The following is a 138216-nucleotide window of genomic DNA, read 5'->3' as shown; positions in this document are numbered from 1 at the left end:
TGGCATGATCATAGCTCACTGCAACCTTAAACTCCTGGGCTGGGCTCAAGCCATCCTCCTGCCTCAGCCTCCCAAGTAGCTGGAACTACAGGCATGTGCCCCCACTCTCAGCTAATTTTTCTTTTATTTTGTAAAGATGGGGTCTTCCTCTTGCTCAGGCTGGTCGAGATACCTTGGCCTCACGTGGTCTTCTCACTTCAGCCTCCCAAAGTTCTAGGAATACAGGCGTATTGCACTGCACCCAGCCTGCTGATAAATTATTCTTATATCATGAGACTGCCCAGATCTCAGTGAATTTGATATGGAATGGAATGTTTGCACTGATTATCTGCTAAATATAAACCCAATCATAAAGTGATTAAATTAACCTGACAGATTAATTCTGAGCATTTCTTATTCCTTCATCAAATTGGCCAGACTGCAGTTTACACACCTTTTTATTATGACAGTGGACGAAAATATAGCACAATCATTAGTGTAAGCTATGTAGAAAGGAAGGTCAGCAGAAAATATCAAGCATAGAACATTTTAAAATAAATATCTTTTTATTGTTTTCAAAAACATGCATTAGTTTGGATTAAGCTACAGAAATTTATTGATTTTAGTGAATAAGTAAAATGAGCATAGAAATGTTTTAAAATAGTGATTCTAAGATTATTGGAGTTTTCTCCTATAAATCTTTTGATTGAAGCTTCTTTGAGACCCTTATGTTTATTTGCATTAATATTCTTATCAAATTATTTTTCAGAGATAACACAAGTAATTTCAAGGTAATTCATGTCACCTTGAATTATGAATTCTAAACAAGATTTAACCTTCCAAAGTACCCAAATATTGCTAAAAATAATTGGCTCCTAATAAACAGATAATAATGAAAACATTGCCACTAAAACATTTTTAAAGAACATGTTTATTACTTTCTTCTGAATGACTTGGAGAAGTATAATTAACTTATAGCCATTTCTTAGGCTACTTTGCTTAAAGAACAAGAAGTACTTTGAGTGTTTGTTTTAAATACTCGAGATTTTTCTTATTGTTTAGAATTTAGTAATGTGGTTATATGTCAGTTTTCCTTGAGTCTAAGCTGGAAAGGAATAAAGATGTTACAGGGGTTTTGCTTTGAGCAATCCAAAACTCTTTGGTATCAGCAGAATTGATGAGATCTGCCCCTGGGGAATGATACCATTTCATTGAAAGAACCACAGGATTTTATGTTTGGGAGAAATTACATACAGAGATTTTTGTATGAAGATAGAGACACAGTATGTTCAAATGCTACTTCAAACTGAGGTTTAAGGTTGAATATTTCAACATTAAGAGGATGTCATTTAAACCCAGCAAGAGTTGATAATTCAGCAATTATTAAGTCTTCAGAGAAGCATAGCTCTTCTGTAACATGGTTATGGAAGTAGCGTGGCTCCACTTCAATAAGCAAAAAAAGAGACAGCATTCCTTTTTAGAAAACTCAAAGGCATTATTCGTTTAATTAAAAGGTAGGGAAAGTCTTGAGCAGGAAAAAATGTAGTCCCCGAGATGTATTCAATTAGCCTTTTGTGCCTTTTCTTTTGCTAATTTTTACAAGGTATCTAATGATATATTTAACTGCACGTATGTGCTTTATTTTTCTTCCTTCATCTGAACAGAAATATACCTTTTTAGTAAACTTTTTATTATTTGAAATCCTTATATGTATCAAAATGAAGTTATCACCTCTTTTCTTATTGTAGGCAGTATAATTAGTCAAAGAAGAATAATGTAAAATGTCACGTGGGACTGAGTGAATTTTGGAAATGAGTTTGTCAAGATAGGTTCTGAAAGTCCCTGTGCTGGTCAAGGTCAGAGTGAGGAAAAACCATAATTAAAGATTTCTTAGACCTAGCAATTCAAAAAAGAATTTAGAGTAGCTAAAGTTCTAATTGCAACTGAATAGGCTGATTCCTCTTTTACAGTGATATTTAATTCATGCATCATTCTGCACATGGGATTAACTAAACTTCCATTCTTAATAGTAATTCTAACACCAAAGAGGAAATAAAGCAAAGCAAAATGCAATTTCTTAGGGATTTCTAATCTAATAATGTCATGAAAATAGCACATAGAGTATGAGTGCATCTTCCAAAGCAAGGGACACATACCACTGCTGGAAAGCACACTTGGGTGGTACAAGGTAAAGATATTTCCTTTTTGTTATTTAGTTATTTTTGTTTTCATATATGTTAGAAATAACCCAGCTGTCTCCTATACTATTGACTAACATGAAGCTAATGTAAAAATTTAATGAATCAAAAAACAGCACAAATATTTCATGGATGTAATAAAAATCATGAAGGTAGTACACAAATGACTGAAGTTGGGAAACAGTGGAGCAAGTTGTATTCATTCATTCATCCAACAAATATTTAATGACTACTCTCTTCCTTCCATCATATAGATTGGACCACATTAAAGTATAAGATGGCCCTATATTTTGGCCCATACCTGTCATGATTCCTCATAAGGCTGGAATAATCTAAGGCTGTACACACTGAGGTATTTCATCTATGTCTTCTGGACCCAAAAGTAAATTTCCTCTGAAGCTCAGTTGGCTCAAGTCAAGTTAACTGTGGAGCAGACAATGATTTGGTTGAATCCCAGGAAGGTATTCTCAATAGAGGTGCTTCATAAAGAACATGCACTATAATTGCTGGAGCCCTAAGGAAATGAGCTGATGTATATTCCATCACAAATAGGAAGATCAAGCTCTAGATAGCTCATTTACCCTGCCAAGTACCCTCCTTCCAGACACTTCCATTACACTGTAACCCCCATGTGCTTGCCAATCATTTCAGCTCTAACAGACAAAGCCAAACCCCAAATATAGAAACACTTTGACTCTGAGAAGCCAAAAGTGAACAATGGAGAGACAAGCAATCAAAAAGTCAACATGATTCATCTCCTTACTCCTGCAGTGCTGGCCTGCTAATCTGATTAATCTGATTTGCTAGATTTTTATTATAAGTCAGTTAGCACAGAATGAAATATGAATATTGGGGAACTAACACTTAAGACTGATTTTGAGCACAATTTGGGTAGAGACTCTTTATACTGAGCTGAGAAAAAACAAAAAGTGATCTCTCACTGAGTTTTCTTCCTATTAATAGAAGCTTGTTTATATAGAAAAAAAGCATATCTGTTCTTAAACCAAAACAATAAAATAAAAAATTCAAGCTTGAATGTGTCCAGTTGAGAGTGAAGAGAAATAAAGTAAAATGAAGTGAAACTGAATTGATAACAAGTGTTCTTAGGGCTTCCCTAACCTAAAATTGTAAGGCTTTCAAATGTTTTTTGAATGAAGCTTCATTCCACCTATTCAATTAGATCTTCGTCAGTGGAGTTTCTGAATCAAAATCACTTGATGTGTGTGTAAGGAGGTGGGAGAAGGGGTGCTCATCAAACATACATGTACCTGAATCCCAACTCAGAATCCAAATCTCTAAAGTGAAACTGAAAATCTACATTTTTACCAAGTTATTTTATTTTATTTTATTTTGGATCCTCAAATTTGAGGATTCCTGTGCTAAACTGTAAACTCCTTGAAATTTCCATTATATTTACATTTTTACATCAAGTCCAGCTCAGAATTTTAAGCATAGCATGGAGTGCCAAATTCTAAGGCTACTTCTGTTTTAAGCACGCTGGTTGTTCCCAAATAGAATTTAACTCCTTTCACCAGAATCATTCTATAATAAATTGAAAGATGAAAGGGAGAGTTCCTGAAACATGTCAGGAAGAGACTTTTTATTTAACAGAGTAAAGCGATAAAAATCTTTCAAAAATCTGAAGAAAAGTCTTCACTTTCAGAATCTTACCATGCTGGGGAGGGAAGTGAATTAGCATCTCAGCACCATGTTTGCTTGGGCATTTTGCTGCATTTGTCTGTTTTCTCCCATGAGAAATGAGGGACTTGGATAGATGACCTCACACATATCCTCAAAGAAAGGAAAATTTTAGAGGATTTTCATTTTTGGTTCATCCTTCCCTTCCTGATACTACTTAATGCATCAAACTTCATTAAATACTAAGTTCACTTTTCTTTTGGTTCACTAAGATATATTTTTTCTTTCCCAGGTCTTTAAACTAATTAATAATATTAATTATAAATTAATTATAATATAAAATTATTATTAAATATAATAGCTATAATAAATTCCACGTTACACATTCTTCTTTTCTATCTGCATTTCATTTCCTCAGAGATTCTGATTTAATTTACATAGGGTGGTCCTCTTGTTTCTCCAAGGATTAGCCTCATCCATTGAGTTATATTGTTCAATTATGGGTCAAATAATAGGGTGGTAGCATTCCAACAACCCTTATGTTTAAAGATAATTATTTTTAGCATTGAGAGTTTTTTATAGCTATTCTTAGAATTTAAGACTTTTACAGATTTATGCTCCAATGATCACCTAGGATCTGTTTTGCAGATGGCCATAAATATTCCCTGAGTGCCTCAAAAACCTGCCCCGTGTATGCATGGGGAAAGTAAAAATTGGTTTCATCCATTATGAGATTTGGATGTTTCTATTAAAAAAAATTTAAACTAATAGTTTTAATCATTTTAGTTATATAAATGTGTGTAAATATAGCTATAAATCCATTTACTCTTCAGTGTTTTTCAACAGAAGGAAGGAAGTAAAGGTGTAAAGAATAACTTGCAATAAGCACTTAAACACCTATAAATGATCTTAACTAAGTCTGCTTCACTTCAAGACACTAGCAAACTCTTCACTAAGAATTACTGCCCAGGCCCCAAGTTTTAAAGTTTCATCCTTGCAGCCCTGTGAAAGTTGAGTACAGGTCTTAAGTAATATATGAACATTACTGAAACAGCCATTTTCCTATATAACTTTTCCTATGCTCACACATAATGTTTTTTAAATTTCAAGAACAAATGAATATAGTTTAAGTTTCATGCTATTCAAAATCAGGAATGACAGTAAAAGGCAAGTTGATATACTTTAAACATACTTTCAAAAGTTAATGGAAATTTTAGAATTCTCTTCAAATGTTTTTAAACTTGGACTTTTCACAACTTGTTCGACATGTATGAATTTCCTTAAAAATGTAGTACAGAGAACACAGGCTTTATGTTAAAAGGAAAATACAGTTATAACAAAAAGACTAAGATTTCTTTCAGTTTCTATAGAAAAGTGAAGCCAATAGGCTTTATGAAGAGTACTAGATGGTGTGCTACACGGGAAGTTAAGCACTTAACCTTCTGAATTTATTTTGTATTTAGTCTTCTAGAATTTTAATAGTAATCATTATCTACCCCTTTGTGAATCTATCCCTTTTTGTTAGTAATAGACCATTCCCTTTGAATGTTTCAAAGAAAATGTTTCAGCTCAGAAATACAATAGAGGATTTTTAAGTAATTTGTCAGAAAAATGACACCATTGAAATTTTCTAACAATACCGTTCAAAAAATATCTTTACCATCCAAAAGTTTTCTCAGATAATAGTATCACTATGTAATTCTGCAGTAGAAAGATATTGTTAGTATTTCCTGTTTACATTTTTCCTCCTTCTTCTGTGAATTACAGTAATGTGTCAAAGCCTGGTTGAAAAAAAGACCTATAAAATCCAATATAAAAGCATCAGATGTGATAGGATTCAGCTGATATATAATAGCAATCATGGTAACTTTCCTTAGTTTTATTGCCGATTTTGCACTGAACAAATAAACATTTATGAAAAATATAAATCCAGGAAATCTGTAGTGGAATGGATTCCTTAACATATATCTAAAGGTCTAGTAGTGACATATTTTACTTGTGGATAAAATTGTGTTTTATGTATATGTGTAAAAAAAGTTTGGTGCCTAGAATTTTTTCAATGTGAAATGAGAGGCCATTCGAGTTTTAAGCAAGAGGCTGACATGATTTAAAAAAAATTAATCCAGCTGTTATGTAAATAATCAAAGGATATGAATATAAAAGAATACCAGTTAGAAAGTTATTGCAATAGTCCTGATTACAAAAAATATATATATAGTGACTCGGATTAGGGTGGGAACAATGGAGAAGAAAATAAAGTAATAAATAGACATATTTGGGCCAAGATGTTTAGAAACAGAGTAGGGTAAACTTGCTGATGGATTGAAGGAGGAAAGTTAAAGAGAAGAGTCAAGATCAATCTCTAGGTGTTTGATAGATGGTGATGCTATTGACTGAGAATGGAAAGATTTAGAGGAGAAAAGAAGTGGAGAAGGCAGAGGACCTCGAGAATCAAGAACTCAGTTGGGGACTTGAGAAGTTTGAGATTCCAGTTAGACATCCACGAAGATATACCAATTTGACAGTTGAGTATATAAGGCTAAACTTCTAGGCTTATGAAATTATGAATTCCAGAGTGAAATTATGAGCTTTAGAATCATCTATATAGATCATTTTAAAGCCATGGAAACAAGATTTCCTGAGGAGAGAGTTGATGAAGCAGCCAAAGGAACCCTGAAGATGTTAAAGATTAAAGACTGAGCAAGGGAAGATCCAGCGAAAACATCTAAGAGGGAATGCCTGGGGTAGCAAGACAAGAACAAGGAGAGTACAGGCTGCAGTATGGAATCGAAAGGAAGGAGTTGATGCAAGAGGAAAAGAATGACCATTGGTGTCAACATCTGCTGAGAGTGTGCATAAAATGACACCTGAGATGAAACTCTTGGCTTGGGCAATACAGATGTCACTGGTGACGTGGGTAAGAGTACCCTCAGTGGAGTAGTAAGAATACAGTGTTAGGGTAGTGCTCTAGAGTAGACTTGGGAAAGGCTCTGAGGAGAGAAAGTGGAGTCAGAAAATGTAGACAAATCTATCAAGATGTGTGGCTATAAAGGTGAAGCGACAGTAGGTGGAGTGATACAGTAGAAGACAGAAATTGACATTGCAGGAGAAGAAAGAATAATTGCAGGAAAATAGTCCAGGGACTATCCCCAAAATAAGAGGGATTTGATAGAGTATGGTACGAATTCAAAGCAGTTGCAAGCTTTAGTATTAGAAAGCCAAGAGAGCTTCAGCCAGCTTCTATTTCCTATGACATGTAAGTCATGCCCGTCATCAAGAATGTGGAAAGAGCAGGAGAGACAGGAGATTGGAGAAGAACGTGTTAATATCTGTTTTCAAGATAGGAAATATGTAAATATTATGAAATCATTGTAGGAAAGCTTTGAAACGATTATGGTGTCTCCGTGTGAAATTAAAAGCTCTAAAGCACGTGTGAGGAAATACAACCATATTCTGATTTTTTCCAATGATGACAACTTTGACATTTTTGAAAAATCAAATATAAAATTCTGTAATGCTATAAAGCTTTCTTCAATGCCTCTGCTTTGCTCGTGTTCTAAGCAATTTATGATAATTTTATGAGGCCCTTTCCAAAAGGAGGGAGAGAGGCTGAAGAGAACATCAAATGATTGGCCATCTTGGAGGAAGAGGGTAACTCAGAACAAAAGAAAGCACAGAAACAGAAGGCTGATATGCTAAAGAACAACTTCTCCCACTCGTATTGCTTAGGGTCAGTTTAGACAGCATGGCTGTGGCTGTGCCATATGTCACAGGCAACTAGGAAGAAATGTTCACTGTCATTCAATTAAAGCAGAATTGATAGCATCTCTACAAGCTGCATATGGGACCTAGGCCAGTGATTCCAGGAACTGCCATCAGCTGACTTCGGCGCCTGTTATGGAAGTACAGAGCAAGGGAGATGCCTAGTAGGAAAAAGTATGAGCAATTTATCTGTTAAAAAAAACAGAACCTTTACTATTAACAAATTAAATACACTGTAAAAGGAAAAGAATACATTTAGAAACACAAGAGAGCACTTTTTTAAAAACATAATTGGGTACAGATTGGTGCTGCCCATCTAATTCATTTATTCATGCGCATCTATTAGGTGTCTATTTTGTGTCAAGCACTGTGCTAGATACTAAGTACATACAGTACATTCAAATTTCTTCTTTTTTTAACACAATGGGTAACATTTATTTTATTTTTTTATTACTTCATATTATGGGGATACAAATATTGTTAGGGTTACATATCTTGCCCCTGGCCTCCCCTCCCCCACCCCACTATGCCAGAGCTTCTAGCGTGTCCAGCCTCCAGGTGGTGCGCACTGAACCCACCGTGTAAGTACACACCCTTCCCTTCCACCTGGCTTCCACCGGCCCACTTCCCAATTACAGATTATTTTTTAGACATTTTGGTTACAATGTATATATTTGCCTCTCCCTAAAAAGAGATAGAGGTAATCCCTTCCCCCCGACAATTCTCTCCACTTCCTTAATATGTAGGTCTCCCCCCAAAATCCCTGTTGAACACTACCGTTTTTTGAGCACCATAGTTTTAGTAAGTCAGGAGTACATTCAAATTTCTGGAACAAAGATGGTTAATGTGCAAAGTGACTATAAAATTTGCTCTGTAGGATCAGAAGCAATCTCAGGGCATCTATTCCATGTGTGTCTGCTCAGAGAGAGGGCTTGCCTAATTCTTAACAGCCTGGGTGCTGGTCCTGCTTTGCCACCATTAGTGAGATGTAACAAGCAAGGATGGTCTGGGTGCCAGCCTTTCACCTCTAAAATGAGAACTTTGGATGACACGATCTTGAAAACTTCTTCTAGACATTCTAGCTCAAAAGGAATTTACAGTTTGGTCAGCCTTATCTAAGCACTCACCTGCAACTCTAACACGGTGGCCAGTCTCTCAAAGCCAGCACTGCTCAGCTCTAATTATAAATGTATTCTGTTGAGTATGTATATACACTCTAACAGGAGGAGTTAAGAATAACAGGTGCCAGTTGAGTGGAAACTTCATAGCATATTGTCAGTTGTACTTCTTCAAGGCTACTCTGTGAGGTAGCAGTTGTTACCATTTCTATATTGTAGGTGAAGGAAACTTAGAATCAAAGAAGTGACACAACCTGCTGCATAAACAGCAAAGTCACACTGCAAACCTAGATCTTCCAAGATAAAGCCTGGAGTGCTCGCCACTAATCACAGTGTAGCAGGTTGAAACTATGTGGAACCACAGAGAAATAATCAATAATCTAGTTAAGTGCTTTCTTCCTTCCTTCCTTCCTTCCTTCCTTCCTTCCTTCCTTCCTTCCTTCCTTCCTTCCTTCCTTCCTTCCTTCCTTCCTCCCTTCCTCCCTTCCTTCCTTCCTTCCTTTCTTTTGACATGTTGTAATTGTACATATTTATAGGCTACTTTATTTTTTGAGACAGGGTCTTGCTCTGTTGCCTGGGCTAGAGTGCAGTGGCATCATCATAGCTCACAGCAACCTCAAACTCGCAGGCTCAAGAGATCCTCCCACCTCAGCCTTCTGAGTAGCTGTGACTACAGGGGCATACCACCATACCACCACCACACCTAGCTAAGTTTTCTATTTTTCATAGAGACGAGATCTTCTTATGTTGCTCAGGCTGGGCTCAAACTCCTGGCCTCAAGTGATCCTCCCACCTCAGTCTTCCAAAGTGCTAGGATTACAGGCGTGAGCCACTGAGCCTGGCCATAGGGTACAATTTGATGTTTTGATACCTATTCATGTTGTATAATGATCCAGTCAGGGTAGTTAGTGTATATATCATTCATACATTTATCATTTCCTTATGGAGAGAACATTTAAAAGCCTCTATTTCATAATATACAATATTTTGTTGTTAATCATAGTCACCCTACTGCTGTAATAGAACACAGAAATGTATTCTTCCTATCTAATTGTAACTTTGTACCTGTTACCCAATCTCTCCTTATCCTCCTCTCATTCTTCTGCTCCCCAGTCTCTGGTAACCAGTATTCTATTCTCAGCTTCTATTATATCAACTTTTCTTTTCTTTTTTTTTTTTTTTTTAGATTCCATGTATGAGTGAGATCATATGCTATTTGTCTTTCTGTGCCTGGCTTGTTTCGTGTAACATAACATCCTCTAGGTTCATCCATGTTGTCATAAATGGCAGGATTTCATTCTTTTTAATGGCTGAATAGTATTTTGTTGTATATATATGCCGTATTTTCTTTTTCCATTTATCCATTCTTGGACATTTAGGATGATTCCATATCTTGACTAGTAAATGGTGCTACAGTAAACATGGGAGTGCAGATATCTCTTCAACATACTGATTTCATTTCCTTTGGATATATGCTAAGTAGTGAGATTGCTGGATTATATGATAATTCTGTTTTTAGTGTTTTGAGGAGCCGCCATACTGTTTTTCATAATGGCTGTATATCTAATCAAGTGATTTTGAAGCATTTTCTTTTTTAATTAGGAAAATCCAATATATGTAAGATAGGGATAAAAAAGAAAGATATTAAAGTATGTGTTAATAATCTTCTACTCAACCCAATCCCCTCACTGGACTGCTAAGAAAAAAGAATTATTGGTCACCTAGTCAGCCACAGGGACTTAGCTATGCTAACTGGGAGAGAGAGTAGAAAGGATAACGGGAAGATGCCAAAAGAGTGTCAATTGTTCCATATAAGAAACGTGGCCTAAGGAAAAAGAACTTTCAGAAAAAATGTGAGACTTTGAGAGTCTATGGAATAAAATGGATTCGAAATCAATAGATACTATGATATGGGTGATTTTGAGGAGAGAGATGAGTTAAGAAGAATGTAGGTAAATTTTTGACAAAATTGGCCATACAGCAGCCATTTTATACGTAAAACAAATAAAAGTCAAGCTTCTCAGCTGAGGAGTCCAAAGGCATAGCCTGTCCAAACATACTCAAAACAAATCATCCTCATGGGAAGCTTTTTTTCCCTACATTTTTACAGACAGCTTAATTCTTTTAAAGTAAAGCAATTAGAATAAGGCTTACCTGTAAGCACAGGCAGCACCTACTTGAGGCATGACCTGGAAAGTTAGGAGGCTGCATTCCCCCAAGTACCTCCTCTAACACTATCTATTAGTTAAGATAGCATCAACAGGGACTATAACCGTTTATTTCACAATTAAGGTAAAGAATTAATTTAGTCTTCTACAAAAAATTTCAAGCTCTGCCAAAATGTGTGCACTCAGTCTTATATATTTAAATATACTGTGTATAATGACAACGTAATGAAGGCAAATCATTGTCCTACCCCACTTAATTTAGCAGGGCAACATATTTAATAATATTGAATTTAGGGCAACTTTATAAAACATTGGGTGCTTCTATTAAGATAAGAAAAAAATGGAACATAAAAATAATCAATTAAAGAACATGTTTTTACAACTTACATCTTAAATGTCTGCAAATACAAATATGTCTTTCTGTGTGTATATATACGTTTCAATGTTCACATGGTATATAACAATGCACTAAATAGTTGAGATGGAACTAAATGAAAAAGGAAAATATAATTACAACCATAAAATGCATTCAAAGGAAAATAATATGATTCAGAGAGAGATACTATGCTATCAAGTTGGCAAATAAATTGAGTTAGTAATTTGTTTAAACCTAAATTCTGAGGGTAAAATAATTTCAAATTTAATACTTTCAAAGGGCAGTGAAAACTGAAGACCCACAACTCCCCAAAATGAAAAGGAAAAGAAGAAAAGCCTATAGAAAATGGAGAATCCTGAATACTACCATATGTAAGTCCAAATCAATGATTTTCTAAGTACATATAAAATGAATCACCCAGCTTATATACTTTGTTCTTTACCAAGGAGTGTTTAAAAGAAAAGAGAGATAAATATATATATAAATATTATAAAATGATTTTGAAATTTGGCCTATTATTTATACACTTCTGCAATACTAATGATATGTCTTTTTAAAATGAAAATTTAAATTAAAAGATTTACTTGATTAGACTTAGGCTATTAAGACCTCCTATTCTGAGAATCTGTTATTGATACATTATTATATAACTTTCTCAGTTCTATCTTCCTTCTTGCAGAAATTAAAGTGCATTCAACTGAAAGGGGGTAAAAAACATAAAATTATAAAATTGAAAGGGGGTATAAACTGAACTGCTCTTGGTAGGAAGCTGTTATTTTAAGTATAAATTGTAATGTCCAGTTGGAAGGCAGTCCTTCAGTCTATAAACTGTTATCGTGTCCATCATCAAGAAATATGTGCCCATGTCTTCTCTCCCAGGACTTCCACATTACAGTTCTCAGATTGTAACCAGGTCCACTGGAAACTGTCTCAGTACCTGCCAAGAGAGAAGTCCTTCCTTCCTTTAGGCTGCAAGAAGGGGAAATGAGAATGGTTAGCCTCTCCAAGTAACTGAAGTATTCTTGATGTTTTTCTTATTCCTATGGAAGAGAATTTATTTATTTAAGTATTTATATAAGTATTGTATGTAAAAATATATAAGTAAATATAAAAACCATGGTTAGATTAAGAACATCTAAAATAAATTTACAACCAATCTTTGCCAGCTTTTAGCTTTAATCAATCTATTAAACATATCTTTTTGACACTGGGTTCATCAATTTTCATGACATCATTATTTACTTGTTCCCATTCTTCTTTCTTTTCCGTAACAAATAATCTCTTTCAGATGTAGTTTAAAACAGAATTTAAGATCTTTGTATTTTGTCCACTGTTTTTACACAAGCTCTGGTGGTGCCTCATGCTCAGGTTCACAAGTTTCTCACAGTGAAATATTTTAACATTATAAAGCAGAGCAGCACAGGTTGCAAGCTGGCAATTCCAGGGCCAAAGCTGGTCCCTAAAGGTACTGCCTCCACCTATAGAAGGTTTTTTAAATTGTGAGCCAATCCTTAGGGATCCGGAGATTTCATAGTGTAATAAATCCAGACTCTCGTTCTCTCCTGGAAAATGAAACTATCTGGCAACACCAAGACACCTTCTCACATGGCAACTGTTGGCTAGAGCTAAATAGCAGAACGTGTGTGCCCGCCAGCTTCACTTGTTTATATTACCTGCCACAGGCATTTGAGTGTGTGAAGCTCTTCTTAATAAGCCGCAGGGCCAAAAGAAACTTACAGGACTTGTTTGAAAAGCTGTGTAAGATCCATACTAAGGTCCCTTCTATTCATTTTACCCACATCTTCACTTGTGATACCATCTCAAATTATATCAGGCTTGATTTAGCCTATGGTGTAATACCATGTTCAAATACCTGATTGTGGCAACTTTCTACTTATCAAAAGTTTCATTTAAAATTTAATCGCAAGCCAGGCATAGTGGCTCACGCCTGTAATCCTAGCACTGTGGGAGGCTGAGGCTGACGGATCGTTTGAGCTCGAGACCAGCCTAAGCAAGAGAGAGACCCCATATCTACTAAAAAAATAGAAAGAAATTAGCTGAACAGCTAAAAATATATATAGAAAATATTAGCCGGGCATGGTGGCGCATGCCTGTAGTCCCAGCTATTCAGGAGGCTGAGGCAGCTGGATTGCTTGAGCCCAGGAGTTTGAGGTTGCTGTGAGCTAGGCTGATGCTACGGCACTCTAGCCTGGGCAACAAAGTGAGACTCTGTCTCAAAAAAAATAAATAAATAAAATTTAATTGCATACATTTCTTCTGAAATTTTCATTTCACCCCCTTATAGAAGTTGTTGCTTTAATAAAGCTTAATTAAATTCTTACTTCCTAGAACTATCAAGTAATATTCTACACTCTAAGAGAATTGATTGATTTAAAATAAGATACCTATTAGAGGTGAGCTTTTGTGGAAAATATCTTGACATAATAGAAATGAAGGAAAACTGATACCTAAAATATTTAACAAAGGATATGCATCGCACTTTATCCTAGCATTTGGAACATCTGCTCTCTAAATGGACACGAAAACCTTTTTATTTTTTTTTTTTCTTTCCTCTTTAGGCACATCTCAGCCTGCTGGTCAAGCATGCCAAGAAAATATAAAAGATCTTGAAAAGGAAGTCAAAGGAGACACCTTGGAGGCTGTGTTTCATCAGACTGGGACATTAGGGAAATCTAAGGAAAATGGAGATGAACAGACATCTGCTTCTATGAATGGAAAGCAGAATTCCTCTTTTCTCCCCAAAGATAAGAAACAACATCCATCTGACAGCAAAGTACGTAGTGGGAAGGAAAATGATGATCTTCCTTCAACTATCTCTCATCAACCAAAGAAAATCTTACCAGTGGTCATATTTAATGACTGTGAAGAATCATTATCAGGAAAAATTACACTACAGGATTTCCCAAGCACAGCAGAAGCCTCTAAACCAGCAAAAGGCAAATATACTACAGAAGTGAAATGCGGGGCTTTCCATGTGAAAGTAGAAATCAAGAAAAGCTTTTTCTGTAAAACAGGAATGCAGTTCCCAACAAAAACGAGATGTTCAAACTGTCACCAGCGTTTCTCTGTCAGACACAATCAGAGATGCTACGCTTCTGGGAATTACTTTCCCAAATACAAGAATATATCAGTGAAAGAACCAAAACCGGAGGTGCCATCTAAATATCAAGGAGAAATCACCAGAACTGATAGCCCCTTGCTGAAAGTAAGCATTGCGGGAAAAGAAATTAAAGTTAAATACACGAGTAAGAAACAGAATATATTAATTAATATAACTCATCCTAAAAGAAAAGAAAAGATAACTAAATACAGAGACGTTTCCTCCAATCACACCACTAAAGAATCTTCCAGGTCTCTTTCACAGTCTGGTGCTAGGCACCCTGATAACAGGCAGCTTGAAAACATGCATCAGAGCTCAGACTGTATGCATGTCTCTCCTCCTATTGTGCTTGCTGTCCAGAAGGAGAAGAATGTTGATACAGTTGTGGTTTCTCTAACCGCAACTCCAGAGAGAGAGAAAAATAACCCTGACACATTACCTTCAGTCCTAGATGACTGTGAAGTAGGATCTGCCATCTCTCAGCAGAAGGTCTTGAAAATGAGTCAAGACGCCCCCCAAATGAACCATTTCTCTGAGGCTGAGACCTTTCTCAAAACCATTCTTTCTACTTCACAAAATACCCTAAAGACCACAAGTTTAAGTAATACAGATTTAACGAAAATGCCTTTTGAGAATCCTAAGGATATCTATAAAGAGAGAAAAATGAACTTTGATATCTTGGAAAATATCACATCAGACTCACACATACAACAAAGCACAGAAAGAATAAATAATTTGCCAAGTACTATTACCGACATCTTTCCATTTCAAAATGGCAAAGACTCCAACTTTTGTTCTTTGTCTTCTCTGAATATGCAGCTTGTAGGAGAAAAAGCAGCCAACGTCTATTGTGAAGGCAGCCAAACTTCACCTGCAGAATGCTGTGAGGACTCAAATTCTCTGTCTTTTGCTTCCAGTCAAAATGCTCTACAGCCTTGCACCTCATTCAGTCCATCTCACTGGGCCACCAGGTATTCAGATCCTAAAGAAATTCCTGGGGACACAGTTTCCTTTAATCACTGTACCACAGTTTCCTTTAATCACTGTACCGAATCTGTGCTAGATTATGAGAAGGAGCATGTTGATGTGACTGACAGAGACTTTAACAAAGCCATTGTACACAGTGACTCTCATGCAAATGCACAGCAACTATTGGAAAGGAAAAGTACAGAGTGTCCAACTTTCAGGCCTGCACCCTGCAGCAGCCCAGCTGCTGGGAGTCCACATGACAGTATTAGCCCCAGCACCGTGGAATGGAATCAAACAGAGTCCCAGGCAAGTCATTCAGAGACAGCAGCCCCCAGCAAAGCGAAAGCACCTGGCATGACCTTCATAACTGATGAGTTAGAGCAGAGATTAATTACTCAAAATGATAAAGAAGTCACAGCTGATTCTAATTGTCCCATGGGAAAAAGAAACCCTAAAGAGTTACCCAGATCTCTGGAAAATGTTGAAAAAGACAAATGTCAGATAATACCATTGGTAGCAAATGGAAGCCACAGAGATTTTGAAGACCTATCAAATGAGAATCATGATGAAGTGTTTTTTCAAATGGATTTTCCACTGAACACTGCTGAGTCCAACTGGGCAGTGTCTGCTACAGATAACCTGTTTCTTACTGAGAAAATACTGTCCAATGATGTAGACCAATATGGTTGCCAAGATAAGAAAAGCTTTAGACTAACTGGTTTTAAACAGGAGCCAGAAGAGTACCCAAGGACTACCTCAACAATGGTGAATTCTGAAGGAGATGAGAGCAAAAATGACTCAAAGGAAAATTACTATCACCAAATAGAGGTATTTCTGTCTCCTCAGAAGCAAAAGACTTTAAAAGGTATGATGGGCTGTACAGAATCTTTAACTTTCATTATTTTTACATGTTTGCACTTTGGAAAGTTTTAAAGTGAAGGCTTTTTTTATTGCTTGGAATTTTTTCTTTCTTGCTAAAGATATATCGTGTATTTTAGAGTTACATGAATATGGGCAAGCATATATCAGTCTCCTTCTTTACATTATCACCCACTCCACCCATAAATAGTGCATAGCAAAATCACCAAGGCTGCAATTTAATACAAAGTAAAAAAAAAAAAAATCAATTTCTCTTTAAAAGAGTGATGTATTGCCAAATCAATTTATAGGAAATGTTAGCCTTTTGCCACTCTTAAATAATCCACGATTTCTTCCCTTCTTGCAAGCTAAGCATGTTTAGAAGAATAGGAAGAATATGTTTATAATAAAGTGTATTTTTAAACCTTGCTGTGGTGTTGCAGAAGCATGGTATGCATGTCTCAGGAGGCCGTGTGGAATAGTAATTAAAACAAAGGACGAAAACCAGAAACGACCGTAGCTAGTCCTGACTGAGACATCCATGGGGCCTCTGACCCCTCGCAGACCTCTGACCTCCCTTGTGCATTGGTTTGGCCCTGCTCAGACTGTTGATAGAAGCCAGAAACTCTCCAGACCGCAAGAAGGGCTAAGCTAGAAGTTCTTCCCTAAGTACTTAATACTGTCTGTCTGCTTTCCATCTTGGGTCAGCAACACATCATTTTGATCACTTCCTAGAAGGCCATTGTTTTTGTCAATGAGTCTGAATTATTTTACATTTAATGTTAGCATTATTCCACATTACACATGAAAATACATCTTGAATGAGTAAAAAACTGCCTTCCAAACTGCAAGTAACGTTCCTGACAACCTCAGAAATGAGATTTGGAGCAATGAAACTTAAAGGAGAAGTTATCTTTTCTTTGTTGCCCTATCTGTAGATTTTTTTTAATGAAATTAATAAAATTTAGAAGTAGAAATAAAATACAGAAAGCATAATCAATCACGCAAATGTTGGCATAAAATGTGAAATTTGCTTTATAGAAAACACATGCCCTCAATACAAACACTATATGGTCACCTGCTAGATATGAACACCCTAACTCAAAGAACTTCAGTCACAGGAACTGCTTCCCAGTGCCAACGTATCTCCAGATATCAGGATCAAGGACATTAATCCCAAATTTGCTTCAGTCCTTAGTTATTTGGAACTGCAAGGGAACCTGCAATAACAGCACTTGTGCCTCCCAGAGGAGACACGTCACCTAAATTAACATCCCTCCCAGGCTGGCTCTCCCTCCCTCAGGGGCAGATGCCCCCTGTACTGCCTCTCCCAACAAGGCACATTTCTTAGGAAAGTCAATAACAAAAGTCAGAACCTTCCCAAAGCTGATATTACATTTCAGTACATTTTAAAATTGTCTCATTTGGTAAATGATTCCAGCTACTCATTCCCTGTGTTATTATGTTTCATCAAAAGACTGTTTCTACAACCCTCTTCCTGGATCTTTTTCTCCTCTTTCCTTTGATCACTTTGTTCCAGCCACATGGACTTAACCTGAGTTCATAGAACTTCCAGCCAAGATCCCACATCAGGCCCTTTGCATGGGCTGTTCCAATGACCAGTCTTGCCCCATATGTCTGCATGATTCGTTCTCATCTCCTCATCTTCTTTACATTTTTGCTCACATGGTGTGTTCCTGGGAAGTTCTTCTCAGATTGCTCAGTTTATAACTGCAGTCTGAGCCACCCTCATTCCAGCCCAGGCAAACTCTGTCTCTTCTCCATGTTTTCCTTTTATGAATATACTTTTCAACTTCTAATCTGCTGTATAATTTACTGGTTTATTTTGTTTATGTTCTATCTTCTTCCACTAGAATGTAAGTTCCATGATGGTATGGATTTTTTTTTTGTTTTGGCCATTGCTGTATCCACAGCATGAGACAGTGCATGTCCTACAGTATACACATTCAATGAGTATTTGTTGAATGAAAGAATTAATGCAAGGAAGTCATATTAGGTTTCTTTGTATAATATTCTGTTCACATACCAAATCAAACAATCAAACAAAACCCAGGAAAACAGCAATTAAAATATTTGTATTAAAAGGAATTTGAATCTATAAATGTTTGCATGGATTTGACTGTCTTAGAGGTGTCAGTATTTTTACACTGTATTCAACATTATTGTCCGCTTATTATTGACACCTCATGCCAGGACTCTTGTCATCTTTTCAGGCCATAGATTGCTTTGAGGAACTGGATTTTGGATCATTTCACCAGAAAATCATAAATTTGATAAAGATACAAACTTATGCCTACATTTTCAAAAGGGTCCTCTAACTCCTCAAAGTCTGTCCATGTAGCTCAGATTCAGAGTCAGCTGACTCTAATATTTATGTAGCTCCTCCTGCCATGTGTTTGTGTTTAGGAATTAACTAGATTAGAGGTCACAGTCTGGACTGTCTACAGGAGCCAGGCAGGTGATGTAAATGAGTAAAGCAGGCTGCAGGTGAGTAAGTCTGGAGGGTTGGTGAACCAGTGAGAATGTGTCCGGAAATGAGAACACAGATCCAGTACAGCCAGTCCTTCAGACTTCTCAGGATAGCTGGAGATCTGGATTTTCTACACATGAGTCTCTAGGTTATAGGATTTGGGAGACACAGTACAGACTAAACAATCTGTGACTTCTGAACTAGATTAACAACAGGAGGTAGGGTGGGGTGGGGTGGGGTGTGGTGGGAAGTAACAGAGCCAGGGTGGTATAGACGAAAGGATACCAATTGGAACCTTTAATAACTAAATGCTGGGTTCTTCCTTTGCTAGGTTTGGGCTATTCTTTCTTGGGTGAAAAGGTGCTCACTTAAGGCATCATTTTTTTCTGCTGTAAATGGAATGAAACGTATCTTAAAGAGTTCTGGCAAAGAACCAGAAATTCTATATCACAAAAAATTTTAATGAGGAAACTAAAACTAGGCCACCCTGAGAAAATGACAGATAATGAGAAAGACCAGATGATATTTTGCATGGCATAGAAATACTCATAATTAAATAGCCCTTTTTATGAAATATGGCACAAAACTTACAAGCAATGTGTAAAATATTTTATTTCCCTGAGCCCCTAAAGTAGGACTTATTCCAAGAGTTCCCAACAAGGCAGAAAGGTATAGAGGACTACAGATCTGAGAAAGTTTGAGGCCCCAAGCTCTACACCAAGCACTATGAATATAAAGATGAATAAAAATTATTCTTTTTCTTGTAGCAGAATACAACTTTGGGGATAATTTTCAGCAATCTGACTTCTGGTGAAATTGTAATTCCATATCTGTGTTCCACCAGAAATTGTAATTTCCATATCTGTGTTCATTTGAACATGTCTCAGTACCTGTGTAGCCCAGGGTGCCAGGTCTATCAACAATGCTCATGCTTTCCTCAGCAAGGCTCTTCCCAGATCTGCTGTTGCTTCTTGGTCTTCCCACTCACTTCCCGGGCCTACCTCTGGCTTTCAAGGTAGTAGCTTTCCACTATCACACTCATGATTGAGATTTATGCTGCTATAGTAACGTACCAGAGATAGGGTAATTTATAAAGAACAGAAATTTATTTTTTACAGTACTGGAGGCTGAGAAGTCCAAGGTCAAGGTCCCAGTGGTAAATGTCTGGAGAGGGCCTTCTCACTGCTACCAAGATGGCTCCTTGTTGCTTCATCTTCATGTGGCAGAAGAAAAAAAGACAAAAGGGCCTAACTAGCTAACTCCAGCCTTCTTTGAAGGGTATGAATCCCGTTCATGAAGGAAGAGCCCTCAAAATGTAATCACCTAAAGGCCTCACTTCTTAATAATATCATACTGGGTCTTAGGTTCCAACATATGAATTTTAAGGGGTCACATACATTTAAACCCTTGGTAAAGCATTTGAGATTTTTTTTTTAATTTCAGAATATTACAAGGGTATAGACATTTTTGTTACGTGAATTGTTTTTGTATAGTTTGGATGAAAGTTAGAAGTGTGTCCATCACCTGGCTAGTGTGCATTGTACCTATTAGGTGTGTATTTACTCATCCCTTCCTCCCCTCTCCTACCTGCTTGATTTCTGTTGAGTTTTACTACCATATGTGCACGTGAGTGTTGATCAATTAATTCCAATTTAATAGTAACGTGTGGTGTTTGATTTCCCATTCTTATGATACTTCACTTACAAGGTGGTTACAAGAAGTGTTAGTTCACCATTTTTTATTGCTGCGTAGTACTCCATGGTATACATATACCACATTATATTAATCTACTCATGAACTGATGGGCACTTGGTTTGATTCCACATCTTTGCAACTGTGAATTGCACTTCAACAAACATTCTAATGCAAGTGTTTTTTTTACAAAATGACTTTTCTTTCCTTTGGGTAAATACCCAATAATAAGATTGCTGGTTCAAATGGTAGGTCTACTTTGAGGTATCTCCATACTACTTTCCATAGAGGTTGTACTAGTTGGCAGTCCCACCAACAATGTGTAATTGTTCCTTTCTCTCTGCATCCACTCACACAGTTGTTGTCTTGGGACTTTTTGATAAAAAACCATTTTCACTGGTGTTAGGTGTTATCTCATTGTGGTTTTGATTTGCATTTCCCTGATTATTACAGAGTTGAGCATTTTTCCATATGTTTGTTTATTGACCATTAGTCCATCTTCTTTTGAAAAGTTTCTGTTCATATCTTTTGCACTCTTAACAAAATAGGCATAGATGGAACATACCTCAAAATTATAAAAGCCATACATGACAAATCTATATCCAGCATCATGCTGAATACAGAAAAATTGAAAGCAGTCCTGCTTAGAACTGGAACCAAACAAGGTTGCCCACTGTCGCCACTCCTATTCAGCATTTGTGATTTTTAAATGGATGAACATATTATCCTTACAAAGTTACTTTACTTTTCTCAGTTATTTTCTTAAAGTTTGATTGTATTGTAGTAGCTCATTTGTAATTTTTTTTCATCTAATTAACACAGTGTGCATTTTAACGGAGTCCCTCAAGAGACTTGTATATCTTATTCCTGCACAAGCAAATTGCCTGATTGCTAAAAAGGCTCAGTAAACATCTACTGGGTATTCACTGAATGAGGGAGTGGCTCACATGTGAATGAAGATTACTGAGATATAGATTCAATGCACCATGTAAAATCTGTATTGAACTGTAGTATATAAGGATTAGGCTGACTCAACAGGTAATACATTTGAGTCTGTGAGGTGTTTCAGTTTAGACTAAATGACTACTTGGTAGAGACTCTGTAGAAGTGTTTTGAGTTTAGAGAGGGTGATTGGACCAAATTGCCTCTATATTCTTTGCAAACCTGGGATTCTACAAATACCAACCAGGACAGTGGGAGTGATGCTTTATACTTGGTGGGTGTTTCAGTGGTTCTCAAATCATACTTCAAAACATATGGTAGGGCACACACTATCTCCTAATTTAAGTGTATAAAAAGATTCTAGAAAAAAACTTTCCCCAATATATTACAGGGCCATATCTATCACACACAATTACCTAGGCTCATAGGACTTACTTTTTCCCCAGCAGGTTAAAAAAAATTGCATTTACATGTAAATTATTTGACATTAGAAAAGTACTTTTCTTGTGGATGCCTTATAGTCAACCTTGACTCTCAATCTCAATGAATAGTGGAACTAGAACAAGCATTGGAGAAAACAGCCAGAGGTCAATTCTGTAGTATTTTTAAAAGTTCCACCACTCTGTAAAATTCCAGAGAGCAAAAGTCATCTTGCTCATTATTACAGCCTTAATACCCAACACAGTGGAAATTAGCATGTAGAAACTGAACACTAAATATTATAGAATGAATGTTGTTTTCTTATCACCCTCTTATTTCCCAGGGAAGAGGTAGGAGTCCACAGCAGAGTTTTAAAAATTAAAGAAATTGGTAATGATTCTTCTCTCTCCCCACTTGTTTGTTTGACCCTGACAAGTGTTAAATTGTTATGGAAATGAATCATTAATAATTATATATAGACATAAAGAAGACTAATTATTCATAGATGGATCCCATTTATTATTTAAATAGTTCTGAGGATAAAGTTTGCTATTGATAAATTAGATTTTAGTTTGCAAAGACCAAATTGTAAAAACTCATTTGCTGCTTGAAATAGAATAAAAATAAAGGTCAAGACTTGGCCTCTTTTTAAATTTATGTTGCTTGCCTTTTATATATATATGGTATCAAAAAAGTAATATCAAGTAAAATCTTAGTTTTAACTCATCAAATTACTTTCTAGTTGTATTATATGATCCCCTATTTGAGTTTTCTTTATTATTTTACTTTTTCAGTTATTTTCTTAAAGTTTGATTATATGGCAGTAGCTCATTCATAATTTTTTTCCTCAAATTAATACAGTGTCATGGTGTCATGGTTTGTGATGACAGAAGGCAGCAGTTTGGAACTATATAAAATATTTCAAGTTGTTATTTATTCAAATATAAAATTAGCAAAGCCTTTATGAATTTTGAGATTTTTTTCCGTTTTCTTCATTTTGAACAAACATATGCAGCAAAAGTATCATGAAATTTGTATATTCATGACTAATAAAAGTCAAACCATAAGTACTTGAGTTTAATAGTAAAGTTATTATCATGGATTATAAGTGGACTTGATATTCAGGTAATAATATTTTGTCTCTTTATTTAGAATTTAGGGGACATACTTGACAATTAACTTGCAGTTTGCCCCTCCACAATAACCAATATAGTATCATGCATACTGCTGATACCCAAGCAATACCTATTAAATTAAATCCAACTGAGGCAACCTTTGGTAACCCCCTCCCTGCCTTTACCCATATAAATCTATTTTTTAAGGTGCATGGCTCTTTATTTAAGTAATACAATTTTAGAAAGTGAACCACAAAGAAGTCAAATGAAATTATTCTAGTTCTAGTCTACTGTGATTCTATGTTTCCAAGACTGGAATATTTGATAGTCTATCCTGAAATCTAGTCTCATTTTCATATGTAATGTGTTTTATTCTAGATTGGAATTTGGAAATAAATAATCTCCGAAAGTTATCTCAGGAGTTGGCTCCAAGAGGTGCAAGAGCCAGTGATGGTTCCCAGGAAGAAGCAATAGACCAGTGGGCCAGGAGAAGGCAGCAATTCAGAGATGGCAAGAGATACAGCTCAGCAGGGGAGAGTTCATTTGCCAGCAATATCACCGAAGGATCCAGTGAGTAGACGACCAGTTTCTTTTCCCAGCAAAAACAATTTCCTGAAACTTAATCAGTCCCCCATCTTTATCTCCAGAACATAAACTCTGTTGTTTGAACATGGCAATATGGTAATCATAAGCTTTTATATGAAAGATGTTTTCAGAATAATCAACTCTTTATTATATACTAAGGAATTCCTATTTGATAAATTTCCTTCTTCAAAACACACAACTACCTACTAAGGCTGCTTTTCTCTTTAGATACTAAAATAACTAACTAATAGGGTTCTTTTACTGAATTAAATTTGTGTACTACTTCAAAGAATTTGACTTGGTTTATTAAAACATGTATAATATAAAAGGATAAGATCAATATGTTTGATTATAAGTAACAATATTTTCTAATTTTAAAATTTCTGAAATGAGGGAGTGTGTATAATTGGACGTGTACTTTAGTGAGATGAGATAGTGTTTCTCTTGCTATTGAGAGACTGTTATTAAACCAGCATTATAAATCAATGGCAACTAAAAACAGAAGATAGATCATCATGAGGAAATCCAACTGAAGGGAAAATGTGAGTCAAAAATAAAATAGAGAGGAAGGATTAGTACATTTATTTAGTACATAACACCACTAATCCGGCTCTAACATTCTAACAGCTAAAGTTATTAAAAGATACTTGCCCAACTAATGGACATTTGCTATTTACATGTTATTTACAAAAACAAGCCAGTTGTTCAGGAACACATGGATACTGAAACCTGAGCATACTTCATTCAAAAAGCAAAGTAAAGGGCAGTTTTGTGATGCAGAGAATGACGTCTTTATGAAAAGACAATACGGAGTGTCCTAGGTTATGCCCTACAGGCAGGCTGATGGAACGACACAGTTCAATTCATGAATGCAGTGATAAAACATAATTGATTCCAAGTGAGTTAGAGAGCTGGCACAGGTTAGGGATTGGATGTAGCTGTAAATGTGTGGGCAAAGATTGTAAGTAATTTAAGTTATTAAACATTGTACTGTATTATCGTCACAACAGCATTCTTATATTCATATGAACAGTGAAGAATCCAATTTAAATGCTCCATTTGTCCTGATAATTTGCATTCTTGTCCCTTGATCAATGTCCAATTCTTCTAGTTGCTTCTTCCTATTTGGCAACAAGGACTCAAGATCTAGAATCTTAATTTTTTGTTTTCACATATGCTACTATATAGGGTTGTTTTTTTTTTTTTTTTTTTTTTTTTTTTTTTTTTTTAATTTTTTTTTTATTTTGGCCTATTATGGGGGTACAGATTTTAAGGTTTCAATAAATGCCCATTCCCCCCCTCCCCCCAAAAGTCTGAGTCTCCATCATGACCATCCCCCAGATGGTGCACATCTCACTCATTATATAGGGTTGTTTTATTATCCCTTTAATGTTCACAACTCTTGAAATACCTGCCTGCAGAACACACTTCCTATATTAGACTGCCAATAACATAATCCCACGGCTAAACATTTTGTCTTAAAATTCATTTCCTTCTGTTCCTATTACCTCTTCTCTTTATCCATTGCTGTATTTAAATATTCTAGAATTTAGTAGGTGTTTTTAAAAATATTTTAATAATATTTAATATATTTCATTAATTTTCTCTCATCATTGGTTTTTGTACCAATTACTTCCAACAGGAGTTATTGTATTTTTCTTCTTACTATAGTAATCTTTTAATAATTTTTTCAGAGAAATTCTATGGGAGGTAAACTGAGTTCTTATATATCTGAAAATCTGTTCACTTTCCTCTTAATTCTAAATGATAGCTTTGTATAGCATTCTAAGTTCAAATTATTGAAGAAACTGATTCATTATCTTCCTATAACCAGTGGTGGAAACGAGAAGTTTGAATCCAATCTGATTCTCACAAATTTTGTCACTAATCCAGTTTTGTCTCTGGTAGCTTTTAGGGTTTCCTCTTTACCTTTGGTTTTCTAGAATTTTTCTGCTATGGATCTCAGTATGTGTATTTTAAATATTTTTTCCTCTTTGGCATCTCGTGGGCTATTATAGGTTGATGATTCATTTCTTTCTTCAACTCACAAATTCTTAGGTATCATTTTTTAAAATATCGATATTCTTTCTCTTCTCTTTTATCTCTTGCTGGCACCCCTTTTAGATAGATATTCAATCTTAAATCTATTCATCATTTGTCTTAACTTTCCCTTTGTACTTTGCATCTCTTCATTCTTTGTGCTACATCTGAGAAAATTCCCTTGCCGTTTTTGAGCTCAGCAATTCACCCCTCATCTAAATCCTTCCTGCTCTTTAGCCTGTTTTAAACTTTTTTATTTCAACAGTCTCTAAGTGGCTCCTTTTTGGGGGGGATTGTTCTTATCTTTTGTACCCCTGGAAACATTAAGCATATTATATAAAGTTTTAGTCTATTTGCTCTATCAACTGTTTACTCAAATACACATTTCACATTTGCTGAGTTTGCTGTCTTTCTTTCGTGGTGTTGGCTTTTCCCAAGTGCTTTGTGATTTTGTACTGGGTGCAGATTCTTTGTTTCCTCTCTACTCATATGGTGACTGCCTGCAATTGGGCAACCTACCTGGGCAGGCAGTACAGCATCCAGGATGGTTTCTGCCATATTCAGTGAGAGTAAGAATGCTTCAGGTTGCAACAACTGAGCTCTGGCAAAGGACAGTCCATATCCCATCTGGGTGTCTTCTGTTCCAACCTCTGACTTTTTCACACACTCATCTGTTCTGGACTACAGGCAGGTACAGTCATTGCTGCTACTTGACCCATAGTAGAGCTCAAAGTGGGGGTGTGCGAGCATCAGACTACCTTGCTGTTTCTGCCACGATGCTCTAATTAAACACCCTCTTGTTTGCACCTGGGGCATCTCTAGCTCCTGGCTTCTCGCTGTTCAGGGATGGAACATTCTTGGTGATGTTCTCACCATTCTGCATCAAAACATCCTCACATATATTCTCTGCTGTGAATTTACTCCATGGTTTACAGGCTGAGTGTAGGTTTTAGGTATTTCCCAGTTTCTGACATGATGAGAATTCCCTTCTTGTTTTTAAACACATCTACAGATCTTAAAACACATACCACACCGCATGCGAGACACCCTCTGTCTCCTTCCTGATGTTCTGGACTTTGGAATGCCTCTTCCTTTTATTACGCACAAAAATTCAGATGTCACTCCTGCTTCTAAATATACGTAACTGAATTTATCAGTGTTCATAAAATAAAAGACCCTGCAGGAATTAGAATCTATTCAATATATGTTTTCCAGCATTTCTGTCAAAATGAGAGAGTATGATTTGTGCTCCCTCTGTTATCTCTGAGAATAGCTTCCATTTGCTGCTCCAGATTCTGTTCCACCCTTTTCCACCTTTCTCTCTGCCCTAAGAGTGTCACCTCTTTGGACTACATCAAGGGGCTAATTTGCTCTCTAGCCTCCCATTGAGTTTGACCAGTGAGGAAGATCAGGAAAAGATTGGAGGGAATGAGGAGGGTGAAGTCCTGATATTATTGTTCCTTGTTTATTTTTTTGATGTGCCAAAGGCTGGCCATGTCCCTAAAGCCACATTCCTATAAAGTGACCCTCTCCACACTACCTTCTATAGATCTGTGTTCTTTTCGTTTTGGGTTTGTTTTTTGTGGTTGTTTTTTTTTTTAACTGCATCTAAGATCTTAACTGTGAGACTCTGTTTCTATCTACATTAAGGCAGGTGACAATATCCTCCATAACTCTGTGTAATAAATATACCCTTCTGCAACTGCAAAATCTTGAATCCTTGAGTATGGCTCTGTCTTCTGGTAAATGGTACCTGCTCCCTTATCCTTATCCTTTGAATCTTAGATGGACTAGTCTTAATCCCACTCTATCACACCTGCTTTTAAAAAACCTTGTCCGCAATGTGTAAATAGTGTTTTCATTAAATTCTCCTCAAATTACTTATTTGAGGATGCCATCTTTTTCATGCCACTACCCTCTGATACACCCGAGATCTGATCTTATATGATAGCAATGGCGCTGTTGAATGCCAGCTCATCAAATGTCACCAATACGACCTATTGATAACCCACAACTGCTTATTGCTTACAGAGATAAGGGAGGATGTTTGTGCAACAGAGCTTTGATTCTTGTAGCCATCCAAAAAGGCCCTGTTGTAACACTGCTTCCTTTGGATAATAATACTATTTGTTGGTTTTTATTTTCTTCTTTCTGGGTTTTTTTTTTCTTGGACTCTTAAAAAATTCCTTCTTTTTATACTGAAGATAAAGTCCACAACAGTTCATACCCCTAAACCTGTGTAAACAAAATTATCAAGGTATTCAGCAATAAACCAATATTACAGTAATTAGTATCTACCCATCTTAAAACCTAAGAAAAGGAACCTGAGGGATGACCAATTTGGTTATAACTAAGAAGACCAGGAACAAAATTTTATGTGTAATAATAAAAATTTATTACACATAGTAATAGCTTCTACTATTACCTAGAATGATTTATGATTGATATAAACTAAGAAATTAGATTGAATGGCAACTTTGTTTAGTTTGGCTAACTATAGACTATCTTCATGTGTCAGAGAGAATGGGATCAGTTCCTCTCCAGTTTTCTGTTCCTTCTAGTTCATTCTAGTGTAGAAGGACTAGTTCCTTCCAGATCACTGTGTCCTTCAGCTACTTGGACTCTTTTAGTCCAAGTCTGTTTCATTCATTGTTTTATGGAAAATTTTCGCTCCTAGTGCTCTTAAACATTCATGTTTGCTCTGCATTTCTTGAGAAAAAGAATCAACCACAGATGTGCTGGAGCCAGCTCACAGTGGCTCACAAAAGCCAACTGTGCACATTTTTCTAACACCACAGTTCAGTGACAGCAGGTTGGTAGCTTGAAATTGGCCATGGTGGGAGTATTTATACAATGGAAACTGGCAAACACTGCAAATCAGGGATTATTTTTCTTTCTTTTTGGAAAGGCACTTAAAACATTTACCAGTACCTCACTTGCAATAACATAGGAATCAGCTGTATAACTTATACAAATTCTAATTTCATGCCAAAATAACATAATCATTTTAATTAAAACAATGATTATGTTTTCTTTGGGGTGAACTCTGTTTTGAATGAAAACTTATACCTACTAACAATTTGTTTCACATTAGACACAAGAGAATTGAACCGCCTGCCATTTCTATTTTCTAGTTTATCCAAGCCACAACACACAGAAGGCATGCTGTATTTCTTCAGAAACTTTTCAGTAGAGACTACAATTCACTAAGAGCTGCTGGGGCTAGCATTGTTTAATGTGTGGTTTAAATTTTATCTCATTTATAGAGTCAGGATATGCTACTAACCCATGACTTAAAACCTGACAGCTTTATCGAGCATCATTACAGCTGGTGTTTTTCACTCGGTTAATCTCACTCATCTCCGACTTCCTACATAATAACTGGAAAAGACATTAGGAATGACATATTTATGTGTGTGGACACAGTTGATCAATCCATCCAGGCCGTGGGGAATGCTGACTAAGGCACACCAGGTAAATAACTTGAAGGCTGTAAACTGAAGCCAGAAAGGCCCGCAAAATGGAGCTCTGATTTTTATCATCTCGAATGGCTCCTGTATCACAAACAGATGTGGCGAGAATTTGGCTTTAATTGTGTGAGGATACTTGATAGCATTTTCCTTACTTCATTCAGCTATTAAAATTATTATGGAAATGTATTTTCCAAATATTACTTTGCATGGAAATAGGAAGGAAGGAAGGAATAGAGGGAGGGAGGGGGGAAGGAGGAAAGAAAAGAAAGGCACAAGAACTCTAATTCCTAATAATGAGAGCTAACAATTACAATGTGTTTGCTAAGTGCCAAGTATTATTCTAAGTGCTTTACAATGTACTGACTCATTAACTCTCCCCAAAACACCATGAGATAAGTCCTCTATTTTTAATCCTCATTTTACTGAAGGAGGAATCTGCATCATGGACAAGATAAGTGACTTGTCCAAGGTCACTCAGCTATAATTAGTGGTGGAGCTGGGTTTCAAACCCAGACAGCATCCTGAGTCTATGTTCTTAAACACTACAACTCCCTTCTCTGCTTGGACCATTTAATTCAAATCCTGATCTCTCCTGGGAAAGTCCAAACAGATAAGATATCACTTTTTCATTATTCTCAAATGATACAGTGGAATGAAAGAGATATGAGAAATGTCTAAAGATACCTGGAACTGGGCCAAATATTTTCTCTTTTTTATTCTCAAGTCAAAAAAATAATAAAAAGGAAGTCTAATATTTAAATTTTTCAAGGACAAAAGAGATCAAATACAGTTTTAGTAACACCAAGCATATTTATGAGCTCATTTTGTCTTAAAGTTTCATTTATTAAAAGGTTCATCTAGCTAACAAAATTTTGGTGACAAAGATTTTGTGACAAAGACACATTTGGATTTGTTTTCTATTTGGCTCAAATTGCACAGGGACAGTTGTTAAGAAATCTAGCAGCTCTAAGTTTGCAGCAGGTGTGTAGCTTGCTGCTTCATTGGATTTTAACACAAAGTTTATGTCTCAGTTTATGTAAGAATATGTTGATTAGCTCTGTCTTGGTAACTGAAAGAACACAGAACTGCTCATCCACATAATCAAATCTGTTCATAAATAAATGAGCTGTTTTAACAGTCTCATGCATGCTAATAAAAACAAAGATCACTATAATTTAAAGCCCCACCCTCAGACCTTTACATGATAGGAAGATGATTACATATCCACCATAGACAATTACTGCTCAGGGAAAAAATAATAAAGATAAATCAGTAGGCCCAGGAATCTGTGTAAGTTATACTCATAAATATTTAAATGGAGCTGGATTTTTAAGGCTGAGAATATAGGACATAAATCAAACAAGGAAAGATGCTTTAATACTTTAAAATTCTTTAGGGCTTCTGTAACTTCAGCAAGTACTATTGTAGCAAAAAGCTTTGATTTAGCCTTAAAGCTCAGAAAGATAGGTCAACATTGTCATAATTTTTTGGTTTACTTCTCCTACCCTTTAAAGTCAAATGTCACATTCAGACTTATCCAACAAATGAAAGCAAAAAGTTCTTAAAGGGTTTTGCAATATATGTGAAGAAGTCATGCTATATGCTGATTTAAAGTATTCTGTTCTAAAGTTTTCATAATTTTTATTCCAATAAACAATATGCTCCTTAAAATGATATCATTTACATTCCAACTTTATCATTACATAATATTCCCATATGTCATCTGTGTTTATTTTTGCACACACAAAAAGCTTATTTACTCAATCAACATGGCCTAAGTAAGTACTTGCCAGTACTTACTTCCCCACTGCAGGTCACTGTGTTTATCCTCCTCTCTCCCACCCCATAGAAAGTTTACCCACTCCTCAAGGTCCAGCTTGATGATATTCTTCCTTTAACTTTATTTTCCTACAGCTGGAATCACTCTCTCCTTCCTCTGAACTCTCTTATTTCATCAAAAGTCCCTTGTCTTACTCACCTTTCTATCCCTATTGTGCCTAAAATTGCACCTTGCTCATGAGAGAAGAATAATTATTTTATAACAATTCAATTCGATAATGAATGAATGTACCTGAAACCACTTAAACTGTCAAATTACTAGTGCAATATCATTTGGTATACAGAGTAAAAAATATAAGAACAAGCATTAAAGATATTTGGGGTTTGTTTAAAAGATATTCGGGGTATGTTCTTGACTATCTACATGAGACTATGCTTTTGCATGCCTTGGCAATAAACCACTGCTGACCATTTCGACACAGGTAAAACAAACATATCAGCTAGAAACCTATGGTTTCACTTATCTATGCATTGGGACGGTGACTAGCATTTACTCTCTGCAGTCCAGTACTAGGAAAACAGAGGTGCAAATTTAGGGATGAGAATAAGAATCATGAAGAATGATTCTCTAAAGAAAATCAGTGAGAGCAGAAGACCATTCTTTCCAGGGGCTTTACATAACTGACCTACAGCAGTTCATCTGGCCCCTGCTGGCAGGGTGAGGCAAGGAAGGGAAAGGCTTTTCCTAGAATTTTTCAAAAAAAAAAAAAAAGCATGGGAGCAACTATAGCATGTGAGGAGAAATTGAAAGAGAGAGTGAGAAGACACCTTGCTGTTGCTGTTGTTTAAGAAGCATTGCTGTGGTCTTCCAACCCCAGCCTCTTCATGGTATTTGAGAAATGCAAGTAAATGACTTATGATTTTCTTGAAAGTATATTTTGGTTATGAAACGGTGCTTTGTGATTCTGCTCTCTTGAAAGACTGAAAGGCTTGGGGCATGACTTTATTTAGGTTTTAACTTCCTTAGCAGAACCACAAAGAAACACTTGGAAGATAATGTAGACATGCAATCTCATTTCCTTAACTGGCATAGCCTTCTACGCTGTCCAAAAGATTCCCAAATACACAGAAAAACCTAAATTTCTGTGAAAGAATCTGCTAAGTGAAACTTTGCATGCCTCTTTATATACTTTACATGTAATATCGCAGTTGGTTTTCTAGGAAAGTTAGTTTTCCAGTTCCTTCTTTGCAGCACAGAGACAATAGTTGTTTTGTGTGTGTGGTTTTTGTTTTTGTTTTTGGTGGGGTTTTTTTTTTTGTATTTGATAATCCCTTTCCTTGTACTTAGAACTTTGAAAGGGACTCTAAATCTAATTCCTAGTCTTATGTGGTTTCATCGTGACCCCTAAATACTAATATATGTGTCTTAAAAACAACTATTTTTTCCATATTTTTCCTTGACAAAGGATTTATAGTGTTGCCTCTAATGTACAGGTTTTCACACCTTAGGCTCTGAAGCAATACCTGTTTTGATTTATGATATTTTACCATTACATTAGTTCTCCCCAGGAGTACTGTCTAGCAAACTTAGCTACCTGTTTGGAGGATAAGACTCTTCATTAATACAGACTTCACCCCTGCACACATTTGGCTGCTTTCTCACCTTGACCATCAGTGTGTTGGGTACTCTTTCTTGCCAAACCGTAACTCATGTTAGCGACTATTCTATTCCTCAGTCACCTCAGAAGATGGCCGTTCTGTGGATTTCGGCTTTCGAGTTGATATTGAGGAAAAAGGATTCTACACAGAAAATTTTCATTCGGCAGCATGGGTTTTCCGAGGGGATGATGGGAATCCTGAGGACAGTCCCAGATGTCTCAGTAAAAAACCTCGACCAGTAGCTGGTAAGAACTCTACAATTATGGTAAAATGAATATGTCTTAGAGAACCTGTGACCAACTTCAGGCAAGACTCTGAAGTCAGCAGACTTGAGCACTGGATGGAATGTTTGGGGAGATGAAGTATGTGTGCTTTCAAATTCATATATGAATTATGTATATACACATATACAATATATTTCTTAATATCATGAAAGAATTTGAAGCTATTGAAATAAAAACTGTCTTAAGATATCATTCAAAGATAGAATAGTAATTCCAAAGCTGGAATAAAGATTAGTGTAGGCAGGGTCAAGAGTTTGTTTTCATCCTACAAGTAAAAAATGATTATTAATTTTTAAAAAATGTACCAGAGAGTATAGAAAAGTAACAAGTTATCACTTATTATTCCAATTCTTCAATATAACTTTTTATAGTTTCTGCATTGTCTTTTTATTATACATAGTTTTAGTAGTCCTGTTTTTAAACATACATGAAATATGCATTTGATATTATCACAAGTTAATTTTTTATGCTATATGTGATTGTATAGCCTTTTTACATTTAATAATATAATTATGTTTATTTAGCAATATAAGTATTTCTCATGTGTTTTTATAGACTTCCTAAATATTATCATAGTTCTATGATGTTTTTATGAGATAAATTATAGAAAACTAAAAATTAATAACTATGTATAATATTTCACTAGTGCAATAATGGCTATGAGTGGAGAAAAAAAACTTATGCCTGAGTTACAAGTTTCAGCATGTGAAATATTATTTCATTCCCATCTTTGCTATAAAATTCAAGGTAGAGAGCTTTGTGAACTTCTATTTTACTGGTTAAATAACCTTCATAAGTAGTAAACAATTTAACTCAGGCAAGTAAATATTCAGGTGGAAAGAATGTTTTAAATTAATTAAACAATCATGCATTCAACCAAACACCAAGCCTACTATGGTCCAGGTACTGGGGAGTTGCTAAAGATACACAGAGAGAAATGACAGGTTTAAGAGTATAACAAGTTCTACAAAGAGTTACACAATATTGTCAGGATAGGCATTAAAATGTGCTTAGTTTCACCTTAACTCCTTCTACACAGATAAGATGTAACCATTGTTATACATAATATTTTTGTTTTATCTGTAGAGCAAAATATAGCCTTTCTTAGTTTTTTCTTATAAACATAAAATTCAACAATAGAAGATTTTGGTGAGGAGAAGTTATACATCTAAATGAGTTTTTGTACACATGCATAAGAGAAAACAAGCTTTATATCTTGCATATTTAGAATATTTATGTATATTCATATCATAATATGAACAAATTAAGCTTAGCCATATATTAAAAAGTAAGCATGGGACTCTGAATCTAAAACTTAAAGTATTCAGGGTGGAGTTTGTGAAAATTAATATAGGTGATGAGGCATACAGTTTCAGTTAAAAGAGATGACTGAGCTCTGAAGATCTGCTATACAAATTGTACCTATAGTCAACAATAATGCACTGTACACTTAAAATTTTGTTAAGAAGGTAAATTTCATGATAAGTGTTCTTAACCACAGTAAAATAGAATTAAAATAAATAAAATAACACAACTCAGAACAACAAAGATAGATGATGTATATCTATTAATAGAATTAACCTTAAAAAACACAAATTTTTCTGTATTTAACTTTTATTTGAGTAATAGGGTGGTATAGGGAAAGGACACCAGGCTAAAAGTAAGATGCTTATGGTTGGGATCTCTATTTGTTCATTGATGTATTTCAAGAACCTAGAATAGTACCTGATTCATCACAGGAAGCCAATACATATTTGTTGAATGAGTGGATAAAAAAACCTGGATATTCAATACTATTAAGTAATTAACCAGCTATGTGACCTTAGAAAAATTGCTTATTTACTGTTATTATCCCTCTGCCTATCTTACAAGTATTATAAAAAATGAAATGAAATTATATTCTTGAAAGTTATAATGGGGTATCTCTAGCCGTCTTAGGCATTTTTCCCACCCTTATTTTTCTTAATTTTTGTGAGAACTTTGGCTGAATAATAAATATATGTATATATTCACATACATGTTTGTGTATATTCATATACATTTATATGTAAATTATACACAATGTGTATATATATAATATACTTACTAAGTTGACATATATTTATTGAGTATCTGTTAGTGACAAGAACCTGAGAACATAAAGATGAACAAAATATAATTTTTCTCCTCATAGTATTTTGGCTAAAACCGGATTTATGTCTAAGAAAGTACAATTATTGCAATTTCTACTATTGCTTATGGTCATCATCAAAAACCAAGCATTTTGGTTAATTTACTGTTATTTACTTTGGTAAAAGAAAACAAATGGAACTTTATTATATATATCTAAATTTTCATTTTTTTTATTTTCTGCATATATGCACACATACACATATATACGTACATATGTGTGTATATGTGTGTGTATGTATTTATACATATATATGAAAACATGTTTAAATGTTGCAAGTGAACTTCATTGTACTATTAGGTTGGTGCAAAAGTAATTGCAGTTTCAGACCATGAATTTTAAATCATTATAACTAGGCTCAAACACATCCTTATTAATCAAAATAGGAACCTTTACAATCAACACATTTTTGCCAACGAGAAATAAGTTTGTTTATTCCTGTAGTGTAAAAGACCATGCTTCGGGATGCAAGTAACCTTGGAAAGCATTTTCTGCATCCTTCTGGTTGTGGAAGCATTCTCCCTACACAAAGTTGTCGAGATGCTTGAAGAAGTGGTATGGGTTGGCGAGAGAAGTCAGGTGAATATGGCAGATAAGGCAAAACTTCATAGCCCAATTTGTTCAACTTTTGAAGCGTTGGTTGTGCAACATGTGGTCAGGTGTTGTCGTCCAGAAAAACCGGATCCTTTCTGTTGACCAATGCCAGCTGCGGGCGTTGCAGTTTTCAGTGCATCTCATTGATTTGCTGAGCATCTTCCTCAGATATAATGGTTTTGTCTGGATTCAGAAAGCTGTTGTGGATCAGAGAGGCAGCAGACCACCAAACAGTGACCATGACCTTTTGTGGGTGCAAGTTTGGCTTTGGAAAGTGCTTTGGAGCTTCTTCAATGTCCAGCCACTGACACTGAGCTGGTCATCGCCAGTCTTGGTATAAAATCCACTTTTCACAGCATGTCACAACCAGATCAAGAAATGGTTCGTTGTTGTTGTATACAAGAAGAGAAGACAATACTTCAAAACAATGATTTCTTTTTAATTTTCAGTCAGCTCAAGAGACATCCACTTACCGAGCTTTTTCACCTTTCCAAGTTACTTGAACGACCATAGAACGGTTGATGTTGAGTTCTTCTTCAGCAACTTCTCGTGTAGTTGTAAGAGGATCGGCTTTGCTGATTGTTCTCAATTTGGTTATTGTCAACGTCTCATAGCCAACCACTGCGCTCCTCATCTTCAAGACTCTTGTCTCCTTTGCAAAACTTCTTGAACCACCACTGCACTGTATGTTCATTAGCAGTTCCTGGGCCAAATGCGTTGTTGATGTTGAGAGTTGTCTCCAATGCTTTGCGACCGTTTTGAACCCATTTTGAACTCGCATAAGAAAATCACTTGAATTTGCTTTTTGTCAAGCATCATTTCCATAGTTTAAAATACATATAAAATAAACAGCAAGTAGTAAGTTATTAGCAAAAAAACATAAAGTGAGAAATATGCATTAAAATAATATATAACATAACCACATTTATTAATAAGAATGTATTCCAATATCAAACAGCAAATTTCTATAACACTAAAACAGCCCTTATTTTTGCACCAAGTTAATATTTATTGGACTGAACCTCAATTTGAGAATGTGCTAGTTGTTCTTTCTTACTGTTACCAAGACTTGAAGTGTTACATATGCCAGATGCATGTGTTCTTAACTACAAGATATCAAAAGACCAATGAAAGAAGATGCAGGTGGAAAGGAAAGGTGAGTTGGAAGCAAATGAACAATTTTTAAACTGAAAAATATCTTTATTAACCTAATAGCATTCTTAAGAAATTGCAATGCTAATTTATATCTAACAGCATTATACATTATGAAAATAAATTTTATACTTTAAAAAATATATATCCAATCCTTTATTTCCTAAAAGAGTTCTGATGTGTTGAAGACATAGATAACAAAAGTTTATATCACTACAACAGTGTATTGCTGGTGCTTCAAAAAAATTCTAAGGTATTTTCAGTGTATGAGTTGTGATATATTTATGGAAATATTTCCCTTTCATTTGCATTTTTACATCTAACCAGATGATTCTAAGGAAATGTTATTTGGGGGGGATAAATTACTTGAAGATGTGCCCACAAGGTTTTTGAAAAGACAATGACATTCATTTGTGGCTTTTCAGCAGCTGTGTGGCACTCATAGATTTTCCACCAGACTGTGGCAAGGGAAACCAGAACTATAAATCTTAAAATATGAGAAACTTGTCTTCAGAAGAGGAGGGCGACACGTTGCAAAACATTTTGATTGCCTCTTCTCCCACAGGAGAGCTCTACAGTTGAGCTCACTAGTTAAAGACTTTATTGGTTTTCACTTTCACACACATTGTTGACATTCAATTTGCCTGATTGAAAAACAAAAAAACCAAAACCACAGTCTAGAAAGCAATATCTATCTTAATAGTCTCATGCAATACAAAACAAAACAAAACAAACATGATTTGGTTTGAAACAACATGGTAAAAATACTCCATTAAACAAATTTCTGTTGGGTAATCAATCTGTCAGAAGCAGAAGATAGTGTCAAGCGAGTACCCCAAAGGGAGCAAGAAGTTTTGACAAGTGGGGAGATTAGAAGTGATTTTTACAGGGGTCAGAAATGGGATTTCTGATTTTCTTTTTACCTTGATTAGCTATCAGCCTTTTGCAGACCACTAAAATATTCGTTCCTAATCCTTGAATTTCCCAGTTCTATCCCTTAAACTATACTGAGATCCGTAAGTGGTAATCTAGTCATATAAAATGATTGCCAAAAGAGAATTGTATTAACAGATAGTAGTTTTCCCCAGAAGCATAGCATGGGGCAGAGCACAGAATTTCAGAGCTGGAAAATGCTAACACTTTCTCAGCAACTCTGATATGCTTTTCCTAATACTGTTTTCAACGTAAGAAAAGCAATGTATTTTCTTTAGACATTTTGTAAAGACAAACATTCCTTTAGGAATCCACATGAAGAGACTTTACCCTTCCTCTCTTTGAATGTTTGCCAATGTTGGCAGCCAATGTCTAGCACGTAAACTCCATGAGGAAAAAGTCCCCCTGTCTGTCCTCTCCACTGCACTCCTAATACACAGGAAAACACCTGGGCACATAGTAGGTGCTCTGCAATTGTCTGTGCATGAATGACTTCTGCCATTACACTACAATGAATCTGTAAAGACAGATGCATGTTTCTTTGTTTTTATCAGATGTTTTCTATTTCCTAGCTGACCAAGGAGGTGTTCACCTCTGAGAACATTTCAACAGATTGCTTAACCTATCTTTGTCATTTCTTATAGGAAACTTAATTTTAAAAATACTGATTTACCTCAAAATATATGGGAAAAAATTTAATAAAATGATGGCAAATTTTCTCACAAACCCTTAAAAATATAATGTGAATTTATAATAATAATATTTCTCCAAGTATCAGGGACTCACCCACCCATTCCACCTGTCAGCAATGGTAAGGAAGAGATTCCTCACCAAATGTGAGACTAGACTAAGGACCTTCCCCACTCTGAATACAACTGTTGTTGTCAATTCATTTCGAATTCTCAAGAGTTCTTCTGACCCTCTTAAATGCTTTTAGTTCTGTCTATATTTTGCCTACATTAGGCATTCTGTAACCACCTTTAAATATGGGCCTAAAGATGAGGCAACTCTACAAAGATGAAATTTCCTTGTTCTCCAACCTGGAGGAAAATCTAAATTTCTCTGAGAAATAAAAAATAAAACATAAAATATAAAAGAAAGATTGAAACGAAGAAGTAAAATATGTTACCTATAAATTCCACCATATTTCTATTTCTTAATGAAAGGGGACTCTATTAAATTTTAACTTTTAGAGTGTTAATTTACCCTGCCCTTATGAAATAGATTAGGATTCTTGCTTTATGATTAACTAACTGACTTTTCCCCAGAGAACTAAGAATAGGCATATTACTAAAAATTCCCTTGTGGAGCTCAGTCAGTTTATTGTTATACTTTATTATGATTTACTCTTTCTTATTTTTAGATATTCATTAACATATAGAAGAAAAAATTCAAACAATAAAGTATGTCAATATAATTGTTGGGGGAAGATTAATTCTCACAGTATTATGTTAGTACTTCTCTCTGGTGGTCTTGACCTTCAATAAAACCAAATAAACATGATTTTAAAGCCTTTTGGTACAATTCCTTATTGGATACCACTGTTAGTGTTTAAAAATGAATCTTCTGCCCAGCATAGTAGTTCACACCTGTAATCTCACCATTTTTGGAGGTTGAACCAGGAGGATTGCTTGAGCCCAGCAGTTCAAGACCAGCCTGGGCAACATAGCAAGACCAAGCATATCCCTACAAAAAAATTAGAAAATTAACCAGGCATGGTAGTGTGCACCTATAGTTCTAACTCTTTTGTGGGTTTTTTGTTTTTGTTTTTTTGAGACAGAGTCTCACTTTGTTGCCCAGGCTAGAGTGAGTGGCGTGGCGTCAGCCTAGCTCATAGCAACCTCAAACTCCTGGGCTCAAGCGATCCTTCTGCCTCAGCCTCCCGAGTAGCTGAGACTACAAGCATGTGTCACCATGCCTGGCTAATTTTTCCTATATATATTAGTTGGGCCAATTAATTTCTTTCTATTTATAGTAGAGACGGGGTCTCACTCTTGCTCAGGCTGGTTTCGAACTCCTGACCTTGAACAATCTGCCCACCTCGGCCTCCCAGAGTGCTAGGATTACAGGCGTGAACCACCCCGCGCCCGGCCAGTTCTAACTCTTTTGGAGGCTGAGGCAGGAGGATTCCCTGAGCCCAGGAGGCTCAGTGAGCTATGATTACACCGTTACACTCCAGCCTGGGCAACAGAGCAAGACCCTGTCTCAAAAAATAAAATGAAACAAAATAAAATAAAGTATGGTGACATAAAATAAAAATGAATCTTCTGAAATCCTTTAAGCTCACTTAATCCTCATTTCAGTTTTCTACTCTAGCATGATCTAGGTATATTTTTTCTAAATAAAAAATAAGATGTAATTATACCATAAAACTGTGGGCCCGAAGCTCCAGTACTGGTCCATGGCCTGTTAGAAACCAGGCTGTGGACCACTGCCTGAGCTTCCCCCTAAGTCCCCCTCATCCGTGGAAAAATTGTCTTCCATGAAACTGGTACTTGGTGCCAAAAATGTTGGGGACCACTGCTAAAAGACAAAATACCTACCATGTCTGCATCTCCCTTTATAGAAGTTGTCCTTCCTCAAAAAGATCAGTTTTACAGGGACATGTTTTCTACCTTGGAATCCTGCCCCTTCCTCACCTCTGAAGTAATGGCCCCAAAGAGTTCTGAACAGAGATGGTTTTGTTCTATAAGGTTCTCTCCTTCAGGAAATCAAATGGAAAAACGAATTTAGTAATAGACACAGAAGTTAAAATGTCTTGAGGTAAAGAAAAATCAAGAGAGTCCATGAGTGAGCTGAAGTTATGAATAAGTCAAGCAAGCAGAAGCTGTGAGGAAGAAATACACACTCATATACACACACACAAACAGGAATATCTCATTTTCTTACGCTTTGCTTTGGCATGCTTTGCACATACTGCGTTTTTTTTTTTTTTTTTTTTTTACAGATTTAGGGTTTGTGGCAACCCTGTGTCAATCACATTTGTCGGTGCCATTTTTCTAACAGCATGTGCTCACTTCATGTCTGTGTCACATTTTGGTCATTCTCACAGTATTTCAAGCCTTTTCGTTATTATTATATCTGTTACAGTGATCTGTGATCAGCGATCTTTGACGTAACTATTTTAATTGTTTTGAGGCACCACAAACCATACCCATAGAAGTCTGCAAACTTACCTGATAAATATTGTTTGTGTTCTGACTGCTCCACCATCCAGCTGTTCCCTCATCGCTCTCGCTCTCCTCGGGCCTCCCTGTTCTCTGAGGCACAGCAGTATTGGAATTAGGCCAATTAATAAACCCTGCAAAAGCATCTCTAAGTGTTCAAGTGAAAGGAAGAGTCACACATCTCTCACTTTAAATCAAAGCTAGAAATGATTCAGCTTCGTGAGAATGGCATGTTCAAAGCCAAGTTAGGCTAAAAGCTAGGCCTCCTGTGCCAGTCAGCCAAGTTATGAATGCAAAGGAAAAGTTCTTAAAGAAAATTACAAGTGCTACTCCAGTGAACACATGAATGATAAGAAAGTGAAACAGTCTTATTGCTGATATGGAGAAAGTTTGAGTGGTCTGGATAGATTAAACCAGCCACAACGCTCCCTTAAACTGATCCAGAGCAAGGCTCTGACTCTCTTCTATTCTGTGAGAGCTGAGAAGAGGTGAAGATGCTGCAGAAGAAAATTTGGAAGCTAGCAGACATTGATTCATGAGGATTAAGGAAAGAAGCTGTCTCCATAAGATGAAAGTGCAAGGTGAAGCAAGTGCTGACACAGAAGCTTCTGGATAGGCCGGGCACGGTGGCTCACGCCTGTAATCCTAGCACTCTGGGAGGCCGAGGCGGGCGGATTGCTCAAGGTCAGGAGTTCGAAACCAGCCTGAGCAAGAGTGAGACCTCATCTCTGCTATAAGTAGAAAGAAATTAATTGGCCAACTAATACATATAGAAAAAATTAGCCAGGCATGGTGGCGCATGCCTGTAGTCCCAGCTACTTGGGAGGCTGAGGCAGCAGGATTGCTTGAGCCCAGGAGTTTGATGTTGCTGTGAGCTAGGCTGACGCCACGGCACTCACTCTAGCCTGGGCAACAAAGCGAAACTCTGCCTCAAAAAAAAAAAAAAGAAGAAGAAGAAGAAGAAGAAGCTTCTGGATAAGAAGATCTGCCTAAGATAATTTATGACAGTAGCTACCAAAAAAAAACCCAAAAAACAGATTTTCAATGTAGACAAAACAGACTTCTATTGGAAGAAGATGCCATCTAGGACTTTCATAGTTAGAAAGAAGTCAATGCCTGGCTTTAAAGCTTCAAAGGACAGGCTGCCTCTCTTGTTAGGGACTAATGCAACTGACTTTAAGTGGAAACCAATGCTCATTTACCATTCTGAAAATCCTAGGGCCCTCAAGAATTATGCTAAATCTACTCTGCCTGTGCTCAATAAATGGAACAACAAAGCCTGGATGACAGCACATCTGTTTATCTGTTTACAGCATAGTTTACTGAATATTTTAAGCCCACTGGTGAGACCTACAGCTCAGACAAAAGTATTCCTTTCAAAATATTACTGTTCATGGACAATGCACCTGGTCACCCAAGAGCTCTGGTAGAGATGTGCAAGGAGATTAATGTTGTTTTCATGCCTGCTAGCACATCATCCATTCTGCAGCCCATGAATCAGGAATAATTTTGAATTTTAAATCTTATTAAGAAACACATTTCATAAGGCCATAATTGCCATTGATAGTGATTCCTCTGACATATATGGGCAAAGTAAATTGAAAACTTTCTGGAAAGCCCATGCCACTCTAGATGCCATTAAGAACATGCATGATTCATGAGAGGAGGTATAAAGATAAATATTAATAGTCACTTGGAAGAAGTTGATTCCAACCCTCACAGATGACTTTGAATGGTTCAAGACTTTGGTAGAGGAAATAACTATAGATGTGGTCAAAATAGCCAAAGAACTGGAGTGAGATTAGAGCCTGAATATGTGACTAAATTACTGCTATTTCATGATAAAACTTGAATGAATGAGCAAAGAAAGTGGTTTCTTGAGATGGAATTTCTGGTGAAGATGCCATGAATATTGTTAAAATCACAACAAAGGATTTAGACTATTACATAAACTTAATTGCTAAAAAGGTTTGAGAGGACCGACTCTAATTTTGAAAGAAGTTCTGTGAGTACAATGCTATCCAAGAGCATGCCATGCTACAGAGAAATCTTTCTTGAAAAGAAGATTCAATGGATACACAAACTTTATTATTGTCTTATTTTAAGAAATTGCCACAACCACCCCAACCTTCAGAAACCCACATTGATCAGTCAGCAGCCATCAACATCCAGGCAAGACCCTCCACCAGCAAAAAGATAAGCACTAACTGAAGGCTCAGACTCACATTTTTTAGCAATAAAGTATTTTTAATTAAGCTTTGTACTTTGCTTTATAGACCTACTACTATTGCACACTTAATAGACTACATATAGCATAAACAGAGCTTTTACATGCACTGGAAAAGCTGAAAGATCCATGTGAGTCCCTTTGTCATGATGTTCACATCATTGCAGTATTGCACTGGCCTGAAACCAAACCTGCAATGTCTCCGAGGTCTGCCTGTAGTTACAGGAAAGAGAGTATGAATGAAGGTAGCAGGAAGAAACGAGTATGGAAGGAAAAGGGAGATGATCCATGGAAAAGCAGACTGAGGGAAAGCTGAGCCACACTAATTAAAGGTAACTAGATTAGTGTAAAAATGCATGAATTCTTACTGTGAAGCTCTTGGAACTCTCCACCTTCAATCCAGAACAAGCTTACAGTTCCAATTTCTGCTAGGTCCAATCATTTCTGTTTTTTTCCTGAGAATCTCAAATGTTCAGCTTTTCTTGCATTCCTATAAGACCCCCATGTATTGCTAAGGGTTCTGTTCTCTTATTTCCATGTATAACCTTGGGATACTAATATATGTCTCATTATTTGCAGATATGAGCGACTCAGATCTGTAAGTCCCAGGTGGCTTACAGGGCAGCTGGCACAGGGGTTAAAAAGTGAGAGGGCTTGGGAGTCTTGCTGCCTGGGCATAGGAAGCTCTGCCCCTTACTCACAGGGGAAGCCTCCCTGTGCCTCAGTTTCCTCCTATCCAAAAAGAGAAAAATAATATTAATAATAGGCTATTGTAAAGACTAAATTAGATAGTATTTATAAGACCTGGCATGTAATAAGCAATAAATACTAGATATTTTTATAATATATTTATTATACCTAAATATTAACTCAAAGGTATGCCCTTTTTGCTTTCTTTTTAGTTCGTGAGCGAACCGTGAGGCTATTCAAAGGAACTGGAGATTATCCCTGGGGATTCCGAATTCAGTTCTCCAAACCAATCATGGTAACTGAAGTGGACACCAGTAAGTAGTCTCATTGTAGACAGTTTCATTCAGACCAGAACAATTATCTCAACCCCAGAAAGTTATACTAAATAGCCTTTGATATAATAGTCCTGTAAAGCCCACATAGGCAATAGAAGCAATTTACAAATCTCAGTTTACCAAAACCTCATGATGGTTGTAAAGTGCTTACATCATAAGCAAATATTTTTTATAAGATCGTGTTTTCCTGATACCAGAGAACATACTTCTCTGGTATACATGGAACATTGGTCTTCCTATCAAAGAGCCCTGCCTGTACCTATGGAAATAGGGCTCAATTCTGAAGGTAAGAGGATTTTAAGGGTAGATAGCTGCACATTTGTTGGTATGTAATAGTTTCTGGAAAAAGTTCCACTCCCCCTAAATTATTTCCCTTATGGTTTCTCAGGTTTCCTTATTTCCTAATTAGCAAATTAAGAATTAGTAGATACCTAATGAAAGATAGATCTTTTGCTTCCTGATTTCGAACACGAGAATAATCTGAGATCAATGCTCTGAAAACATCAGAGCCAGAACAGTAAGGTTGGAAGGAATATAAGTTACAAATATCCACACCCAGCACGGTGCCTTAGGGGAGGCCTAATGAGGTTATCAGAGAGGGAAATGCAGGGCCACCAAGAGGGTTCCCAATTACATTATAGTCAGTTATTTGTTTATCTATATCTCCCTACCTAGACTGTGAGTTCCTCAAGGTCAGAAACTCTACCTTGTCCATCATTCTACCCTCAATACTTCATGCAGTGACCAGAGACAACAGAATGGATACCTGCAAAGCACCTATCAAGTGACCAAGGGAGCCATGGGTACCCGAAGGCTAGGAACCATGAGGCAAGGGGTGAGGGTGGGGGGAGGGATAAATCCCAGTTCAGGGAGACTATCACCCTCCTGCTTTGCTCTTATGCCCCAATTTCTTCTCTGGCCTCATTGTCACCCAGGGTCACTTTGTCCTCCTGTGTCAGCATTCAGGGTTTCTCTCCTGTGTGCCCTGTGATGCCACCGGGAATCTCCTCTTATATCTGTAAAGTGGATGACTACTCAGCTCTGGGTGGAAGCCACGGAGGTGACAGGTGGTGCAGCATTACACAGCCAGAGGTGATGCCAGTAGGCAGGAAACAGCACTCAGCCACCCCAATGTTAGTGAAATTTGCTAATCAATTGTCGGTGCATGAGAGTAGAGAAAAGAAATATTGAACACTCAGATAGAATGTGAGACTGTTCTAGTGCAACGAGGAAGATTTACAGTTTTAGGACCTGTTCTAAGGAAACTTCATACAAGTTATCACTTACACCAAGTGATCAATGGCACAGATTTTGTGAAACGTAGAGACTTGATTTCTTTTAAGTATAAGGGGAATATCTAAGTACTAAGTAACCTGGATATCTATTTCATACTCATTGGTGTTTTTAAAGAAAAATGAATTTACTCCTTTATAGTATCAAAGTAGAAGTTGGTTAATTTCAGTTTAAATTAAAAAGCCATGAGATATTACAGACAGGAAAGGAGCTCACATGCATTAGATACCTATTCTGACTAAACAGGGCATTTTATATATGTTCTCCTGTGTAATTTATACAACAGAACTTGAAACTTGATTTTATCACCTCCATTTAGCAGATGAATATCTTAAGGCTCAAAGTCCTTAACAGATTTGCCTAAAGTTATACAGCTATAATCATGGCAACACCAGGATTCAGATCTCAGAATTTCTTCCTTCAGAACCAGAGTTCCTTTGCTGTGGTTTATATCAATTAGGACTCTCTGTTGCAACTAATAAAAAATCTGTCTAAAAATGGGATAAGCAATGAAGGGAATGGATCCACACAAAAGTTAATGGCTCTGAGATAGTGCAAGTGTTTGATTTAGTTTGGTGGCTCAATCATTTCATCAAAGGCATAATTCCTTTTAGTTCCTTCCTTAGTGTTGCAAGCTTTCCATTTAGATCTAAAACAATACCAGCAGTTCTAGCTTTCACATTGCAGATCATAGAGTCAGAAACAGAATGGAGACAGGCTACAAACTTCAAATGTCCTCATGTTGCCATGTCCCCTGGGGACCACTATGAACTGTTCTACTTAGGCCAGATGCAACGGGAATGGAATTGTCTTAACTAAGTTACTAGAAAGCCAGGACCCACCCTGGACTTGAGGGTGGAGTGATGCTTCTTTACCTTCCACAAGCTAGTATGTAATAGAAAAGAAAGGGATGTTGTGAGAAGGCCTCAAAGAAGTCTAGCCTCTCAGCCTGAAGCCATATCAACATGGTGGCACTGCACCCAATGAATAATAAACGTCACACAACACCACACCGCCTAGTGTCCACAAAGGAGGTATTTTGCCTTTTCTTGACATAATAGGATCTGACATCTAACTGCTTTCTTTAAAAACCGTATTATTCTTATCAAAGAATTGTCTTTGAATTTTTTTACTTGATTCTGACCTAGTTTACTCTCAACTGTTAAGAAAAATATTAAATACATTAAATATCACATTAACTCTTCTTAGCTACATAGCCGAACTAACATTCTCTCAAACATTTAACTGTTTATGCCATGAGCAGGGTTCAGTTGGTGTATTATACAAAATGACTTTTTCTCAATGCACTCCATTTAACTTACCTTGCTGATCCATTCTTTCTTCTCTGGGTGAATTCTCAGATGAGTTGTTGTAGAGAATAAAGGCCTTTGTTCTTTGCCTCTTTGTTTTATTATTAAAAGTCCAGTCTGGTCTAATAATCATAGAACTACAGGTCAGTCTAATGTAATAATCACAATTTCTGAATTCTTATTCAATCTAAAATTTCTCTCTTCCCTCAGTTTAAGCCTGCCTCAGGCTTCTTAGCATGGATCATGTCCTTGGCTACTTCCTATCTCTATTTTCTATTTATCAGAAATCTACCTCTACAACTGCAAATGTGCTTGAATTTGTGCCTGTTTCTCCCTTTCTCCTTCTATTGAAAACCAATACTTCCTCCTGTGTTGTTCATCTCTTATGCTCTCACTTTCTCATGACTTACAAAAATATAAGTAAATTAGGAACAGATAGAAACATCTTTGAAATAACAAACAGAGTTCCTTTCTCTCAGTTTACGCATCTAAGAAATAGACACCCAGGTGAAAATAGATGTGTCAGAAGTTGGAGGAAATCACTATGCCCAACAGAGGAAGGAAAGTGTGAGTGAGCAGAAGATCCTTCTGACCCAATGTGGATCTGTCTGGCGTCTGCAAAAGGAGAGAAGAAAGGAAGCAGGGTTGGGTAGGAAGAGTATCAAACTGCAGTGTGCCTTGGAGAAATTCTGAGACAGGCTAAAAGAGCCCCCCAGAGCAGTGCCCTTTAGAGATTGGCCAGCAACAACCTGACTCTAGTGTCCAATTCAGTTATTGGCTGGAATTAGCCCCAGGAGAATGTGGCCTCAGTGTGAGGTGAAATGGATCAGAAAGCATGGCAGTTGAAAGCTTTCAGCCAATTTCAACCCTCACAGCAGGTAGATCTGAGCAGTGGACATCTAAGACTGCCACAGAGTATGGAATAGAAAGCTCATGGGATGGTGGGTAGGGGAGATTGATAGGAATATTTCTAATAAAAGCATGAAAAATACTACTTTGAAAATAAAACAATATAGAAAAAAATTTAAAACACATTAATAGCAGAAAAAAATGTTCATTGTTTTTAAATCTTAATAGTTAAGGACATCAGTTCTTCCCTAAATTGATCTACAGATGTAATCTCAATCAAAGTTCTAGTAGAGTAGTTGTTTTTGTTTTTGTTTTGGGGGGTTTTAATTTTGGGGTAAAAAATATCAATTAGATTCTAAAGTATTTATAGGAAAGCAAAGGATCAAATTACTAAGCTGAATAACCTTTTACACAGAAGAAAAGCCTTTTATTCTATAATTAGGTATTAAAATGTAAATGTATAGATATATTCTTACTTTGATCTGAATGGATTTCAATTAATATTTAATAAGTTAATCAAATATATGTAACTATTTAGCAAATAAATTCTTTAATGATTGGGGAAGGGAGGAAGTCTTCCCCAAATGTTGGTGGGATTTAAGGGTGGAAGAGTTGACCACAAACAAATGGGAAAAGAGAGCTGCGGAGGAACTTGGCAATGGGACTCAGTTGACAAAAAATAAGGATTGCAAATTTTGGCCAGTGTGAACCTTACTTGGCCCCTAGGAACACTTCAAATGAGCAGGAACAAAAAACAATTGTGTATTGTATTATTTCTGTTTTATAGACCCAAAGACAGGCAACTTTTTATCATAAAATGGCTTCTGACTTTTCACCATTTTTGAAAGAAAGCTGGCTTTAACAAAATAAATATTTTTGGAGAATTTATTAATGGATGTTTCATACCACCAGACTGCACTGTCTCCTCTCCTCCCTTCTCCCCTTCCTGCATCATCTCTCCCCTTCCACATTTCCCTTCTTTTTCCCCTTCTCTCCTATGTCTACCTCTGACTTCACAAGATTAGTCTTAAACAAAGAAATTTACAAAGAATATAAAAATGATTACCCTTTTAAAATCACACAGGTCTGACTGTACAAGTTCAGCAGCTTTTTGCAAACTATCCAAACTCGTGATGCACTTTTGGTGCCTGTTGTTCTAGATAAAATAAGTAAATGAAGTTTACAAAAATGTTATTATGATTTACTTAATTTCTGATGCTTTTGCAACTGCTCAACTGAGATAGTTAACTATATCTCATCCATTCAAATGTGAAACGAATCAAAATGTTTGCATTGCAAATGACTTTGTATTTAGGAGGCCCTGAGGTTTTGTAATAGGAAAAGCTGAGGTATCTTTACTGTAGCAGAAATGGTACAATACATAGTTAACCTAGGGTTCTTATTCAACATAAGAAAGTGCTGCCCTGGCAGGGATTCATGTAGCTGCTGACTCTACTTCTCATTTTTTAAAATGTATTCCTCAGTGCTGAAGAGCACCCTGTGAAATCCATTGTCTAGTCAAATCTACTAAATGAGGGGTTGAGGGACTTTAAAATTACACATATTTTCACCACTTCTGTGAATCTTATTCACACCACAAAACGTTATTCTGGCTGCACTAGAAAGGCTTAATTACACACTGAAGATAAAAAGATAAAGCGAGGAGACCTGTAGGTGGGATAGAAATGATGATCCGTAAGTATACAGAGACAGAGCTTTCTTGTAGCTTACATAACTAATTGCTCACACCCAGCTGGGATTTGCCTGAGCATTTCTTATGAAAGCCTAAATGCTTGTGAGATCTGTTGGCATAAACAAAAGAAACAGATGTTCCAACTTTGATACCAAGTAAACTTGAAAAGAAAACTATACATTTAGGGACAGGCAAACCATAGAGGAAATTATGGATAGGCCCATCTTTCTAGAAGCTCTAGAATTTAAAATGCCACTGTTATAGTACAATTTTAAAATGAATAGTGCAAGCCCCATTTTAAATTATAAGGTTTTCGGTTCTGCATTATATGTAAACATGTCTGAAAGTGTTTGGATGGAGTAACTCAGCATTTAACTTTTTATAATAAACACAGAACTATACAATCAAGCATCCTTTTAGAGGAAAAAGTACTTTTAGAAAATCACAGTTTCATTTTCCCACTATCTCATATCATACCTTTCTGTGCAATGTAAGCTGAACACTTCCATCTGCTCCCAAGACCAGCCTCAAATAGGGCAAACATCTGTGTGGTATATTGCAGGCTCACTTTGAAATATCTCCCTCTTTGAAGAAGTCCTAATGCCTCAAACTCCCACTATAATTAATAGATAAAGGGAAAATTTGTAAGTTGCACTGCAGAATAGAGGAACTAGTCTACACCCTCTATAATTAAAGTTAAAAGCAAGCAAATGAAATATACAGAAGGGTTACATTTTGGAAATAATTCCTCTACAAGCAAGAATCATTTTAGCTCTGGTAGCTTAATACAAAGATAAATTACACAAATTTTAAAATAAGCAAAGGTTTTGAATAGACATTTTCTCCAAAGAATATATACAAATAGCTAATAAACACATGAAAAAATGTTCAAAATCAGTAGCTATCAGGGAAATGCAAATCAAAGCCACAATGAGATACCACTTCATATCAACTAGGACAGCTATAATAGTAAAAAACACATAATAACAAATATTAGTAAGAATGTAGAGAAATTCAGAACACTCATACAATGCTGGTGGGAATGCGAAATTATGTAGCCACTTTGGAAAACATTCTAGCAGCTCCTCAAAAAGTTATACATAAAGTTACCATTTGATCCAGCAATTCCACTCCTAGGTATATACTTAAGAGAAATGAAAACATATGTCCACAAAAAAAAAATGCCAGCAGTATCTATAAAAATCAAAAAGTGGAAACAACCCAAATGCCCATCAACTGATGAATGAATAAATAAAATGTGCTATATCCTTATCATGGAATATAATTCATCAATTAAAATGAATAATAGTACAGGCTATAACATAGATGAATCTTGAAAATATGCTAGGTGAATGGAGCTTAACACAAAAGATCACCTATTATATGATTCCATTCATGTGAAATGTCCACAATAGGCAAGTCCATAGAGACAGAAAGCAGGTTAGTGCTTGCCAAGGGTTAAGGGTTTGATGGGAATAGGAAATATTGCTATTGGTTATGGAGCTTTTTTCTGCAATAAAAAAAGGTTCTAAAATTAGATTGTAGTGATAGTTATACAACTAACTCTGTGAATATGCTAAAAACCATTGGATTTTGTATTTTAAATGGATGAAGTATATGGTATATGAATTCTGTATATCTCAATAAAGGTATCTTTAAGATTTAATTTCATATTGAATCCTTTAAGAAAAAATTATTTAAAAGTACATTTTACTTAGAAGAGGAAACCAGCTATTAGGTGCATCCTTTAATTATAGTTGTTTATTTATTACTTTATCTGGTCAATCATTTAACATACACTGATTGGCACTAATGGCTCAAATATTTTCCTTCCACTTATATAATCCTTCTTCAAGTTTTTAGTTACCATTTACTTTCCCTTCTCCAGATTTAATCCCCTTTCCTCAGTCTTCATTCTGCTTGACTTTTTGAATGAAGTAGGATTTAAAATGTTATTGCTATGGCTACTTTGATGGCTTCACTATAGAACTGTTGACTATTCCCTCCATCTTTAAATTCTTTTCTTGTCTTCATTGATTTTATGCTTTTGCTTCTCTACTCTCTAGGTTCATCTGCTCCTTCTTTGTGTTCCCCTTTGTCTCTTCTTTTTCCCTTTTTCCCTGAAGATAATTATTTCTCAGGACTTTGCCTTCAATGTTCTGCATTTCTCTCCCCAAGTGTGTCCCTTTGGTTATGAACCCTCAATCTATTTCTCAGGCCCATTTTATCTCCTAGTTTTCAAACATATTTTTCTATCATCCCAATGAACACTTTCAATTTTCTCTTCCATGGGTATCTCAGTGTATCTCAAAACAAACACATATATTCAACTAATAATTTTAAATCCCCTATCATGTTTCAGAGATTAAACTGAGCATGGGAAATACCAAAATAAATAAGAAATTCTACTTGCCCATGAGGTGCTTACGATCCATTAAGGGTGATAGGTACACAAATGAGTGCAATAAATGTTTTAGGTCCTATAACAGAATTTTATACCTTCCACTTATTTCTAGTTCCCATTTCCAGAGTCATGCTGCAGGCCTATATTAATTCTGGTAATAATATCCTTGCTGATCTGCTTAACATAATCTCTCCCCATTCTAAAGTAATCTTCTTAAAAACCACTGTGTGTCTATTTTCTGCTCACAAACCTTTAATAGCTCTCCATTGTTGAAGGATCAAGTACAAATTCTGCATCCTCACCTTCAAGACGCTTTACACATTGACTATCTTTCTTATCTTACCCTGAACACCCACTGTGCCTGCCCACCTACCTCCCATCACACACACATAACCTCTGCTCCAGTTCATCTGAGTCACTAACTTTTTGGCATGTCTTAAAACACTCTGCACTTGTATCTTTGCTCAGAAAACATTTTTTTCTTGGCTTGTGGATTGTTTGAGATTATGCTAGCTTCGGTAACAAAACGACATTAATAGCGTAAGTCAAAGGAAGTCATTAGTCACTTAAGTTAATAGACCAGTGTGGATGTTCTTGGTTGGAGGGTGGTTTTACCCCACATAATGTTCCAGGATCCAGCTTTCTCTTTTCTTAAGAATCTGTTATCCCTTAGGGCCTTGAAGTCATCTGCATCTGGCAGGCTGATGAGAAAAGGGCATGAAGGGTGGCTGTTGGGATATTTTTATGGTCCAGGCCTAGATGTGGCACACATCACTTCTATTGACCCTCCAATGGCTAGAACTCATTCATATTGCATACCCAACTGCAGAGGCATATGAGAAAACCTGTCTTGTGAGCCCAGAAGGAAGAGAAACTGGGTTTGTGACCACCCAGCTGTCTTTGCCAACCTGCCCTCACATCACTTCCCACTATAGAGAATGCATTTTATTCATCAAGGTCATACCAATGCCACTTCCTCTGAAAAGCATTTCTTAGCCACTCCAAAAGGAAGTGAGAATTCCCTCTTTGGAAGTTTCACAGCACCTATGATCTTTGTTATTTATTTTATATTTGTCAATCACTGCATTACAAAGTTTCATTTCTTTTTGATTATGCATGTTTTCTCTTTCCCAATGGAATTCAAAGCTCCTTGAAGAAAGGAATTATGACATATAATTTTGGGGTCACTCATTCATTTATTCAATATGTATTTATTGGAAGACTGTTCTATGTAAGAGATAACATTTGATACCATAGGGAATACAAAAATTGATAAGAAATGGTCTCCGGCCCTATGTTGTGATTTTGGAATTTGATTGAAAACATTGCCATAAGCAAGTCCTTTGAGTCCTTTAAGACTGAGACTGGGAGCAGTGGCTCACGCCTGTACACTCTGGGAGGCTGAGGTGAGAGGATTGCCTCAGCTCAAGAGTTTGAAACCAGCCTGAACAAAAGTGAGACCCTGTCTATACCAAAAAGGAAAAGAAAAAAAAAGAAAGAAATTAAAAAATTTTTAAAATTTAAAAATTACAAAAAGGACTGTGGAGGAATGTATTCAAATGATCAACCATACTATGAGGCTTTAATTCATTACACGATAATTTCATATTTATGAATGGAAATATCAAATATTACTTTTTACTTACCTTCCTACTTGGATGGCATTGCTTATCCAAGCAGAAAAGACTTTCCCTCCAATTATAAACAGACTTAGACACACTGTAGTCATTACTATAAATATTCTAAGTCATGTTACCTCATCAATTGAGTCATTCCTTATGATTAAAATTATTTGAGAAGGTTTATGACATTCTAGAAAATAAAAGCCAGACTGATATTGCTGTATGATACTTTGCAAGTCCATGAACAGTATGCATGCATCCAACTCTGAGATCTAAGAAAGAGGAAATGGGCTTAAACTGAGGCAAAAAGAAAAAATAGACTGAAACTGCTGCGGGAATAAGTTTGGTCAAATACATGAGAGACCTTATTAAAAATGAATTAACCTCGAAATGGCTTATTATGTCCTTTCTACCCCTAGAGTATATTAGGTATGTTTCAGTAAGTGCAGATGCTAGAAAACCATGGGATAAAATAAATAACCTCTGGAAAAGTCCTTCCCATCTTCCAAAGCCTAAGTCCTTAGGCTTAGGCTATTTTTGGTTTCCTTTCTGAGATGGCTCAGAAAGGAGCCTTATACAATAAAAGTAAAAGCAGCTCTTGATTTCTTTTTTCTCTCCCTACTCCCAAGATCTGTTTTTGCCACAACTTCATAAGTATTTCAATTACTTGTTCCCTCAACAATCCTGCAGAGAAGCTCTGCCCCCACCCTTGCTTTTTATAGATGGAGATATTGAGGTTAAATGATTTTCTCAGGGTTACAAAGAAACCTAGCAGCAATGAGGGATGAGAACTAGCAGCCCAGCCTTCTGGTGGATGAATAGATTGAGTTTCTGAGCAGCTTTGCTATTATATTGCAAAGAGGCCACGCAGGCGCCTGACTGAATGCGCTAGGAAACCGCGTCTTGGTAATGAAAGGGAGGCTTGGAGGAGAGCATTTTCCTTCTTATTAATGACATCGGCAATTGTCAAAAAGTGGAGAGAAAGGCCCTTTAGAGAAAGGGCCTTTTCAAAAGAGGACAAACAACAGGGTACTCAGTTTGGGACCCTCCCTCAATGAGACCGTTGTTGTCTGTCTACTTGCAGACAGTGCGGCGGAGGAAGCCGGGCTCCAGATTGGAGACGTGGTGCTGGCTGTGAACGGCACCGAGGTCACCAGCGTGGAGCATGCAGAAGCCGTGCACCTCGCAAGGAAAGGTAGGTGGCCCGTTACAGAGGACAGAGTCAATGTGCAGGAGCAGAGGGCTGCAAGAGAGCTCAAATGTGAGGAGTGGGCACCTGAAGAAACGGTATAAACCCGCTTTACTCCCAAGGTACCCTTTAATGCATTCTCATCAACGTGATTTTTCATAGGAATTAAATCGCGTTTCTGTCCCACGTGCAGTAGGTGAGGTGAATTGACAGAAGAAATACAGTGGGGAAAAAATATGTTCAACGATCCAAAATATTTGATGTAAAAACTGTCAGAGAAAGCATCAGGAAAGAGTAAAAAAAGAAAGAAAACATATAGGAACAGTTAAGAAATACAGAGGATGCAATTAGAAGAGCCAAAATGATAATATTTCAATCAAGAGTAGCCAAAAGGAAAAAAAAAAAAACAAAAAAAACATAGGGGTGACATCTCTATTCATGGTCAACCACAAAAGTGAAACCAGAAAGTGGCAGTAAGCAAAACATACTCTATTTCTTACCAAAATATTTCCTTAAACTCCTTGCCCCAAAACGATATTCTCCTTAAAAGAATTTATTTGCTATTTCCCTACCTTCCCTCCCACCTTTCCTCCTTCCCACTTTTCTTCCTTCCTTCCTCCCTTCCTTTTTCCTTTTCTTCCTTTCTATCAGTTTTTAGAGTTAAGAGCCTTAGGGGTTTAATGTAAAAAAGAAAAAGGGAAAGAAATAAAGAAATCACAGATTTAAAGCTTCTATGGATTCTCCTAGAGCCATTTGAGGCCCGCCCTTAAAGCAAGCAATTCTGACACAGAGCCACCACAGCACAGCAATAAGATATGTCCCACACCCTTGGATCCCTTCACATTAAACTTTGTGGAAAGGCAATACCATCTTCCTCTCTGCAAAACAACTTACTTTTCTTGTCTCTATGTTGCAAACCCTTATCTCCCCACAGACCTAAGAATGTACGGCTGGTAAATGCCATGTTCCATAACGGGATTATTTGGTGTGGTGTCCCATTCCTAGCTTCCCAAAGGCTGCATGTGTACTTCAGTGCCTCTGAAGTACATTATCAGGCAATGAGATAGTAAAAATGTGTGCATTTGAGATAAACATGTGCCAAGTACTGAGTGTAACTGGCTGAGCAGTAAATATCACCTGCCCTTTCTCATGATGAAATCATGCTTAGGAGTTAGCAACAGCAATAGACTTTTCTAGCATAGACTCACTCAAGAAAATCACTAACAAATAATGTGCCCTCATAAATTATTGTGGATCTTCTTGAGGTAGAATTTAGCTTGGTATTTTGCAGATCTTCAGGACTTACACTAGGTACACCAGAAATCCAAGGACTCTGTTAGTACGTGCAACAACTACTTATAAGTCTTACATAAATATTTATCTTATGTGCAATATGCATGAGAAATTGAAATACTATGGTAATGATTATACTAATGAATTATTAGTATCCTCTACAATAAGGGAATTTTACCCCTTACTTCTAGACGTAACTACTGCTAGATTCTTTTTCACAGTTAATTAGTTTTCCAATTTTCTGAGTTAAATAAAACTTGTTTTTAGGAATGGTTCTACTCTTAGTACTACTTTTATTTTTCCCCAAGAAGCTTGTTCTTTATACTACTAAACCATTCAGCCTCACTATATCAGTTAATGGAAACAATCAACTCTAAAACTTACATGGAGGGGATTCTGATTTCTGACAATATGATGAACTGACATTGATACTTGGAGAAGAGCTAAGTTCAACACCCTAGCTTATGCTGCTCCTGAGAACTACTTGGTAGTGTGAGTTTATCTGCTGTTAGAAACTGGGCTCAACCACTCCCTGTTTCTACTTTCATTTCCCTCCTTAAGGAAAACCTTGATCCTATGTCTTTGCCAATCCTTCTCAGACAGAATATTGGAAATAACTCAAAAGCATTAAAGTGAATTTTAGACCTGAGATGCTATGGTAAGGACAGTAAGAGCCTTTTGGAGAAACAAAATTGTTTGGTACCTGTGCATGTTTGGAAAGGTGGGAAATACAGCTAATAGCAGAAGAGGGTTGACCATCTTGTGTAAGGAATAGGCTGAGGGACTATTTCTAATTGTTTTCCCTCCAGTATGAACCTGGGAGCCCAGTTCTCCACCTCATCACCACTGAAAACCAAAAAATGGCAGCACCTTTGATGCACTGTCAGTAGGCTAACATCAGAGTGAACCTTGAGCACAGCTGGGTTAGATAGTTGATCATTCCTTACTCACGTATAATCTCCTACACATTCCTAAGAATAAGTGACTATATTTAACAGCATAGCTTTTAATTAAAATTGAGAAAGAGTAGAGCCTATGGCAAGAGAACAGGGAGATTCCCTGAGATTCAGGGCCATCTGTTAAGGAAATGAATGAAGCAAATATGCCATGGTTAAGCCAAGTTAGCAGCCCAAGAGGCTCATTGCCCTGAGAAGTACCCTGTCACCACCACCATACTCATCATAGAGGGCACAAATGACGTTCTGGACTTTAAACTTCCTCCCAGTACCTATTTTCAGCCAAAGCATTTCATAATCCCAGAGCAATAAAATTTATCTAGTAAAAATAACAAGACATCTGAGAAACATCATTTCAATAAAAGAAATATACATAACAATCAATAATAAGCAATGCAAAATAAATTAATAGATCCAGGGGAATAAGGATTTAAAATAAGATTAATAAATATAAAAATAGCAAGGGAGGACATTTGTAGGGTATTGAATATGAAGCAAAAAAAAAGCAAATGAAAGAAGAAATGATTGTCAAACTAGGTATAAAAAAGACAATGTTGAAATAAAAAATGCAACAGGTGAGCTGAATAGCAGAAGAAATACAGAAGAAAAATATTTTTAATTATCTAACATATTTAGTCTAAAAACTCTCAAAGAAAGCATCAGGAAAGAATAAAAAAAAAGAAAAGAAAGGAAATATATAGGAACAGTTAAGAAATACAGAGGATATAATTAGAAGAGCTAACATGATAATATTTCAGTCAAGAGTGCCCAAAAGAAAAAATAAATAAGTACATAGAAGGAAAAATATTTTAAAGAAAAAAATAAGACTTTTTCAGAATTAAAGAAAGAAGAAAGAACTCAGAACTCATAGGTTGTCAAACAAATAGATGAGGGTGAAACCCCCATCTTGGTTTTGTGTAGTGAAATTTAAGAACATCAAAGATAAAAAGAATTTTTAAAAGTTTCAAGACAGAAAAATCACATTACCTCTAAAAAAAACTGAAATCCGATTGACATCGGACTTTTAACAGCAATACTGGACAAATTGGACACTAGGATGCTATAGAGTAGTATTTTCAAATCATTAAAAAATTATCATTATAACTTAAATGCAGTATCCAGCTAAACTATTACTTAAACGTAAGTTCACTGTATGGACATGAGTAAGCATTGATAGCTTTAGAAGAGATTGTCTGAAATACTCTTATATGAAACACTATAGAAAGAAGAAATGTAAATCCAAAATGATTTTATGGTAATCATCAAAATAAAGGTGAAGAAGTAATTTAACAAAGTTCCTATCATCCTAATAACCCCTCCCCAGAACAAACAGTTTTACCTAACTCAGAATTTACCAATCTTAAAAAGTAGTAGAACAACCAAATAAAAAATAAGTATCAATAGCGGATGATATCACCAGGACAGCAGAGTAGGAAGCCCTGGATCTTTTATCCCCTCACAAACACGTCAATGTAGCAACACTCCACAGACAAATTTCCTTTGTAAGAAATCCAGAAGCTAACAATGCCCCACCTCCCAGGTGAACACTAAACAAGACTTACTGGAGCCAGTAGAGAGATTTGGGACACTCCCTGCCCAGAATCCTTACAACCAGCACAGCACCATACAAATAAGAAGGGAACCCCTAGCTAACAGTCTCTCTAAAGGGAGGGGAGGAGTTGGTTTGCACATTCAGCACCCATGCTTTTCCAAGGGAGCTCCCCAGGGTCCTGGCTTCTGTCTTGCCAGTCATGGAGCTCTGATAGAGAACATAAGTGGCAGCTTGGACTGGTAAACACCATAGATCTTCTCCCGTTGCTCAGCATAGAGGAGGGAAAATGTTGATCTGTGTGTTCAGCGTCCCACCTTCTCTAGGACTGCCCCCCAAATTGGCAACTGTCTTGCCAGTCTTAGATGTCTAACAGGTCTGACACATCCACATCAGAAAAAAGAAGTTAAATTATCCCTGTTTGTAGACAATATGATCTTACATAAAGAAAACCCCAAGAATAACAAAACCAAACTGTTAGAACTAATACTTGAAGTCACTGAAATTGCAGGATACAAAATCAATATACAAAAATCAATAGTATTTGTATATACCAACAATAAACTATCTAAAAAGGAAATTAGGAAGACAATCCCATTTATAAGAGCACCAAAAAGAATAAAATACTTAGGCATAAATTTAACTATGGAAGTGAAAGACTTGAATACTGAAAACTACAAAACATTGATGAAAGAAATTAAGAAGACAGAAACAATGGAAAGACATCCTGTGTTCATGGACTAGAAAACTTAAGATTGTTAAAATATCCATATTACTCAAGGCAATCTACAAATTCAATGCAATCCCTATCAAAATCCTAATAGCAGTTTTTACAGAAATGGAAAAACAATACTAAAATTCATGTGAAACCACAAAAGACCATAAATAACCAAATCAATCTTGAAAAAGAAGAGCAAAGCTAGAGATATCACACTTCGTAATTTCAAAATAAAACTACAGTAATCAAAGCAGTATAGTACTAGCATAAAGACAGACAAATAGACCAATGGAACAGAGTAGACAGCCCATAAATGAATCAGTGCATATTTGGTCAACTGATCTTCAGCAAGGATTTCAAGAATGCACAAAGGGGAAAGGATAGTATCTTCAAAAGATGGTGTTGAAAAGACTGGATACCTACGTGCAAAAGAATGCAATTGGGTGCTTATTTTACACCATACACAAAAATCAACTTAAAATGGATTAAGGACTTAAATGTAAGACCTTAAATCATAAAACATAGGGGAAATTTTCATGATATTCATCTTAGAAATGATTTTTTGAATATGACTCCAAAAGCACAGGCAACAAAACTAACAAAAAAAAAGACAAGTGGGACTACATCAAACTAAGAAAATTTCTAATATGGGGTTAATCTCCAAAACAGATAAGGAAGTCTATAACTCAATAGCAAACAAACAAACAAACAAACAAACAAAAAAAAAACTAATAGCTCAATTTTAAAATGGAAATTTCTCCGAAGAAGACATACAAATGGGCTACAGGTATATTTTTAAATGTTCACTGTCACTAGTTATTGCAGAAGTGCAAATCAAAACCATAAGAAGATAACAGCTCACATCTTTCAAGATGATCATTGTCCAAAAAACAATAGAAAAACAGGTGTTAGTGAGGATGTGGAGAAATTGGAATCCTTGCATACTGTTGGTGGTAATGCAAAATGTTGCAGTCAGTGTGAAAATAGTATAAAAAGTACTCAAAAAATTAAAAAGAGCCAGACTGAGCAATGTAGTGAGACCCCATCTCTACAAAAAAAAAAAAAGGTGTATGCCTGTAGTCCTCACTACTCAGGAGGCTGAGGCAGAAAGATCGCTTGAGCCCAGTAGTTCAAGGTTGTAGTGAGCTATGATGCCACCACTGCACTGTAGCCTGAGCAACAGAGCAAGACCCTGTCTCAAAAAAGAAAAAGTTAAAGAGAGAACTATCATATGATTCAGCATTCTTGCTTCTAGCGATATATCCAAAGGACATAAAAGCACTATTTTGAGGAGACATCTGCATTCCTCCCATGTTTCTTGCAGCACTACTCACCATAGCCAAGAGGTGGAAGCAACTGAAATATCCACCAATAAGTGAATACAGACAAAGTGGCATATATGTACAATTGAATACTATTCAGCCTTACAAAAGAAGGAAATTCTGCAAGATGTGACACCAAGGATGAGCCTTGAGGACATTACGCTAAGTGAAATAAGCCAGTCACAAAAGGACGAATATTGCATGATTCCACTTATGTGAGGTATATTAAATAGCCAAAATCATAGAAGCAGGCCGGGCACGGTGGCTCACGCCTATAATCCTAGCACTCTGGGAGGCCGAGGCGGGAGGATCGCTCGAGGTCAGGAGTTTGATACCAGCCTGAGCAAGAGCGAGACCCCTCTCTACCAAAAATACAAAGAAATTAATTGGCCAACTAAAAATATACAGAAAAAATTAGCCAGGCATGGTGGCACATGCCTGTAGTCCCAGCTACTTGGGAGGCTGAGGCAGAAGAATTGCTTGAGCCTGGGAGTTTGAGATTGCTGTGAGCTAGGCTGACACCATGGCACTAGCCAGGGCAACAGAGTGAGACTCTGCCTAAAAAAAAAAAAAAAAATCATAGAAGGAAAGAACAGATTGGTGGTTTCCAGGGGCTGAGGGAAGGTAGAAAGGAAGATTTGCTAACAAATTAGTATAAAATTTCAGTTATGCAAATGAAAAAGCTCTAGAGATCTACTCTACAACATAGTACCTATAGTCAACAATAGTGTACTATACAATTAAAAATCTGCTAACAAGGTAGATATCATGTTAAATGTTGCTACCACAATAAAATAAAATTTTTAAAAGAAGTATCAATATATAAAACTTGAAAACGATATCAGAAAATTTGAACTTGGGCAATTTATTTAGAGAGAATAAATAAATTTTATATCCCACAAAGCATATATATATTCTTTTCCAAGTATAATGGATCATTCACAAAAGTTGACAATATATCAGGTCATGAAGACTCAATAAATTTCAAAACCTCAATATCGTACAGATATCTACAGATATTACGTTCTTTGTCCATAATGCAATTAAACTAAAATTAAATATTAAAAGAATAACTTTAAAAAAAATGTTCTGTGGCTAAAAAACCTTGAAACTGCTACTGAGTAATTATTATACTATTTAGACTGGAGTAACAATGAAAATAATACATATGAAATTTGCAGAACACAACTCAATAGTATTTAGAGGAAATATATAATTTAAATACATGTATTAAAAGCAAGAAAAATTTAAATTGAGTAAAATTTTGACTCAATAAATTAACAAAAAGGCACAGAGTAAATCCAAAGAAACCAAAAGGAAACAAAGAATAAAGTTCAGGCCAGGTGTGGTGGCTCACGCCTGTAATCCTAGCGCTCTGAGAGGCCAACGCAGGAGAATCACTTGATTTCAGGAGTTCAAGACCAACAACATAGCAAGACCTAATCTCTATAAAAAATAGAAAAAATTAGCCAGGCGTGGTGGCCTGTAGTCCCACCTACTTGGGAAACTGAGGCAGGCAGATCACTTGAGCCCAGGAGTTTGAGGTTGCAGTGAGCTATGATGACACCACTGTACTCTAGCAAGGGTGATAGAGTGAGACTCTGTCTCAAAACAACAACAACAAGGAATAAAGTTCAGAGTATAAATAGAGAATTAAAAGAAAAATACAGAATATTAACAAAATTATGATCTGGTTCTTTCAAAAGATTTACAATATAGACAGCATTGATAAAAGGAAAAGAAATGTAAATAAACAAAATAGAGAATGAAAAAGGAAAATAAAAAGGGAAAAACTATACAGGGTTTTAGAAACAAATACTACTTTGAACAACTATATAACAATAAACTTGAAAACTAGATAAATAAAAACATTTTCTAGAAGCATTTAGAGTGCCTAAATTAGTGCAAGAATATATAGAAAATCCATATAGACTACAATAACTAAAGATATTGATAGAGAAAACAAAGAGACCATGTTACCTCTCTCCCATTTCCATCCACACCCTCTCTCCCATCCAAAAGCCATTTTTATAAATGAGATGTATCCAATTTTCAACTGAACAGAAAGAGGAAGGGGAGAAATAATAGGAATAATTAAATTTTTATGTAGTGCTTTCTTTACACATTTGATTTTGTTAGCAATCCTATAAATTGGTCAGGGTATTTTCTGGAATAGGTAGAATTTGAAACAAGCGTTTGGGGGTTCTTTTTAGGATAGGAAGTCATCAACTTGTCTGATGAAAGTAATAATCAAGATACAACAGATCAAGTCTTTTGTTACATTCATGTGTCCCCCAGAAGTCTCGAAAGATATATTTAAGAAGCATTTATTAATAGCTTGTTTAAAACCTAAAGGTTTTCACTTGCCTCTTATTTCTGCTTGCATAAACTTCCTAAAATTCTAACTGATAGATTTCTGACCACTATATATTTTCATACAGACTCGTTCCTGTGTATTTTAAACTTTGGTAAAATCCTATTATACTACTGGCTGCTACTTTACTGGTTTAGATTTATGAACAGCAAATCACTTTTCCCAGAACATTGCATCCTTAATCCAGCTGTATGTCAAGCTAGCCTGGAAACTCTTTTAAATGCAGAATTCCTGGTGGTGGCTACACATTTGTAATTTTAATCAACTCTCCCTGGCGATTCTTTCTCACACAGCCCAGCATCAGTGCACAGCCCGGCATCTTAGAGGAATGGCCAAAAGGTTAAAGCTATAAGATTAGAAATCTGTTTTGTTAGCCTGCAAGGCAAGAGTTATCTCCTCAGCCTAGCATTAGAAAGGGGGTTCAGTGTCTGTTACAAAGTCTAATTTTATAATTATAAATACTGTTCAATAATGCTAATCACACACAAACACACCTGTCAAAGTTACCTGTATTTCGTTGATGGGAAAACCCAAACTGGAGACTTGAAAAAGCATTCAGTGTCACATTGTGAATGACACGTTCTCGGTGTGGATTTTTATTTTAATTAGGTTTCTGGTTTTGGCTTTCATAGGGCTGGTTATTTGCAGACTCAAATGGAAGATTTAATCACCAATAAGAAAGTAAAGGAAAACAGTGAAGTTTAATCAACCTGGAAGTCCTTTGCTTCCATCAGGGCTTCTTTGTTTCACTTAAGTTCAGGCTTTACTAAAATCAAACACAGAAGGACCTCCAGAGTGCGAGTCCTCCAGTACTGAACACAGTGCAAGCCCTCGGGACAGGACACGTCTTGCACATTTCTCATCTGCGCCTGCAAGGGTGGTGGAGTTTGTCTGACAGCAGAGGTGCGACTCTGACACAGTTTAAGATTGGTGGCATAATCAGAAGACCGTGATCCAAGGAGAAAGTGTGAATTAGAAAAAGAAATCATTTTTCTCTTTCCTGTAGCTGTAAATAATCTCACCGGTGCAACTCCTTCCTTCCAGAACTCTAGCCCAAAGTGCTAGGGAAGAAGAGTTGGCTGGATCATTTTTATTTTTTAAGGATATCATCACCAAAAAACCTGGATTTACTAAAGACATTGGTTTTCAGACTCCTTCATCTCATGAAACTAATTGTTCCCTTGACTCTTTCATCTCAGGCTATAGATATCACCTCCCCACATCCTTCCTCCCTCCTGCTCCCAAAGAGCAAGCAAGATTTTGGAGAAATCTAGCAGAGGAAGGCAATGGTTATGTGTTTCCTTTCTCCAGGGTGGGGAGATACTTAGAGAGAAAAGTAAGTGGAGGTGGGGGAAAACCTTATAATTTTGTTGCCGAGAAATATGGGGGCTCAAAATGAAAGCAGATGGAAAACTAAACTGTGGTTAAGGAAAGGAAGAAATGCGGTCGGTGGCAAATACTGGGCCAATGGGCAGAGCCTCTCAGAAACAGTGGGGACTTGGGACTCAAATAGTGGTCTAACATCACCTGAGAGCTTGTTACCAATACAGACTCTCAGGCCTCGTGCCAGTCCTACATGGATGAGGACATGCAATTCAACAAATCCTTCAGGTAACTGGCATTTACCTTTAGTTTGAAAAGCCTTAAACGAAGACACTCGGGCTCTCAGTAAGTTAAGAAATAAATAGTAACAAAACCAGGAGGTTTTAAGTGTGGCCACTTGACAATTTACTTCTTTTAACACACACACACAAAAATTACAATGACTATACAATAACCTCGTTTGAAGATAACATCAAAAGTTTAAAGTCTCAAATCAGGCTCCTCTGTGAAGATCAGGCCCAAGTCCTCCGGGCCCCTGGTAACAAGTATAAAACCACCATCTCCCGACAGCTGTTTGGAACTCAGTAATTCCTTGTGCATCAGGATCATGTCCTAACTCTGAATGTGAAAAACTTTCCTCTAATATGATGACACTGTGCTGCAGCAGGGCCATCTGTATCCCTGCCCCAGAGAGAATTTTTCGTGGTACACCAAGTTATGTTTATAGCCAGGCTGAAACACAAGCTTAGCCTAATCAGTATCAGAGAAACCCACATGCAGTCTGTGTTAGCAAGAGGAAAATGACCTCCAGGGGCATCCCACTGCAGCAGCGCATAAATAAATTGGCAGATGTGTCAACTATGCATATTAGTCCAGGAGTGCAGTTCTTCGGGGACTGAAGTCCAAAGACAAAGACATTTGTGGGTTGCCGGTCAATCTGGAGCATTTCTTCTCATTTTTCTGGATGTGTTTTTGACAGGAGCTTAAGGGCAGTCCAATAAATTAAAATGTATTTACATGGCAATGAAGAATTATCTTGACACACAGAGAGTTATTTAATTACCAAGGTGCTTTGCGTGCTGCTAAAGTTAAGACTGTGTCAGCCTTTCCGGGACAAATCTTTATTTTCAGGGCCATGTGGCTCAGCCAGGAATGATCCCCTGGGTTGGAGCTTGTCATTTATAGAAGAGGAGTCTCCTCGCTGACCCCCATTTCCATAGACAGCTCTAAACAGATCGGTAATCTCAATGTCAGACGTCCCTGATGAAGTCAGTGCAGCCAAGGCCAACTGTCCCCCTTCAGGGACGTGGCCCCCCTCTCAGAGGAATTGTAAATGAAGTCATACCCCATTTGCAGTCTTCAAAGCATGTCAGGGTTGCTGTCTGTCTGAGTGACATTCAGAGAATTTTCTCGAGGCATCAGGAAGCAGGCAGATGATAAAAGTCAGTGTCCGTGTGGGCAATATCAAAGCTCAGTGGGGAAACAGCGACCTCACATTAACAGGGACAGGGACAGTTTCCCCCACACTATGCCCCATACCAATACTATGGGAAAGAGGGTGCCACTACGGTGTAGGCACCAAAGAAGGCTTGCTAAGAAAGATAGGAATCTGGGCACTCAGGGTGAAACCCTCAGCAGTACATTGGATAGGCAGGAAAAAGGAGAAAAAAAATGTGTGCCTTAACCCTCCTAGAACTTCTATCTCCTTACAAGTTCAAGGGTTTATAACTGATTGATTTTGATCAGAGACAATATAAGCATTGACTTAGATCCTCCTTTTGGTTAATTAGGTCAAAATGCTAATTATCTGAAATAAAAGTGAAGTAGAAAAGCCAAGCATCACTCATCCTCCTCCTTCTTAGGAAATAAATCAAGATATGTGTAAAGAGTTAGCTTGATATTACTACAAACAGTGAAAATCAACAGACTTGAGGAGCCCATGATCAGAGCCACTATGGCTGGGTGGTTGAATGGGCAGAGTTCTGCACTGAAAGTCAGAAAACCTGGGTCCCCATATGACTTAGCCCCTTATGAGTTATGGGTCCCTCAGGGAAGTCAATTCACCTCTCCAGTTTTCATTTCCCTCATAGACATGAGGGTTTGAATTACTAGGGAACTCTCTGGTTCAATCCCATTGTAGGATTCTATTTCATTTCATTTCTGAAAACTATGGCTCCTTCTTCATCCATTCCTTCTGAATAGTAATAGGCCTTCCAGTTGATTATAGGATTTTCAGCCTCTCAACTATCCCAAATTCATGCCTCTAGGTCCAGACATCTTGACTTTGGTGGTGGGATCTGACATCAGCCGCTGCCCCAACACCCCTTGGCCCACCTGCCGCGGCTACCTGCATAAGAGGACTCACTCCGGGTTCGTGAAGGGTTGGAGGAAGAGGTGGTTTGTGCTGAAGCATGATGGCTGCCTCCAGTATTACAAACATAAAAAGGTAAACTGAGGGAGGGGGTAAAGGCTGGCACGGGTAAGGAACCTTGGAAAGTGACACGGACCATTTTGTGACCAAAATAGTGTCTCATAAGATACTGTGTTCTAAGATTCAGAAAACGGTGTTCTATCTTGTGGACTTCTGGGGAACTTTTTCTTCTTTGGAAGTTCAGAGAATTATAAGCTATTTCTATGCTGATGCATAAATCAAGGCTGGCATAAGTTTCTATCTTATTTATTCCTATTTTCAGATCCTCTGTGAAAACTTGCTTATCAAAGCCAAAAAAGAATAAGAACCAAACTGTATACCTAACAGGGCAGGGCAGAGCAGAACTCCCCAAGACAGCAGTGCCTGCCTCTGTTCTCTAAGTGGCAGAGCTTGGGTGTTGTTAAAACCTTAGAAGCAGAGTCCCAGAGAAGTGGCCTGGAATAACTTGTTTCATTTCCCAGATTTCACGAGAGCAGTGATTTCTAACTATAAGTAAAGGCTGGGATCTTTGGGGGAATGTTCTCAAAACATGCAGACTCAGTCTTCCTCCCAGATGTTTCTAATTCTGCAAGTCTGGGAGGGAGGGCTGGGCTAGTCCTGTGCGTTTGGAGAAAGCTCTCCAGGTGAATCAGATGCAAACATCGTAAAAAACGGATTTCACGTAGAAATCCCAATTTCCAACTTTTCTTGAAAAATCCCCTGGCACTCGTTGCTGGGAGCTGAATAGGCTCCTCTTCTAGTTAGTGTATAAACTCTCTCACCTAACAACTGTGGACCGGATCTGCAACCCACCTTTCACAAGTGTTCAAAGCAGGAGTTTGGATTGTTTACCTCATTCATGACACAATCTTATTTTTTCTGCTTTTTTTTTACATTGCTTTGGTTTCTTAATTTAATTTTAAGCTGTAGATAGCTATATAGATATATAAATAAACACATACAAACACACATGTATACACATATATACCTGTATATAAACAACCTTAATTCCTTTCTGGAGCAAGGGAAGAAACATATCAATAAAGAAATCAGTACATTAAAAATAAGGAATAATTTTGCATGCTGAATTATTATGAAGACTTTGTTTTCCTAGATGATGAGTCACTTATTTGTGATATAGGCCAGGAAGTGCTCCACCTTTCATGGCAATATGAGCCATACAGCTACTTTGAAAAACTTTGTTTGTCTCCCTCCAGTGCAGGAAAATAGGATTCTCTCTAATCAGGCTGAGAAAGGATAGTCTGTCCTTGCTTTCTGTGTTCTGAGTTTGAAAGTGGAACAGGCCTGAAGTTTTCAGGCTGGATATGCCTCAGAAGCCCCTGAGGAGTTTTCTAAAGTACACATGCAAACCGTCTGCTTCTCCCTAACCTCTTGAATCTCTAAGAGTGGGGTCCTGGAAATGATATGCTTTTTTTTTTCAAGCTTTCAAGGTAATTCTGATTTGTAACCTGAGTGAGTACCATACCAAAGTTTATTCTCATCTAGAGTCAAAAGGCAAAACTGAAAACAACTACTGTAAGCTTGCCAATTGGTCTTTCTTGGGATGGGTTTTTCTTTATCCTCAGATCGTCATTCCTACCTTTTAGTGATCATTTTTGTTTCCTCTTGTGAAACAGTGACAATACTAGATACATGCCCTTCCTCAGCAAGATAGATATATGAGGTGACTTTATGTCAGGCAGCTCATGTTTTAAGATTCCTGGTTCTTGAGATTCAGAATCGTTCCTGGAGCCAGTATTTAAGTCTGGATTTGCCAGGTGGCAGTCATGAGACTGGTGCTGCCAGCAGATGTTATGTTTGGCTTACATAGTGTTTTTATAAATTTTTAAATTAAATGCATTCAGGTGAAGCATGTGCTGTCCAATTTGTCATAATCCTTGCTAGTCTTCATTTCCTTATACTGAGCCTAGTCATTTAAATTACTCACCAGGCCCTTAAGGATTGGAATGTATGACTCCTGGGGTAGAATTTATGTGAAAAATTAGAACTGTAGTGGTAATAGTAGTTGAAATTAGAAAATATTTTTAACTGCCTCTAATCTTTTTGGAAAAGAACTGTATATCTTATGATTTGGATACAGCTAAGAAAAAACTATCATGAGGAACTACAATTAAGACCATCATTGCCACAATAAGTTTTAATGTCAAGATGGTAAAATATAAAACTACAGCTTTATTTTGTTTATAAAGAGCCAAAACCAGATCCCTTGTGGCACTACAGATTCCAGAATACATTCTGTCTGATCTTTAGAATAGATAGCAGTATCTGAGAAGAGTTAATGGGGCATAAAAAGAACATAACCGAATAAATTAGCAAAAAATGAACTCAGCCATAGAGTATTCATTCATGCAACAAATATTTATTGAGTACTTTTTATAAGTCAGGCATTATGCTAAGCACTAAGAAGGCAACAAAACAGACATGGTGCCTGCCCTGTCTGTGCTTATAGTTCCGTGAAAGAGACTGATACTAAGAAACAGATTCACAACTAAAATATGCAATTGTGACTAGTACTATAAGTAAAATCACAGGAAGGGAGAAGATTTTAGCAGTCTGGATCCAATCAAGAGATAGAATCACACAGACAATCTTTAAACAGAGGAAGTTTAATATAAATAATTATTAAACTGTGATAAAATAATAACTATAGGATACAGTACCAAGGGAGCACATGTAAGGAAGGACAAACTGTGAAGAGGGCCCCTAGTCTCCAAGAATAGGGATTCAGATCTCACTGGAGAGATGTAGTTGAATCCACTGTATGGCCAAGCAGCCAGTTTGCCAGGCCGGAGTTAGTACGCAGTCATAGGGCAAACACGAAGCAACCCTTGGGGGCACAGATGGGGCAAGCGGACCTCAGCTGGTGGCTGTTGCTTGGGTTAGCAATGGGGATGAGGATGCCCATGTAGAAGGAGGCCTGGAGAATGAGGTGTCCCTGTTGGAAAGGCCCTGTTGGGAAGTGGTGGTGTGGAGAGGACTGCAAGAGACAAACCTGGGGAAGAGGGAAGTGATCAGAGAGAATCAGGGCTGGCAGGCAGGAGACCTGAAGTGTAGGATGTCCATATCACGTCCATATCGAGAGAGTCACAGGAAGGTGATTACTAAGCCATCCTAGAGCTCGAGGGACAGTGCGTTCTGGGTGCACGGCTGGTATAAAGCACCAGGTGATGTCCATGTACCCACACTGCCAACCCACCCTACAGCAGCTGGAAGGAGCAGTAGTGCTTCTTTCCTTTACAGTGTTCCTCTAGCATCCTCTACTGAGAAATCTGAGTACCATGCTTTCTGTAAAGGAGAACTTTACAAAATTTAATTCTGTCCATTATTGCAGGGCATATAATGAGGGGTGAATTTGGAGCTAAAAAGCAACAAGTTGAAAACTGGCACAAGAGTAAAACAGAGGGTCTAGTATAAATTAGGAGGTGGGGAGAGTATGTAATGCATTCCTTTTTTTTCTTTTTGAAGATATAATATTTTATGCTTTTATATTTTCTAAATTTTTTACTAATTTTTATTTCAAGTTATTAAGGGGGGATGCAAGTGTTTTTGTTATATGCATGAATTGGGCTTTTAGTGTGTCCATCATCAGAATAGGGGATATTGTACCCAAAAGGTAAGTTTTTATCCCTCGGCCCCTCCCAATCTCCCCCTTCTTAGTCTCAATGTCCTTTACACCAATTTATGACCATGGGTACCCATTGTTTAGCTCCCACTTATTAGTGAAAACATGTGGTGTTTGTTTTTTCACCCCGAGATACTTCATTTGGGATAATGGCCTCCAGTTCCATCCAAATTGCTGCAAATGACATTATTTCATTCCTTTTTATGGCTGAACAGTGCTCCATTATACATATGCCCCATTATATATATATTTGTATTTATATTTATATATTATATATTTATTTGGATATTATAAATGGTATTGGGTTCTTTTTTTTTTTTTTTTTTTTTTTGAGACAGAGTCTCACTTTGTTGTCCAGGCTAGAGTGAGTCCCATGGCATCAGCCTAACTCACAGCAACCTCAGTCTCCTGGGCTCAAGTGATCCTCCTGCCTCAGCCTCCCTCAGTCTCCTGGGCTCAAGTGATCCTCCTGCCTCAGCCTCCCGAGTAGCTGGGACTACAGGCATGCGCCACCATGCCCGGCTAATTTTTTGTATATATATTTTTAGTTGGTCAATTAATTTCTTTCTATTTTTAGTAGAGACAGGGTCTCACTCAGGGTGGTTTTGAATTCCTGACCTCGAGCAATCCGCCCACCTCAGCCTCCCAGAGTGCTAGGATTACAGGCATGAGCCACCACGCCCAGCCTATAAATGGTATTGGGTTCTTGATTTGACTCTCAGCTTGACTGGTATTTGTATATAGAAATGCTACTGGTTTGCATACATTAATTTTGTAACTTGAGACTTTGCTGAATTTTTAAATCAATTCCAGGAGTCTTTGGTGGAACCTTTACAGTTTTGTAGATATAAGAGCATACCATCAGCAAACAGAGATAGTTTGACCTCCTCTTTCCCAATTTGGATATCCTTTATTTATTTCTCTTGCTTGATTGCTCTGGCAAGGACTTCCAATGCTATCTTGAATAGAAATGGTGACAGCAGGCACCCTTGTCTTATTCTACATCTTAGGAAGAATGCTTTCAACTTTTCCCCATTCAATGTGATATTGGCTGTAGGTTTGTCATATATAGCTTTTGTTATTTTGAGGTATGTTTCTTCTATGCCTAGTTTGTTGAGGGTTTTTATCATGAAGGGATTCTGGATTTTATTGAATGCTTTTTCTGCATCTAGTATTTTTCTTTCAGAATGTGGATATGTCTTTTCATTTTCTTTTGGGTGTCATTATAGCCATAAGATCATCAGCTAACTCTTCAATCGAAGCAACAAAAGCCAAAAGAACATTCTATAAAGAGCTCTCTGTGCTTCATTCTGCATATATTCTTCTGACATACTTCCAACTGTATAATTTAATACCAAATTAGCTACACAAAATTTTAATTCCAATAATATTTTCATTTTATTATTTTTTAATAGTTTCCTGTTTATCCTGAAATTCTCAAGCTTGTCTTTTATTTTCCTTGAACATATTAGTCATAGTCATGTTCAAGTCCATGTCTAATGGTTTCTTTGTCTGGATCCCCTGAATGTCTGTTTCTATCACCTGCCATTTCTGCAATTTTATCTCTGTTAGAAAGATAAAAGTGTGAATAACCCAAGGTTATCTTAATCTAATCATTGTTAAAAATAATTGTAGATCAACCTTCAGTCCCTGTGAGGTTGGTCTTTTTCCCATTTACCCTAATTTCCAGGATTAGTCTCCAGGGTTCCAACTCAGAGGCTGGTTTATCAGGAACACCTCTTGACTCCTTGAGTCTATTGAAAGCTCTGCTCAGCTTCTCAGACTTTTGAGATTGAAGTCACCCCAATGTTGGGCTCGTCTTTTGCTGAATTTTAGCCCCATTCGACTTCACTGTCTTACTAACTCTCCAATGTATTCAAAAAGACATTTATATGCTTCAGCCTTTCTATTTTTCTCAGCAATAGAGGGGTACTCTTTAAGTAGTCTGCCGTTACCAAAAGGAAAACTCCAACGACAGCTAAAAAGGGAGGTGGTATGAGGGAAAAGTTGTCTTTATCATAATTTTCAAAGTGTAAGTTACAAAATTAGGTGTGAATGCTATAGGGGTAGAATCAAACTGAGGGAAAAAAGTTGAAGATACAAAAAAAGAAGAACTGATGGATAGATACATGTACATCACAGGCCACCTATCCTAAAAGTCTTATGTATCTAGCCCATAGGTGCCAGCAGTGGAAACCAACTTTATGAGGGATAAGACTGAATGTTCAACTAGGTTAAAAACAAAAGGAGGTATTCCCTGTACATGGGTAGCAGAACAAGCCAGCTTTTGTTGTGACTCTGTGTATGCAAGAACCCAAATGTGGGTGTGTGTGTGGGCCTGGAAGGCACTTTACACACTGGGCTGTACAGATGCTCAAAGAAAAAAGCAGTGTTATGCTGGAAATACTTGTCTCGCTTTCAGGAATTCCAATTCCGACCATCACAGCATATTTGCTCTGTTTGCAGGACGAGTCCAAGGGACGGCCTGGCACACAATAGTGAGAGGAGACTCCATTTTGAAGGAAGGGTAAAATTTGGAGCATAAAATAGGATTAAATATTTTATTCGTGTATCTTGAATGTCCCTTGGAACCAAGGCCAGTTAATCTTTATTTCCTTTTATCAAAGGAAATTGAGTGACAGTCCCTTCCAAAATTGCCAAGAGGCTAACAATTCACTTTTAGAAGCTATAAAGCTCTAAAACTAAATGGAGACAGGGCGGAGACATGAAATAGAATGTGGATTTTGAAGGTCAGTTTGTCTCTCCAGCCTACAATCTTAGAATAATGGTTTTATACTACAACTTTTAGTGAACTAAGAATTACCAGAAAATGGGCAACTCTTGGGACTTATTCCGGAATCAATCCAAGAGGCCGAGAAAAAAACAGACCCAAAGAATGGGTTTGAATGGAGAGTGGAAGGAAAGAAACAATATAGTTTATTTCTGGTTGTACCTGATGGTCCTACTTGTTACCCAAATGACTCCATGCCTATTAGAAACCTGGGTGACAACGTGGTGGAAACAGAATGCTAGAGCTCTGGGAGAAATCTGGAAAGAGATTCGGCTGTGTTAATCATTTGCATAGAGAGATAGTATTATAGGCCATGAAGGCACCTAGGAAGAATAAAGATTACTAGAGAAGAGAGCTGAGGACAAAGCCCTTGGGTAGAGAACAGAGCCAGTCAGAAGTCTAGTGCGGGGAGGAAGATTAAGCAACAGAGGCTGAGCAAGAATAGCCAATGGGGCAGGAGAAAAACCAAGAGATCTTGTATTCCAAGAGCCCAGGGAGGAATGTGTTTCAAGAAGATGGAAGAGGTCAATAATGTCAAATGCAGGTGTGAAGCATTTGGCTGCTTAGACAAAAGCCTCTTTGCAAGAGCGTGGACCTGTCTTGCTATGGCTTGCCTTGCCTTGTCTGGACTTAACTTGCCTATATCTCTGATCTCACTTTTCCTCGATCTAGGAACTCAAGGGAGGAACTCCCTTGAATGCACATTTCTTGTAACCAACTTTCCATCTCTCTTCTCCCTTCTAATGCAAAATTTTTGAAAGAACTGTCTGTCATTCTCTACTTTCTTTTCTAACTCACTGCATTGGAGTGTCTTTTTGAGCTGTACAGGTTGTTGTTGAAATTACAAGCATGCCCAATTTATCCAAGAAGAAGAGTATGAAGGATGAGAAAATCAATAAGCTACCAATATTAAACAGAAATTTATGTCTGATAAGGCTGTTATGCAAATTAAATTAAGTAACATGTAAGCCAATTATTACAGGGCCTGGTACACAGTTTCAAACACTAAATTCCATCCCTTTGACCCACTTTATCAGTACGCTGCCTGTGTTCACATAACTAATAAGGAAGCACAGATTCAAACTCAGGTCTGCTTGGCTAAAAAGATCATGTTCTTTCTTTCCACCAGGCCTTCCTTCTTTTCTAATGCTTTCGTCCCCAGTTTTGTGCCTACCCGCAAACCACCTGCCCCCGGAGACCACAGCCCTGACCCAGCTCCCAGGTTAACACCTCGGGGTTTCGCCTCACCCTGCCAGCCTGCTTCTACCCCAGACCTCAGCCATCTCAGGTCGCCCAACTCACCTGTTCCCATGTCCTGACTGTGTCACCCCCTCGAGAAAGGTGTGAAGCCACAGAGAAGAAAACATAGGAAGTATTAAGTAAGATTTGTGAGCGTCATTTGCTGAGTTCACAGGAATAAAGCAAAGAAATGCCCAATCAATGGAGGAATGCTTGCAGCATTCAGAAAGAAGAGGACAAATCAATGTATGTATGTGATCAATACAATAAGGATCTTAAAGGTGCTTCCCACACCTCATTGGAACTTTAGTTGTAATTTGAGAGATGCCCAGTAGGTGGCGGAGCTCACTCACAGATGATTTCGCAGACACCACAGTGGATAGTAGTTTGAATCAAAATTCTTGTTAATGCAGGAAGAGACAGGAGAAATAATTTAGACCAATCTTCTTCTTTTCCAAAATAGAGAAATGAGGACTAAAGATTTTACAATTTACAACAGAAGATCCAACACTTAAGCAAGGTGGCTGACTCACCTGAAATCCTCGTATTGGTACCAATTACCAGCCTCCAACTTTGGGTAATTCCCCTACACCTACACAATGGCACCAAACAGTTTGTTCTGTGTTAGGAGGGTACTAAGGTACATGGAAGATGTTGCCTGTCATAGGATGATCACATTTCTTAGGATGATACCTTATTGGAGCTATTTGTACAGCATTAAGAAGGAAACACCCCCCCCAAAAAAGACACTTTCAAATGGGAAGAAACTCACCTCTTTTCCTTTCTTTCTCTTACCACCTTCTGCTTTTCCCCCTACAACAAAATTCCACCTGCCAACTGTAGTTTCTGGGTGTAAACTAGAAGAAGGCTAGTTTCCCAGAATAGCTTTCTTCCCAGGCAGTCCAGTACCTGAAAATCCCCAGGGGATAAAAGCAAGGCCATGGCTCCATGACCATTTTTAAAAGATATTTTGTGACAGAAATGCACATCCATTCAGTTAGTCACCAAATGCTTATTGAGAACTTACTACATGCTGGGGCTAGAGCTGTAAAATGGTACACAAGGCCAACAGTTCTCATGGAGTCAGGCTGCGCTGAGACAGAAAAAAAATAAGACAATTTTAGATACTGGTAAATATTTGGCTTTGAGAGTGGTTGAAAGGTGGGATGAGGTTGGGAGGCTATTTTCAAGGGATATTCAAGGAAGCTTGTCTAAGAAGATAATATATAAGGTAAAAAAAAGATCTAGCAGAATTATTTAGGCAGAGGAAATAGCTAAAACAAAGGACCTGAGGGGAGAGCGTTAAACGCTTTCCCATCCTTATATTCTTGATAAACATTGGGTAGTTCCTCAGGCTGCTTCTTAAGTGTTGCTACCTAGTATAAAGAAAGATACTGGGCCGGTCATGGTGGCTCATGCCTGCAATCCTAGCACTCTGGAAGGCCGAGGCAGGAGGATCGCTCAAGGTCAGGAGTTCGAGACCAACCTGAGCAAGAGCGAGACCCCGTCTCTACTAAAAATAGAAAGAAATTAGCTGAACAACTAAAAATATATATAAAAAAATTAGCCAGGCATGGTGGCGCATGCCTGTAGTCCCAGCTACTCGGGAGACTGAGGCAGGAAGGTTGCTTGAGCCCAGGAGTTTGAGGTTGCTGTGAGCTAGGCTGACGCCATGGCTCTCTAGCCTGGGCAACAGAGTGAGACCCTGTCTCAAAAAAAAGAAAAAGAAAGATACTGGAGGAAATAAAGTTGAAATGAGGAAAGGGAGAGGGATCTTTCTGGAACTCATGAGGTGTGTCTCCATTCCCCATTGGGACAGGGTGGGCAATTGAGCCCAGCAGTGGGGCACTGGTACGGGGAGTAGCGCCCGCTGGAAGAGGAGGCAGACAGCACAAGAAAGCAGAAAGATTCACTAAATGGACAAACTGAGGCCTCCGAATACCAACTGCAGGTGCTTGAAAGGAGCTCTCGAAAAAGCTTTTAAAATACCCTGCCTATCTCTACCTCTCTATCTCAGTGTTTCTCAAAATGTGGTCTGAGAACCACACATTAGAACTACCCAGGCACTCATCAGATACTTCAGACATCACATCGGGTCTACCAGATCTGAATTTATAGGGTGAGGCTCAAGAATGCAGATTTTCATAAACACACATACCGTGAATGTCATGTGCAGGAGGCTCAGGAAAACGGATTTTAATAAATGTGTACACACACACACACATACACACACACACACACACACACACACACCATGATTGTCATGGGCACTGAAGTTGAGAACTAATGTTTTGTAGAACTTATCTTTTTATCAGTGCTTCAGCTCTTCAAATAGTATGGCCTTCTTCTTTCTCTTTGCACAAGGTCAGTTCTTCCAAGTAGGAAGAGACTAAAACACCTCAGAGAGAAAAAAGAGAAGATTAATGCATGACCAAAAAAAAAAAAAAAGATCCACACACACCCAAAACCCTGAGATCTTTACTATTTCTTATTATTGAAAAAGACTTAGGTCTTTGGTAATTTGTGATTTCTTATTTATAATATATAAAAGAGCACTTTTCTTTCTAAATTTGAATAAAGAAAGGACATTAGGCATTCTCCAAGGGTACAATATTATTTTTCCTGGGGATGGAGTAATTTTGTGGGCAGTAATATGCTCTCCTTAAGTCTCAAGAGCGTTGAGCCCTCACCTCATCCTGTTCTTGGGACACGATGGAGAGGAAGTTGCATTGGTGAAACTGCGGGTTGGGAGGATGCAATTTCAACTCCTGCAGCAGACAACAATGATGACATGGCAAATGCATTTGGATTGATGAAGAAAATCAGTACGTTCCTCATGTGTACTGGTATCTATGTGTTCAATTTAGAAAACCATGCCCCAAAAAGCAAGAGTAAATTTTGACTCCTTACCTATCTCTTATCCTTAGTTAGGTATTGGGATTTTGACTAACCTTTCCACTGATCTAACTCCAATAACCAAACAGAACAGCAGGGTTATCTGACTGCCTTGTATATTTTATACACACACACACACACACACACACACACACACACACACACATATAATAACCAGATAAATTGAATGCTTGATTTCTTTCTTATATTTTATCATCAAAAATTTGTAAAAAAAACATATGACTTTTTTCTTCCACAGAGTTTTCAAGAAGGTCATAATGCCTAACATTAACAACAGTAGCATCAGCAGTTGTGGCAGCAGGGGCTATAGAATAGATGTTCTGGAAGCCTGACAACTTTTGCTCAAAGACTTTTAAACCACTATTCACATTTTTTTCAAGTGCTTTAGCCAAAATGTCAGAGTCTTCATCAGGGTCGAAATTATTTTATGGTCCCATAGTATATTATTTTTTCCTGAAATAATCTTATTTCAGTAAAATAACTGCTAGAGCAGCAAAAGGAGACTCAGTCAATTAAAGTTTGTGTCTTTGTCCTTCACAAAAAATTCTTGGGGTACAAGTTCAAGAATGGAAAATTATGACCAAAAATTATTCATGAGGTACATATGCCATTTGCATTTTTCCCTTTAGGATAAGTTTGTTATGATAGTTTACATGAAGGGTATTTGCTGCCCTTTCACCTCAGAACCAAGATAATGTTTCTATTTAAACTGAGTCATCCTCGTCCTAAATATTGCATAAAGGCACAGACTGCTATCTCCTGTTTCCTTGGGCCAAACACAATGACAAGGCAAACTAGGCTATGGTCCCCGAATCTCTTTGTATTCACTGCCATTTTGTGTGGCGGTCAGACGCATTTGTTATAGTGCAAGGCATTATAATATTGAATGAGTTGCATAAAATCCTACCCAAGAAATCTTAAAATAAAAAGCTTGCAAATGGAGTGCCTGCTCTAGCTATGAAAAATGGGTTCTGAAGGCACCGAAGGAACATTTGCAATTTGAAACTTTTCATCAGAAATTGAGAGAGCTCAAGGTCAGCTTAATATTAATTCTCCCCCAGTTCTTTAATCTAACAAATATCAAGTTGTGTTTAAATCCAGCAAAGAGACACAAATTTGGGCCAGTTTAGCCTTCCAAGGACAAATGTCTCGAGAAATACTCTGCATCCATCTATTTAGTCTTGAGTATCATTAGGTTATTTTAAGGTGAAAATGGCCAAAACTTGTCTTTTTTCATAGAAAGGGAAATTCATTTCTGGTAAGTTGAAATTGGTTTTGAATAATTTATGGAGAACAGAGAATACATCAGATCTGATGTCACCAGCAGCCCTGAGATTGCATTGTTCTGTAATGGGAACTATGGGAACCGGGAAGCTGGGGTTGGTTAGCATCAGAATTTTTATCCAGAATCTCATGTAGGTTAAAGGCAGGCAATATTTAAGAAAGGGCAAGTCTGATTTAAAACTATGTAGGAAGGAACCTTAAAAAAAAAAAAAAAGAATACCCTCATTGTAAAGGACATTCTGCAGACCTTCCACCTGACTGCACATATTCGTTCCACCATGGTGGAATTGGCTGGGTGCAATATGCAGTATCTCTTTCTTATAATATCACCACCCTCTCCTTCTTTTCATTAGGTGAGGAGATAATGATAATAAAAACAAAAAAAATAAAGAAATAAAGCCAAATAAAATAAAATCATATTAATCCAAATAAAGTGAGAGAAGACTTCCAATTCATCACTGATTGACCCCCCTCCCCACGTCTTCTACTTGGATATTGGGGTTCCTTCTCCCACTCTTTTAGACGTGCTGTGGAAACGTGCTACCTTGGATCCCATCTTAAATTCACCAATTTATAGTCTTGGGGCTTCCCCAGTAGCTCATGTTTGATCTTTTTGTTTGTCAATTGAAAATGCTCTTATTGACCATCCTTTGTATGCAAGGGACACAACTAGTCATTATTCTAGAAACCAAGTCAATAAGGCAAAGTTTCTACTCTCATTGGTGAATGAACATATAATAAGATGGGCAGGCTTTCTGCACATGAAATGTGGGGGGACAATTTCAGATGGAAGCAACAGCCTGAGGAAAAGCTAGATAGGAATGTGTTGAAACCTATCCAAAGAGCCTGCAGTCCCCAACCCCTGGACCTGTTATGCACAGGCCACAGAGCTCTGCTACTCACTCCCTGAAAAATTGCCTTCCATGAAACTTAGGAAGAGCAGCACAGGGGCATACAGCAGGAGGTAAGCAGTGGTAGAGCAAGCAAAGCCTGTATTTATAGCCGCTCCCCTCCCCATTGCTCTCATTGCTAGCATCACCACCTGAGCCACCCCCCACCCCTACCACCCCTGGTGCATGGAAAAATTGCCTTCCATGAAACTTGTCCCTGGTACAAAAAAGGTTGGGGACCACTACAAAGGAGCCATAAGTGGGCCATTTCAATTGCATCATGGAGTAGAAAGACAGACCAAAGTCTGTCTAGAAAGACAGACCAAAGTTAAATACTAAAGAACTCTAAACTCAGACTAAAGAGCTGTACCCTGTTTGGGTAGCAATGAAAAACCACTGAGTAGTTTTGAACCCCAGATGGATAACTAAAACATAAATGAAGCTATTCTTTAGCACTGGGGGGTGGTGCTGGGAGCTTGAGTTGCGGGGTGAGTTAGGAAGCCTTGAGTTAATTCAGGCAAGAGAAAGAGGCTGCATTCGGGTGGGTGGTGGCAATAAGAATTAAGGAAATTGATCTCAGACATATCTTTGTCATGCATCTGTGAATGCAAACTTCTTCCTTCTACTCTGCACTCAACCAGCCTTGAATCTTCTCTGCCGCTGTAAACAGCCTCCTGGTCAGTTCCTTGACTAATCACTTCAGCCCCTAGATACAGAGGTCCTTAACCTGGGGTCCACAAACCTCTTACAGTGTAGTGTTATAAGTTAATTTTAGTTGGATGAGGAGAAATATTACATCTTTATTCACTAATATCCAACCTGAAACTTAAAATTTTCTTGAATTATAAAATATGTGACAGACCACCATAAAATTAGCTGTTTTGTCAAATTATTACTAACAGAAATCACAGATACTTTGTATCATATTCCAGTTACTCATATACTACAATGTAGTTTATATTCATCACTATTTTAAAATTAAGGTAGCACCTAGTCCTATTACCAGACCTTATTGTTTAATATGCTATTAAAGAAGCAGATGTTACTATTATTACAAATATTTTCTTAATGTTTTGATAATGGTATTTTAACATGATTGTTTTCTAATCCTCTATATTTTAACTTACACATTTTAAAAATCTTAGTCTGAAATCTCCAGACTGCCACCAATCAGGAATCCTTGTAGAAGTCCGGGTCATCATTTGAGATCTGGGTTCCTAATTTCCTGACCATCTCCAAAGTCTAGCACTATATCCAGGAGAGAAAATATTCCCATAGCTCACTCCTTCTGAAGGCAGCCTTGCCTTTGTCTGTCACCTAAAGACCAGGGAAGGAAAGGCGTCCCCTTTCTTGGCACCTCTTTACTGGTTTCACCTCCTTCCTTATTTTTTTCTCCACTTTTTTCCTTGTTCTCTTTTATGAAACTTCTCTGAAACACCTTGAGAATATCATTGCTTCTGTCATTGTAACTAAGCACAATCTCAATCTCCATTTTGTTCTGATTTTTGTTTTCTGGAGAGTTCTTTCCATGATAAATAAAATGCTGTCCTCTTCCTGGATCTAAGTCCATTTGTTGTTGCTGTATACCAGCAGCTGAGAATTTTCCAATGCAAATGCCAAGTCTCTATTCATTCACTTCCTTATTGGTGGGAGCAGGAGGTGAAAGGGGAATTTCCTGCTAAGAACGAATGCTGTGTGAGGCACCTTAACAAGCCTGTTGACCATCTGGTGATATGGGGAGAGATGGCAGGAAGGAAATTGTTGACTAAAGAATGGAAAGAGCATTTGGGGGAGCAGGGGGTACATAAAACATGAACTTTGTCTAGGGTTGACCCCTGACTGCTCCCACTGAATGATCTTGTGTGTTGAGAATCTTGGCACATGTGCATGCATTGGTAACCTCTGTTACATAACTTTTCAAAGTGCACAGGCATAGGCCACACACTGAAAATGAAAGCAGAATAAATATTCTCTTTGTTGACATTGTCATGAAAACTAGAATAATTTCAACTGATTTTGTTTTCATGAAGGTTCCTTCCAATGTACCTCATTTCCTATGACTAAGAGATGGCATTGGTGATAGAAAATACTGTGCATACTCCAAAACTTTGTGGAGATTTCAATGTAGTTTTGTTTTCTTAGGTCTTTTTTTTTTCTTTTAACATAGACATCAAATGGCTAATGAACAAATAATTGGCTTAAAACTTGTACACAAAATTTTGATCAATATTATCTCACGTTTTTGGAAGCAGATAAGTCAAGGATGGTTCAGGGATTATTTCTGAAAATCTTAAATTGACATTTTTAGTAATAATCAAGAAAATAGGAAGGTGAAATCCAATCATTAAGACTGGAGCCACAGATGCGAGGATGTCTAGTATCACAAAAAGGCAGGCTTGGAATTCAAATGACTTAAAATTTGAAAAAGTAGTTGTAGGGAGGACAAATATATACTGAGGGAAAAGGAGCCAAATGGACATTTGTGTGAGACCAAAATTGTCAAAGGGCTAGAGTGAGCCATAAGCATCCAAAAAGCAAAACTAAAATGAGAAATCCAAATATGCTTACTCTCCAGCAACTGTGAAGTCATTGTTTCAGTAACAGTAGCACCATAGGGGCCTTGTGTTTGGGAGCGTAGAATTTAGGGAGCCCTGTGCCCAGATAGACGGGGAATAACTGTCCTGAAAAGGTCAAAATGCATATAGTATTAGGAAAGAAAGAAAGAAAGAAAAGAAAAGAAAGAAAAAGGAATGTGACATCACATTCAGAAAAGAGAAGCTAGAATTAGAGCACAGACCAACATTGTTCCATGATGTTATTCAAAGAATTTACAACAAAAAAAATTTTAAGAGCAATGTATTTTTTCATAAGCAAATTATTTTGAATTGAATAGTGTATACTTTCTTCTGCAAGTACATCATTCCTAATTTTCCAATATTGAATTGTCTTTCCTTTTTTAAATATAAATAACAGATGGTAGTTTTTTTCCTAAACATTGCCCCTTGGAAAATTAGAAAGAAAAAAAAACAATTGGAAACTACATCTCATCTCCCCAATTTATTTTAATTGTCTACTCTTAGAGTAACTAGTCCAATGATTTCTGACAGTGTTATTACATAGATCTTTCAGAAAAATTTTAGCACACATCCCCAATATATGGCACTTTATTTATAAATTATATTCATATGATATTGTGATAATATAAATTGACATTATTAAACTTACATAAAAATATAAAAGGATAAATAAAATAAATAAAATTAAAATAAATAAAATAAAATAATTAATAAAATAACATAAAAATAAATAAATAAAATAAAAAATAAATAAACATTAAAACTTATTTTATTTATAAACAGTTCAAAAAGCCCCTTATATTCTCTCTCATCTTAAAAATATTATAATTGAGACCAACTGATTTTTAAAATCTTGATGTCACACTTTGTGAGACAAAAATTCAAAGGTCAGGTTCAGAATTTAGCTTATTTTCCTGCACAGTTTCAATTGCTATCATAACTAAAACAAACACTTTCCAAAGATACAGAGATTCAAACAGAAGAAGTGCTTTGTAGGCTACACTTCCTAAATCGTGGCACTCATTTTGCAATCTCATCCACCAATTATGTAAAGCTTTTTTCCTTTAAATTTGGCTAGTAAATTTCCATTTTCCCTGATGTCATTCAGTCATCCATGCAAACTAACTGGGCCGTGGTGCATTTTACTGTGGTTAACAAATAGATTGAAAATATCTTACTTGGAAGATTTTAAAATTCCAAGTTTCTTAGAATGCAGACATTAGTTTATACAGGTGAAACCAACTATTTATGCCAACTAAGTCATTAATGATAGAAACATTCCCCAAATGTTTTCTTTATAACAGGAGTTACTTTCAAAAGCAGTTTCTTTCTCATCCATTATTAAAATCTGACCTTTACCTTGAAGGGGCAAATCAAGTCTAACCTTATTCTTTCAAATATCTGCTCTAAGTAGCACACTACTGATAGCTACTTGTCATCACAGAAAAAGGTCAGCAAACTTGGCAGGTGAGGTTTGATTGTTTTTATTATTATTAATTAATAAAGCAAATGTACAATTCATTTTTAAATTTGATGTTATCTTCCTATCACATACCCAGCAAACCTCCAGGTTGTGGAAAAGATTTTTGTGATCACTGCCCCACATCATTAGAAAGTATTGTAAGGATTTTTTAAATATGAAGTAATATAATTCCTTAATCCAGTTAACCACATATTCATTTAAGACTACAATATGCTGAACGTGAACACACAGCTGTGGGTGTACAGGCAACACCATCATAGTGTAGAACTCACATTCTGGCCCTCAGCAGATGGAAGCCTCAGGTCCAGGTTCCTAACTTGTGACTCTGAAATACAAACCACTTGACAATGCCAAGGACAAGCTATACACTAACTATTCATAAAGCTTCATTTATTATTATTAGGCAAAGATCTAAAGAGAGAAGTTCTATTATTGTCTTCTTATACCTCAATCTCTGAGGTATGCATACCGTGAATACCAAGGTTTTAATCAATTTGGATAATGTGCTAGTTTTTTAATTGATTTTCAAAGACCAATAGTTTAAATGAAAAGGTTTATTCATTAACATTTTCAATTGTCATTATGAACACAGTGGACTATGATATAGAGTGTGTCCACAAATTCTTCAATTTTGCCAAGAATAAATTGAAAGCTCATAAAGTCTAGAAAATAACTATGGACAAATTAAAATAAAGAATTTCTTTTTAAGGAACATCATTAAAACAAAAAAAAAGTTATGAAAAAAATCTTCCCTTAAAGATCTTTTTCTAAAGTATTGAGCTGACTGAGATGAAAGGAAATTCATATTACAACATGGGGTTGGAGCCAGAATTTCCTGCTGATTCATAGAACACGCAGTTCTCAGGCTTGTGTGTCTTGAGTTTTCACTAGAAGAACCAAGGCAAAGCTTTCTTGATTCACTCAGAAGGTCCTAAATGATGTTTTTGCCTCCAATTAAAAAAAAAAGATGCATTTGATTGCTGCTAAAACCACCATTATCAAAATTTTGTGATCATTACTCAAAAGCTCGATTGAAGTTAGATAAAAACAAAACTTTAAAGATTACTAAGGCAAATAGCCTAAAACAAACATCCAAGGAATAAAATAATGAAAACACTGCCCTTTTAACATTTTAATTGATTTTTTATGAAGTTGATAGTATAAAATTAGGGGACTAAAACAAAGGACTATAAAAGCATAAGCAAATGAAATTAGTATAATTGGAGCATACAAAATTACTAGAGAAATAACAAGTAGTCAGAAATTTTAAACAGTATTTTCATATGTGCAAAGACACATATTCTTATAGTGTGTGCACTTGGGGTTAGACAATCTTTATTCAGATTCCACTCCACTACTTATGGGCCTTATAAATCTGGGCAATTGACTTAACACAAGCCTCAGTTTCTTCTGTTAGGTGGGACCAGGAATGCCTGATTCACAGAAGCATTTGAAGATGAAGTAATGAAAAGTCCTAACCCAATTACCAGCAGCCACACAGTGAATGTCAGATTCTTTCCTTACAATAAACAGTAGGTTCCATAACTGGAAGCACCTCCACTCTATACCTGCCAATCCTACAGAGTTATGATTCTTATAAGGCAAGTTTGGATGGAGAAGTCAACAGCATACAAATGGGAGACAGATACTTTATGCTGACCTTCTCTCTAAGATCCTCACGTTGTCTTCTTCTTCTTCTCCTTCTCCTCCTCCTCCTCCTCCTCTCCCTCCTCCTCCTCCTCCCCCCCTCCTCCCCCTCTTCCTCCTCCTCCCCCTCCTCCCCCTCCTCCTCCTCCTCCCCCTCCTCCTCCTCTTTTTCTTCTTCTTCTCCTTCTCCTTCTCCTTCTCCTTCTCCTTCTCCTTCTCCTTCTCCTTCTCCTTCTCCTTCTCCTTCTTCTTCTTCTTCTTCTTCTTCTTCTTCTTCTTCTTCTTCTTCAACAGAGTTTCACTCTGTCACCCAAGTAGAGTGCAGTGGTATCATTATAGCTCACAGTAACCTCCAACTCCTGTGCTCAAGTGATCCTCTAGCCTCAACTTCCCAAGTATCTGAGACTACAGGAGTGCACCACCATGCCCCAGGCCCAGCTAATTTTTTCTATTTTTAGTAGATACAGGGTCTCCCTCTTGCTCAGGCTGGTCTGGAACTCCTGACCTCAAGCAATCCTGCTAGTATTGCAGGTGTGAGCCACTACGCCTGGCCTCACATGAACAGATATTTGTTGGATGCCAAATATTTGCCAGTCTTCGTGGTATTGGGGATCAGGGATTAGGGCATTGGGGATTCTGTTGAGAAACAAAACAAAATGATGCTTGTTTTCATTGAGTTTACATTTTAGTGAGAGATACAACCGATACATAAATAACCCTACTACAGAGGAGAGAATATGCTATGAACTGCTGGTATAAGAAACCAAGTTAAGGGCTGCTTCAGACAGAGGCCGGGGTGATAGCTGAGCCTGAGCAAATTGGGCAGATTCTAGAGCTGGAAAAGGCAGGGAAATGGATTCTCCTCTAGAGGCTCCAGAAACAACACACCCGTTGCTCCTCTAGAGAAGTGCACATTGCACAGAAGCAATGTGCACTTTAACTTTAGACCAGTGAAACTAGTTTCAGACCTCTGAGCCCCAGAACTATAAGAAAATACATTTCTATTGGTTTAAGCCATTAAGTTGGTGGCAAATTTGTTATAGCAGCAAAAGGAAGCTGATACAAAGTCTACGGCTGCTAAATGGGAGAACAGCTTGGAGAAAGATCAAAGGTGCAACTGGAAGCCAGTAGAGATGCAGTCACAGCGATCCAGAGGCAGCAGGCCTGGCCACACTTAACAGTGACTGCACAGACCTGAAGTTAGGAGGCATACTGGAGATATATTTTAGAGGTAGGGCTGATAGGAAGTGCCAGATTCCCTTAGCTCCTAAGCCATTCTTTGTTTTGGCAGGAGCTGGAACCCCTGGGTATTATTTGGCACACTAGAGCCATCAGTCTTAGAAAGCAAGTGCTGCTTTACTAGGTGACTAATTTGACAAGTAAATAATTGACTCCCCATCCAGAAACATCTAGCCAATGGAAAAAGCCTGCTCAGAGCCTCAACTGAACCAGTCTAAAGGCAAACTTTGCTCTGTACTTCCATAAAGAGCAAGGCCAAGGATGGCAGTAAGCACAAACGTGCATGCCTTTGAGGAAACACATGTGCTTGGGGCTAATTCCAGCCTAAATAAAATTTTCCCTTTACAAGAAATGAGTGATTCTCTTCACAGTGGAAAACAGGGGAAAAGTAAAAGCTTTCTCACCCAGTACCAATCTTCAGCACCATTCTCCAATCCTCCATTCCTCCTGGAGGTTAGGGTCCCACCTGGTTGATTGCAATGAAGCATTCCTACATGCAAGATTTCAAGCTGTGGCCTCTGCCATGGTCCTCTTACTGCAGCTCAAAGCTGCCCAAAATGCCAGCTGGAAGAGGAGCGAGGCTGAATGGAGGAAAACCCTGCAGGTGCCCAACAATGCTTCTCCTGTCATACAATGGCCATTTCTCTCCTGGAGAGAAGACTGCACATAAACCTGCCAGGACCTGGCCTGCAGGAGTTCTCTCAAATCGTTTTCCTCCGCCCACCCTCCGCTCCACCTCCCCACATCACACACCTTTCTCCATCAGCACCTGCAGCCCCCCCTGGGCTTCCTGAGGAAGCATCTGACCCCAGCAGATGTCCTAGGACTTGCAGCGTGATTCTCCTTTCTGCCTGTTTGCACAGTGTTCTATTTTTCTGTGTGTGCCACACACTGCCTTCCCCCTCAAGAAGCCCTCTCTGCTAACTCTCCTCAAGAGTGAAAGCACTGGGGTCTCATCACTGAGGCCTCCCAACACAAGGATTCTGCCTGGTTGGGGGAGGAGGGGAGCCATCTACTTTCTCAGAATTAGCCATAGGAATGAACATGGGAAGATATGAGGCTCAGGGTCTACCAGTGAGAAGCTCTTCTTTGGGGTTAGGGAAGGAGTTGTGCCAATTAATCTCAGAACATTTCGGTTCTCCTCTCTACCTGGCTTCCAGATCTCCTGGCCTTGTGCATAGCTGCTCTGTTCTCCAGTGCCTGGGTGGTCTTTTGTGACTCCAGACCATAGCATAGTGCTTGAGAAGCCTCGTCTCAACCAGCTGAGCTGGTCAGCTGGTCCCATGTTCTGCTTGCATAGAACAACCAGAACAGATCGTCCTTTTATTGTTTTTATGCACACTATTTTGATTCAATGGTCCCAATCCTGCCCCAAACCTGTCACTCCTAGATGAATGCCCCACCTTACCTTCTGCATACCGCATAGATCTGATTTATGATTTATATGTGAGTATTGATAATGAAAAAAGTGCTTTGCTACAAGAATAATACAGATGCCTGATGCTCATAACAAAGGTGCCCTTTCTCTCTCTGATCTCCCCCATAAGAACTAAACCTCATCCCTGGTCTCTATTTTGGGAAACTTTTCATCTTACAGGCCACAAGGGCAACCAAATGCCTGAAGAGAATGGCACTGTGAGGAACACAGAGGTCACTCTGAATACCTCGTGCTGTTAGTTGATTACACACTTTGCCAAGGCCGTCCTTGGTGCAGACACAGTGAATGCTAATGGCATGTGCTCCTCGTTCCAGCAATTAGTTTTGATCTCAATGCTGCGTCCAGTTGTTCTGCAGGAGAAAAGAAATGCTCTTCCTCGGCACCATTTATTTTTATATATTCATTCAGGGAAGACTTATTTGAAGCCTAGGTCTCTCCTAGGCATTGTGGAGGGTGAAAATGAACCATTCCCTATCCTTAAGAAGTTAACGGCATAGAAAAGGAGAGCAAACATGCAAGCAAAATGACATGCAGTATGATTCAGTGTTTGGAGGAGGGTAAGGGCCCTTTCTCTATTCAACAAATATATACCAGACACTATTTGAAGCATTGAGGACACAGAAGTGAAGAAGGCGAAAAGGGTTCCTATTTTCATGGGGAGAGATCATCATTACACCAGTAACATATTAAATATACAAAGTTAGTTTTAGAAGTGACAAATGCCATTAGTAGAACAAGAATGGATGGGATGGAGATTAGCTTGGAGCAGGTATGCAGGTAATACCTCTTTGAAGAGGCGAACTTTCTAAAAGATGAGATAGCTCTGGCCAGTCGAGTGCTGGGCAGAGAGCACTCACTACAGGCGAAGGAAACAAGCATGAAGGCGGTGACGTGGGCGCAGTCTGGGAACTTCAGGAGAAAACTGATAGTTCAGCCTCAAAGAATGAGTAAAAATGGCATTTAAGAAAAATAAAATGGCATAAGCCAAAGCAGAACTGGGAAAGCAGGAACTGCATTTCGTTGGAAGCAAACATGGATTTGAATCAAGGCCTGGTGAAACCTGAAATTCAGAAGATAAGATGAGGGTGGATTATGCGTGGAGCCCCCAGAGCAGGGCTCTGGCTGTGGACTGTGCTCTATAAGCAACGAGCACTGCAGGTTTAGAGCAGTCCGTGACCTGATAAGAATGTGCTTTAGGGAGATTTCTCTGGCATTAGTGGGAACTATTTTCGCCTTTGACAAACATGTATTCCTCTGTGCTTCTATTAAAGCTTCCTATTTCCTGATACATATTCATCTTCATGCCTGAATTTCTTGAAAGAGGCTGGACTGTAAAATAGTTTTAAGTAGGGCTGGCAATATGATGGGGCCCAGTGCAAAATGAAAATGTTGGGCCCCTTGTTCACAATGCAGTTGAAAAGTTTTTTCCTTTCCTCTGCTATCTCCCTTGACTTGTTAAGGCGTTTTGTATTTGTTATTAAATGTTGTACTTCCTAGGGTACAAGGATGTTTGCTGGGCAAGTGCAGACCAGCTCGAGCACTTGGTGCCTCATCTCTACCACGACCTTCCCTCACCTGCACCCAGCACCCTGCCAGGGGCAGAGGACAACGCTGGTCGCTGGGCGGGAGCCAGTGAGCAGGAGGCCAAAACTCTGCCCCAGGGAGACAGGAAGGGGAGAGGTGAGAGGAGGCTGCAGGTCCCTGGCACGTGCGACATCCTGCTTCACTTATAAAACATAAACATTCAAAGATATAATCATTCAAAATTTCAAGATGCAGATTGCATCCTTCTGTTTGCAAGGCCTCATTTGATGGCACTGGTAGGATGCCTGTGACACCTGCCCTGGGTTTAGGCTGGGGAAGAAGCTACCTTCGTCTCAATATAGACTTTTCCTGGGCACTTAAACTCAGTGAACTACTACAACACTTCAAGAACACATGTGCTGCTAGAGCTAATAACATGCTACCATTGGGAGAAACTGAGTGAAGGATGCATGGGACCTCTCTGTATTCGTTTTTTCAACTTCTTATGAATCTACAATTATTTGAAAGTAAAACACTGTGTACAAAAAGCCCACATACATGCTATATTTTTGGAAGGAAAAAATGAAGGGAGGGAGAAAGACAGGGAAGGAGAAGGCAGAAAGGAAGAAAGAAAGGAAGGAAGAGAGAAACCCAAGAGCAAGATTGAGAAGATAAAATTAAACCCACCTAGTGGTCCTCAGCTAAACATCACAAGTTATCATACAACCTCAGATGAAAATTGAACCCTTGTCCATGAGGTAGGAAGAGATGAAAGAAGATGGATCCAGCTCACATTCCAAAGATGGAGAACTGACTAGCTTTTTGCTGAACACACTTCCCTTTTCTCCTATCTAACTCCACCAAATGGTCATTGGCTGATTGCTCTCTATGTTCAAGGAATGCACTGTCCTGTACTCTCTTGGGTTACAATGCAAGACAATGGCATTTTACCAAGAAAGGCATTCTTAAGTGCTGATGGAATTCAAGACTAATCTTGACAAAGAATGGCAGATGCTTTAGTTACTAGTTAAAAAAATAATATCTTTGGAAATAGACTAAACAAAATTCTCTTGGCCCATGTGTTTTGAAATCCTTGTTGATTTTTCATTTAATTTGGGGGTACCCACAGTATTTCTGATTTTTTTGATTAATGTTTACATAACACTATTCCAAATTTGGATAATTCAAATTGGCATAAAAGGTGACTATTCAGATCGTGAAGAGATATTGTTGGGATTATATAAACTATATAAAGTAGCTACTACATTTCTTAGAATAAAAAAGGCAGAAAATTAAAGGTAGCCATTGTTATTGCTGTTATATTCAATAATATTTCCAATAAATCACATACTTTAATCCCAAAGGATAGTGTCTACAAAGCCAGGGCAGCATCCATTTTTTTTTTTTAAATCTGTATGAGTTGAATAAAAGTAGAACTCAGAGAGTTAAAATATTTTATAGGAAAATAACAGTTTTGTTTGAGGTTCTAAGTATTTTATCCACTGAAGGGAAAATTAATACCCAGTCAATTCTTCTTCTGTGCAAATGTGGAACAGAATAACAAACTAAGCCTACACATCATCCCAAAGCCTTGATTTAGTCAGTGATTAAAATAACTCTTCCACATCTTCACGTACTGTAAGGTCAGGCCTCCTTTTGGTGTGGTCCATCCTTAGCACATCTGTCCTGAACAGCATGTCCTCCAGGGCCAGTTGTCTTAGTGAGGCCTTGAGGATTGAAAGGAAGGTCAAAGCCACCAGAGAGGTGCCCCTCACCCAATACCAAGGAGATGGGGAAATTACTAAAAGCAGAATTAGGAGGGCTAACTTCTGTAGAGGTTACATCAATAATAGCTATGAAGGAACATAGCAAGACACTAGAACTTATTCCAGAAGACACCTTCATGCTGGATACCGGGATTGTGGGCTCCTTAACAGCCATCCACCTTGATCAATGTGTGCTTAATTGAGCACTTCCTCTGGATCTAGCACTTTCTTGGCTAGTATCTGGGGAAAAACACATAATCCTGATTGGGGCAGCTTGTGTTTACCTGGGTACATAAGATCTATTTGAAATAGTCCATCTAAGAAATGGTTAAGAGCACCAGCTCTGGGTTTTCCAGACTGGAGTCCAGGTTCCAACTCTGCTTCTGGCTACTTGAGTGGACCTGGGCGATTCAAGAAACATCTCCAGCCCTTTTCCTCCACTAGAGGTGGAGATGATAACATCTCTGACCTCTGGGTTAATGTAAGTGTGGCGTTTAGTAAATCTGGCCTTTATGAACTAAGTCTTCTACCGTGAAGACAGTCCAAGGTTGTGGTTAGGAAGGCCTTGGTTCACATCCTGGGTTTACCACCTACCAGCTGCGTTTCCTTGGTCAAATCACTTAACTCCACTTGCCTCCATTTTCTCATTTATATAATGTAGAAAACATGACCCTCATAGTGGATTGTTTTATAACCTTGCCAAAGTCAGCAAGGAGTATTAAGACAAATGGGCATGAAGAATCAGGGCTGATCAAAGAGTTATTCTGCTGCCATTTTAATCCTCACTCGAGACAAAGCTAAACAGCACTCAGAAATCACAGAAGCTATTTTTAGCTGTATGCTGGTAAAATTTCCTTTTTTCAAATGCCTGAGCCATTCAGAAGATATCTTGGGGTTAGACAGAAAGAAGAAACTCCCAGTCACCCCAATGGGCTTGGCACAGAGACTCCTGCAAACAGGGCAAAGTATTCTGACTCCTTTTATGACCTCCCTGGGGTTTCATAATGGATCATAGGATAGGTTCTTTTAGATGAGGCAGGTTCAATGGGAAGGCTCCGCTCTATTATCCACTGGAAATACTAAATCAGCAGGCGACCATAATTTTCAAATGCACAAAGAGATTTCACACAGAAATTTAGCACACATTACATGTTCTCTCCCCTGTTTATATACCTGTTGTTCATCTTCTGAAAAGGGAGGACTCTGATCTTATGGTGTCTTACTTAAGAACAATAGATCATAGTTCCAATTTGCTGATCTCATTTGATTCCTCAGTGAAAAGGAGGAATACCATACCATATGGTATATTAATTCTATCTTAAATATTTTGAACTGGCATACTTTTTTCTATAATGACATACCATATGACCCATAACTTCTGGATATATGGCCCCCCCAAAAATGAAAGCAGGATCTTGGACAGATAGTTATATAGTCATGCTCATAGCAGCATTATTCACTATAGCCAAAAGGTGGAAGCAACCCAAGTGTCCATTAACGGGTGAATAGGTAAACAAAATGTGGTATATACATCTAATGGAATTTTATTTAGCCTTAAAAAGGAAGGAAATTTGGACACATGCTGTAACATGAATGAACCTTAACATATTATGCTTAAGTGAAATAAGCCGGTCACAAAAGCACAAATACTGTATGATTCCAAAATAGTACCTAGCGTAGTCAAATTCATAGAGATAGAAAGTAGAATGGTGGTCTCCAGGGACTGGGGTGGGGGAATGAGGGGTTATTATTATGGGTATAGTTTTAGTTTGGTAAGATGAAAAAGTTCTGGAGATGGCTGGTGATGATGGTCGCACTTAAAAATGGTTAAAATGGTAAATTTTATGCTGTATATATTTTACCACAATTTTTAAGTTAAAAATTTTAAATTAAAAAATATTCAAATTCACTCTTTCAGTTGGTCCCTCTCAGCAAGCTTTTTTTCTCAAACATTTCTATGATTGAGGGTCATGATCTAGTAAAAAGAGGTTATCAAGGTGACCTTGAGGTGAATTCTGGCTCTGCCAAAGACTGTTCTAGCTGCATGCCCATAGACAAGACACTCATGCTTTAGTTTTCTCATATATAAAATATGGATAATAATTTATCTTATAAAATCATGAGAATTAAATAAGATGACATAAAAAATGTCTGGCAAGTAATTGACACTCAGGAAACAGAAACTATCACCAGCATCATTATTTATCACGCTTCCCACCCAAAATCATGTTGGGGGTGAAGAAAAATGCATAACACAGTGTCTGCTACATAAGAGTTTAATCTCAATAAATATTGGAGAAAAGAACCACACAAAGTGCTATATAATTCAGCACTGAATTGTCTGGTATAGAAAGAAGAGAGAGATTGGTGATGGATACAAGAGGTAAAGAAGTCTTCAGGAAGGAAGAGGAATTTGAGCTAGACCCTGAAGGATGGTTAGGATGCAATGGAAGGAGAAGAGATGGGAGGGCATGAGTGATGAGGGGAACTTGACTACAGGCAGAGGAGAAATGAGTGTCGCACATCCCCGGGTGCTGATGACTATTGCTGAAATTTGATAGATGTGGTGAGATCAGATATAAAGGGGACTGGGAAACAACAGGAGGACCTTGATTGGATATTTTTTATGTATTTATGAGTCTTATCAGTTTGGGTCCATTCAGGAGACAGAAATACAGTGAATTAATAGGGTTCTCCAGAGAAAACAAACCAAAAGTTGTGTGTGTGTGTGTGTGTGTGTGTGTGTGTGTGTGTGTGTGTGTGTAGTTGACCTTTGAGCAACGTGATAATGTCAACCCCTCTGTGCAGTCAAAAATGCATGCATAATTTTTGGCTCCCCAAAAACTTAACTACAAGTTGACCCTTGAACAACACAAGTTTGAAATGTACAGGTCCACTTATACCTGGATATTTTTGCTATTGTGGTAAACTCAAGTGTTACATGTATCCGATTATCAGTAAGGCTTTGAGTCAACAGTAGGCTATTAGTAGTCACATTTTGGGGAAGTCAAAAGTTATACCCAGATTTTTTACTTCATGGTAACTGGTGCCTCTAACTCCTGCATTGTTCAAGGGTCAACTTGTACTAATAGAGAAAAAAATGCAACACTCTCTAGGCTCTTCTGACCTACACACAAGAACCAGAAATAAGAGCTTTTTTTTTCTGTAATGTCTCTCCAATGCTCTGTACTGGCAAAGTTCTACTTCATGCCAAATGGCAAAGGAAAAGTATTTAAAGGTCCCAGATTCATTTTCACAAATCAGCCAACAAAGGGTGAATGTGGAGCTGAGAGGCAATAAATTGGCAACTGGCACCATGAGCAGTGCAATGGAAGCCCACCTTGAGTGGACACGCTCAAACTGTTCTGACCAAATTGTCAAGAAACTGACACCGAGAAGTTTAGCCAGGAGTCTGCTGTTGTGATACAGGCATGAGATGTCAAGGCCTTGGATCAAAGTGATGTCAGTAGAAATTATATAAAAGGGTGATATGAGATATTTCAAAGGAAAAGCAGAATTTTTCTTCCAGATTATCATCCAATTTTGCAAAAATAAAAAATAGAGGTATCTGAAAAGATATTAAGGAAATAGAACCACTTTTCTTCTGCCAGAGTGCCAAGCAAACCATCATGTATATAGATAAGCAACCCAAACACTTCCTCTTAGGAGAACCAGGACACTTCTTTCATAAGAAGGGGCAGAATAGGCCAGGCAAGGACCACAAATAATAATGGACATGTTAGACTTAGAAAAATCCAGGGTTCTAAGAACATGACCAGGAAAGGGGGCTGAGGAATTGACATCAATAATGAGAGAGGATTAAAACTAAGAGATCAGTCTAAGGCTAAAGGCCAGGTGGAACCTGAGTGCCTAACACAATGTCTAGCAGAAGGTACAGACATATTTGGGAAGCCCTGGTGGAAGAAAGGGAGGGAGGGAGACTAGTAAGGAAAGAGAGATCCACTAAAGCTCAAGGTGTTAATCCAGGTGTGGGATGGGCAGGATTTGGCAAAGGTCCAAAGACAGCCTCTCAGGATGTGGTCATGGGAGGAAGGAAGACCCAGTAGAAAGTCCTGGTTCTCTGCAGGGAAGTCGGCCTTTATCTGTGAGTGTGGGAGATTTTCAGTCCAAGTTTAACCTGAAGCAAGTGTTGAATCCTTCAAATCTCTGAGTATGGGATAGGGCCAAGCATTCAATGGGCTTCACCACCTGAATTACAAGAATCCACGCATAGGAGCTAACCAGGCAGATCATCATAATTCCCTTCCAAGATGGAAAAATGAAGTTGCCTTCCTCCCCTCTCGGCTATCTCCCTCCATCCCACACTTACTTGCCCTGTCCCCTGCTGTAGCCCATCCCTCCTCCCACCAATAACCATCACTGGTTCTGGAACAGGGTCTTTTCTCACACGGCTTTCCTAACTCCTAAGGATATTGCGGTGATGTTTCATTTGCACTGGAACTGAAAGTGGACCCCGAAAGTAGGAAAGAAACAACGTTCACTGAACACATGTTATGTGCCAAGGGTGATCTCATCCTCACAAAGGAAGATGCCGTTACCCTCATTTTACACATGAAGACACTGAGATTTAGAGAGATTAAGCCTTTACCCTTGTTCATGTAGTCTATAATTTTTGGAGAGGAAAAAAAAATACAAAAATAGGAACTTTAAATAAAGTTACCCTAGCAACCATATTAAAGCTTCTTGATTAACTACTTTACTATCATCTTTCATCATATTTCCATATAACAATGGAAGCTAGCATATATATGACACTTAGGAAGTGCCAGGCAGGGTTCTGAACACTTTCCATGTGTATTAACTCAATGCTTATAATAACCCTTTTACAAACAAGAAAACTGAGGCACAGAGAGATTAAGTCACATGCCCAAGGTCACATAAGTGACCTAATAAGTGGTACAGTCAGAACTCAAATTCAGCTCATCTGGCGCTAAAGTCCATCTACAAATGAACGATATCATGAGTTCGGAGAGGACTCTCTTAGGACAAACATCTATTTGCAGCCTAAGATGCAAAATGTTGTGTTTTATGGTTAGCTTGGCAACTTTCTGACAACTTTTAAAGAAGTCACAAATGTGACTCAGTTTTACCACTTCATAGTCTTTCTGTTGTGATGAAAGTATTGAGAGGTAGTTGTTGTACTCTAAGGGATAGTTTATGAGCCAAGGGGAAATGGTGACAACTGAGCCATGTGATTTGGGCCAGAAATGTCTCTTCAAAGCCGTAGAGCCTAGGCAGCTCAGACTCCAATACCATTAGCATCTCTCTCTCCTTGGCTGACTTTCCCGCAGGAAGCCTGTCTGGGCGCAGCATAATGCATTGGTCCGATGCACATGAACTCCTTCAGCCCCAAGAGCTGCCTGTGTTTCCTAGAGCCCAGAGTCTCCCTGGTGCCAGGAAATGACGTGGTGCAGCCAGCATGAATTTATCACTCCTGAAAAATGATTCCCTACTCCATGAATACTGAAAAGAAAAGCACAATATTCTAATTTGCAGCCAGGCATCTTTATAAAAGCAGGGAAAGAGCCATAACCATATTTAAAAATGAAGTATCTTATTCATGTATTTCTATTTGGGCTAGAGAGTTGCTACAACTTTGGGGACAAGGAAATTGTCTTCATCTCAATTTCTTGACTAAAGTAATAAGGGAAAATCACGAAGCTGTGACTGAGAACCCAGTTCCATCATGAACAAAGGTCTGACTTGTGTGCTCATTTTACCTTCTGTTCTCTGTTCTTTGTCTATCCTTTCTTGCCTATCTGGAGGTGAAAAAAGAAGGCATGCATAAGTAAACAAATACATACATACATAGATGCATGCATATGTAAATAATCTTGAGCTGTGTAGTAGGGGCTCACAGTCCCTAGAGTCAAGATTTCCATTTATTCACAGGACAAAGATAGCAAAGGTCACTACAGCGAAGGCATTCTTGTCATGTGTGTTTCCTTCCTTCTTACCTATGCAGGCTTTGCTACTCTCCTGACTCTATCAGCTCTGACATGGACAGAGGCCATCAGCTCATAGTTATCGAGGAGTGATGGTTTTCAGTCACTGATGAGAGTGGGGGTGCATCCATACTGCCACCTGGAGATAAAGGGCTCTCAGCATCATTAATAAGCCTCATTCCTCCATTTTGCTTCAACCTTCCAGCTTTAAATATAGCTCTCTAGATGTGTATTTCATGCACCCTTTCAAGTGGTGTTTTGCTTTAGGACATGCTTTCTTTCTCTCTAAATTTGTCTTGGCTCTTTTTTCCCTGCTGAGAATTAGCTCCTTCTCATGGCTAAAGATGCCTTTTCCCGCCTCCTTAGTTTGTGGATGTTCATGGCTGTGCCTCCAGATAAAATGAAACATATTGGTTTAGTGTCTCGGCCTTTTCCCTTTTCTTAGACAAGGAGGCCTAGCAACAACAACAACAAAAGTTCTAGCATGTTCAAACCAAAATTTTCACCAACGCAAATAATTTAAAAACATCTATAGGTAATTTATTTTTAGCAGAGAGCCCATGTTTCAGAATCAGAAGTGTTCTTGTCTGCATTTTTCTTTATAGAAATAATTTACTTTAGAAATGTATATACTCTGGCCTGAGTTTTTGTCATTACCAAATTGTTTATTATTTCTCTTTTCTGAGAAGTCTGACCTTGGTATTATTTCTGTAGAAATATTATTTCCATGATAGACAATGTCAACATTATCCGAGGCCATCTGGCACAAACAACCCATGTTCCTTTATTCATAGTCTATTGCTTCTGGACATCACTAAACAATTCCTTGGTAAATCCCTTTAGCATCTCCGCTATTTTAATCAATCCTGCACACATGAAGCAGCTGGATCTATGATTTGGCTCAGGAATAGAAAAATGGAGCTGGAGCTTTTCTGAGTCTTAGAAAGGAAAATATAAAGTGATGTGAAAACCGGAATCTTACAAAAAAAAATCTTCATCTTTCCCAGCACTGACATAAGAGAGACTTTTGGTAGAGCTGGAGGGAAAGATTCAAGCAGCATTGATTTAATAATTATTGCCAAACTGAGTGATTGAGGTTTGTGTACTTAAGGGAGGACTTTAAAACCCCAAGGGCATGATAGTAAGATAAAAGAGGGATAGTAGTTGTCCTTTATACCCAGAAAACATTTGACTGGGGAATGCAGCACCTAATCCAAGCAGCATTAGGATGAGTCTAAATGGAGAATCTTTTCCAACCCCTGTATCTCCACAAGAGTGGAGTTAAAGGTGCTTGGGCTGGTGAAAGTGAGAGAAAAGAGTAAGATGAGTGAGCACAGCTGCAAGAGCACCCACACCTGCTGCCTGGCTCCGTGTGCATGGTTTCATTGCAGCTGCTCCCGGGGCCACAGCAGGGGCAATGAAGCAGCAGCTGAGACTAGTAAAAACGGAATCTGGGCCATGATGGAGACCACCTAAGAGACTAGCCCTCGCTTTTGAATCCAGTCCATTCAGCAACCATTCATTCCTCTCACAGAGTTGTGACTTGAGCAGAATGGAAGGATCCTCGTGAATGACTTCAAGTGCTATTCTTGGTTGTGCGTCATGTGCCACATGAGTGAACTTCATTGAATTCTCCTACAGCACAGCATCTGGGAGATGCTCATAGTCACAGAGGACATAACAGTGCTGATACTGGGAGATCAACATATTATATCATCTTATCTGTATAATGGGTCCACAGGGAAGCACACCCAGTGAGTACTTAGCAAATGAACACACCTGTCATTTACCACAGGATAAAATGTCCAGGCTCTCTTTATGTTTCCTCATTTATTTTTGTTAAGATACTCCTGGTCAAATGACATAAATAAATAGCCACTCTGCATAGGCATACAAAGTTTTTATCCTTATGAAAGCAAGTGAAATGTATTATTCTGGTCTCTGATGTCATATTGTTGGCCACCTACAATCATTATAAGATGTGCTACTTTCCTGATATTTACTAAAACAGATCAAAATTCTAAATCTCTAAATCTATTCCAGGAAAGCTGATGCCATCTGGAGATATTCTGTCTTCTGAAGTGTTGAATATCACAGCCTTGAAATGCTGACTTTAAGAGCCAGAAATCCTCCAAATTCCAGTAGCCCAAGAGGCCAGGCATTTGATAGAAGTAGTGTGGGAAAACAGAGTTAGAAGGTCAGGGCACAAGTTCTATCTCTATTTCTGCCTATGTAACCTTGAGCCATCTCATTGAATCTTATTTTGTTCCTCTAGAAAATGAGGATCATATTAGCTTCCTACTTCATATAGTAGTTGTGAATAATAAACAAGACAGAGTTCATGAAAATGCCATACAGCTATGATATATTACTTTTAGTTGGAAAATATCCTTCTGTCCATCAACCTTTGAGTTGCAAGAAATTTTTTTCATATGTGTCTCTGTATATGCACATATACATGTGTATTTGGGGAGTAAGAGGATCCATAGTTTTCATCGGCATCTAAAGGAGTTCATTACCTAAAATTGTTTAAGAATCTTTAAGTTAGAGGCACATCTCTTTGTGATACACACACACATAGGCACAGATAATACACATGTGACCTAAGACATACAATCTAAGACATTTGGATTCAAAGACACACACTTGTTTTTCAACATGAACTTATTAGGTGCCCAATTACATGCATAGCACTCATGGGAAACCCATAAAACTTATTTTTGCTGATTTGTACCCCTTTTCATTTATCGTTTGATAACTCAGAAAATTTTTCTCATGGAATAAATATTTGAAAGACATTTTACCAAAGAAGAGTTATTTCACCAATGAAGACACATCAGTGATTACTAAGCACCTTACATGGTGTTCTACATCATCAGTCATTAGAAAAATGCAAATAAAAAGCACAATGTGATAATACCTACTAGGATTGCTACTACCAAAAAGGCAACATTACTGAGTATTGGTGAGGGTGTGTGTGGTCAATCTGGAAAACACGTAGCTTGCTGGTGGGAATTTAAAACAGCACAGCCACTTTGGAAAACAGTTGGGCAGTTTCTTATAAAGTTAAAGATAAACTTACCATATGATCCAGCAATTTCACTCTTAGTAATCTACCAGAGAGTAATGAAAGCATATGTCCACATAAAGACCTGCACACAAATGTTCATAGAGGCAAGATTCAAAATATTAATAGCCCAAAACTGGAAATAAAAATGTTCATCAACCTGTGAAAGGATAAAGAAGTGGCATATCCATGCAATAGAATATAATTCAGCAATAAAAAGGAATGAAGTACTGATAAGTGCTACAACATGAATGAAACTTGAAAATACTATACTAAGTGAAAGAAGCCACTCACAAAAGACCACCCATTATATGATTCTATGTATGTAAAATGTCCAGAAATAGCCAATGTATAAGGACACAGAACATATTTTTGGTTGCCTGTGATGAGAGGGGTGGGAGGCAGTAGCAATTGACTATAAACAGGTTCAAAGGAAATTTTGGAGTTATTGGAAAAGTTCTAAAACTGGATTATGGTGATGGTTTCCTAACTCTATAAATTCACTAAAAACCATTGAATTGTACATGTACAATGAATGACTTTATGGTATGTAAATTATATCTTTGTGCAGATGTTTTTCAAAAGAGATTATAATGGACAGGATGTTTTGAGATATAATTGTTAAATAAATACAAATAACAAAATATTTACCTATTAAATTATTTGGTTTTTCATATATGTCATAGTATTTTAAACAATTTGGTTTCTCATACATGTCATAATATTTTAAACTATTGTCCTTTAAAGAAAAATATTCTTTATTCTCTCCATGCTCTGGTTTCTTGATCTGAAAAATGAGATAAGAGTAACTACTTGGTGAACATTGGTGAAGATAAGTCAGTTAATAGATGTAAGGAATTTAGAAGAGGGCCTGACACACAATAAGCATGGGATACATGCTAATTATAAGTACTAATTAGAAATGTCATGTATATTTTGTGATATCCATTTCTTTTGATATTCTTTTTCTCTGATGGGAAAAAATGGGCATTCATAATTAAATTATATTCTCCCAAGCTGGCATAAATAAAATCCATATAAATAGAGGCTATTCAAAAAGGACATAGAAGAATATCATAGCTAGAAAATTTTGAGTTCCATGGAACATATCATAGAGAACATCATCTATAAAAACTCTTACTGGTTTTATTTTCATTTCAGAACCAAAAAACAATCAGTTCAAAGCAATCAGTTTAGTCCTTCTTTCCTCTCTCATTTTCTCCCTTATCTGCTTAGTGATAGTACCCTTGCTGAATGTCTTTCTTATCAATTACAGGATGAAGGAAAATGGCCACCTCTAGAAACAATCAAATTAGAAGGTGCAGAAATTGGCATTGATAGCAGCTTGGGAAAACCATTTGTGTTTAACTGTGTGCCTCAATCTGGAAATAGGACTTTTTGCCTCTGTGCAACCTCAAACCAAGAAATGAAAAGGTAATTCATTAATCTTTTATCTTACCAAGCTTTAAAGGGAAATAGTTATTCAACAGCATCCATATAGATTCAAAGGTTGGAAGTAGAAAAGGGAACAACAGATTCATAGCATGAGTCAATAAACATTCTTTTCTTTAGATGTGAAAAGTTTGGTTCTTCATTATTCCCCCAGTTTTTTTCTAACAAAATTTTCAGAGAACCTAAGCATCTTCTGCTAATTCATTTTAGATCTCCATATTTTCTTTAAAAGCTCAATGCTGCCCGGGATCTCATCCAGCTTCCCCAAAAGTTGCCAAATTTATATATTTTAAGGCAATTGGATGGATAGTCTTAAGCATAAAAATAATTTATCAGGATTACAATTTAATATGCCGTAGTGAGATGAGCAAAGTAATAATAATAATAATGTAGCTCTGTGGGAAAATGATTCAAGTTGACATGTTGTGAGCATGCAACTCAAATGGCAGGGGAGAACTGCACATGCATTCTAAGAGAGTAGCCTATGAGTTCTGACCACAAAACCACCATGATCATTACTCAGTCTGTCTCTCTGAGGAAATGGAGATCATTGGTCAGTCATTGAGTCAACTGAAAACTGTAGTGAAATTACTGCTAATGTAGAGTGTGGGGAGGTCAGGAGAGAGCAGAGGAGAGGGAGTAAATGACAGAGAGGTAACATGTCAACAGTGATTAGTATCAACAGCACATCTCCTTTCAAGAATTTGGACCCAGCTCCCATTTTAAATGGCGTCTTAGGTGTGAAATCACTAAGGCAAATGGTACCCTGTCCCTATTTGTGGAACATTATGTATTCAAATGCATCTTGCCTTAAAGGACAAATGGGAAAACATGATGATAGTGACTTGATTGTATTTCAATTCAGGCACAAAATATTTATCGGATACCTAATACATCCAAGACACTGTTTTAAGATCTCTCTGGATTAGAGAAGAAGAACCAATGGTGAAAAACCAAACCTTGCTTTCAAAAAAAAAAAAAAAACCCTCTGAACTAAGAGGTTAGGGTATTTATTCCAATATTTTTGAATGCAAAATAGAAATCAAGAAGCTCTGTAGGAGAAGACAAAGTGGTACAGGAATCGAGAGTTTGGGAAGAAGATTTCCAGATGTAGGGATAAGGGATGTGTTTATGAAGGTATAGAATAAGATTGGATAAGCATGCAAAAGAATAAATGGAATATACAAGGGCAGAGGAAATAAATCAATCTTTGGGCAGAATAGAAAGCCATATGGTTTGATTGAAAGTTAGGGGTCATAAGAGAAAATTGGAAAAGATTGGCAAGATGGAGTGCGGTACATAGACTGGTGCCTGGCTAAGGAGGCAAGACTAAGACAAGTCAGTCCTCAGGGAGAGGCACTAATGGTACTCTAAAGGTGGCCACTCTGTCCAAAGAACATTTGGGGAAAGGACACAGGACAGTGGCTATTTACCAGTCTTTCCATATTTTAACAGCTAGTGCCTTATAGTTAATATACCAATTGTTCTCAGCCCCACTTGTGTTAATAAATTCATATGCCTTAGTAAAATAAAGATTGAATGAATTCATTCTCAGTCACTAATTAAACTATAGTAAAGGAGAAAGGTAAGACCAATTTATTTTAGGTATGCCTGCTGGAGGTGTAATTTGCCACCCAGTAACACCAATTTTGCAAGAACATCTTGCACTTCAGCTTTGAACTTAGAGCAATGAAATATATCTGAGCCTCAGGACTGTTCTGTCTGAGCAATGGGTTCAGTGAGAACAAGCTCTCCCAAGTGACACTTATCCAGTCCCCCAAGGACAGCTCCTCTCACTTCACTGTCTTTCAGGTGGCTTGAGGCAATGGACAAAGCAGCCCATCCTGTCCACCAGGTAAGATATCCTTGATATTTAACTCTGCATCCATTTTGCATTTCTTCTCAGAGAAGGAAAGGAACAAGTTATATGTCATGCAGTCCACCCTGGGACTTATCAGATCTGTTCTAAAAGCTGGGAGGAGGATGCTAAGCCAACAGGATTTTCTGCTCAGGTCCTATGGGGGACCTTGCATTCCTGCTGTTTTTATTTTCAAGGGTTTGTATGACATCCCTTCCAGTAAGACCCAGTGAGTAGTCACAAACCGGGGTGGAACTTCTGTTTCACACAGAGCAATCCAGTAGTTCCCCAGGATGATAAACCACTGCTGCTGTTTTCTTTTTTACTCCCAAAATATAAGATCTCAGGGATATCTTGGGATATTGCTATTAGCTGAGCAGCTTATTAGAAAAAATATGTGTTGTATTTAGAAATACAGAGTTTTATGTTCACATCCTTGTTCTATAGACATATTAGGCCAATCTCCACTATTCCTGTCCATTCATGACTCCTAGCTTTGGAGCAATATAGTTTTTAATTTAGATTTTACCTACAAACTGCCAGATAATTTCAAAATATCAACAAGTGAGTCCTTACTTCAGCCCCTAAAGCATTCGATATTTCTCTTTTTGAGCTTGTGCTATAACTTGCTGGGGGGTAAATTGCTTTAATACCCAATTGTTTCATTTTTATGCTACATGTGTATGTGCATATATATATATATATATATATATGATTTCTAATGAGGCTATGGATTTTCTTTACATATGTTCATTTCCTCACAAAATGGCATGCGAGCAAAAGTCATTTACTATCAATTATCTTCTCTACATAGTTTGGCTCTTATACATTTGGGGAAATTTGTATTGTTTGAGCTTAAATATACTTCCCCGTGCCCTAGAACTGTCCTTTCTGAACAATCATGAGCACCATCACATGACAAACAGCGGGACTTGTGTTTCATTTTACCTGGAACACAATGCTGAATACACTCATCCATCTCTCCAACGCATCACCCTAATGAGCCTCAATATTTTTAAAAGGTATCTACTCTGCTAATGCACTCAGAGTGTCTGCAGTAAAGTGAAAAAATGAACACCCAAACTCCCAGCAGGCTCCCACTTCACAGCAAAGAACACAGCAAGCTCCACATTCTGAAACCTTTTGCACTGCCCTGTTGAAACTAAAGAGCAAAAATGAAACCAAACAAAGAAGAGAAACTGGCAAGCATGGGCAGGGCATTCTGATAGAGAGATAAAGCACAGTGCCCCCAGTCTCTAGTCAGAGTTCCCAGAGACAGCCTGTCTCCCAGGCCTGTGGAATGAAGGTTGCCCCCCTGGATAGAAGACCTTGATTCATCTTTGGCCTTCCACATCACTGACTATGAGAGCCTAAGACTTGAGCTGGCCCAGGGGCATTTAACCTGTTTCTTTGCATGAATGAGAGTCCCAGATAAGGAAAGCATGAACGAGGGGCTGCTGTTAGTGACAGTGGGCACACCAGGAACAGGGGTAGGGGGCAATCCCAATGGTGAGTGAAATAGCAGATCAAGCCCAGAACTTACAGATAGGAGCATTAAAAATAGTCCTTGCTGGGGTGCCTAGTTCCATTTTCTGTGTCATACATGATCACCTGTTCTTTGGCTGATATACTTCTTATTTCCTCAGACTAGAAGCCAAAGAAAAAGGGATGTCTATGGACATGAAAAAGTATAAGAGAAGTTTGGGTTTTCTGACTAGTTCAAGTATTCATAGTGTCATAGCAATAGAACCATTTAGAGCAGTGGCTTCTTTGCAGTCAAACAGAGTTGGTGTTCACGTCACTGGCCCTGGGAGTTGAAGACTTTTGGCATAGGATGGTCACTCAGATTATCCCTTTATATTACACCTGCAGAACCATGTCTGGGAAGATGTGACTCTGCACAACAGTAACCTCCCACCACTGGCCATCAAGAACCCAGAATGCCTGGGTCTTCTGCACCAGCTGGATAGAAGCACAGATGCCTGGGTCCAGCACTATTGCATTCTGAAGGATGGCTGCCTGTATTTCTATGCCAGCATTCGCTCCACCCAAGCGTCAGGTATTTCAAATTTCACTTGAAATAATAGTAATTATAATAATGATATTCATGACATCTTAGTTTTACTCAGCACGTACCAGGCCCTGTGCTAGGTGCTTTACCTAAATTTCATTCATCAATCCTCCAAAGAAGAGGTACTATTACTCTCCCCATTTTACAGATTAGAGTACTGGCTACAAAGTCTACATAATTTGACAAGATCACATGTAGTAATAAAGCTGAGATCTAAACACAGCCAGGCTAACTCCAAAGCTTGTACTCTTGTACTGCTTGGAAAAGCAAAAGATAAATTCCTTCATTCTTCTGGTCATTGATGATATTCAGGGTCAATACCAATAGTTGTCTTGTGTAGTTACTCCACCCTTTTCTCATAGTGTCTTAGTACATTTGTGTGGCTATAAAGACATACCTGAGGCTGGGTAATTTATAAAGAAAAGAGTTTATTTGGCTCATGGTTCTGTAGACTTTATAAAAAGCATGGTGCCAACATCTGTTCCTGGCAAAGGCCACAGGCTGCTCTACTCATGGCAAAGGTGAAGGGGAACCTGCATGAAGAAAGAAAGAAAGAAAGAAAGAAAGAAAGAAAGAAAGAAAGAAAGAAAGAAAGAAAGAAAGAAAGAAAGAAAGAAAGAAAGAAAGAAAGAAAGAAAGAAAGAAAGAGGAAGGGAAGGGAAGGGAAGGGAAGGGAAGGGAAGGGAAGGGAAGGGAAGGGAAGGGAAGGGAAGGGAAGGGAAGGGAAGGGAAGGGAAGGGAAGGGAAGGGAAGGGAAGGGAGAGGTGCCAAGCTTTTTTAATCAAACAGCTCTCAGGGGAACCAACAAAGTGAGAACTCACCAAGCCTTTCATGAGGGACCCACCCCCATGACCCAAACACCTCCCATTCAGCCCCACCTCCAATACTGGGAATCAATTTCAATGTGAGGTTTGGAGGGGTCAAGTAATCCAAATCATAGCTCATAGAATCCCTAATTTGGACGAGTGAATACCAAAAAGAGCATCAACTGTCTATTCTCCTTGGGCAAGTTGCTTACCTTCCTAAAACTTACGTTTCCTCATTTGTAAAATAGAAATAACAGCTATCTACTTCAAAGAACTGTTGTGATGATTGAGTTACTGCTATTATAGTGTCTCTAGCTATACATATAAAGCTCTAAACATAAAAGCCTTCTCATATATATTATTTTATTATGTATATTTTATTATACATATTTGTTATACATATTTATTAAATTATATATAATACTTAAAAGCTCCATATATAAAATGGTTGTACACACAATATAATTTAATAAAATTATAATTGGACCTGATTTCCACAAAATAGATTAACTTTCTTATAATTTTTGACAAAATAGTGTTTTATTTGCAGTTGCATTTTTTCTCATATGAATAATCCTTAAATAATGAGCAGTAGTGAGCATCCTAGAATTTATTTTCCTTAGCATGAATGCTTATGTCTAGACATGGTAGACATGCCAAATGAGAAAGAGGCATCTGGTGACCATTTCGACCTTGGAAGTGTGCAAAAGGTACAAAGCAAGCATCATACCACAGTCCATTTTTCATCACTCAGGATGAACAATGCAATGACTTCCCTCCACTTAATCACCCTCTCATTGTACATGACCCAAAGCATCATTCAACTATGAAGAGACAGACAGTATCCCGAAGTCGTTACAAAGTAGGGTGTTTCTATTCAACCCCAAATGTATGGCTTCAATTTAAGTTTACAGCTTTAAACAGCTGATACAGGATGAGAATTAAGGTAAACAAAACCACTAAGCCTCCAAGGTAGTCAGTAACTGGGACTTTTATCATAAAATATCACTATAAAAGTCTGAATCTTTTTAATTACTGAATCAATTAAGCTAATTTTCAAGAGACTGTTTCCATGGATAGAAAAAAAATGTTTAGGACTGAATATGGAGAAAATTCCAAACTTAAATGTTAGCAAAGTGCTTTCACACCCCTGGGGCTCAGAGACTGCTACTGATTACAAGAGTTTAAAAATAGTAATGACAGCCACTAGATGGCTTTCCTTATTTCAAAAGGTCAGAGGCCCTATTTGGTAGAAAAGTCCTAGTTAGAGAGCTGCAAAACTGCTCTATTAAATAGCCTAAAAATAATAACAGCAAAAGCAGTAGTTATCATTTAGTGAGCAAAGATCTTGTACTAGGCATTCTGTTAAATACTTTCATTTATTTTTTCACTTAATTTCTACAATAATCCTATAAAGTAAGTTATGATCCCACCTACAGGTTTAGAAACTAATGCTTAAGTTAAATAATTTGCACAAATTCTCCTAACTATTAAATGCTGAAGGCAGAATTTGAACCCAGGTAGCCAAGTTATAGCAACAGAAAAAAAAATTTATGAATAGTAAAAAATGGAAGTCATGTTTATATTCTGCTTTAATCATTACTTACTTCTTTCTAAAACCTTCCATGAGCCGGGCGCGGTGGCTCACGCCTGTAATCCTAGCACTCTGGGAGGCTGAGGCGGGTGGATTGCTCAAGGTCAGGAGTTCGAAACCAGCCTGAGCAAGAGCAAGACCCCGTCTCTACTATAAATAGAAAGAAATTAATTGGCCAACTAATATATATATATAATTAGCCAGGCATGGTGGCGCATGCCTGTAGTCCCAGCTACTTGGGAGGCTGAGGCAGAAGGATTGCTTGAGCCCAGGAGATTGAGGTTGCTGTGAGCTAAGCTGACGCCACGGCACTCACTCTAGCCTGGTCAACAAGCGAGACTCTGTCTCAAAAAAAAATAAAATAAAATAAAAAAATAAATAAAACCTTCCATGGTTCTTTGTTGTCTTCAAAGTACTCTAGGGCCTTACATTTTGTTCTGCAACTCCTTTTTCTGGATTTATCTTCCAATTCTTGTGTTAATGCACCCTATACTCCACCCAAACAGGGCCACATTCTATTTCCTTAGCACACCCCATCTTCTGAACATTTTTCTGACCCTATGACTTTGTTTGTACTAATTTCTTCTCCTGAAACATCCTCTACTTACTGATCATCCAATGCAAATTGTTCAGATTCTACCTGTCCTTCGACTGTCTATTCAAATGCTGTCCATGCATACTATAAAGTAATCCCAGATGGTCCTAGATAAGCAAATGTCCTCCTTTTTCTGAACTTATCTATCTTGTGCCATTTATCATCCTCTATCTTGTATTTTACCTCCTGATGGCCATCTTATCTCTTCTAAGGGATCATAGGCCCCAGAAATGACTCTATGTTAGGTGTACTTGATGAATGAATGAATATTCAAATAACCTCAATTGGCCATTGTTCCCATGAAGTGTGGGTAGTTTGTCCTCCCTACAGCTTTTTATTGGCACAAGAACAGGGACATTGACCAGTGGAGCAGAACAGAGAACCCAGATATAAAACCATCCTCATATAGCCAACTAATCTTTGACAAAGCAGACAAAAACATACACTGGGGAAAAGAATCCTTTTTCAATAAATAGTGCTGGGAAAACTGGATAGCCACATGTAGAAGACTGAAACAAGACCCACACCTTTCACCTCTTACAAAAATCAACTCATGCTGGGTAACAGACTTGAACCTTAGGTGTGAAACTATTAGAATGCTAGAGGAAAATGTTGGAAATACTCTTCTAGACATTGGCCTAGGCAAAGAATTTATGAACAAGACCCCAAAGGCAATCACAACAGCAACAAAAATAAACAAATGGGACCTGATGAAATAGTGAAGATAGATTAGAAGATGGAAAAGCCAATTCAAAAACAGAAGCAGAACTCAGCCCACTACATGCCCAACTTTTCTGCCATATCATACTCTTTCTAGCTGTAAAAAGTTATCTAATTTCTGGATGTTCCATCCAGAGCCCTAAGGACAGATCTGCCCCACCCACCATGGATACCAGTGCCTGCACACACCATCTGAGGGCCTAGGAATCAACCTGCCTGGCCTACTGCTGGTGCTTGTGTACTGTCTGAAGGCCTGAGGACAGATCCTCCCTACCCTTTACTGCTGGCACCAACATGCACCATCCAGGGGACTGAGAATTGGCCTACCCCATTTGCCATCAGCACTAGTGCACACATCTGCAGTCTTGAAAAAGACCCACCCCCACCACACCTGATGGCACCTGTGTACACCACTCAGGGGCCTGAAGATTGGCTCACTTATCGTTCTCATCACCAGCAAAGCCTTAGCACACCCTCCACTAACAACCTCAGCCTAAGCTTTTGAGGAACTCACAGACACCACTGATGTTGACTACAGCTCAAGAAATCATATGGAGACTACACTGCTACTTGCACCCAGAATCAAAGCCAAAGCACCCTACCTGACCAACACTAATATATACCTACAGGAAAAATTCTTTCCCTGTGAAAGCCAGTCCATAAAATGGGAAGAAGTGACTAGTACACCAGATACATAATATCAAAGTAAGGACACAAGAAACATGAAAAAGCAAGGAAAAACAACTCTAAGGGAACATAACCATTCTCCAGAAACAGATAACAAATAAAAGGAAAGAATTCAAAATAATGATCTTAAGAAAACTCAGTGAGACACAAGAAAAATAGGTAAACATACAAAGAAATCATGAAAAGAATTCATGATCTGAATGAGAAATTCAACAGGTATATGTGTGTGTGTATATGTATGTATATACATATATATATATACACAAAAGAACTAAACAGAAATTCTAGAACTGAAGAATTCAATGAATGAAATAAAAATACAATTGAGGACTTCAACAATAGACTAGATTAAGCAGAAGAAAGAATTTCCCAACTTCAAGACAAGCCTTTTGTAATAGCCCAGCAAACTTTTTAAAAAGAAAAAAATTTTTTAAAGATTGAAGAAAGTCTGTGTGACATATAGGACACCATAAAGTGAACAAATTTTTTAAATTTGGAAGTTCCATAAGAAGAAATGAGCAAAGGTAGACAAAACCTATTTAATGAAATAATAGTTGATAATTTTTCAAGTATTATGAGAGATATAGACACCCAGATACAAGAAGGTTAAAGATTCCCAAATGAATTCCCAGCAAGGTCTTCTTTGAGGCACATTATCATAAAATTGTCAAAAGTCAAAAACAAAGAGAGAATTCTAAATTCAGAAATTCTTGACAGAAAAGTGTCAAGTCACATATAAGGGAACTCTCATCAAGCTAAAAGCAGATTTCACAGTAGAAATTTTACAGGCTAGGTGACAATGGGTTAATATATTCAAAGTGCTAAAAGAAAAAAAAATTGCCAAGCAAAAACACTATACCCAACAAAGCTATCCTTCAAAAATGAGAGATAAATAAAGTCTGTAATATACAAGCAAAAACTGAGGGAATTTATTATCACTAGAACATACCTACATGAAATGCTTAGGGGAGTCCTACATCTGGAAGAAAAAAAAATATCTACCATCATGAAAACACATGAATATATAAAACTCACAAGGAGAGCAGATACACAAATGAGAAAAAAGAAGGAATCAAAGTTTATCACTTTTTAAAAACCACCAAATCATAACAGTAAACAATATACAGGAAGAAAAGAACAAAGAATATACAAAACAATCAGAAAACAATTAACAAAATGACAGGAATAAGTCTTTATGTATCAATAAGAAACTTGAATGTAAATGGTTTAAATTCCCTAATTAAAAGAAACAAACTAGCTGAATGGATTTTTAAAAAGAGAAGACTCAACTATATTATGCCTACAAGAAATTCACTTCACCTGTAAAGACACAAATAAATTGAAAGTAAAGGGATGGAAAAAATATTACAAACAAATGGAAACCAAAAGCATGCAGGAGTATCTATACTTACATCCAAAAAAATAGACTTTAAGGCAGAAAACATAAAAAGAGAAAAAGAATGTCATTATATAATGACAAAATGATTAATTCAACAAGGGTACACATCAATTGTAAATATGTATGCACCTAATACTGGAGCACCCTGATATATAAAGCAAAATTATTAAAATTAAAGAGAGACAGATGCCAGTACAATAATAGTTAGGAAATTCAATGTCTCTCTTTCAGCATTGAACACACATTTATACAGAAAATAAACAAGAAACATTGAACTTGATCTGTACTATAGACCAAATGGACTTAATGAACATTTACAGAACATTTCATTCATCAAATACAGAATACAAATTCTTCTCATTAGAATATGGAACATTCCCCAGAATAAGTTATATGTTTGTCTCAACAAATGTTTAAAAAGTGAAGTCATATCAAGTATCTTCCCAGACCACAATGGAATAAGACTAGAAATCAATAACCAGAGGAACTTTTTAAAAACAGTACAAATACATAGAAATTATGCAATATGGTATTGAATACTAATTGGATCAATGAAGAAATTATGAAGAAAATTTAAAAATTTATTGAAACAAATGAGTTTTATACTTTCATGTGTTTTCATGATGGTAGATATCGTACTTTTGTTTCCAAATGTAGGACTCCCTTAAGCATTTCTTATAGGGGTGTTCTCGTGGTGGATTCCTCAGCTTTTGCTTGTCTGGAAAAATTTTATTTCTCTTTCATTTATGAATAATAACTTTTCTGGGTATAGCATCCTTGACTAAAAGGTTTTTTTCTTGCATCACTTAGAATATATCATTCTATTCTCTCTTTGCCTGTAAGGTGTCTGCTGAAAAATCCATGGTTAGTCTTAGGGAAGTTCCATTATAATACTTTTCTCTTGCTGCTTTTATACTTCTTTCTTTGTCTTTGACATTTGATACTTTGACTATAATGTACCTTGAAGAAGACCTTTTAGCATAGTATCTATTTAGGGATTTCATTACTTCCTGTATCTGGATACCTAAATATCTTGCTAGACTTGGGAAGTTTTCAGCCATTATTTTATTAAATAGATTTTCTTTCCCTTTGGTTTTCTCTTCACTTTCTGAGACACCAAAAATTTGAAAATTTCATAACTTTATGGTGTCCCAGATGTCACATAAGCTTTGTTCATTTTTTAAAATTATTTTTTTTCTTTATTTTTGTCTGACTGGGTCATTTCAAAAGACCTCTCTTCAAGTTCTGAAATTCTTGTTGTTGTTTTTTTTTGAGACAGTGTCTCAATCTGTTGCCCAGGCTAGAGTGCAGTGGCATCAGCCTAGCTCACAGCAACCTCAAACTCTTGGGCTGAAGCGATCCTCCTGCCTCAGCCTCCTGAGTAACTGGGACTACAGGTGTGTTCTACCACACCTGGCTAATTTTTCTGTACTTAGTAGAGATGGGGTCTTGCTCTTGCTCACACTGATCTTGAACTCCTAAGCTCAGGGGATCCTCCTGCTTTGGCCTCCCAGAGTGCTAAGATTACAAGGAAATTCTTTCTTCTGCTTGATGTAGCCTGATGTTTAAGTTTTGAATGTATATTTTATTTCATTCAGTGAATTATTCAGTTCCAGGATTTCTGTTTGGCTCTTTTTTGTTATGTATTTGGTAAATTTCTCATTCATATATATCCTAAATTATTTTTCTGATTTCTTTATGTTGTTTATCTGTGTTCTTATATCTCACTGAGCTCCTTTAATATTATTATTTTGATTTCTTTTTCCAGTATTCATAAGTTTCTTTGTTATTGGAATCTGTTGCTAGAGAATTATTATTTTCCTTTGGATATTTCATATTTCCTTGATTTTTCATGTTTCTTTGATTTTTCATGTTTCTTGTGTCCTTATGTTTATATCTGTGCATCTGATATAACAGTTGCTTCTTCTTCCACCTTTTTGAATTTGTTTTTGTATGGGAGGACTTTTTTCTGAAGATGTCTCTATGGTATTGGTTGAGTAGTGCACTTTGGCTTTGATTTGGGGTGTGTGCAGAAATGTAGTCTCCATACAATTTCTTTAGCTGTAAACAGCATCAGTAGTAGTGTCTGTGATTTCCTCAGTAGTTTAGGATATGGTTGTTAGTGGGTGCTATGATTAAGTTTTGCTGGGATGGGGACAACAGGTGGGCCAGTCTTTAGGCGCCAGTCTTTAGGCACCAGTGGTGGCAGCAGCAAGCCAACAGTGCCTGTCCTTGGGCCCCAGGGTGGCATATCCTGGCACCAGTGTTAGTGAGTCTGGGCAAGCTGATTCTTGGGATCCAGGTGGTTTGTGGGAGTGCCAGCAATGGTAGCAGTGGGCTGGGCAGATGGATAGATCCTGAGGCCTCTGGGCAGTGGATATGATATGGGTAATTGCAGTAGCTGTGACAGGACAACCTTCTGGCTCACAAGTAGTCCACATAAGTGTTGATGCTAGCTGCAATAGGCTGGGTAGGCCAGTCCCCAGGGCCACAGTTGGCAGGTGGGTGCCAGCTATGATGGTAGCAGCAGGTAGCATAGGTCTATCCTCAGGCCTCCAGGGAGACTACTCAGGTGCCAATGATGGTGAACAGGGCAAGACAATCCCTGGGCCCTTGGATGGTGTGCTCAGGCACTGGGGATGGCAGAGCCAGGCCATATAGGCCTGTTGTTAAGTCCCCCCCATTGGTATGAGACACTGGCTGTGTTAGGCAGGGGCAGAGTGATCCGTAGGGACCCAGTGGATTGCTCGGGTGGGAGTAGCAGTGGCTATGCTGCAGTCTTGCTGCTGCGGAGGGTGGGTTACTTTCAGTGACCGCAGCTGTAAGCAGGCAGCTAGGGAGTGCATGCTTTGGCCCCAGATGGTGGCCATGGATGAGATTGCCTGTCCTCAGGGAGCTTGTAAATGCACAGTGGCCCTGCTGCTCGAGGCGGCAGGGTCACTGACAATAGTTTATGCTTAAGCCCCAGTTGCAACAGCCAGCAGCAGCAGAAGCTGCGGACAAAGGATTCTGTCCTCAGGACGTGTGAAAATGTGCAGCTGCCCCACTGCTGGGGGTGGCAGGGTCACTGCCAATGGCCCTGGTGGCAGCAGCCAGCAGCAACAGTGGCTGTGGGCAGGGGATGCCAATGGTGTTCTAGAAGTGTAGAGATTCAGGGGCTGTTGGGCCTCAGGGCAGGATGTGGTCTGGAGGGGTCTGGGCTCTCAAAACGATGCTGTGCTTTATGGCTGCTTAGGACTCGAAGGGTGTGTGGGCCCCAGCATGAGCTCTCTGGGTGGAGCAATGCCACCCAATTGCAGTCTCTAGGCAATTCATGTTAGTCTCAGGACTGCAGGAGTCTGCAATGGGAATGTGGACACGTATGTTCTCCCTACACTGGGGACCCTCACCAGGCTCCCAGCCAATCTGGCAGAACAGGCTGCCTCGCTTCCTTCCTCCTTGCCTTGGGTGTTTCCTGCCACTTCTCTGTTGAATTCCAGTGTTCTCTCTTAGAAGATCTATTCAGAGCATTATTATCTATTGTTATTTTGGTTCTTCTTTTTGGAGGAGGCCAGGACCAGATGCCTCTAGTCAGCCATGTTGAAGCTCCTCCCTCTTTCTTGAAAATATATTCGTTTGGGGGTTAATAAAAATACTTAATCCAAATCCATCCATTCTTTTCTAGCCTTACTTCTTTAATATTCTTATCTCCACAAGTCTTCAATGTCTAGCCCAAATTTTCTCAAATATGGATTAAAAGAACATTTTCCTTACTGAAATTCCAACAGAAAATGTATATCTAGGCCACGTTCTAAAATAGAAGCCTGTGATTTTTTGTTTTTACATGATTTTACTCTTCCTTAAATAAAAAAATACCATTTTTCCTGAGGACGCACCTTTTTCCAGAAGGTGAACTTTATACCACTGCCCCCCACTGCCGCTTTGACTGTGGCGGGGTCCTGAGGGAGGCTCTCCCTTCTTCAGGTTACCATGACTGTGCAGGAGCTCTTCCGATGTCCTTTACCCTTCTTTTGATTTGAATATTAAATTGAGGTTTATATCCTCATTCTGAGAGTCATGCTCACCCCTCCTGTACATCTCAACTTGGATCCCAACCAGTAAGCCAGCATAATGAAATTCATAATAGGAGGGAGGCATCTCCAGATCTCCCATGGGACATTTTCAAAATAAATAATGCCTTTTCCACCCTCCACTAAAAATCACTGCCCTGGTGAGCCACATATTTTCAGGTGACTGAGTCATCCTGCTTAGGTGTATTAGAGCGGGAAAGGTACCATGTATTGAATGCTTCTTCTGTGTCAAAGACTGGGATAAGAACTTTATGTTCATTTTGTAAATCTAATGTAGCCACACTCCACTGTTATTAGCCCATTAGAGGTGAGAAACTAAGGCTTAGAGAAGTTAATTAAAATGCTGATTTTAATTGATTAGAGACAAAATATGAACAAATGATATCTGAGTCCTATGCCCAAACTCTTAGCTACAGTGCTATGTGTAGTACTCCCTGGCAGAAATCTGTCTGCTAAAAGTAGTGCTCGGTCAGCAATGCTGTGTTTCTGGTCTCTGCCCTCTGGACATCGGCCCACTGACTGCACTAGATGGGGCCTGCCCAGTCCAGCTAGTTATCGTGAGAACCATAGGAATCGTGAGAATGGCAGAGGAATGTATTGAGAATGACTGAACACATGCTACACCATGAACACCATAAGCACTAAAACACTCAGTTTGACTTAATCATTTTACATGCATGAAATATAAATCATTATCATATTCATGAAGATTATGTAGGGTCCTAATACTCATTTCCAATTCTTCTAGGTGATGCTAAGTAAATGACCCTTATGTTGGTCTCATCTATTATATAATTCCTCCTTTACTTGCAGTGCCTAATCTCTGCTTCACCCTTGCACCTCCCGCCCTGGTCTGGTCCCTTGTTTTCCTGCCCTGTGCAGGTTATAACCTTGAAGCAGGCCTTGATTCTCATGTATACTGGTGTTTATCAAACTGCAAGTTTTGACTTGTTAGGGAGTCACACAATGAATGTAGTAGGTTTTGACCAGACCAGTATTTTAATAACAACAGAATAGAATTGAATTCATGGAAAAATATCATGATACCTCACAATGTTTCACAAAACTTTTGGTTTGAAAGCATGAAAATGTAGAGCCCTGGACTTATTACATCTTTGGATCACAGTCAAAAAAGTTGAAAAAAACACTAATATACAAAAGCACTTATTATCTGAATATGTGTTTGTTCAAATTGCCAGTTTTATGTACAGAATCTTAAAAACACAGCATTTGAGGTTGCTTTAAGTATTCAAGGATTGCTTTCTTTCAATTATCTCTGTAATGTGCCCGCTGCTACTTGCTTTGTTGTTGAGATCCAGGCTTCTGTGGTCACCAATTCATAGAGACCTGGTCCCTTGACGGTACTATCTTAATTGCTTTACTGTTTATTTTTATTTATTTTATCTTAGTCTATTGCTTTATGCTCTTCATTAGAGATCTGGGAGACCTTATATGACTGTGGTTTCTAACATATTTGCCACCAGGGACTGGTTTCATGGAAGATAGTTTTTCCACAGACTGGGTGTGGGGGGGGGGCCTGGTTTGGGGATAATTCAAGCACATTACATATATTGTCCAGTCAAAGCTCTCTGCTAATGATAATCTATTTGCAGCTGCTCCCCAGCACTAGCATCACCGCCTCAGCCCCACCTCAGATCATCAGGCATTAGATTCTCATAAGGAGCACGCAACCTAGATCCCTGGCAGGCACAGTTTACAGTAGGGTTCACGCTCCTATGAGAATCGAATGCGCCGCTGATCTGACAGGAGGTGGAGCTCATGCCGTGAGGCCAGTGACGCAGAACGGCTGTAAATACAGACGAAGTTTCTCTTGCTCACCCACCGCTCACCTCCTGCTGTGCGGCCCAGTTCCCAACAGGCCTGAAACTGGTACTGGTACCAGTCCACAGCCTAGGGGTTGAGAACTGCATTTATATGATATTTCTTATTTCTGAAAGTAATCTGTAATATTGTTGCCATTACTTATTTCTTATAACAGTCACCTGAGATGCTGAGAGAACACTTAGGAAAACACAGTGAAGGCAGGGAAAAGATAAAAGTAATATGTGGGAAAAGAGCAATACCTGAGACGCAACACAGCCGTGATTTCCTGTAAAAACCATATTAGACACTAACCCCACATCTTACTTTCCGCTAGATAAATAAACTTCTAATGTGTAATGTGGGAGTTGGAGAAATGGCCTTATCAGTTCCCTGAAGGCTTTCCTTACTGTCAAGGAAAGTGTACTTTCCTTGGTACTTTAACAATAGGCATTGTTGGCTCGGCCATGCCTACTATTATTAAAAAAAACCACTGTGAGAATATTCCAGAAGCCCCTTAGTCGAGTGCCTCTACCTAGCCCTGAAGCCCCTTGTCATTCACCACACACTTAATGAATTTTTTTCTTTTATCTTTCTCCAGCAAAAGCTGAAAGTAACAAATTGTGACTGCTGACTATTTTTCTTGAATAAATCACATCAAGGTCTGTGTGTACTTCTCAGAAAGATATATTTCACATTATTGCAACAAGTAGAACACATAAGGTTTCCACAGTTCTTATAAGAAATCTCTGTCCAAATATTGTGTTGACTTGCTAATTACTGCTGCTGCCTCATAACAGAGAGAGGCCAGCCCAATGAGGTCACCTCCAGTGAGGTAATGGGGTTATAATTGAATGTCATTACTGCCAATCATTTCTACCCTACAACTGGTTAGAAAGAGGGTCAGAAAACCTTTCTATTTGTAGCAGACACCTTCTAGACAAACCTTCTGTCCATTTTAAAAAAGGGTAGGGATGGGAGGGTATTCATATTTGCTCAGACATGTGAGAAAAGGAAATCTCACAAGCAGGAAGAAGCCACAACTGGTGTAGCAACATACACATGCTGTGTACTATTGTTCGGAGTAGAGAATTAAGATAGCAAAATAAGCCAGACATGGTAGTCCTAACTACTAGGGAGACTGAGGAGGATCACTTGGTCCCAGGAGTTCAAGTCCAGCCTGGGCAACATTGTGAGACTCTGTAAAAAAAAAAAAAAAAAAAAAATATATATATATATATATATATATATATATATATATATAAAATAAATAATTTTTTTTTTTTTTAGAAATTTTGAGATTTTCATTGGATGGTAATCTTAATGCTATTAAATTCACAAATATGCTAATTTAAATACCCAATCCTATTTATCTAAAACACACATTGCAAACATACAAATATCTATTCTCTCCACATGTCAGCGCCCATTCATATCATGGTTTGGAAATGGGGAGAAAAGATTCCCCTTAAATTGCAAGTCAGCAGGTGTTTCTTTACAGTTAACTTTAGCAAAATTCATACAAAATAGTAATTAACAATGATCTTTTTTACTTGTTAACTCACAAGGAAACACCTTCAAAACTGCATTTTGTTAAAGTTTCTGTACTAAAATGTAGAAAAACTGAACTACACAAATATTGAAAAGTTAAAAATTCCTTAATTTTTTATTCCTGGTACCACTACCACAATTTACAGGGCAATATACCTGATGTAATGAAAAGAAAAAGAAAAAGAAAAAGCTACAACAGATAAAAGACCTCAGGAATGTACATCTAATTGACACTACATTGCATTAATCAATAGCTGCACTTTTTGCAAACTGTGGCTATGACAGTCCTGAACAAGAAGGGTTTCCTGTTTAAGCTGCAGTAACTTTTCTGACTATGGATCATCGTTCCTTCTGTGGCAGATTTTTACAGTTCCTCTAATGCATTTGGGACGACTGTCTCAAAGTAACATGCAGCTTTCCTGACAACTCCTCGCTCTCTCTCCTGCTAAGAACTGTAGCCCTTTTCTGCTGTTTTTAGAACCTTCTGCTACCATATCCACCACTTCCACCACCAGATCCATAACCACCACCATATGGACTGCCCGAGCTTCTTCCACCAAAACTGCCCCCTTTCATGGGTCCATAATTTGATTGCTGTTGTCCACTATAATTTCCAAAATCATTATAGTTCCCACCACCACCAACTATGGTGGTACCATAGTTACCACCTCCAAAATTTCCTCCTTCATTGTAACCATCATATCCTCCTCCACCACCGCCATATCCACCACCTTGGTTTCCATATCCTGGTCCACCACCATAGCCCCCTCTACTACTATAACCAGGACCACCGCCATAGTTGCCACCATCACCTCCAAATCCATTGTATCCACCATCACCTCCTCCATAACTACCTCTGCTGCCACCACCTCCACCACCATAGCCTCCTCTTCCACCAAAGTTTCCACCACGGCCAAAATTACCTCCACCACCTCCAAAGTTTCCTCCACGACCCATAAAGTTGCCAGATCCACCTCCCCGACCTCTTTGCGATCCAGCAGACTGCATCTCTTGTTTTGAAAGGGCCTTTTTCACTTCACAATTATGCCCATTAATAGTGTGGTATTTCTGAACAACAATTTTATCAACAGTATCATGATCATCAAAAGTTACAAAAGCAAATCCTCTCTTTTTTCCACTCTGCCTGTCTTCCATAACTTCTATGGTTTCAATCTTTCCATACTTTTCAAAGTAGTCTCTCAAATTATATTCTTCTGTATCTTCTTTAATACCACCAACAAAAATTTTCTTCACTATTAGATGGGCACCAGGCTTTACAGAATCCTCTCTAGAAACAGCTCTCTTTGGTTCCACAACACGCCCATCAACCTTGTGTGGTCGAGCACACATTGCTGCATCCACCTCTTCAACACAAGAGTAAGTCACAAAACCAAAGCCCCTAGAACGTTTTGTTTGGGGGTCTCTCATTACCACACAATCTGTGAGTGTGCCCCATTTCTCAAAATGTTCTCTTAAGCTATCATCTGTAGTTTCAAAGCTCAGACCACCAATAAACAGTTTTCTCAACTGCTCTGGTTCCTTTGGATCATGGCCCTCCATTTTGAGACCGGACTCGCCTCTTCCAACTCGAGTTCAATATCAAAATAAATAATTTTTTAAAAGCAAAATAATCCTCTAATACTTGATATAGGTATCCTATAGTCCTAAAGCATCTAGTGTATTGCTTATTCTACTTCTAGTGTATGCCCAAAGAAGTAAAAACATACATCTACACAATAACTTGTACACGAAGGTTCATAACATTATTGATAACAGCCAAAAAATTAGAGAAAACTTAAATGTCTATCAACTAATGGAGACATAAATAAAATGTGATGTATCTATACAATGGAATAGTATTCAGCAATAAAAAGGAATGAAGAACTGATGTATGATACAATACATATGAAGCTTGAAAACATCACACTAAGTATCTTAGTCCACTTGAGTTGCTATAAAGGAATACCTGAGGCTGGGTTATTTATATAGAAAAGAAGTTTATGCAGCTCACAGTTCTGCAGGCTATACAAGAAGCATGGTGCCAGCATCTTCTTCTGGTGAGGACATCAGGTAGCTTTTAATCATGGTAGAAGGTGAAGGGGAGCAGAAAGGAAGCAAGAGAGAAAGAGGAGGACATGCCAGGGTCTTGTCAACAGCCAGTTTTCCTGAGAACTAAGAATGAGAACTTACTAACTCCCTAAAGCATTGCACCAAGCCATTCATGAGGTATTTATTCCCACAGCCCAAACACCTCTCACCAGGCTCCACCTCTAACATTGGGGACCAAATTCAACATGAGACTTGGTAGGCCAAACAAACCACATCCAAACCATAGCACTAAGTGAGAGAAGCCAGTCACAAAAGACCATATATTGTATGATTCCATTTATATTAAATGTCTCATTAAAAAAAACAAATCTATAGAGACAGAAAGTAGGTTGAGCAGGATTACTTAGGACTTGAATAGTTACAGCAGATGATGAGAAACTGCTAATGGGTATGGGATTTCTTTTTGAGATGAAGAAAATGTTCCAAATTTAGATTATGTGATGGTTACACAACTCTATAAACTAAATCATTGAGTTGTATACTCTAAATGGATGGATTTTATGGTATGTAAATTATATCTCAATAAAACTATTATATAGTTACAGATATAGATATAGATAGTTATACAGGTCTAGCTCAAAGAAAGAAATCACCCTCTGGTTTTGGTAAACACCATATTACTGGGACCTAGTAAAGGAAAAACTTCTGTCCATTTCTGAAATGAATGCTTTCTCAGAAGTTAATTCTAAAATGGACTCTTTTTAAACAAAAATTAAAAATAAATTTAATATTACATCTAAGCAATAATAAAATAAACAAGTTTTTTCCTAATTTATAAGTCAAAAATCTACTCATTCTGTTTATGAAAAAAATGTATCTTTCTGACAGTGCACGTTGGTACTGAGTATAACTGAAAAGAAAACAAAAGTCAGCCACATTCAAAAGGGCCAAATTTCCCCTTCACAGTCCCTTATTGACATATTAGAATAGAATAGCTGACAGGCAGGGTGGCAAAAATCTAAGTGGTATTTGCATATTTTGTTTGTTAGTATAGTGCATTAAAGTGGCTCTTGGGAGGAGGTAAAGGATGAGAGCAGGAGTGAGCAAGAGCAAGAGGGCTTTAAACATCTAATCATCACCATTACTCATTGCCTAGAGTCTCTGCATGAGATTCAGGCTACCTCAGAGCATCAAGACACCATAAAAAGAAAAGTGTTTTGGTTTTCCAGAATCTTCTCCTAGATTGAGGTCTTCTTCCCCATCCCCCAAATAATGGAAACAAAACTCAGGCTAAGCAAATAAAACCACTCTCATGGATTCAAAGGACCACAAGGGAGAACTTATCTTTTAAAACCAGTCATTTATTTTCATTGTTAGTTGACGTTGACTCATATCACCCTATGGGTTCATATTTTAAATGTGCTTTGCATATGTACAAGGAAGGTGAGAATCTGTATTAGTTGTAGAAGCTACTGGGAAACTTTATTTTCCTTTAAGAAGGTTGCTTTAATGGTTCTGCCCAAGCAAATACTACTTAATTTTCCCCTTAATGTGATATTGCAGGTGTCTCTCAATGATACTGAAAATTTTATTTCAAAATGTATGCTTCAGGTAAAGAAGCTAGTTTCAGTACACAGTAACCCAAAGCTAAATACTGAACATGTGGTAAGAAGATTACAGAATTGGAAACCAAGAAATCTAAATTCTATTACCAGTCTTGCCACCAGTTATTAGTGTGTGACCTTAAATTATATATTCTTTCAGAGTCTCAGTTTCTTCATCTGTAAAATGAGACAGCTGGACTAGAGTTTCCTTCAGACACAAAATTTTCTGAAAACCTTTTTACACATCTTTTCTCCTTCTTATGCTTTCCCTATTCTCATTTGTTTTTATTCTCTCATCCTCTGTAGGTGGCCTCTATCTGCAAGGGTACAGGGTGAGTGAACAGACCCTTAGCTTCAAACAATCAGTAATTGAACTCAAACCTCCATCTGAAGAGTTCAAGACTTTCTATTTCTGTGCGGAAAATGAAACAGAAAACCAACGGTAAGTCGAGGTCTTCAAATTTTTTCTTTTTATCAGTCCTGACAAGGCCTTCTTAGCAAACCCTCATTCTTATTTTCTAACTCCAACTGCACATCTTCAGTTAAATCCCTCCCTTTCTTTGTAGTCTCCATAGTTAATATTCCCCGGGGTATTTTTTTCAATGCATCCTTAGATGATGCTTCTAGAAGTATTTCTTTTTTCAAATGGAAAAGTAGTCCAGATTTCTTCCCAAGGCAATGGCTGACTTAGGCTTCAACATAAAAAGGCTACTAACACCATAATCTGTAAATATTGTAATTTTTTAATTCACAGATTTGCTGTTTTGCCTCATTTTACATAACTGTTACTGATATGTCCATTTGAATTTGGTCAGTTGTTTGGTTTTGGTATAAACCACAAAAGGACATAGGCCTTATTTAATTCATGGTATGTTTAGTATACAGGTTGGCATGCACAAATGACCACTTAGTTCATGATGATTCTGAAAAAGAAGAGCAGTAAAGTTAACAAAACCATGAGACAGAGGAAGTGTTCTCTGGGCGCTAGAGCTCCCTTCATCCTTCAAGTCTCCCTGACCTAACTGCAATCCCCAAGACATCCTGGGCCCCCCATCTTCCACCCCTACCTTCTGCTTCACAACCACCACCACCTCATCCAGTCTTTTCTCCAATTATCAGGGGGGAAAGGATCTAATAAAAAAATTCACAATCATTTATTAAACCATTTGACACGGTAAAACTTCCATGGACATTTGTAAAAACCAGATACGCTGTTTTAACTCAAAGAAATAAAACTCCACATATGGAATTTCAGGGTTCTTCATCAAGTAACCATTTGGGGAGGGGTGAAGGGACCTCTCTAGGCCATCTCTCCTTGCATAAACCTTGCCTGTTTCACTCATTCCTTAGGGTGAGCTACAGTGGGTGGATAATGAGTATAGAACTAATAGATATTTTGCCAGGCCCTTCTTCGCTGGGCTACCCTCTCAGAGAATCACAAAGCACATTTACCTATATTAGTGTTTTTGAGACACCCTGCTGGAAAGATTCCTGATTAACTGTTTTTGGTTGTTGTGGGTTTTTCTTTAATAACACCTATTAATTTCCCTTAGAATAAATGTTACATGAACACATTGTCTAAAACATCATGCAAGAACATAAAAGGAAGGGAGAGGAGAGGAGAGTTAACTTAAAGGTTTGCTGTGGTTTCCAGAATTTAACAAAGAAATATTTTTCCCTTGAGGAAATATTTGTTTGCTATATATGTTTGATCAATTAAACTGTAAAGTTAAATAGAAATAATGAAATACTCATATTATTTGCTCCATTTGCTTATTGCTCCATTAATCACCATTCACAATCATGGTGCCCTCTTCTAATCCTGTAATTTACATTAGCGCATTTCATTGCTACCACAGCATATTCCACATTTGGTATTTTATATTTTTATTTAATCCAAACTCTAAAGAGCATGGCTTATCTTGTTCATTTTAAACTAAATAACTAACAGAAACAATTAGAAAATAAATAAAAAGATTTTGCGACATCTCCTCTCCAGGGTCCAACGATTTTTGTATTGACCTGCCCTGTGCTATTTTTTTCTGCAGCTGGATTACAGCTCTGACAGCATCTATCAAAAAATGGCTTCCCTTGCATCAGGCTATTCAAGATTTCATGAATCGGCCTCTAGAGGAAACCAAAATGTGAAAGAAACCCTAATTCTTAAAGGAAAGGATCCACAAAATCTTCACCAACCTACATTGTAGGAAGAAACAAAAGTGTTATCATTATATAGCTTTTCAAATAAATGTTCCTCCAATATATTAAAACCTTGTGATAAAATTATAATTTTGTTTTTGAACCAAAGCACTAATAATTTGACATTCATATATACAACTTATATCAACACCATTAATATCCACCCTTTTTCCCCCCTCAGGCTGCATATGTTAGCATTAAAATATTGTATGCCTGGTACTCTTGTCTTTTGAAAGCATAGATACAATAAAAGTTAATATATTGTATTTTATCTTTTATATTCTTTGCTAAATGTTTTACACTGTGCTTGGGCTGTAGCCTTCCTAAAATGCCTTCAGGCTCTGATGCAGGAAGATGATATTTAGAAAAATTAAGATCATTGAAATAAAGTGGCTTAAATGGTAAGTTAATAATTCGGCAAAACAAGGTCCTCTCTCTTAGGCCATTTCATATTCAGCTGGAACAAGTGCATCCCAGGACTTCTCTGATGAAAGAAAATAATAACAATAATTGTTAGAAAACATAAAATAAGGAATTTGGCTGAATTTAGAGGAAGAAAAACTAAAAAACATGGGTCTTACCTACTACCTGGATTTCTATCACAGTGAAAACATTCTCTAAATCGAGAATGCTTTGCTCTTGGTCTTGAAAGTAAAATTCAGAGAAATTCAAAAGATATTCCAAGTATTGGCTTCATTCCTCAATGGAACGATCTCTGTGTGTATCCAAGATGTTGTGATATACTTGAAAGTCCCATGCCTCCCTAATGGAACATGGATCGCAGATTTCAAGGAGTTCAGCTGCAAGATTCAAGAGCTCTGAAGCAACTCTCTCTCTCTCTCTCTCCCTCTCTCTCTCTCTCTCTCTCTCTCTCTCACACACACACACACACACACACACACACACACACACACAAATTGAAATCTTATGTTTTCATCAAGTAGCAGTGCTGCATTTGAGAGCTCATAAGGACCTTACAGCTCAATCTCTCTTCCTTGCTGATGAAGCTCAGGAAAGTAATTGCCTATCGAAGACCATATAAGTTGTTAATGGCAGAACTGAAACTGAATCCACGTCTTTAGTCTCTCCACCAAGTGTTTTCACACTCATCCTACTTCCCCAGATTGTGCCCAGAACAATGTGGCATGGTTTCACAGAGATAACGAAACCACCTGCTACCCAAAGTTGTCAAATACTACTTCTAGTCTTTAAGAACTGAAACACATCAATTCCCGCAATAAATCTTCTTTATATTTCTACAGTCTCAGGAAAGGGCTTCATGTTAATTCATATCGTATCTTTTTTCCAGAGAATCTTAAATGTCAAAACAATATAGAAATCCATCATTTTTTCTATCCTCTTCACCTCTGCCCAGCCCGAAAGACTCAAGTCCTCAAAAGGTGCCTACAGTCTTTAGCTGCCATTTACCACAGCTTAGATAAAGGAGGCTTGTGAGTGAGGATGTGCTACTCAGTTCGTGTATGAAGAGAAGCTGCCTAGATGAATTCATGCCAAAAAGACATGCTGTCATACTCTGACCAACTTAATACCATAATCAAGAAATATTCAATTAACAGTAACAGACAGCCCTCTGTTCTGAAAATGGTCCCTTTGTTCTCTCAGTGTTTGCCATGATAATAATAAGGTCTTTCACCAGGGGCATCGTCAGTAATGTTCATGTCAGAAACCTGGGGCTCACATATCCGCTCCCCAGCGGTGCGCTCTGTCTTTCTGGAGTCCCGCCACGGAATGCACAGACTGTGCTGTTACCAGGCAGCCAGCTAGTGACCACGGCCAACTGTAACACTGACACAGAGCTTTCCCCTCAAGGAAAAAAAAAACCCACAAAAGCAGCTACCCCGGTAAAAATATGAATATAATTTTCTTTGAATCATGCATTCATATAAATGGCTTGAAAGTGAAAGATATCAATATTCAAAGCTCAGAGTCACTCCACAAAAACTACCTTTGCTATTTCTGGAAGTTTCTAGAGATCTACACAATCCTGGACTTTACCCAAAATTTTTTTTGTGGGTGAGATTCTTATGTGGAGAGAGCTCTCTAGATTCTTTATGATTCTCAAAGAGTTGTGTGACCCCAAAAGGACTTTTTAGTTCTAAGATTAAGAGCATTTCCCAAGATCCATGAGGTTTCCATCTCCAATAGATAAAATAGGGAGGCAAAGTGCAAGACCAGCCTTCTATGTCTGCAACATCTGATGGCATATTTTAGGGTTAGTGTTTTGGCAAATCAAGGGGAGCTCAATGGTCAGTTAGCCAATACATGACCACTGAGCACTGTTGTGGGCACATTTACTGGCTGCCTCCAGCTTCCTACCATTAAAGAGTGTCAGAAAAAGTTGTTTCAATCCTATACTCTGCATCCAGAGGGTCCGTTCAAATTTAAGCTCTGCCACTTTCTGCAACCTTGGGCAGGTTATTTTAATTCTCCTTGCTTTAGTTTCCTCATTCTATAAATGAAGGTAATCATAATACCTGCCTCATATGTTTATGAGAGTTAAATGAACAGTAGAAGAAAATTCTAGAAGTGTGCAGCCCCACTGAACTCTATACAATTATCAATGTCATTAGCAAAGATTTGTCAGCTTAATACAGGCCTCACATTTCTGTACAGCTTTGGAAGGAATACACCTTGTCTCCTTTACCTCACTGCCTGCAGGTAGAGAGGATGGAGGAGAGATTCACCAGGGTCTCTATCTTAGGAGGACCCAACAGAGAGAGCCAAGTGTCAGTCGTTTCAGGCTTTCTGGGTCATATACAGCATAACATTGCCTATTTAGAACCCCAAAAACTAGCCTACAGCTGTCAAAACTCTGCTAACCCAACTCCTTGGTAAACTTGAAAGATTTTCCATCAGTATTCCCAGCATACCTATCCTGAGCCCAGAATGTTCTCAGAAGGCCCCTGCAGGGCCTAAGTAGTGCTGGTCTAACTCCACTAAGTCTTTATTCTGCCTCATCTGTTGACTTAATGCGCACGCTGTAAGGAAAATGCCTGGACTGTTCTGTACTTGTGTTTCCCAATAGAATTATATTCAGGGAAGATATTTAATAAATATCAAAGAACATGATGATTTGTTCCCTTAAGAAGGGAACACTAAAATCAATCAGTCTATTTTCTTATTTGTCTCACCCACTCATCCTGAGAACATTTTCTCAATGACCCCTTGCCTCCAAATCACCTCTCAAGCTTCTTCCTGGGTTTGGAACAATCTTCCCCCCAGACCCAACTTTTGAGAAAAAAAAAAAATAATACTTTCTTCACAGAGGTTTTGGTAACATAGTAGAAGCATGTTTTCCATGTGAGTTCATCCAGCAACCATGTAAAACCCATATCAGTGAAACCTCTATAGCAGAATATAAAAGCTAATAAAACTAAAAAGCGATTTGTAAACAGTAACCACTCTGTTCTAACAATAAACTAATATCTTATATATACTATATTTATGTGTGCATATTTTGGATTTGTAAATATCCTTTCATATGTTTCCAAATCTGTCTTTTTAGAATGGAATCTATTCTTGGGAAAAGAATTTTCGTTTTGGTGACTCTTCACAGGATATAAGCCCAAAGTAGATGAATACCCAGGATGCACGAACAAGGTTTTGAATATACTCATTTAAAATACACCAGTGGGTTATTTTATCAATCTTTTGAAGCAGAATGGGAAGGATCTCACATCTGTAATTATTGGTCTGATGCCTTCGGAGAAGTAGGAATGCGTCTATCTTGCTTACTGTGTGCCCTGAAGCTAGCACAATGCACAGCATACACTAAGCATTTACTATTCATCTAGTAAAAGCATAAATAAATGAATTACCGTTACTGATATGATCATAGATGAAATTTGAATCCGCTACTTTTGAATTGTATAAGGACTTTAAGGATTGCGAATTACAGACAGCTTTTGCAAATAATGTAAGCATAGATGCACTATAATTATGAAGTAATGGTGGCACACACTTCAGGGGCAGCCTGAACAGGGATCCAGAGCCTGAGAAGAAATACAAAGTATCTTTTCTGCTTTATTACTCTTTGTGCATCTGTTTCATTCTTCTTTCTGCATGCAAGTTGATCTTAGTTGATATAGAGCATGCATGCATGAATTGTGAGTCTTAAATCTCAGTGACAGTCAAATCTTCTTATCAACATCCACACATGAAGATTGCTTAACCTGTGTATTCATAGAATCTACAGCCAGAGGACAGGGTAGCAAAGCCTTTGTAGCTATCATATCTAGGATCGACACATTAGGGTTAGCTACTCCGCATATCACCAGTAACAGCAAGGGCCTACCCAGCAACATTTACTGGAGAACCAATCTCAAAAAGGGAGATCTCCCCCTTACTAAAGTTGAGAAATAGGAGCCTTCAGAGTTTCAAGGCACTTGCTCCCTCATAGAAGTAAATGCTGTCCCTCCATTCTTTTCAAATGCTTGAAAGTGAATCCCTTGCCTTGGATGTTGGGACCCAGAATGACACCTAGGTGGCTGCTGTTCAAGTTGAAGTGCTATCATTTGCCATCAAAGAGTCTTGAGCGATTAAGGTGACCATATAATTTATCTCCTAAATCAGAACATTTTGAGAAGACGCTATTAATAATTATGCTAGGACAACAGATGTAAGCAGAGGATGTCCCAGGCAAAATAGGACATATGTCACCTTATGAATAATGCACAAATTGGTATTCTCTGCTTCTTCATCCACGCGGAGGAACATGATTTTAACTGACAGCTTCAAGTTTGTATGTTCTCAGGCCTGGTCCCTGTGAGAGAATAATTTCTCTCTTTGGATCCAAATTCCAGCAAACTGAAAGACCAATTACTTGTGACCAAGGAGGTGGGGTCACATTATAAGAAAATAAATTTTGGGAGCTCTGCAGCCCTAACTCTGTGTTTGTTTGGAGTGGAGTAGGGAAGAGAAAGGGTTGCATTACAAAAAAAATGGAGTCTTTAAGAAGCCAACTGTTGGGATTTTATCCTATTTCCACAGGTTTAATGGTGTTGAGGAAACCTAGAAGCTAAAGCATTCCCATCAAAATGACTATACAATTTAATGAGTTATCTTGCCGTGGTTCTTTGGAAGCTTGCAGAACATGAGGTTCCGGTGTCAGAGACAAAGGACTTTATCAGTCACAGCAAAAGCAGTCACTGCCTACCACTGCAAAGCTGTAGCCCACAATACTGATGTGTTGTCCAGCTGTGATACCAATTGGTAGTATTGCCTGCAACCAGTCATTTGGGTTTGCAGATATTTAGTTTCCTTACCTTTATTTTTGTGCTAAATAGATCCAACCCAAAGTAGATTGAAAACCTTGCTTCCTTCAGCAATAGTTCTTAAGAAACTATTGTTTTTCTGAACTCAGAATAGTAGAATCAATTACCCTATACTTTTAAAAAGTGACTATGATATACAATAAACTATAGTGTAGTTTGAGATTGTGAGGAAGGTATAGTTATCTGTAGTTACAATTATAAATAAAAAACAAGAGAAGGTGGACATAGTTCAAACAACACTGAATTCAAAACTTAACCTTTTGTAGGATGCCACTGCTGTGTTGATTCAGCAGCAGAGCAATGAAGTGTTACGTTGTGAATATAAGTTTGAAAAAGGAACCCTCTTGGGTAAATGCCATCAAACCACACCAAATCCTTTCTTTTGCAAAAATCATCTTCTCAGACTTTCCAACTGATTATACATATTTGTCCTTTATGCTTCATCAGTTTCTCAACTTGTAGATAAAAATAAATGTTTTGCTCAGTGAATCTGTTCAATTGTAGTCACTGTAATTATGACTTTATTTTTAAATGATCCATGTTGTATTTCTCATGCTGTGAAATAACTTCGAATTTTGTTCTTGGGAATTTTACTGTATTCTTTGCAGCAACATAAGGTGATATGATCCAATAGTTTTGCTCTACTTTCACTGGACTTTTCATTCTAGCTTTTCTCACCTTCCTCTAGAGTGTTGATTACATGTGAAATCTGATACTAATTGGACCAATATAGTAACATACAGCTCTAGTTCTTTCAGCATTATTATATTTACTGTGAATTATTTAATTATAGGTTTCCACAAAAATATACTGATGATACTGTTTTCAGTTTTTTTCGCCTTATTCTCATGCGAACATCTTCCTGATCTTTTGAGAAGAATTTGTATGTGTGTATGTGTTTAGCATCCCTTTAAAAAAAATCTTTCTTAGGAATTTCCAATCCCTAAAGTAATAAAAACATTTTTTAAATTCTATAACAGGGTCTTAATTGAACAAAAATTCCCTTTAAATGCACTAGCAATAATAGAGGTTCTTTTTCCCCTATAGTCCTGAAAAGAAAAATATCACTAAAACTTGGAGGTTCCAAATGAATGCCTTGGAGCATTCATTTTTCTATTAGTAACTGTGGTGATTTTACTTCCGGAACTGCTTATACCTGGCTGCAAATGAAATGGCAGCTTAGAATCATGTGTGCATCAGTTTAGCTAAAGAAGATACAAATGCTAATCAGTGGATTGCTAGAAAGGTAAAATTTCTGACTTTTTACTGAGAATGAACAAACATGTGTGCAAATAAGTTAATTGCTCCATCATGTCCTGCTTCAAAGTCTAATTACTTCAGAAACCAAGTAAAATAAATGTAGTCATCGGACAAATCCATGTGGGATTTACTTTTTTTCTCATGCACATTGGTAAAATCAGCAATTGCCATCATTCAGTTGATAACTACTAACTTTACCAGGTGAAAAATTGAGACCATAGCATCAATATATTTAGCCAAAAGATAAAATTAGTCTTTAGCTTCATTGACGATTCATTCATTCATTCATTCATCCTCAACATGTGCCAGACACTGGAGAACAGTTGCCTTGTGAACAAGATGTCTGTCCTCATTGAGGAGCTAACTTGCTAGTGGGGAAGTCCAGCAGCAAAATTGACAATACAATAAATTAATGACTTGAGTACAACAGGTGATGAGTGCAAGGAAGAAATAACCAGCTTAATATGAGAAAGACTAATAATGATGTTAGGTAGGATGTGCAGAAAAGGTGTCTATATTAATCTGAGACCAAAAAAGATGAGAAGAATCTTCTTTGGGAATAGCTGGATTTGGGGGGTGGGGCGAGGCAGGCCAAGGAAAACAAGTGAAAAATCAGAAAAGAGAAAAGAGGGTGCAGATGCAAAGGACTCTTCTGATCATGGAGCAGGAGCTCTGGGGCACCAAGGGCCAGGCAAGATTAAGTCAGATTGGCAAATATACTGAGCCCATTACAGAGAAGAGATAGTAATGGATATCTGGGAAGCTTGGGCTTCCTATCACTGAGATAAACTGAGAAGGGAGACTTCATTGAATTAATTGTGATAGATTCTTATAAAGGTAGGCATTGTTCTAGCATTGAGATCTTAAATATTTTGCTAAGTGGTATGGAAATTGCTAAATAAACTAACAAGCTATTAAAGCATCGCTGCTCAAATTTGTTATGACATACATTTGTAATCATTATTTTCAACTAGTTATAACAGCTTAAAAATGAAATGTGATAAATTTGTGTGACACATTCTTGACACTACAAAACCTCTGGAAGTGTTGGTAGTGTCAACATTAAGTGAGAGTAGAATTGGGTACAAATGGATTCTGATTCCCTACCGCTCCTTGGACTTTAATTGCTGATAAATACAGCAGTCATGGAAATGTTTTAGGATACTAAAGTGTTGTATGCTAAATCATTTTTCCTTTACTTTGCAACTATTTGGCTCAGTTGATTATTATTACCAGTCGTAATGGGTCTTTTAATAAGTTAAACACTTTCATGATTGAGTTAGCTTTGCTCTTTTCTAAGGCCTCAAATTGCACCTCTAAAACTCTGCCGGTTTCTCAAAAAATCACATTATATGGTTTTTAAGAAATTATCGGCCAATACAAAAATAACCCAAAGAACAAGTCTTAAAAATCATAGGTCAGTTGTGTCATATGCAAAGAACATTTAATGTATTCTTTCATCATATCATACAATTCCTGCTCTCTGCTGCAGCAGACACAAAAAAGGTAAACAACTTGCTGAGATCAAAACAAAAAATACAATGAAAAGCAGAAGCAAACAACCAGCCCTGGCAGTAAAGAACAAGAAGACTCTATTTATCTTAAAAATAAACCCAACCAAATGATCACCAACACGCCCCAGAAAGAAACTGCCTGGACCTTTACAGGCAAATGTGGTAGAAGAGAAGGGAAAAGATTCAAGGTAACCAATTCATCTGAGGTTTCCATCCTCTCTTTAAAAAAGAGTGAAATGAATAATTTTTTTATTCTCATTTTCAAGATAGATAAGCTGAAGCCTATCGGAACCTGAAAAGACCTAGTTAGCTGGAGATTAATTGGGAATAATGGAGTTAGAGACACAACCTATATAACATAGAAATAGTGATCTGAGTGGCAAAGATTTACTTATAGAACTCAATAGCATAATAAGAAACTCCAGTAAAAGTAGAGACTATAGAGACTATAGGGACCCAGAGAAAGGCATTAGTTTTCCTTCTATTCTCTTCTAAAGAACTAAAGTCAGTTCATTGACACAGAACCATGGGTTGAATCTTGGTAGACTGAGAGTTCAGTCATAAGATAGTAAGTTCTCAATGTGTCTAAGGAAGAAGATGTATATCCTCAAAGGCATAATGACTAGGTCACCAGAAGCAAGAGTTATGCCATGGGAATGATTGTATTATTAATACTTCAAATGATAAAGTGTCTGAATGTTAATTTCCTAAAAATGAATCTTTCTATAATGACACCAAGAAATAAGAGCAAGAAAAGGCTCAAAATTCTGGGTACAACAGATTCCACTGGCCCCAAATGACAAGCATATTGTTCTTGCACAGGACATAAATGACAGGAGATAATACAAGTTCAGGCAGCACAGCTGGAGAATGTGATAAATAGTAAATATCTAGTTCTAGTGAAGATCGACTTTCTGTTCCATAGAATAGGAACAAAAGATCATGGATGAATATTTTGGCTATGAAGACAGAGCAAATCCAGGCCCACTGCACCAAAGATCTGAAAGTTTCATCACCTCACCATCCCAAGAATAATGGAAAAGAAGTACTTTTCCACTTTATAGTCATCACATCAAAATCCAATCTAACTAAAGATGTCTTTGAAAGAAATAAAATTCCCAGGGTAGCTGGTGCTAAGAAGTATAGACTAAATCATATCAGTCATGGAGTTATCCTTAGCTGGAACATTTCAGCCATGCATGGGTAAAAAGGCTGAAAACACTTAGGGCAGAGCAGAAAGCATGGCTGTATCCATGTCACCAAAAGAAGTGACATTAACAAATTAATTCCTCTTCCACAAACCTCTGCATTATAGGGAATACAAAACAATGAATATCTGAAGACACATGACCATCAAATTCTGAGCCAAAGTAAGCAGTTGTTCCTCTAGCTATAGCAGCACTATCCAACAAGGTAGTCTCTAGATATGTGGCTACTGAGCACTTGAAATATGGCTAGTGATGTGTTACTAGTATAAAATATACACTAGATTCAGAAAACTTAGTGCCACAAAAATGTACAATATTTCATTAATAATTTTTTATATTGGCTACCTGTTAAATTGATAAAATACTGGATATATTGGGTTAAATAAGATATATTATTAATAATAAGCTTACTTGTTCCTTTTAGTTTTTTAATGCAGCCACTAGAAAATTTTAAATTACCTATGTGGCTGAGTTTCCTCCTCCAGATTGAGCACTGCCTCACAATCTTTGTATCACTAAGAGGCTGAGCAATGGAAAGCTACACTTTTTTTTCTGGGTGACTGAGAGACTAGGAAATCTGTGATTCTACAAAAGTTAAACCAGAAAGCAATAAAATACACTATTCATGTTGGAAACTATTAGAGCTTTTAATAGAACAAGAAAAAATGAGCTCATAGAATTGTTGAAATAGATGTCATTCAGATAGTTGTACTAAAAATAACCACAGTATGTTGAGGATTGTGTGAACTCAGCTGAAACTAACCTGAGATGTACTCTAGAATGCATTTGCAAACTTGTGGCAGTAGGCATACATCAACATAAGCTAATCCCAACGGCGAAGTTCCCTCTGTGACATACTGAGGACAAGCTTGCTCTGTATCTATTCCAAAGTCCTTTTTGTATTCCTTCCTATAGCACAGAGCTAGAAAGCTGAAGAGGGCACCTCCTAGACTCCATAACAGCTAGGGGTCCAGGTGTGATTTGGAGTTCTATCAATCCAAGGCGCAAATACAAGACTTGAATTTGGAACTAGTGAGTGGGGAGATAGCAGAGCGGGAGCATTAGTGTTGCAAGATTGATTCTCAAGCTGATAGCTGGAAAGGTAGCTTCCATTGGACAGGCATCAATCGGCTCCTTGGCAGTCCAGTTTTGCCATGAAGATTTGGGAGTTACTGCTAGAAGCTCAGTCTAATATCTGTCTCTTTGGCTATAAAATGTACATAAAAATGGTACCCATCTCATAAGCTTGTTGTAATGCATTAATGAACTAATGCATTAAAAAGCTTGGCACAATGATTGGCACCTGGAAACCACTGTTAGTTTATTAGAATTATTATTTTGGCTACTAGGATTTGAATTCAGGGTTGATCATGGAGGAGGTTTACACAGCAAGTAAAATTTTAGCCAGAGGCCGGGCGCGGTGGCTCACGCCTGTAATCCTAGCTCTCTGGGAGGCCGAGGCGGGCGGATCGCTCGAGGTCGGGAGTTCGAAACCAGCCTGAGCAAGAGCGAGACCCGTCTCTACTATAAATAGAAAGAAACTAATTGGCCAACTAATATATATAGAAAAAATTAGCCGGGCATGGTGGCTCATGCCTGTAGTCCCAGCTACTTGGGAGGCTGAGACAGAAGGATCGCTTGAGCCCAGGAGTTTGAGGTTGCTGTGAGCTAGGCTGACGACACGGCACTCACTCTAGCCTAGGCAACAAAGCAAGACTCTGTCTCAAAAAAAAAAAAAAAAATTTTAGCCAGAGGTAAAACCGATTAAGTTTCCCTCTCATAAAGACCCAGGAAAAGGTCCTTAACCTGAAGTCACATGTTGAAGGGAAATTGAAGAAGTATCTTCTGTCATAAACTCTTGAGAGATGGTAACTGTAGCAGATAAAAATAAGAGGATCTGGAGTAGAGGAACTTGCCACACAGCAATAATCCAGGACGCTAATTGCCTGGGACTGTCCAGGAAAATGTGTGCTGATGGAGTGGCCACAAATAGAATCATCTCATTAAAAATACCAATACAGAAACCAAAACAATTCTTTTGCTGTTTAGTTCTCATGTTAGTGGAAAATGTTAAATGAAGGTTGAATTAAGTTAATTTCTAAGACTTCATTGCCAATTTCATTTCCAAAGGCCAGAGGCCACCATTAACTAATTCTTTAAATGGTCATTGAGCCTCCTATGTGCCAAGCATTGAGCTGGACACTGGGGATAAATTATCAGAAAGAAAAATCAGTGGCCTTTAGTTTCAATGGTGAGGGTTGATGGTAGCTGAAATGAGAAAAGAGTGGACTCTGAGTGGAAAATAATCAATCCTAGGAGATAATTTTTAGGATGGATAGAAGTCAATGATATAACATTCTCCATAAATTTGTATCCCCTCTTTTTGCACTTTAACCTTCTCAGATACTTCTCTTTGCCCAAGAGAGAATCAATAATCAATCTAGAAGCAAGACATGAGCTGCTTAGCAAAAGGGCAGCAACTGTAATTTTTTAATGTAATTTCAAATTTACATAAAAGTTATGAGTACTATAAAAATAAATTTATTTTTGGCTAGTTGAAAATAAGTTGCCAACATGATACGTCATCACACTCAAATACATTGATGTGTATTTCCCAAAACAAGGATGTTTTACTACACAACCACAATGCGACCATCAAAATCAAGAAGTTAATATTGATATATTATCACCAACTAATCTTCAGATCCCATTCACTAATTGTCCCAACAATGTCCTTGTTGGATCCACTTCAGAATTACATGTTGCATTTAGTTGTCATGTCTCTTTAGTGTTCTTCTGTCTGAAACAGTTCCTTGACTTTCATGAACACAGCATTTTTGAAGATTACTGGTCAGTTATTTGGTCACATTATCCTCAATTTAGGTTTCTCTGATGTTTACTCATGATTATATTTTAAAATATCACAGATATACAGCTGTATTCTTCCTTTGTATTCTTTTAGGTGGCATACAATCTCTATTTGCACCATCACTACTAGTGTACACTTTGATTGCATGATTAACGTGGCATCTGCCAGGTTTCTCCACAAAAATTTATTCTTTATTACCCTATAATTAATAAGTAGCTTGTGCATACATACCTTTAAACTATGTAAACATCTATGTAAACTTGTAAACAATTGTTCTCATCAAATTTTCGATTTATTATTTATTTATATCAGTATGGATTTGTGGCTTCTGATTTTATTCAAGGGATTATAATACATTGCTATCATTACTCATTTTGATGCTCAAACTGTCTCAGATTTGGTGAGTGGGAGTTCCTTCATACTGGTTTCTGTGTCCATTGGTATGCCCATATCATTCTTTGAGAGCTTCTTCACTTTCCGGCACAAAAAGATGTTCCAGACTCATTCTTTCCTTTCCTGCCCCAGTCCCAGAATCAGCCATTTCTCCAAGAAACCCTGATTCCTTTTGGTTGAAAACTAGCAGTACTGTCAACTGTCAGATACTTAGGGAGTGCCTCAGCGAAAGATAGCCACCTTGCCCAAGGTCACACCCTACCCTGGGCAGCTCAACTGAGGCAGATATAAAAATATGTCTGAAAAAAAAATGCCTCCTAGAAAACTCAAAATACAACTGAAACTGAGATCTAGTCACCATTTGTATTCACTGATATTGAGATGCTGCTTCCAGGCCTTCTCAGTGAGCACATTTACAAGTATATTTATTGATATATCCATGAGAGGCTTAAAAGGGCCCCATAAAAGTTATCCACATTCTAATCCCTGGAATCTGTGAATACCACTTTATATGGAGAAAGAGGAGGAGGAGGAGGGGGAGGAGAAGGAGGAGGAGTAGAAAGAAATGTCGTTAAGGATCTTGAGATGGGGAGATTTTCCTGGACTATCCAGGTTGGCCCAATGTCATCACATAGGTCCTTATAAGAGTGGGGCAGGAACATCAGAATCATAGAAGGAGATGTGACAGAAAAGCAGAGGCAGGGGGACGGAGGACCATAAGCCAAGGAATGCTGACAGCTGCAAAAAGGTAGAAAAATCACGAAAATGGATTTCTTCCTAGAGCTTCCAGAAGAAACATAGCCCTGCCAACACCTTAATTTTAAAGCAGTGAAACTAATTTTGAACTTCCGGCCTCTAGACCTGTGAGAAAATAAATGTCTACTGTTTTAGTCACCAAGTTTGTGGTAATTTGCTACAGCAGCCTTAGAAAACTAGTTCAGTATCTATCACCACATGGACGCTTTCCTCACACATCCCAGACTCTAACACCCCCCCCCCCATGAGACAAGCATCCTCCGCACTCCAACGTGAATGCCCTCCTCCTCTGCTGGGCTCCAACACTCTGTGGCACAAAGCCCTCCTGGATGATTACCTCCTCACCCCACCCGGGCTCAGAGTGCTCATGCCAGGCCATGCTCTGCAGGGATACTCTCCTCACCCCATCTAGGTTCCAGCTCCCCACACATTCCTCCGCCCCAGACTGCTCTTCTGTGCTGACATCCTCTTTCCCCTCCTTGTGCTCCAATAACCCATTCCAGTCTGTATCTCTGTGGGTACACCTTTCTCCCATCATTGGCAACCAAGTAACCATCTTCTCTCTTACCACCATGGGAGGCCGGACATTTGTTCTCTGAGAAATTGAACCAAAAACTCTTCAGACTTGGGCGTCTGAGGAACTGGGAGAAAATACTTATACCGAAAAGTGGAAGTTCCTTCTTCTAACCTGCTCCAAAATGGCTGGTAATCATGCTCACATTCAACCAGGTAGGAGT

General features: G+C 37.9%; 1 protein-coding gene, 1 long non-coding RNA gene and 1 pseudogene across 2 annotated transcripts; 2 read left to right on the top strand and 1 right to left on the bottom strand.

The window, feature by feature from the left end:
* Positions 1 to 11559: 11559 nt before the first annotated feature.
* Positions 11560 to 14169, top strand: LOC105854777 (uncharacterized). The gene is made up of 2 exons (XR_012921719.1): positions 11560 to 11610; positions 13819 to 14169. It is a non-coding gene; the product is annotated as an uncharacterized LOC105854777 (long non-coding RNA).
* A 29653-nt stretch (positions 14170 to 43822) lies between these two features.
* LOC142873690 (uncharacterized) lies at positions 43823 to 124290 on the top strand. Its single transcript, XM_076007887.1, has 8 exons — positions 43823 to 43914; positions 54191 to 54301; positions 66098 to 66276; positions 100986 to 101143; positions 102974 to 103016; positions 104892 to 105078; positions 122293 to 122428; positions 124035 to 124290. Exons 1-8 carry the CDS (start codon positions 43893 to 43895, stop codon positions 124132 to 124134), a joined length of 936 nt encoding a protein of 311 aa, XP_075864002.1. The 5' UTR covers positions 43823 to 43892; the 3' UTR covers positions 124135 to 124290.
* On the bottom strand, positions 118314 to 119930 carry LOC142873752 (heterogeneous nuclear ribonucleoprotein A3 pseudogene; annotated as a pseudogene).
* Positions 124291 to 138216: the final 13926 nt, after the last annotated feature.

The sequence above is a fragment of the Microcebus murinus genome, chromosome 11 (assembly GCF_040939455.1).
Source record: "Microcebus murinus isolate Inina chromosome 11, M.murinus_Inina_mat1.0, whole genome shotgun sequence".
Lineage (NCBI taxonomy): Eukaryota > Metazoa > Chordata > Mammalia > Primates > Cheirogaleidae > Microcebus > Microcebus murinus.
Note: the sequence above shows the minus strand (reverse complement) of the source record. Positions and strands in the feature narration are given on the sequence as shown.

Bases quoted from the DNA above. Each gene is read 5' to 3' on its own strand.
- LOC142873690 (XM_076007887.1), top strand. From the start codon at position 43,893: ATGGTAACTGAAGTGGACACCA. The intron at 54,302-66,097 runs GTAGGTGGCCCG...TCATGCCTCTAG, and splicing joins CGTGCACCTCGCAAGGAAAG to GTCCAGACATCTTGACTTTG. The intron at 103,017-104,891 runs GTAAGATATCCT...TTACACCTGCAG, and splicing joins CAGCCCATCCTGTCCACCAG to AACCATGTCTGGGAAGATGT.